Source organism: Pristiophorus japonicus, chromosome 13 (genome assembly GCF_044704955.1).
Source record: "Pristiophorus japonicus isolate sPriJap1 chromosome 13, sPriJap1.hap1, whole genome shotgun sequence".
Lineage (NCBI taxonomy): Eukaryota > Metazoa > Chordata > Chondrichthyes > Pristiophoridae > Pristiophorus > Pristiophorus japonicus.
In genome coordinates, this window is record NC_091989.1 from 1,359,874 (window position 1) to 1,504,052 (window position 144,179).

Below are 144,179 nucleotides of genomic sequence, written 5' to 3' on the forward strand. Positions count from 1 at the left end.
ACTCATCAGGGTCTGGAACAAAGTCTCCACCAAGCGCAGCTCTCCGCCGGCTGGAGTGGCGGCCGTCCTGCAGGAGCCGCTGCTCGGGAATCCGTACCTCCACGGCCGAGGTTTTATGTGGCGGTCGGAAGAGAGGGCTGTGGCTGGTGAGGTGACCAGGGTCAGGGACCTGCTCGATGGCGGAGGAGCGGGCTGGATGGCGCCAGACACGCTGGCGCGGCGCCTAAATTCTGCCAACGTCCGCCACGCGGCCGATGCCATCGAGTCGCTAAAAACAGCTCTGGGCCCTGACTCCGTTAGGTGCATCGAGGAGGCTCAAGCACGTGGGGAGATCCCGTCCGAACTGAGCCCCGTCCGGACGGAATTCCTCATCGGCGCCAAACCCCGGAACCTCCCTCGGGGGCCGGCGCCTCACAACTTGAGCCGCCTCGGGGAAATCCCCTCCGTGCCTTTCAGTTCCGCGCGGAGGGGTTTCCTGTACGGGCTGCTCCTGCACACCCTCAACTTTGCCATCCTCGCCGGCCGTCCGGACACGCCATGGCGTACCATCTTGCCGTCCGGAGGAGGCGGGGGTCCCCGATGGAGGGCACTCTACGCAGGGGTCCTCCCACTATTCATCGGGGACTTGGCCTGGAGGGTGGTGCACGGAGCAGTGCCGTGCAACAAATTTTTAAGCCGGTTCACGGACTCCCAGGCCGCCTGCAATTTCTGCGCTCTGGAGGAGTCCGTGTTCCATGTTTTTATGGAATGCACAAGGTTGCAGCCCCTGTTCCACTATTTGAAGGGGCTGCTCCTGAAATTCTGGCTGCACTTCAGTCCCACTCTCCTGATCTTTGGGCACCCTGTGCGGAGGGGAGCGGGTAGGTCCGAAGGCCTCCTCGTAGGACTGCTCCTGGGCACGGCCAAGGGTGCCATCAGCCGGTCCAGGCAGCGGGCGGTCGAGGGGGTCGTTCAACCTGACTGCCTGCCTCTCTTCCGCTCTTACATCCGGTCCAGGGTGTCCTTGGAGATGGAGCACGCGGTGTCCACCGGTACGCTCGCGGCCTTCCGCGAGAGGTGGGCACCGGAGGGACTGGAGTGCATCATCACGCCCGGCAACCAAATTTTAATTTGATTTTACATTTTTAAGTTTAATTTGTTTTAATTGCCGGTGCTTTTAGTGTCCCCCTTCCCTTTTATAGGGGGCACTGGGGAAAATTGTGATTTTAGTGCCCAAAAAAAAACCAAAAAAGAAAAACACAAAAAAAAACAAAAAAAGGGGGGGAAAAAAAAAGGGCCTTGTAAATGTCTGGAGTGTCACCCAGGTCGGGTGGCACCGTTTAATGTTTTATGTTTTCGCAGGTAAACTCAAAAGAGTTTCATGCACAAGGACCCCCAGGTCCCTCTGCACCGCAGCATGTTGTAATTTCTCCCCATTCAAATAATATTCCCTTTTACTGTTTTTTTTCCCAAGGTGGATGACCTCACATTTTCTGACATTGTATTCCATCTGCCAAACCTTAGCCCATTCGCTTAACCTATCTAAATCTCTTTGCAGCCTCTCTGTGTCCTCTACAAAACCCGCTTTTCCAATAATCTTTGTGGCATCTGCAAATTTTGTTGCACTACACTCTGTCCCCTCTTCCAGGTCATCTATGTATATTGTAAACAGTTGTGGTCCCAGCACCGATCCCTGTGGCACATCACAAACCACCGATTTCTAACCCGAAAAGGACCCATTTATCCCGACTATCTGCTTTCTGTTAGCCAGCCAATTCTCGATCCATGCTAATACATTTCCTCTGACTCCGCGTACCTTTATCTTCTGCAGTAACCTTTTGTGTGGCACCTTATCGAATGCCCTTTGGAAATCTAAATACACCACATCCATCGGTACACCTCTATCCACCATGCTCGTTATCTCCTCAAAGAATTCCAGTAAATTAGTTAAACATGATTTCCCCTTTATGAATCCATGTTGCGTCTACTTGATTGCACTATTCCTATCTAGATGTCCCGCTATTTCTTCATTAATGATAGTTTCAAGCATTTTCCCCACTACAGATGTTAAACTAACCGGCCTATAGATACCTGCCTTTTGTCTGCCCCCTTTTTTAAACAGAGGCGTTACATTAGCTGCTCTCCAATCCGCTGGTACCTATCCAGAGTCCAGAGAATTTTGGTAGATTATAACGAATGCATCTGTTATAACTTCCGCCATCTCTTTTAATAACCTGGGATGCATTTCATCAGGACCAGGGGACTTGTCTACCTTGAGTCCCATTAGCCTGTCCAACACTACCCTCCTCGTGATGGTGATTGTCTCAAGGTCCTCCCTTCCCACATTCCTGTGACCAGCAATTTTTGGCATGGTTTTTGTGTCTTCCACTGTGAAGACCGAAGCAAAATAATTGTTTAAGGTCTCAGCCATTTCCACATTTCCCATTATTAAATCCCCCTTCTCATCTTCTAAGGGACCAACATTCACTTTAGTCACTCTTTTTCGTTTTATATATCGGTAAAAGCTTTTACTATCTGTTTTTATGTTTTGCGCAAGTTTACTTTCGTAATCTATCTTTCCTTTCTTTATTGCTTTCTTAGTCATTCTTTGCTGTCGTTTAAAATTTTCCCAATCTTCTAGTTTCCCACTAACCTTGGCCACCTTATACGCATTGTTTTTTAATTTGATACTCTCCTTTATTGCCTTGGTTATCCACGGCTGGTTATCCTTTCTCTTACCGCCCTTCTTTTTCACTGGAATATATTTTTGTTGAGCATTATTAAAGAGCTCCTTAAAAGTCCTCCACTGTTCCTCAATTGTGCCACCATTTAGTCTGTGTTCCCAGTCTACTTTAGCTAACTCTGCCCTCATCCCACTATAGTCCCCTTTGTTTAAGTATAGTACGCTCGTTTGAGACACTACTTCCTCACCCTCAATCTGTATTACAAATTCAACCATATTGTGATCACTCATTCCGAGAGGATCTTTTACTAGGAGATCGTTTATTATTCCTGTCTCATTACACAGGACCAGATCTAAGATAGCTTGCTCCCTTGTAGGTTCTGTAACATACTGTTCAAAGAAACAATCCCGTATGCATTCTATGAATTCCTCCTCCAGGCTACCCCGTGCGATTTGATTTGACCAATCGATATGTAGGTTAAAATCCCCCATGATTACTGCCGTTCCTTTTTCACATGCCTCTATTATTCCCTTGATTATTGTGCGCCCCACCGTGAAGTTATTATTTGGGGGCCTATAAACTACACCCACCAGTGACTTTTTCTCCTTACTTTCTCTAATCTCCACCCACAATGAATCAACATTTTGTTCATTCGAGCCAATATCATCTCTCACAACTGCCCTGATATCATCCTTTATTAACAGAGCTACCCCACCTCCTTTCCCTTCTTGTCTATCCTTCCGAATTGTCAGATACCCCTGTATGTTTAATTCCCAGTCTTGGCCACCCTGCAACCACGTTTCTGTAATGGGCACCAACTCATACCCATTTGCAATGATTTGTGCCGTCAACTCATTTACTTTATTTCAAATGTTGCGTGCGTTTAGGTAGAGTGTTTCAATACTAGTTTTTAAACCATGATTTTAAGTTTTGACCCCTCCTGCAGCCCCTTTATATTCATACATATTGTCCCTTCCTATCACCTTGTGGTTTACACTTACCCCAGTGCTACTCTGCTCTGTTGCCTCCTGCCTTTTGCATTCTTTCTTGGGGTCCTGTTCATCTGCGCTCTCACCCACTCTAACTAGCTCAGAGCCCTCTCCTGGGTTCCGAATACTCCTTGCATTGAGGCACCAAGCTTTCAGGCTTGCCTTTTTATTACACTTTGACCCTTTAGAATTTTGCTGTACATTGGCCCTCTTTGTTTTTTGCCTTGGGTTTCTCTGCCCTCCACTTTTACTCATCTCCTTTCTGTCTTTTATTTCTGTCTCCATTTTGTTTCCCTCTGTCTCCCTGCATTGGTTCCCATCCCCCTGCCATATTAGTTTAACTCCTCCCCAACAGCACTAGCAAACACTCCCCCTAGGACATTGGTTCCGGTCCTGCCCAGGTGCAGACCATCCGGTTTGGGCTGGTCCCACCTCCCCCAGAACCGGTTCTAATGCCCCAGGAATTTGAATCCCTCCCTGCTGCACCACTGCTCAAGCCACATATTCATCTGCACTATCCTGCGATTCCTACTCTGACTAGCACGTGGCACTGGTAGCAATCCTGAGATTACTACTTTTGAGGTCCTACTTTTTATTTTGGCTCCTAGCTCCTTAAATTCGTCTCGTAGGACCTCATCCCTTTTTTTACCTATGTCGTTGGTACCAATGTGCACCACGACAACTGGCTGTTCTCCCTCCCTTTTTAGAATGTCCTGCACCCGCTCCGAGACATCCTTGACCCTTGCACCAGGGAGGCAACATACCATCCTGGAGTCTCGGTTGCGGCCGCAGAAACGCCTATCTATTCCCCTTACAATTGAATCCCCTATCACTATCGCTCTCCCACTCTTTTTCCTGCCCTCCTGTGCAGCAGAGCCAGCCACGGTGCCATGAACTTGGCTGCTGCTGCCCTCCCCTGATGAGTCATCCCCCTCAACAGTACTCAAAACGGTGTATCTGTTTTGCAGGGGGATGAGCGCAGGGGACCCCTGCACTACCTTCCTTGCACTGCTCTTCCTGCTGGTCTTCCATTCCCTATCTGGCTGAGGACCCTTCACCTGCGGTAAGACCAACTCACTACACGTGCTACTCACGTCATTCTCAGCATCGTGGATGCTCCAGAGTGAATCCACCCTCAGCTCCAGGGCCACAACGCGGTCCGTCAGGAGCTGGAGGCGGATACACTTCCCGCACACGTAGTCGTCAGGAACACCGAAATATCCCTGAGTTCCCACATAGTACAGGAGGAGCATAACATGTGACCGAGCTCTCCTGCCATCTCTTAACCTTTAGATACACTTAACTTGGCGACAACAATGTTAACAGGTTACTTACTGATATAAAAAAGAAAAAGAAAAGCTGCTCACCAATCACCAGCCAGTCACTTACCCCTTTGACTGTGACATCACCTTTTGATTTCCTTCTGCTTCTTTTTTGCTTTTTCTCCCGGCTGGAGCTGCACAAGCTCCGCCTTTATAGGCTTCACCCCGCACCTCGAGCTCCCACCTCCGATCTGCCGCTGTCTCTCACAGCCGCTGGGCCTTTATAGGCCTCACCCCGCACCTCGAGCTCCCGCCTCCTGGGCTAATAATCCAGGGGCATGGACTAATGGTCTGGAGGCGTGAGTTCAAATCCCACCACGGCAGCTGGAGAATTTAAATTCAATTAAATACATCTGGAATTAAAAAGCTCGTGTTAGTAAAGGTGACCATGAAACTACCGGATTATCATAAAAACCCATCAGGTTCACTGATGTCCTTCAGGGAATGCAATCTGTCAGCCTTACCCAGTCTGGGCTCTATGTGACTCCAGACCCACAGCAATGTGGTTGACTCTTAATTGCCCTCTGGAATGGCCCAGCGAGACACTCAGTTGTCTCAAGGGCAATTAGGGATGGGTAATAAATGCTGGCCTTGTCAGTGACGCCCACATCCTGGGAATGAATAGAAACAAAACAATCACATCGCAGCAATGAGGTGAATGACCAGTTGGTCTGATTTCTTGCGGGTTCAGATCGGATTATTGCTGTTCTATATCTGTAATATATACCTGAACAGTCAGCTCGCCTGCTCCATCCTAATGAGACTGACGGACCAGACCTGCCGCTCTCCCTATCGAGCCTGTGCAGGCACAATCCAGTCTCTCGGCCGATGTGTCTGAGGTCAGGCCGATGTGTCTGGGGTCAGGCCGATGGCCTCAAGCCAATGTGCCTGAGGTCAAGCTGACAAGGAAAGGAACTGGACCTTGTAAAGTTTTACTGAAATCCCTATAAATATCTGTAACCCATTGAGGAGGAATTATTTTTGGTTGAAAAGGCAGAACTACAACACGTTCCAAATTGCCAGTCAGCCAAGAAAATAATCTCCAGCTTTCAGCATTCACAACCCTGCTTACTAATATCTGAGCTGGTCACTGCAGCCAATTCTGTTTTGTATTGTTTCGGTTTAACTTTCACTGCGATGAAAGTTGGATATGCCTGCAGTTAAAGTTATGACAAATCTGTTTCCCATTGTACTTTCACTCAACGGCTTGTCTTCATATATGTCATGTTTCAGAATTTCTGACTGTGGTCCACCAGGGAACCTTATATATCTTAAAAATACTGGCCTGGAGTTTCCAGTTGACTTGATTTTTTTTCAGCATAATTCCCGTGATATCGGCGTAACCGGTGCCAAAGATTGCGGAATGTTAAACGCAAATTATGTTCCGTGCAACTCGGGTTTCCGTGATCTTTTGCGAGTTTTAAAACATTGCGCTGGAAGCTGGCCCCGCCCACAACACTGGCCCCGCCCTCAGGGTGAATGAATCACCGTGGCGAGTTCCCGCTAATTGCGCTCGTTTGCGGAGTTTCGAGGAGGCCCCAAAAATTACGCTGGAACTTTTGGGCGCACGGACACTAACAAGCAGCTTTTAAAAGGTTTGATACAACTTGTTTTTATTTTATTGTAGAACTGACTAATGTACCCCAATATAACTAGAACATAGTTCTGTGTATTTTTTTGAAGTAATTTTCAGTGATTTAAAATCTGGTTGCTCACAGGTGGTGGATTGACACTCTGATTTAAAATGTTTATTTTTGTGTTAAGCCCATTGTCAGCAGTATTAACTACTCTTAAATACATCATGGAAAATTTATTAAAGCAAATTAAAAAAAATATGTTTAAAACGTTGCTGGATCCGTTGGTTCGGTGCAGGTTGTGTATTTACCAATCTGCAGCTCAGGGGAAAAACACTTTCCAAAACCGGACAAATTGCTCCAGAATCGGCGATTGCGTCCAAAGTGGAAAGTCTTCCCCCAACATTTGAGTTATGTTGAGAGTTGCAGAATAGGTTTAGGCAGCTTGTGAGGAGCAGTCGCTTCAGACCATGAAAGTTAAGTTTGTGTGACTCACTGACTGTTTACACCTACCCTGGGGAGGAGCTCTATCAGTGCCCAGCTGGGGCTTTCCATCTCCTGGGCTGGGAATGAACACACAGGTGATTAAAACCCATGTTCTGGGTCAGTCCGCTCTCACACAGGCTGCAAGAACGCAGGTCTTGGCTTCAGCGGGGAATTAAGACACAACAGGTCTTTTTCCCAGCTTTTTCCAAAAGGAAATAAAATAAAGGTGAATACTCTGTGCAGTGTTCAGGGTAGAGTCGTATGCCTGTGGTGTTATGCTGTTACGGGAACCATCAGCGGCAGGTCTGGGCTGTAAAAGGAACACTGCAAGGTCAACATCATCATCATAGGCAGTCCCTCGGAATCGAGGAAGACTTGCTTCCACTCTAAAAGTGAGTTCTCAGGTGACTGAACAGTCCAATACGGGAATTACAGTCTCTGTCACAGGTGGGACAGACTGTGGTTGAGGGAAAGGGTGGGTGGGAAGAGCAGCACGAGCCAGTCCTTGAGGGCGACGGCTGTGAAGAGGGCGATTGGATTGGATGTCACTATTTATTTGGGGCGTGGCCAGGTACAGCAGGAGCAGCGAGAGATTGTAGAGTGACATGACCAGGGCCCAGGAGAGGCGAGGGCCCAGGGTCAGCACGGGCCAGCCCACACTGCGATATGTGTGCGCACTGGGTCCATGCAGCAGAGCTGGTCTCCAGTCGTCCTGTTTAACCCTTGCCACTGGACCAAGACCTCGCTCTGTCAAGCCCCGTGAGGTGGCTGGTGTGCAACGGTCACCACACGTTAAAAAAATCCACGCACAGGCATCTTCCACCCTTCAACATGTATTTCGGGACCTGGAATATCAAGTCCTTCATTGAAACACCTGTCAACTCATCCATTTTTTGGCGTGGGAGCAAGTCATCCTCGATACGAGGGACTGCCTGAGAAAAAGAAGACTAGGAGAAGTTTTTAAAAGTCTGGAATTGTTACCTTTATTCAGTCATGTATTTTGAGAAATAAACCAGCTTCTCAATTTCTCATTAACTCTGTCTGAGCAGAGTCTTCTCCAGTTCTGCCAAATGAATGATTGGAGAAGTTCGCGGGGCGGGGGGCACATTCGAGTTTACAGTGTCCAATTTGTATGTCATGGGAGATGCATTGTTATGTCTTGTGGATTATGCTATTGTCTATATTGTGTATATATTGTGCATATATTATGTATATATTTTGACTATTCTGTGTCTCTATTGTGTATATACACAATCCCTTGGGAGCACCTATACTTAAGGAGGCCTCACAGGCTGGAGAGGGACTTTGGAGACCTGAATAAAGGATTACGGTCACACGTTACTTTGAGCTCACAGTATCTGGTCATATTCTTCATGCAAGACTTAACAACTAGCGACGAGATACAGATAATTAACCCCACCGCAACAATGCAGAGAACCGTGGGCATCCTGGAGAAATTTTCGGAGTGAGATTATTGGGAAATCTTCGTGGAATGACTCGATCAATACTTCACGGCCAACGAGCTGGAAGGAGAAACGAACGCTGCCAAATGAAGAGCGATCCTCCTCACCGTTTGCGGGGCACCAGCGTATGGCCTCATGAAAAATCTGCTCGCTCCAGTGAAACCCACAGAGAAGTCATACGATGATTTGTGCACACTAGTCCAGGAGCATCGAAAACCGAAGGAAAGCGTTCTGATGGCGAGGTACCGGTTCTACATGTACAAGAGGTCTGAAGACCAGGAAGTGGCGAGCTAAGGCACCTTGCAGGACACTTGGAGCTCATGCTCAGGGACTTCTTTGTACTTGGCATTGGCCATGAAGTAATACTTCACAAACTTTTGACTGTAGAAACCCCAACCTTGATTAAAGCCATAGCGATAGCCCAGGCGTTCATTGCCACCAGTGACAATACTAAGCAAATCTCTCAGCACACGAGTGCTGTTGCAAGTACTGTGAACAAAGTAATGTTGTTTTTGAATCGTAACATACAGGGCAGGACTCACATGCCTACAGCTGCACGTCTGCAGATGTCTCAGAGTCCACCATCAAGGGTGGTAAATGCTAGACCATTAACACCTTGTTGGTGCTGCGGAGGTGAGCATTGTTTCCATTCATGCCACTTCAAAGAATACGTTTGCAAGGGCTGTGGAACAATGGGACACCTCCAATGTATGTGCAGGCGAGTTGCAAACCCTGCTAATCCTGCAAACCACCATGTTGCAGAAGAGGACAGATCCATGGGGGAGCATGGTGAACCAGAGCCTCAGACTGAGGAGGCAGAGGTATATGGGGTGCACACATTTACCACAAAGTGTCCCCCGATAATGCTGAAGGTTGAATTAAATGGACTCCCGGTGTCGATGAAGCTGGACACGGGCCAGTTCATAATGAGCATAAAGACTTTCGATAAATTGTGGTGCAGCAAGGCCTCAAGGAACAGATTTCAATCAGCAGTGCTACCATAAAGGTCTCCTACGATGGAGCGGTGCAGAAATTACCACTCTGGGTGGTACCGGGCGATGGCCCCACACTGTTCGGCAGGAGCTGGTTGGGAAAGATACACTGGAACTGGGACGATGTCCGAGCGCTCTCGTCCGTCGACGACACTTCATGTGCCTAGGTCTTAAACAAGTTCTCCTCGCTGTTCGAACCGGGTAGCGGGAAGTTCCAAGGAGCAAAGGGCAGATCCATTTGATTCCGGGTACGCAACCCATCCATCACAAGGCGAGAGCAGTACCGTACATGATGAGGCAGAGGATGCAGATCGAGCTGGACCGGCTGCAACGAGAGGGCATCATTTCGCCGATCGAATTCAATGAGTGTGCCAGTCTGATTGTTCCAGTCCTCAAGAAAGATGGCACCGTCAGAATCTGTGGTGATTACAAAGTAACTATCAATCACTTCTCCCTGCAGGATCAATACCCACTACCAAAGGAGATGACCTATTTGCGCCTCTGGTGGGAGGAAGAACATTCATGAAGATGGATTTGATCTTGACCTACATGACGCAGGAGCTGGAGGAATCATCGAAGGGCTTCACCTGCATCAACATGCACAAAGATCTCTTCATTTACAACAGATGCCCGTTTGAGATTCGATCAGCTGTGGCGATATTCCAGAGGACCATGGAAAGCTTGCTGAAGTTGGTCCCGCGCACCGTGGTCTTCCAGGACGACATCTTGGTTACAGGTCAGGACACCGTCTTGCATCTGCAGAACCTGGAGGAGGTTCTTAGTCGACTTAATCATGTGGGGCTCAGGTTAAAATGCTCGAAGTGTGTTTTCCTGGCACCTGAAGTGGAGTTCCTGGGGAGAAGAATCGTGGCAGACGGCATCAGGCCCACCGATTCGAAGACGGAGGCAATCAAGAACACATTGAGACCACAGAACGTGACGGAGCTGCGGTCGTTTCTAGGATTCCTGAACTACTTTGGTAACTTCTTACTGAGTCTTAGCAAACTGTTAGAAGCACTGCACTCTTTACTGCGTAAAGGAGATGAATGGGTATGGGGTAAAAGCCAAGAAAATGCCTTTGAGAAAGCAGGAAACTGTTATGCTCAAACAAATTGCTTGTGTTGTATGATCCATGTAAGCGTTTGTGTTGGAGTGGATTTTCGGACATAGCAAAGCAGGATGGGGTAAGCCACCACTAAATGAACTTTGCACCAAGAAGCCTGTCTGCTGTCCCTGATATGAACTCTGCAGCAACAAGTGACTCCTGGCCAGGTGCAGGACACTTTTTCATAGAAAGCTTTGCAACAGAATAACGAACCACAAAAGAAGATACAGAGGAAGGGTCCCCAAACTCGCACCATGCTATCAGGGTTCACTAGGACTAAAAAGTTGTATGTAAATGAATTGTGTTGCCATATAGATTGATTGGTTGTATGTAAATGAATTTAAATGATTGTATTCCGCCCCCTGTAAACTGCTTATAACCCCGCGGCACAAGGCTCTCGGGGAGAAGGTGTTCGCAGATCGCGGGATCACAACTCTTCTCCCAGAGCTCTGTTAGCAATAAAGTTGTCTCTCTTTACCAGAGTCTATGTGAATTTATTTTCATTAACAAATTGGCGTAGTCGGCAGGATACCGCGGAGCTGGATAGTCGTATGACCCAGTAGAACGGGACAGTAGTCAATTTCTGACCACCCAGAAATTATACTGGGGGAAACGGCTGGCCGGCGAAGTGATATCAAACGAATAAAATAGATTAAGTGAGGAAAGAAACATAACTTGATAGTATGTGATAGTATGTGATAAGAGTTAAGAAATTCAGACTGTAGTGGCATACAACGCAGACTGAAAGTAAAGTAATTAGTGATGCGGGGGTTGATTATTTTAGTCCAATGTTCATAGAAGGTGATATAGAAATCGGTGCGGAAGGGAGCTGATCACTCCAACCAAGAGCAGGACTCCGGTGGTAAGGAAACACGTTAATCTTCATGAGCAAGATAAGAGGTCTCTGCGAGGTGAATCGTGGCCGTGAGTATTTAAGTTCGGAAATTCCATAAACTAGAGGGGAATACAGGAACATCGAGTAAACATCTTCAATGACAGGTAAGGAAACGGACGTAAAATGTGGACCGCCCGGGTCCCTAATTAACTCTTACATGACCGATCGACAAGTCTTAATTAAAAAATTGCAGAAAGACGGCTGGGATGTATCCCACACATTAGAACAACAACGAAATTGGATGTCAAAACAAAAGAAAAATAAAACCAAAAAGGCCAGAGTATTACTAGTACATCAGTTAGCAGGACTAATTGAGCAGAATACAATCATTTAAATTCATTTACATACAACCAATCAATCCATATGACAACGCAATTCATTTACATACAACTTTTTAGTCCTAGTGAAACCTGATAGCATGGCGCGAGTTTGGGGACCCTTCCTCTGTATCTTCTTTTGTGGTTAGTTATTCTGTTGCAAAGCTTTCGATGAAACAGTGGCCTGCACCTGGCCAGGAGTCACTTGTTGCTGCAGAGTTCATATCAGAGACAGCAGATAGGCTTCTTGGTGCAAAGTTCATTTCGTGGAAAGGCAGATAGTTGGCTTACCCCATCATGCTTTGCTATGTCTGAAAATCCACTCCAACAGTTCCCCTTGTTGGTCCTGGAGGATGGTCACGAAATCCAGGTGACCACAATGAAGGTGGCTCAGTGCCTACCTTCGAGGCAAGTAGCCTACCCTTCATAGGTAGTGGTCTGTGCCTGCGCCATCCGCTCTGTCTTCCTCGGCGTCTCCGGGTGTTCCCATCAGATGTTCTTTTCCGGTGATCACGCTGGCAACCGGCACTATTCGGGCCATCATGACTTTACAGCAGATATTAAAACATCCGATAATCAAGCAACAAGTAATTATTATTAAAACAAGAATTACTACTCCATGCGTTAAATAGGACCCCCAGGATCCCCCTAATAGCCAGTCAAGCTGCTTTCTTATGGCATCAATGGCTTGGGTGATATTATATGATTCATCCGTAACATGCGTTATACATTTGTCTCCTATTATTGTGTATACTCCCCCCTGTTGGGCCAATTGGTAATCCATGGCATAACGGGTCTGCTGCGTATACAATCTTAATTCAGACAGCTCCCGGTTAATGGCATCCAATCCCTTAGATGTGCTGTTTCCCAGAATAGTTAATCCACAAATAAGATAGTTCCTATTTTTGGCACTAATTACCCCCGCTGATTACCCCACAGACAGGGCCCCGAGGAACCCGTAGCCGAGTGATGATCCCAGCGTGATAGGATCCTCCCAATCGGCACAGAACTCCTTGCTGATGTCCCGTGTTAGTATCCTTCTCCGGGTATGCCCCCTTGGGGGCATGAAACAGTGAGTGGTCCTACTGCAAAGAGGACCGGGAGGGTCGGTGTTGCTGTCTTGAAGGTGCCATTGAGGAAGAACACGAATCCCTCCTTCGCTCTATAACACTTTACATCGGTGTTGCTAATACTCGTGAACTGCTTATACCACCAATTGCTCGGTTCCCTGGAATTTGAGCCCGATCCTACCAATTGGTAAGCATCAAACGGGTATGCCCATGTTTCTGAGCTGACATGAGTTCCGTTGCACTGACCGCAGATAAATTGCCTCCCTGCGGTCACGTTCAGGCATCTTTGCTCATTACAGGTGCAAGTAAACTGGCCTCTATGCACTCGACAGTGCTGACAGGCACACTGCGTCTGCACACAGGTGGCGTTCTCAGGGACCAGGGCATATGCACACCCCCATCCTTGCCCCGAGAAGCAAAGCGGGTAGCTTGCATTGTCTGAGCATACTGTTTCGTCCTTTCCCCGGGACCCCCTGCACACAGGATCTGTGGGATTTATTAATTCCACGCATCTTCCCTGTATACCCCTTCTATATTCGCCCGTTTGTCCCTCACAGGGTGCGTCCGAGATATCCGCCGTATATACGTCACGGGGGGTCTACCCAGGGGTGGCCACGAACAGGGCCTCTACTGATTGGGCTAGTGGGTAACACACGGTTCGATTGCTGTGTAAACGTATATGGGTCTTGAAAAACAAGTTATCTTCTAATCCTATTAGCTTTACAACCGTGACAACATAGAGTAACCCGATTATATACGCTATCTGAGACATGTTTGTTACACTCAAACAATACAATATTTACACATTAGCAGTAGCCGTAATTTGGACTTGCTTGCAGTCGTCACCTGTTCGGGGTGCATAAACAAGTATCCTGGTTACATTATCGTGAATCACATGTCTTATGTTTACTCATTAGTTTCTTTGTACAATTTCAACTGGGTCCAATGTTTCCATACACTCTTCCCTCTTATGTCCAGACAGGCACAGGTGTCTCCACTGATTATGACCTCATATGGGTCATTCCATTTTGGTGCAAACCCTGGTTTTTCAGGTAATGTTTTTACCATGATGCGACGTCCCGCTATCGGGATGTCAGGGAGCCTTTCAAGCTCTTTCTGAGCGTCTCTCTCTTCCTGATTGTCTCTTACTCATTTACGCATCCCTTTGAGTTGAGTGCTTAGTTCCAAAACATACCGTTTAATTTTGTCTTTTAATGGGCCTACGTCGGCCCCACCTGTTATGATGCTTTCTGGTAATTGCATCGCCCTTCCTGTTATTAGTTCATAAGGGGTTAATTCGGTTGTCCGGTTTACCATGGCTCTAAACTTCATTAATAAAATAGGTAATACTTCTGTCCACGTTCTTCTTGACGTTTGCATGGCCTTTGCCAGGGCGTTCTTAAGGGTACGGTTCATGCGTTCTCCCATTCCAGAACTCTGCGGGTGGTAGGGGATGTGGAATTTTTGTTTTATGCCCATCAGCTGGCATACTGTTTTTACAATTTTCCCGGTGAAGTGGGTGCCTGTCGGAATCTATCTGAAGAGGCACTCCCCATCGGGGAATCACCTGCTCGGTCAATATCCTTGCCACTGTTGAGGCACTCCCCATCGGGGAATCACCTGCTCGGTCAATATCCTTGCCACTGTTGAGGCACTCCCCATTGGGGAATCACCTGCTCGGTCAATATCCTTGCCACTGTTGAGGCACTCCCCATCGGGGAATCACCGGCTCGGTCAATACCCTTGCCACTGTTGAGGCACTCCCCATCGGGGAATCACCTGCTCGGTCAATATCCTTGCCACTGTTGAGGCACTCCCCATCGGGGAATCACCTGCTCGGTCAATATCCTTGCCACTGTTGAGGCACTCCCCATCGGGGAATCACCTGCTCGGTCAATATCCTTGCCACTGTTGAGGCAGTGCAATCACGTGTGGGGAAAGCTTCCACCCACCGGGTAAATTGATCTATAATCACTAGGCAATATCTTTTTCCATGGGATGGGGGCAAAGGACCTGTGAAATCAATTTGTAAATGTTCCCATGGCCCCCGTGGACGGGGCTGGTGTCCCATTTTAATTTTAATGGGCCTGCCTGGATTATATTGTGCGCACGTAACGCATCGATGGCAATGTTTGGCAATATCTCTCCCCATCCCCTTCCACCACCAATCTCTCCCAAGACTCCCGGTCATGGCCTCTCATCCCGAATGGGACAGGCCATGGTGCAACTCCAATAAGGTATTCTGTAAGCATTCAGGCACCATTACCTTGTCGTTTCGTCTCCAAACGTTATCCTTCCCTTGCGTTGCGCCCTGCTTTGTCCACATACCCCTTTCTTCCTCAGAAGTGTCCTGGTGTAGTTTCTCGATACTTATCTGTTCGTCTCAGACCCCAGCGGCGCTGACTGAGGCTTCCTCACACTCCTCTTGTTCTAATGCCTCTTGTGCAGCTAAGTCCACAGCTTGATTTCCCTGGTGACTCAGCCAATCTGGACTGGTTCGGTCCGGTTCCCTTTGGTGGGCTTTCATTTTAATGACCGCTACCTGTTTTGGTTTATTACTGGCTGCTAAGAGAGCTTCTATTCTCAGCTGGTGTTTTATGGGATGTCCGCGATTTGTGATAAAACCCCTCCTCTCCCATGCTGTCATATAATCGTGTCCTACCCCGAATGCATATCTACTGTCCGTATAGATATTAACGATCTTACCCTCGGATAGTTCCAGTGCCCAGGTGAGGGCTACCAATTCTGCCCCCACTAATTCGCCCTGATTCGACTGTCTCTAGATCCTGGTTAACTACAGCCCATCCGCTACGAGGTAGTCCCTCTACCTATTTTCGCGAGCCGTCCACAAACAAGATTTGTTCTGCGGTTTGAAGGGGCGTGTCTTTTATTCTATCCTCTTCCATGTCCATATCCACGTCCCCTCAATCGTGGGGCTCTCCCTCTTGCACTATGCCCTCCACGGGGTTTTCCCCTACATCTCTAATTATAGTTACTGCTTTGTTGGGTGGCAAGAGGACTGCTTCCCACTTTGCCCATCTCATATTAGAAACGGTTCTCAGTTTTCCTGTGTTTAACATTTTTACCAACGTGTGTTTGGTGTGGAGAATGATGTTTCTGGTCATTACCACGGGCTCGCTTATTTCTACTGCCCAAGCTGCGCAGTCTAGTGCAGCTATACATCTGGATAATCCGGTCACCACCGGACCTTCGGCGGTGGAGTAATAGGCTATAGGTCTCCTTTTATCCCCGTGATCTTGGGTGACCACGGCCGTATAGAACCCATCTTCATTGGTACAGTGGATGTGGAAATCTTTACCCATGTCAGGCAGTCCCAATCCAGGTGCGGAGATTAGCTCTGACTTGAGTTTACTATATGCCTGTTCTTGTTCAGGGCCCCACTCTATAAGGTCTAGGGCCGGTTTTCCTCCCTTTACTAGTCTTTGTATAGGCTCGGCAATCTTTGCAAACTCAGGGATAAAGTTCCGGCTGTAATTAAAGAGACCCAGTACCTTCCTCACCCCCCTTACCGTTACTGGTCTAGGCATGTCCTTGACAGCCTTTTTCCTATCCGAGGGCATTTCTTTCAACCCCTTTGAAAGGCAGTACCCTAGGTACAGGACTTGGGTTTTCCCTACCTGGGCTTTCTTGGGGTTGACCTTAAGGCCTGCCGTCTGCAAAGCTCGTAACACCAGGTATAGGGTTGCCTGATGTCCCTCCTTGGTTTCTGAAGCTGTTAATATGTCGTCGACATATTGTAAAATACTATTTCCTACCGGTACTTCTATTTGTTTTAGTACGTCGCTCATGACTCAGTGGAATATGACAGGACTATTATGGAACCCTTGTGGTAATCGGGTCCAAGTATATTGTTTATCCTCCACCGTGAAGGCGAATTTCTCTTGTGATTCTGGGTCGAGGGGAAGTGCCCAGAAGCCACTGGCTATGTCCAGGACTGTAAAGATTTTATGTTCAGGGAATAATCCATTAAGGATTGTGGAGGGACTGGCCACTATCGGGTATAGTTTGGGGGTGACCTTATTAAGGGCAGTGTAGTCAATGGTTAGTCTATAACTCCCATCTGGCTTCCCTACTGGCCATGTTGGGGAGTTAGTGGTGCTAATAGTTTCTCTTAAGATACCTTTTTCCACTAGTCCCTTTACTGTTTCTACAACTGCTGTTCTGGCTTCGGGTCTTATAGGGTATTGCCGGTGTGGTTTATGAGATGGTCCAGGGACCTTAATAGGGTCCATGTCTGCATGGCAAACATGGCCCGCAGGTTTTCAATGGCGGCAGCGGATGTGCTTGCCAAAATGATCTCAAATTCAATCCATTTGGAGTACACATCTACAACCACAAGGAACATTTTTCCCAAGAACGGGCCTGCATAGCTGACATGGACCCTGGACCACAGTTTGGAGAGCCAGGACCATAAACTTAGTGGCGCCTCCCTGGATGCATTGCTTAACTGAGAACATGTGTTACATTTGTGCACAGAGGACTCTAAGTCTGCATCGATACCGGGCCACCACACATGGGATCTGACTATCGCTTTGTTAGGATACCCATTTTTACTATAGCTGGTCGCGTCTAAATGTTCCTTTTTGCCGCAATATGTGCATTGTTTTTCCATGCGTTTCCCCTTACATTCTTTGGCAAAGTGACCCACCTTCCCGCAGTTATGGCATGTCCCCTTTTTCTGTCCTACCCCCGTCCCTGCTGCAAAAACCTTTTCTTGTTTTATCTTTGTTTGGGATTTTTCATCGCCCCCTCCCTGGACGCCACTAGCCCACTCGACCAGTTCATCATAATCCTGGGTTACAATTACTCCCATTTTTATAATGGTCTGGTGTGCAGCAGATAGTCCGTCCTTCAATGCCTGGATAAATGCTCGATCGCCGCGGCCCGGGTTTCCCTGTCCAGACCATTCTTGATATATCTGGAATAATCGTTCCCCATACTCGGAGGCTCCTTCCCCCTTTTGTTGTTTGGTTGTAGTAATTTTGCTCCAATTAGTCGGGTCATTACCTAAAGTGTAGTTGGTGGCCCACCCAAACTGTATCCAGCTCTGCCCAGAATTTGGTATTCGCACACCGGGGTTGTAATTTGCCCAGGGATGCCAGTATCTGCTGTCTCTCGCCGGGGGTAAATGGTTTATAGGTTACAGTGGGATTCGCTGCAGTTCCTCCCCTGGTGACTGGCGCCGCCGGGAAGGTTTCTAGATCTTCCTGACCCGGGGCTGTTGCCTCACCTTGGTAATCTTCGTAAGGGGGCAGTGAGGCTGTTTCTCCCCCCCATTGGGAGCGGTTCTGAATCTGTTGTTCTAACGCCAGGCATTTCTTTTCTCATTCTCTACATTTTCCTTGTGCCTGACTTAATTGTTTACTTTTCTCTTCCCTTTTCTCTCCAACGTCCTTTACTTGCTCAATTAGTCCTGCTAACTGATGTGCGAGTAATACTCTGGCCTTTTTGGTTTTATCTTTCTTTTGCTTTGATATCCAATTTCATTGTTGTTCTAATGTCTGGGATACATCCCAGCCGTGTTTCTGCAATTTTTTAATTAAGACTTGTCGATCGGTCATGTAAGAGTTAATTAGGGACCCGGGTGGTCCACATTTTACGTCCGTTTCCTTACCTGCCATTGAAGATGTTTACTCTATATTCCTGTATTCCTCTCTAGTTTATGGAATTTCCGAACTTAAATACTCACGGCCACGATTCACCTCGCAGAGACCTCTTATCTTGCTCGTGAAGATTAACGTGTTTCCTTACCACCGGAGTCCTGCTCTTGGTTGGAGTGATCAGCTCCCTTCCGCACCGATTTCTATATCACCTTCTATGAACATTGGACTAAAATAATCAACCCCCGCATCACGAATTACTTTACTTTCAGTCTGCGTTGTACGCCACTACAGTCTGAATTTCTTAACTCTTATCACATACGATCACATACTATCAAGTTATGTTTCTTTCCTCACTTAATCTATTTTATTCGTTTGATATCACTTCGCCGGCCAGCCGCTTCCCCCAGTATAATTTCTGGGTGGTCAGAAATTGACTACTGTCCTGTTCTACTGGGTCATACGACTATCCAGCTCCGCGGTATCCTGCCGACTACGCCAATTTGTTAATGAAAATAAATTCACATAGACTCTGGTAAAGTAAGAGAGACAACTTTATTGCTAACAGAGCTCTGTGAGAAGAGTTGAGATCCCGCGATCTCCCCGAGTGCCTTGTGCCGCGGGGTTATAAGCAGTTTACAGGGGGACTGAATACAATCATTTAAATTCATTTACATACAACCAATCAATCCATATGGTAACACAATTCATTTACATACAACTTTTTAGTCCTAGTGAACCCTGATAGCATGGTGCGAGTTTCGGGGCCCTTCCTCTGTATCTTCTTTTGTGGTTATTTATTCTGTTGCAAAGCTTTCTATGAAACAGTGGTCTGCACCTGGCCAGGAGTCACTTGTTGCTGCAGAATTCATATTAGGGACAGCAGATAGGCTTCTTGGGACAAAATTCATTTAGTGGAAAGGCAGATAGTTGGCTTACCCCATCATGCTTTGCTATGTCCAAAAATCCACTCCAACAGCAGGGAAACTTTCATTAGTGACCTCCACAGCACCCACCCAGGCATTGTAATGATGAAAGCGATAGCCAGATCCCATGTGTGGTGGCCCGGTATCGATGCAGACTTAGAGTCCTCTGTGCACAAATGTAACACATGTTCTCAGTTAAGCAATACATCCAGGGAGGCACCACTAAGTATATGGTCCTGGCTCTCCAAACTGTGGTCCAGGGTCCATGTCAGCTATGCAGGCCCGTTCTTGGGAAAAATGTTCCTTGTGGTTGTAGATGTGTACTCCAAATGGATTGAATTTGAGATCATTTTGGCAAGCACATCCGCTGCCACCATTGAAAGCCTGCGGGCCATGTTTGCCATGCATGGCCTGCCTGATGTTCCATCATGTCAAAAACGTCCTTTTTTTTCGCACATGCGCAGAAAGGGGGGTATCGTTTTCTCGGCGCGGACGTTAGACTCCACCCCCAAAACTACAGGACAGGCTGCACAGCGGCAATTCAAAAAATGGAGTGGGAAAACTTGCTACTTTTTTTGGAGTAGTTGGGGCCAAGAAAAAAAGAGGGTAACTCTGGCAATACGCCAAAAAACAGCATTGGGGAAAATTGAGCCCTTTAGGTTGGCATGTATGATGGTGAAATACTAGCGACAATTGAAGACTATGAAGAACAGTTGAACAGGCAACTAACAGTCCACACTCCTCCACAATGAGGAAATCTGAACTGATGAATCATTTTTGGCATTCGTCTTCAGAGCAAGAACAAAGTGTGCCAAGATTCTCGACAATTGAAGGCAATGCAATATTATTTTGTTTTGAAATAAGTCTCAGATTGAAGTTCCTATTTAGTAAACAATTGCAACATGATCTCACTCAACCAAATTGCCTTTATCTGATCAAACCTTCATTTCACAAACCCTTGTGCACTTTATATCCCATACCCATTTGACTAAATTGAAGACTGAATGTGATTATTTATGTATATGTTTGCTAACATTTCTGATGGCAATGTGGAAAAAGCAGGAATGTTGGGATATGTCAAGATGGCAGGGAGGTAGGGACAGACTTTTCAACCAAACAGTGTTTCCTCTTGCCAAAGATTCTTATCTTTCTATTCTTTATATCCATACATCTGTGTAAACTAGTAACTCTGTAAAAAAAACACTGTAACATAGCCCTGGGGGTGCTTGGATACTGTAAGTTCAAGTCAGAATCACATAATAACAATGAGGTTACTGATGAGCTAAGCTCAATACCTTGATAACTTCAATGTTATAAGCTCCCAATGCAGTCACACAAAACATTCCGGTCTAATTCCGGTCTTTCAGCTGTTGCTCCCAGTTGTCAAATTTAGGAGGAGAAATGGAGCTCGTCTGAACCTCCCGTGAGTGCCTCCAGGGGGCGGTAACAGGCACAAATGGCTCTGTGACAGGTCGCAGAGAGATCAACGACTCCCGCTAAATGCAGCGGGAGTTTTAAGGCGGCGGTAAGACATCGTGCCCCGATCTCCTGCGGCCGAAGATCGTGACGTCATCGCCGTGCACTGCGCCCCGGATGCTAAATTGCCTCTCGCCCCCTGTTTGTGTGTCTGCCGTTAACACCAGCAGCAAGAGGAGGCGGCTTTCAGTTGGATGTCGCTATTTAAAGGCGTCAACATCCGGGTTAGTTTTCGTCGGTCAACAATACTGCCTTGTTACTTTCACATGGGCAAACAGGCGATATGACTGATTTGAACCTTTTGACCGATTTGAGTTTAACAAATGTTCTGGCTCACAACAATTCTTAAGTTTCATTGAGGAGAGATTTGAAACTGCGGTATTTAGGTCCTTTCATGGCTGTGCTGGCACTAGACCTCGCCCTCCAGCGTCAACATCGGAGGCAACTGGGGCTCAGCGAATGAGTGCAAAATGTGGGCAGAGGGAGGAGGGCCAACAGGGCTCATAACAGGAGGCCTTACCATCCCAGGGTATTCTGGCAACACATTTCCTACATCAGTTTCACTGTGTGTTCGAAGGCTCCACTTCAGCAAGGACCTGGTCACAGAGCTTGGCCACCGCCTGCAAGCAGACCTCGAGCCACTGACTAAGGTGACCATAGCTCTCTCACTGGCAGTTAAAATCACCATCGCGCTCAATTTCTACATCAATGGATGCTTCCAGGGTGTGACAGGAGACATCGCCAACATCTCCCAGTTTTCCGTCCATTGCTCCATCCGCGAGGTCACAGATGCTCTGTACAGAAGGAGGAGGGACTACATCTACTTCCCCATCACCAGAGAGAAGCAGCACGAGCATACATGTGGCTTTGCCAGGATAGCGGCCTTCCCCATGGTGCAGGGCGGCACTGACTGCACCCACATCGCTTTGAGAGCTCCGTATCACAATCCTGAGGTATTCCGTAACCGGAGAGGCTGCCACTCACTGTGCAGTTGGTGTGTGACCACACACGCCGAATCCTCACTGTCAATGCCCGCTATCCTGGCAGCAGCCACGATGCCTTCATCCTGCACCAGACCCGTGTGCCAGCTCTCTTCCAGCCCCCACATCACGGCGTGCTGGTCAGAGGCAAGGGCTATCCGCTCTCCACCTGGCTCATGCCTCCCCTCCCCAACCCCAACACTCCGTCCCAGCACTCGTATAATGAGAGCCATGCCGCCACCAGGAACATCATTGAGCAGACCATCGGGGTGTTGAAGCAATGGTTCCGCTGCCTTGACCGCTTGGGAGGAGTCCTGCAGTACTCGCCTGAGCGGGTGTCCCTATTCATCATCGTCTGCTGCACAACCTGGCCATCATAAGGGCACAGCCATTGCCACCAGGAATAGCCGCACCACCTGAGGAGGAGGAAGAATGAGGGATGAAGCAACCACTGAATCGGACTTCTGGACAGTCGGTCCATGACCATTTCATCAGACTTCGTTTCCAGTAAGTTCGAGGCACGTCCCCATCATTCCATTCATTTGTCAATCCATAACACACCCCAAAACTGAAATCAGAGACAGCAACAAACCTGCAACATTCCAGTAATAAATTTATCAAAAACCTTTAACCTCATAGGTGCATAACAATAATATTGACTAAGCAGCCTTATGCAAACCCTTTACTCCCATCTTTACAGTCCCTTTTCCTATTCTATTGCTCTGACTCAGGGCTGGTGGCAGGCTGCTGAGTATTGGTGCCAGAGACTACAGGTGGCCTTGCAGGACACCTTTGACCAGCTCTGGGTCTGGAGGGCCAGGCTGTAGGCTGCACCACCTCAGGCTGGGCGACAGCAGTCTGGGCTGGCTGGGTCATAGGCAGCGACAAGTGCAATGGCGGAGTGGCAGTGGTGGGTTTAGGAATGCTGTCATCCAGTATAATGTGGATAAATGTGAGGTTATCCACTTGGTGGAAAAAACACGAAGGCAGAATATTATCTGAATGGCGACAGATTAGGAAAAGGGGAAATGCAGCGAGACCTCAGTGTCATGGTACATCAGTCATTGAAAGTTGGCATGCAGGTACAGCAGGTGGTGAAGAAGGCAAATGGTATATTGGCCTTCATAGCGAGAGGATTTGCGTATGGGAGCAGGGAGGTCTTACTGCAGTTGTACAGGGCCTTGGTGAGGCCTCACCTGTAATATTATGTTCAGTTTTGGTCTCCTAATCTGAGGAAGGACATTCTTACTATTGAGGGAGTGCAGCGAAGGTTCACCAGACTGATTCCCGGGATGGCAGGACTGACATATGAGGAGAGACTGGATCGACTGGGCCTGTATTCACTGAAGTTCAGAAGGATGAGAGGGGATCTCAGAAACATGTAAAATTCTGATGGGACTGGACAGGTTAGATGCAGAACCAGGGGACACAGTCTTAGGATAAGAGGTAAGCCATTTAGGACTGAGATGAGGAGAAACTTCTTCACTCAGAGAGTTGTTAACCTGTGGAATTCTCTACCGCAGAGAGTTGTTGATGTCAGTTCATTGGATATATTCAAGAGGGAGTTAGATGTGGCCCTTACGGCTAAAAGGATCAAGGGGTATGGGGAGAAAGCAGGAAAGGGGTACTGAGGTGAATGATCAGCCATGATCTTATTGAATGGTGGTGCAGGCTCGAAGGGCCGAATGGCCTGCTCCTGCACCTATTTTCTATGTTTCTATGTTTCTATCCTGAGAGAGGACAGCAGGTACCTGCTCCACTGACCCACTGTCACTCCCTACCATGAGCTGGACTGTGGTGGACCCAGCAATGTTGGCAGCAGTCGGAGCTCACGTGTCACCCAGCTGAGAGCAGTCTGGGACTCGATGCCACCAACCATTGTCTGCCTGACAGCACTGAGACGTTGCGTTGCTTCTGCCTGTGCTGCAATGGAAGCTGCCACATCGCCCATGACACGCGTCATGAGGTCTGGTTGCACCCGGTCTCTCTGGGAGTCTTCCATCGTCTACAGACGGGAAATGATGGCTCCATGGTGTGCGCAGAGCTCTGAGCAATGTTGTGGTGGACGCATCCATGATCATTACCATTGTCGACAGGCTCTCGGGCACCCCTGCCATTGCACCTATCTTCTCCGAGTGCATGGCCATTACCCTTGTTGTGAACGCCTCCCCATCGAGGTCGTCATCTGAGCCCTGTGCAGCAGAACTCACGCACGCACTCGCCCTCCCGGGAGCTGGCTCCTGAGCTTCCCTTTCCTCTTTGATACGTCCTTACTATACAGTATAAATGCACATGAGGCCCATGTTTGAGAGAAGGTCAGTCTGTGACCTGTCCTTTATTCCTTAGCACTCAAGTGGTGAAAGTGGGTGGAGCTTCCGCTTTTATACCTGAAGGTCCAGGTTAGGAGTGTCTCCCACAAGTTCACCACCTAGTGGTCATTGTTCTCACAGTGTACAACTTAGGTCAGATTATACATGGGTTACAATGCTGGTTGAATACATGACATCACCTCCCCCCCCAAAGTCTTATTGGGATCACAGGTTGAGTCTCTCTGGTGGTTTACGCTTATTGTAGAGCACCTGAGTTGGGGCTCCGGTTGTTGGGCGCTGGCCTGAGTGTCTGCTGTTTGCAGTGCCTCAGGCCTGTCCGGACTGCCCACAGTGACTGGGCTCTCCTCCCTTTGGTTCTGGTGTTTGGTCACCTGTGGTGGAGTGAACTCTATATCTTGTTCTTCCTCTGCTTCTTCTATGGGGTTGCTGAACCATCTTTTTGTTTGATCCACGTGTTTGCGACAGATTTGTCCATTGGTCAGTTTAACTACCAGAATCCTATTTCCCTCTTTGGCAATCACAGTGCCTGTGACCCATTTGGGCCCTGCAGCTTATTTGAGGACAAAAACAGGGTCATTTACATCAATACATCGTGCCCTCGCATTCCTGTCATGGTAGTCATATTGTGACTGGCACCTGCTCTCGACAATCTCTTTCATGGTGGGGTGTATAAGGGATAACCAGGTTTTGAGCATCCTTTTCATTTGCAGCTCTGCGGGTGGGACCCCTGTGAGCGAGTGTGGTCGGGATCTGTAGGCCAACAGGAAGCGTGATAAGCGGCTTTGTAGGGAACCCCCTTGGATTCTGAGCATCCTCTGTTTGATTATCTGCACTGCTCGTTCTGCCTGGCCGTTTGAGGCCGGCTTGAACGGTGCCGTTCTGACATGGTTAATTCCATTGCCTGCCCTGAAGTCCTGGAATTCAGTGCTTCTGAAGCATGGGCCATTGTCGCTGACCAAGATGTCCGGTAGACCGTGGGCAACGAACATTGCCCGTAGACTTTCTACCGTGGCAGAGGATGTGCTTGAATTTAAAATGTCACACTCGATCCATTTGGAGTAGGCGTCTACTATAACCAAAAACATTTTTCCATGAAAGGACCTACGTAGTCCACATGGATGCGTGACCAAGGCTTGGTGGGCCATGGCCAGGGGCTAAGGGGGGCTTCCCTGGGCGCATTGCCCAGCTGGGCACACGTGTTGCACCTGCGAACACAAAGTTCCAGATCTGCGTCTATCCCTGGCCACCAAACGTGTGACCTGGCAATTGCTTTCATCATGACAATGCCCGGGTGCTCATTGTGGAGTTCTCTGATGAACACCTCTCTGCCCATCTGGGGCATGACTACGTGGTTTCCCCACAGTAGGCAATCGGCCTGAATCGAGAGTTCATCCCTGCGCCTGTGAAATGGTTTTAATTCCTCGGCATGCCCTGTACGTGGCTGCTCAGTTCCCATTCAGGACACACTTCTTGACGAGAGACAATAGCGGGTCTCTATTTGTCCAGACTTTAATCTGACGGGTTGTCACGAGTGAGTCTTCGCTTCCGAAAACCTCAACAGCCATGACCATCTCAGCAGCATGCTCGGTAGCCTCCTCAGTGGTGGCTAGTGGGAGCCTGATGAGTGCATCGGTGCAGTTTTCGGTGCCTGGTCTGTGCCAAATTGTATAGTCATAGACGGCTAACGTGAGTGCCCACCTCTGTATGCAGGCCGATGCGTTTGCATTTATGGCCTTGTTGTCGGCCAAAAGGGACATTAGGGGTTTGTGATCTGTCTCCAGCTCAAATTTCCTGCCAAACAGGTACAGGTGCATTTTCTTTACCGCATATACCCATGCGAGCGCCTCCTTTTCTACGATCCCGTAGCCCCTTTCTGCCTGGGACAGACCTCTGGAGGCATAAGCTACCGGCTGTAATTGACCCTTGGCATTGACATGCTGCAACACACACCCGACACCATAGGACGACACAAGTTCCTTACATGGGTCATATAGCGTTAACAGATTGTTGGAACAAAACAAATTGCGTGCTCAATTAAAAGCCCTTTCCTGGCTGTCCCCCCAGACCCATTCACGACCTTTGCGTAGGAGCACATGTAGCGGCTCTAGCAGCGTGCTCAATTTGGGAAGAAAGTTACCAAATAATTCAGGAGCCCCAGGAACGAACGCAGCTCCGTCGTGTTACGGGGTGTGGGTGCTCTCTGGATTGCTTCCGTCTTGGACGCAGTAGGGCTGATCCCATCTGCTGCAACCCTCATCCCCAGGAATTCTACCTCTGGAGCTAGGAAGATGCACTTCGCCTTCTTCAATCACAGCCCTACCTGGTCCAGTCTGCGTAGCACCTCCTCCAGGTTGTGGAGGTGTTCTTCAGTATCGTAACCCGTGATGAGGATGTCATTCTGAAAAACCACCATCCCTGGAATCGACTTGAGGAGGCTTTCCATATTTTGTTGGAAGATCGCGGCGGCCGAGCGAATCCCGAATGGACATCTGTTGTACTTGTGTATCGTGATGGTGGTCAGCTTCTTCGACTCACTCGCCAGTTCCTGGGTCAAGTAAGCTGAAGTCAGGTCCAATTTTGAAAAAAGTTTGCCACCAGATAGCGTCACAAAGAGGTCCTCCGCTCTCGGTAGCGGGTACTGGTCTTGGAGTGACACCCGATTGATGGTGGCCTTGTAATCACCACATATCCTGACCGATCATCCGCCTTGAGCACCGGCACAATCGGGCTCACCCAGTCACTGAATTCGACTGGCGAGATGATGCCTTCCCTCAGCAGGCGGTCCAATTCGCCTTCTATCTTTTCCCGCATCACGTACGGCACCGCTCTGGCCTTGTGGTGTACTGGCCTGGCGTCCGGGTTGATGTGAATCACTACCTTGGCCCCCATGAAAGTGCCAATGCCGGGTTGAAATAATGAGTCAAATTTGTCCATGATCTGTGAGCATGATACTCGCTCTCCAGAGGAAATTGCATTGACATCGCCCCATTTCCAGTTCATGACAGCAAGCTAACTCCTCCCCAGCAGTGCGGGACCGTCCCCTGGGACAATCCAGAGTGGCAACCTGTTCTCCGAATCTTTGTGGGTCACGACTACAGTGGCGCTGCCTAGCACCGGAATGATCTGCTTTGTGTAAGTCTGTAGCTGTGCATCAATCGGCGATAATTTTGGCCTCCTGGCCTTGGACGGCCACAACTTTTCAAACTGTTTGATACCCATCAGGGACTGGCTGGCCCCTGTGTCTAGCTCCATTGATACTGGGATGCCATTGAGGAGCACTTTCATCATTATCGGTGGCGTCCTGGTGTATGAACTGTATATGTGCTCCACATGAACTCGCTGAACTTCAGCTTCCAGCGATTTCCCCCAATGTCCATTTCTGCAATTTCTGCAGGTTTTTTGTTCATCTCTGCAAACTCCGGCTGAGTGTGTGCCTCCACACCTCTGGCATGAGCTGTTGTTGGAAACAAAAGGTCCCTTGCCAGTCGATCGTCCCTGACTGCCCCTGTTATTGTCCTTGAGTGTGCCATTAACAGGTGTTGATGGCCCCATTACTGGCCGCATTGTCCCTTGCAATGGCGTGAATCGCTGTTCAGCTTGCCATTGTCTCTGTCAAACTCCCCCTCTGGGTTCGACTACATGTTGGGGCATGCCCAATTGCCCTTGTCTGCCTGGAGAACTGTGTGCTGCTTTAACAATGTTGAATCTCTGTCCCAACCATTCCTTAACACAGTACCTCTCGTCTGTTCTGCAAGTGGCCATGCTCGCGTGATTTAAATCCCAGTTTCTCGTCGCCATTGATACGTCCTTACTATGCAGTATAAATGCACATGAGGCCCATGTTTGAGAGAAGGTCAGTCTGTGACCTGTCCTTTATTCCTTAGCACTCAAGTGAAGAAGGTGGGTGGAGCTTCCCCTTTTATACCTGAAGGTCCAGGTTAGGAGTGTCTCCCACAAGTTCACCACCTAGTGGTCATTGTTCTCACAGTGTACAACTTAGGTCAGATTATACATGGGTTATGATGCTGGTTGAAAACATGACACTCTTGACCTTGCTGCAGCTCGCTAGGCCCCGATGCAGACCCCGTTGCTAAACTTGCCTCTAAGGACCGCATAGTGCTGGTCTCTGAGGAGGTGACTGTGGGTGAGACTTGTGGTGATGTGGTGACTTGCTCTTCCTTCTCTTCTCCTTCCTCACTCTCAGTGGGGGGCTCAGGGATCAGCTGGTCATCTGCTGGCTGATTATCTGAAAGCACAAATGCACAAGACTCACGTTAAGGTGTGTACTGGGGGCAGGAATGGAGCAAGGAAGGCAGACAGTCTCAGGAGCTGGAACGCGAGAAAGGCTTGTGGTGTGAGGGGGGAGTTGGATGAGAAAAGGAACGGGCTGAAGCTACCGTTGTTGCCCCGAGCGAGGTCAACGTTGCCGACGGACACGGCGCCCTGCTGCCCAATGAGTCAGAGCACTCGCTCCTCGTGGTCTGAGAGCTGCTGGAGACACGCATCACCTCCACCTGTTCTCTCCTGCTCCCTCCTATTGTGGGTCATCTTGGCCTGCAAAAGAAAGGAATGTGTGTGTCAGGGTCCAGCTCTGTGTTTGGGAGATAGCCTGCCATCATTGAATAGCTGTGATTGTAGGCAACTTGTGAGATGCGGATGTGAGTTTGAGTAGGTGGAGGTGCTTGGTGGGTGAGTGGTGGGAGTATGCTGTTTTGTGCAGTGTGTACACAGAGGTTCAGATGCTTGTATATAGGACCTGTTGAAGCATGAACCTTGACCACTGGACTGAGGTAATTGAATTCCTTGCGGCACTGTGTCAGGCTGCATTCAACCGCACTGCTGGCCGAGACCTCCTGGGCCACTTCCCTCCACATTGCTCTGAAGACCTGAGGCAATGGTTTCCTTCCAGTGGGCAGGAACAGCACTGCCCTCCTTCGCTCCACTCCTGTGACCAATACCTCCAATGCCTTGTCACTGGAACGACGAGCTCTCACTCTGGGAGTGCGATCAGCCATTGCCATCATGAGATTCAGTTGCTCGCAGGTCACTTTCTGAGCCAGCAATGCTGAAAATGAGCCTCTGCACAATGATACAACCTCCCCTTTAAGAGCTGGAATGAGCCAGTGTGAAGGAAACTCTTTTAGAGTCTACCTACAAAACATAAAACATTAAACTGTGCCACCCGACCTGGGTGACACACCAGACATTTACAAGGCCCTTTTTTTCCTTTTTTGGTTTTTTTGTGTTTTTCTTTTTTTTTTTGGGCACTAAAATCAGAATTTTCCCAGTGCCCCCGATAAAAGGGAAGGGGACACTAAAAGCACTGGCAATTAAAACAAATTAAACTTTAAAACGTAAAATCAAATTAAAATTTGGTTGCCAGGCGTGATGATGCAGTCCCTCCGGTGCCCACCTCTCGCGGAGGGCCGCGAGCGTACCGGTGGACACCGCGTGCTCCATCTCCAAGGACACCCTGGACCGGATGTAAGAGCGGAAGAGAGGCAGGCAGTCAGGTTGAACGACGCCCTCGACCACCCGCTGCCTGGACCGGCTGATGGCACCCTTGGCCGTGCCCAGGAGCAGTCCTACGAGGAGGCCTTCGGACCTACCCGCTCCCCTCCGCACAGGGTGCCCAAAGATCAGGAGTGTGGGACTGAAGTGCAGCCAGAATTTCAGGAGCAGCCCCTTCAAATAATGGAACAGGGGCTACAACCTTGTGCACTCAATAAAAACATGGAACACGGACTCCTCCAGACCGCAGAAATTGCAGGCGGCCTGGGAGTCCGTGAACCGGCTTAAAAATTTATTGCACGGCACTGCTCCGTGCACCACCCTCCAGGCCAAGTCCCCGATGAATAGTGGGAGGACCCCTGCGTAGAGTGCCCTCCATCGGGGACCTCCGCCTCCTCCGGACGGCAGGATGGTACGCCATGGCGTGTCCGGACGGCAGGCGAGGATGGCAAAGTTGAGAGTGTGCAGGAGCAGCCCGTACAGGAAACCCCTCCGCGCGGAACTGAAAGGCACGGAGGGGATTTCCCCGAGGCGGCTCAAGTTGTGAGGCGCCGGCCCCCGAGGGAGGTTCCGGGGTTTGGCGCCGATGAGGAATTCCGTCCGGACGGGGGTCAGTTCGGACGGGATCTCCCCACGTGCTTGAGCCTCCTCGATGCACCTAACGGAGTCAGGGCCCAAAGCTGTTTTTAGCGACTCGATGGCATCGGCCGCGTGGCGGACGTTGGCAGAATTTAGGCGCCGCGCCAGCGTGTCTGGCGCCATCCAGCCCGCTCCTCATCCATCGAGCAGGTCCCTGACCCTGGTCACCTCACCAGCCACAGCCCTCTCTTCCGACCGCCACATAAAACCTTGGTCGTGGAGGTACGGATTCCCGAGCAGCGGCTCCTGCAGGACGGCCGCCACTCCAGCCGGCGGAGAGCTGCGCTTGGTGGAGACTTTGTTCCAGACCCTGATGAGTTCCTTGTAAAAGACAGGCAGCTCCCGGAGGGCGGTCCTGACACCCCCAAGTTCACAAACAGGAGCTGCGTGTCGTAATTGAGGTCGCGCTGCTGGCGGAAGAAATACGTCACCAGAGCACACCACCTAGGAGGGGGCTCGACGTTAAGGTATCTCTGCAGGGTCTGAAGACGGAAAGTCGCGAGCTGGGCGCTGACGCACACCAACGACTGACCGCCCTCCTCAAGCGGGAGACTCAAGACCGCGGCAGAGACCCAGTGCTTCCTGTTGTTCCAGAAGAAGTCCACCAGCTTCTTCTGTATCTTGGCGACAAACGCAGGGGGAGGGGTCAAAGTGACAAGCCGGTACCACAACATTGCGGCCACCAGCTGGGTTATGACTAGCGCTCGACCCCTGTAGAACAGCACTCAGAGCAGTCCTGTCCAGCGCCCTAGGCGAGCGGCGACCTTGGCCTCCAGCTCCTGCCAGTTCGCCGGCCAGGCTCCCTCGTCGGGGCTAAGGTAGACTCCCAGATAGAGGAGATGGGTCGTGCTCCAGGCAAAAGGCCTGAGCTCCTCCGGCAGGGAGTCCACCCGCCACTGACCCACCAGGAGTCCGGAACATTTCTCCCAGTTGATTCTGGCGGAGGATGCGGCCGAGTAAATCTCTTGGTACTCACGCATCCTCCGCAGGTCAGCGGGATCCTCTACCGCGAGGAGCACGTCATTGGTGTAAGCCGAGAGGACGACCTCCACGCCCGGCCCTTGCAGAGCCAGTCCCGTCAACCTCGTCCGCAAGAGGCGCAGGAAAGGCTCCACGCAAACGGCGTATAACTGGCCGGACATGGGGCATCCCTGGCGCACCCCTCTCCTAAAGCGAAGGGGCGCCGTCAAGGACCCGTTAACCTTTATCAGACACTCCGCGGCGGCGTACAAAAGTCGGATCCGGGCGACGAAATGCGTCCCGAACCCGAAAGCGCGCAGAGTTCCGAGAAGATAGTCGTGATCCACCCTGTCGAACGCCTTCTCTTGGTCGAGGGATAGGAAGGCGACCGACAGACCAGCCTCCTGGGGCCAGTGTGAAGGATCATTGCTGAATGCATTGCACCTGATATTCATTATCGCTCTGCTGGTCGCAGCCCTCTAGCTCCCTACTGAGGGCAATAGCGCTTGATTTAGCACTCCACTTCCTTCTTGGGGCACTAACACCCAATTTAGTAGAAGTTCAGAATCATTCGCGAATTGCGCTAAATTCTCAAAAATTTCAAAAGTTAACGCTCCAAACACGACAATACGAATTTCTCCCCCCAAATGTTTACCTGACAGTTTCAGCTCAAATAATTTTTTTTGTGGTCTAACTTAGTGCAAAAAGTGTTATTTGAGAAATTAAATAATTCAGCAATAGATATATCACTGTGTGAGACTCAACTATTAGAATATGTTAATGTAAAGTGGGATTGTTTGCGAATCCAGAGTCAGACTCAATGGAATTGGACTGGGATTGTGCCTCCTATCATCCAATTTACAAAGTAACAACAGATGGAGATTAGTTTAGAAGTCTATAAGATGCACTGCAGCAACTCGCCAAGGCTTCTTCGGCAGCACCTCCCAAACCCGCGACCTCTACCACCTAGAAGGACAAGGGCAGCAGGCCCATGGGAACACCATCACCTCCAAGTTCCCCTCCAAGTCACACATCATCCTGACTTGTAAATATATCGGCGTTCCTTCATCGTTGCTGGGTCACAATCCTGGAACTCCCTCCCTAACAGCACTGTGGGAGCACCTTCACCACACGGACTGCAGCGGTTCAAGAAGGTGGCTCACTACCACCTTCTCAAGGAGCAATTAGGGATGGGCAATAAATGCTGGTCTTGCTAGCGATGCCCACGTTGCAGAACAAATTTTTAAAACGTTTATTCCCTCTGCCAAACCTTCTAACCACCAATAACTAAAGGAGTTGTGGGCACATTTATATGACACTGTGAATTTTTGGATTTGCATTTGACATGATCCTTAATGTATAATGGACGTTCAGTCAAGTTGGTTGGCAGACAGTATCTAAAATCTTTTTACCATCATTAGTGCATGCCCACTCGATGAGTCATTATTGACATCGAATCCGTCCTTTGCACATGCTCAGACTATTGCTCTTATTCAAAGTTGCTTATTTGGAATTGTCTGTTAATTTGCATTTTATTCAAGTAAAAATGCCTATTGTATTGTTTATTCAAATTGTTTAATTCAAACTCTGGGATAATTAGAAAATGTCATGCAATAAATAACTTCAAATTAGCAGGAGTAGACTGAATAATCTGTTAGAACCATCGACTAAGGGGAAGGAATTAGTGTCGTTTGCAACCCCAGGGGGGCTAACGGGGCGCAAATGACTTTTTGTCTGGGTTGCACATTGCACAGGAGGGCACACGCAGGGATGTGGTCAGGAGGACCAGGCTGCAGTGGCACAAACCTTTCAATGATCTCAGTAGATCACGAAACGTTACTGCAAACCACACTCAACATCATCCTGCTGTGCCACATCCCACATCCCCATCACTCTGCCTTCCCTACCCTACTCCTGCACATCCTTATTCACACCAACTTATCTTGCACCTCCACCCATCTCTCTACATTATCACTTCCCCATCTCACTAGCCACACCTCACGCTCACCATTATCCTAGTCCAATCATATCAACTAACAACACACAAGGGTAGGCACTTTGGTGTTTTAGCCAATGTTCATGCAAATTTTTGTTAATGTGCTGTCAAACATTGAACTCTTTATTTTCAACACTTTGCGTTCTTGGACAGATTTGTGTGCACCTTTGGAAGTGGCTTAGTGAGTTGCAGTGAATGGTGAGACATAACATTACCCCCCACAATGGTGATGAGTGTGAAAGGAATGGCTTGGGCATTGTAGGGATGCTTTATGTTGTCGGTGTGGGGTGGTGCCAACCTGGTGCATCATGTGACAGTCAGGGTGTACAGCGTCAAGTGAAGTAAATGTGGCAATGGTGGGACATCCCTGGTGTCCCGGGCAGCAATGTGGTTGGGTGCTGATGCCTGTGTCCTGTGCAGCATCAGGTGGTTGCGGAGAAGGTTTGTGTTGTTGGTGGTGCTGCTGGGGCTGAGAACGCGCCCACCTCCAGTTTACACGGGGTGGGTTGAGCAGGGGATCAAGGGTCAGGGGTTGTCAGGTTGGGGGCCGGTGAGTTGAGGGGCGAGGGTCAGGGGTTGGCGGGTTGGGGTTTGGGCATCAGGTGATTGGGGGTTGGGGATTTGGGTTCGGGGGTCAGTGGGTTGGGGGTCAGGGATCAGTGGTTTGGGGGTCAGGGGTTGGCAGGTTGGGGATTGGGGGTCAGGTGGCTGGGAGTCAGGGGTTTGGGTTCGGGGGTCGGTGGGTTGGGGGTCAGGGGTCAGTGCTTTGGGGGTTTGGGGTCGGTGGGTTGGGAGTCGGGCCAGTAACCTGTTCTTCAGAGGCGGGTCAGAAGTTATACTATTTTAATCAGGCTGCTGCCTCAAATTTTAGCAGCCATTTGGATTTGGCGGCGGGCTGGATTTGCCAGATTTGCTCGGGAAACCCGGCAGCTGAAGGGAGGCGAGATGCGCCAGATCCGGCTCTGTTTGTGGGCCGGGAGGGGCAGGTCTGTTTCCCCCGAGCCCCCAAGCTTACCTGAGCAGTCTCCCTCCCTCCCCGCGACCCCCAGACCCCACACTGTGACCTTTCTCCCCCATTCCTGTCTATATAAAAACCCACCCGGGATTATGGTCTCATTATGGTTTCATGTAACAGTTCCAAATCCGCCCAAGTCTTGCTTTCACCAGCTGCGGATTTTGTCTAAACCCTTTAGCTCAAGTATTTATTTAATTATCTCAGAATTATAACACACAATTATTGATGAATGTCAAGGTATAAATAGAAAACAAGCCGTGGCATTTCCAAATTTGGTCCTGTTGACTCTGCGATGACAGAGAAGTCACTCCCCTGTCCCCTTACACTTAACCCTTGCCTGTCCTTCGTGCAGCAATCTCACTCCAAGTCTCTATTTTAAACACAAATACAAATCTACAAGCTGCCGAGGCTGGATTGTTGGGCCAGTAACACCAGCACTGCCCTACCCGACACAAACCCAGCTCCCCGAAAACTCAGCCATTACTCATTTAGTTGCAGCAGAAGATACACAATGTCAGACAAAACTGGCATCGCGTTCTGCCTCCTCTGACATTTGATTATATTGAAACTGCTTATTCTGCTCAAGGAACAAGAGGTGCTGAGAGACGATGGACACCGCAGACTTTCCACTCTCAACCGGCCGGCTGAGTGCGGGAGACTGAGCACAAAATTCAGCTGGACCTCCGCCTTTCCCGAGTTTCCGGATTTCCCGGGCGCTGACAGCGCCTCCGCTCCTCGCCCAACTCCCAGTAAATATCGGGGCAACTTCATTTCCGATTCTGGACCCTTGAGCTGGTGTTGAGTTTGGTGGGCTGAACGATGGACCCACTTGCTCAAAGGGAAGTCTTTGTAAGGCTGTTTCCTCCAAAAGCCCAGCAGGTCTCTCAGACTGGGTAAAAATATCAGATTGGAAGAATATGTTGTAGTCTGTAACGGAATGACTCCACTTGTAATGTTTTCAAAGTATCCGTCCTTTCAACAGCTTGCTGTGCCTGTGACTTGTTTTAGCAGGAACGGAATGATCTGGCAGTATAGTATTTACCACTTTTAGCAAAGTCAGGAGAGTGTAGGGGCATTGTGCACTGTTACCTTGTAACTGAACGCTAATTGTTGCTCCCATTTACAACATATACAACATGCAGGTCCGGAACAGACTCACTCTCTCCTTATGAAAGTTGTATTGCACTGTGGACAAAGGTTAAAAGAATTGGGAAAAAGCCCAACCCATAACGCCATTGTTTAATTGTTCAATTTCAATTGATTTTATTCCTCCAGTTCCACCTGTCAGCACATTGTGTTTCCCCCAAGGCCATTGATACAGTTACATACTCGTACAAATATTAGCCTTATGGTGTAATAGATACTGCAAGATCCGGGGATCAAATTTAGTCTCCATCACATTCTAATTGAGGGAAAATGACAAAATAATGTAAACAGAAATGTATACTGCATTACCAGGAGGTCTGATTGACAGATAGAGTAATCAGAACATAAGAACATAAGAAATAGGAGCAGGAGTAGACCATTTAGCCCACTGAGCCTGCTCACATTCAATAAGGCGACCCTGTCTGATGGGCAGTTCTTGAAACCAGTGACAGCAGAATCTGAATTTAAAGTTTTGCAAGGCATTTCACCTTACTTAAAGGAAATTATGACGAACCTGTATAAAACATTAGTTCGGCCTCAACTGGAGTATTGTGTCCAATTCTGGGCACCACACTTTAGGAAGGATGTGAAGGCCTTAGAGAGGGAGCAGAAAAGATTGACGAGAATGGTTCCAGGGATGAGGGACTTCAGTGACGGGGATAGACTGGAGAAGCTGGGGTTGTTCTCCTTGGAGCAGAGGAGGTTGAGTGGAGATTTGATCGAGGTGTTCAAAATCATGAGGGGTCTGGACAGAGTAGATCGAGAGAAACTGTTCCCATTGGTGGAAGGGTCGGGAACCAGAGGACACAGATTTAACTCGATTGGCAGAAGAACCAAAGGCGACATGAGGAAAACGTTTTTACACAGCGAGTGGTTAGGATCTGGAATGCGCTGCCTGAGAGGGTGGTGGAGGCAGACTCAATCGTGGCTTTCAAAAGGGAATTGGATAAGTACCTGAAGAAAAAATATTGCAGGGCTACGGGGAAAGGGCGGGGAAGTGAGACTGGCTGAGTGTCAGCATGGGCTCGACGGGCCGAATGGCCTCCTCCTGTGTTGGAACTGTTCTGTGATTGTATATTTGTAAATAGAAGCAAATAAAGACTCCCCTGATGGTGCAGCTGGTTACAGCAGTGAATCGCTAAGTCATACACAGTTAAACTGCTTTCAGATTGTAATGGAAGACTCGGACTCTGATGCACTGGTCTCTGATGGCAATGTGAAAGTAAACAAGTTGGAATCACTCGGGCCCATCTCCCAAGAAGACTCAATTATTTCCTGTTTTTCTAAAGTGAAGCTAACTGGATCTGAAGAGGGAACGGCTGAGCTACAGAGCTCAACTCCCCAACGGTGATAATAAGTCTTTAAAAAAATTTGTTGCAGGATATAGGTGTCACTGGCAAGGCCGGCATTTATTGCCCATCCCTAATTGCCCCTTGAGAAGGTGGTGGTGAGCCGCCTTCTTGAACCGCTGCAGTCCGTGTGGTGAAGGTGCTCCCACAGTGCTGTTAGGGAGGGAGTTCCAGGATTGTGACCCAGCGACGATGAAGGAACGGCCGATATATTTCCAAGTCAGGATGGTGTGTGACTGGGAGGGGAACGTGGAGGTGGTGGTGTTCCCATGTGCCTGCTGCCCTTGTCCTTCTAGGGGGTAGAGGTCGCGGGTTTGGGAGGTGCTGCCGAAGAAGCCTTAGCGAGTTGCTGAAGATAATGGCCCTGAATTCACGGCTCCACACTTGCCTGTTGGGCTCCACACGCAAGGCAACCTCTTGACAGATCCCATGCATCCAAACATATGGGGCCTCCGTGGGTGGAGATTTGGGCTATTTGTGCAACTCCTACCCATGACTGTCCTTGAAATGCTTATGACTGATAAAAGCAGATTAATGTAATGGCAAGTTATACAAGACCTTTCACCAAAAACAGAGCCAACTGTCCGTCCAAACGATCAAATCACACAACTCCAATCAATCAAATACCAGAAAACACTGTCTGTTCAACCAATCAGATCCCAAAATCCAGAACAAACCAAACCCTAGAGCCGTATCACTGGGGTATAGTCACATCACAGAATCTTTACTGCAGTGCCACGCCTCATAGTTCCGTCAGAAAAAAAGCAAAATGCAGGTGACCACATTACATTTCTGTGACACTCAATCAAACAAGTGGCTCCTCACCCTCTCGAAATACGCACCTCTTAAAAACAATCTTTATAACATACCCCCGTATCCTTGTACTCCTGTACCCTGGTACTCCTGTACCCCGGTACCCCTGTACTCCTATACCCCTGTACTCTCATAGCCCTGTACTCTCAGACCCCTGTACTCCTATACCCCTGTACCCCTGTACTCCTATACCCCTGTACTCTCATACCCCTGTACCCCGGTACCCCTGTACTCTCATACCCCTGTACTCTCATACCCCTGTACTCTCATACCCGTGTACTCCTATACCCCTGTACTCTCATACCCCTGTTCTTTCATACCCGTGTACTCCTATACTCTTGTACTCTCATATCCCTGTACTCTCATACCCCTGTACTCTCATACCCCTATACTCCTGTACCCATGTACCCCTGTACTCCTGTACTCTCGTACCCCTGTACTCCTGTACTCTCGTACCCCTGTACCCCTGTACTCTCGTACCCCTGTACTCCTGTACTCTCGTACCCCTGTACTCCTGTACTCTCGTACCCCTGTACCCCTGTACTCTCGTACCCCTGTACTCCTGTACCCCTGTACCCCTGTACTCCTGTACCCCTGTACTCTCGTACCCCTGTACTCCTGTACCCCTGTACTCCTGTACTCTCGTATCCCTGTACCCCTGTCCTCCTGTACCCCTGTACCCCTGTACTCTCGTATCCCTGTACCCCTCTACCCCTGTACTCCTGTACTCTCGTACCCCTGTACCCCTGTACTCCTGTACCCCTGTACTCTCGTACCCCTGTACCCCTGTACTCCTGTACGCCTGTACTCCTGTACCCCTGTACCCCTGTACTCTCGTACCCTGCACTCCTTTACTCTCGTACCCCTGTACCCCTGTACCCCCGTACTCTCATACCCCCGTACTCTCGTACCCCTGTACCCCTGTACTCTCGTACCCCTGTACCCCTGTACTCTCGTACCCCTGTACCCCTGTACTCCTGTACGCCTGTACTCTTGTATCCCTGTACCCCTGTACTCTCGTACCCCTGTACCCCTGTACTCTCATACCCCTGTACTCCTGTACTCTCGTATCCCTGTACCCCTGTACTCTCGTACCCCTATACTCCTGTACTCTCGTATCCCTGTACCCCTGTACTCTCGTACCCCTATACTCCTGTACTCTCGTATCCCTGTACCCCTGTACTCTCGTACCCCTATACTCCTGTACTCTCGTATCTCTGTACCCCTGTACTCGCGTACCCCTGTACTCTCGTATCCCTGTACCCCTGTATTCTCGTACGACTGTACTCCTGTACTCTCGTATCCCTGTACCCCTGTACTCTCGTATCCGTGTACTCCTGTACTCTCGTACCCCTGTACCCCTGTACTCTTGTACCCCTGTACTCCTGTACTCTCGTACCCCTGAACCCCTGTACTCTCGTACCCCTGTACCCCTGTACTCTCATATCCCTGTACCCCTGTACTCTCGTATCCCTGTACTCCTGTACCCCTCTATTCCTGTACTCCTGTACTCTCGTGTCCCTGTACCCCTGTACTCCTGTACCCCTGTACCCCTCTATTCCTGTACCCCTGTACTCCTGTACGCCTGTACTCCTGTACCCCTCTACCTCTGTACCCCTGTACCCCTGTATTCCTGTACTCACTTTACTCCTGTACCCTTGTACTCTCATACCCCTGTACCTCTTTACCCCTGTAATCTCATACCCCTGTACCTCTTTACCCCTGTAATCTCATACCCCTGTGCTCTCACACCCCTGTACCCCTGTGCTCTCGTACCCCTATACTCCTGTACTCTCGTATCCCTGTACCCCTGTACTCGCGTACCCCTGTACTCTCGTATCCCTGTACCCCTGTACTCTCGTACGGCTGTACTCCTGTACTCTCGTATCCTTGTACCCCTGTACTCTCGTATCCCTGTACTCCTGTACTCTCGTACCCCTGTACCCCTGTACCCCTGTACTCCTGTACTCTCGTACCCCTGTACTCCTGTACTCTCGTACCCCTGAACCCCTGTACTCTCGTACCCCTGTACCCCTGTACTCTCATATCCCTGTACCCCTGTACTCTCGTATCCCTGTACCCCTGTACTCTCATATCCCTGTACTCCTGTACCCCTCTATTCCTGTACTCCTGTACTCTCGTGTCCCTGTACCCCTGTACTCCTGTACCCCTGTACCCCTCTATTCCTGTACCCCTGTACTCCTGTACGCCTGTACTCCTGTACCCCTCTACCTCTGTACCCCTGTACTCCTGTATTCCTGTACTCACTTTACTCCTCTACCCTTGTACTCTCATACCCCTGTACCTCTTTACCCCTGTAATCTCATACCCCTGTACCTCTTTACCCCTGTAATCTCATACCCCTGTGCTCTCACACCCCTGTACCCCTGTACTCTCGTATCCCTGTACCCCTCTACCCCTGTACTCCTGTACTCTCGTACCCCTGTACCCCTGTACTCCTGTACCCCTGTACTCTCGTACCCCTGTACCCCTGTACTCCTGTACGCCTGTACTCCTGTACCCCTGTACCCCTGTACTCTCGTACCCTGCACTCCTTTACTCTCGTACCCCTGTACCCCTGTACCCCCGTACTCTCATACCCCCGTACTCTCGTACCCCTGTACCCCTGTACTCTCGTACCCCTGTACCCCTGTACTCTCGTACCCCTGTACCCCTGTACTCCTGTACGCCTGTACTCTCGTATCCCTGTACCCCTGTACTCTCGTACCCCTGTACCCCTGTACTCTCATACCCCTGTACTCCTGTACTCTCGTATCCCTGTACCCCTGTACTCTCGTACCCCTATACTCCTGTACTCTCGTATCCCTGTACCCCTGTACTCTCGTACCCCTATACTCCTGTACTCTCGTATCCCTGTACCCCTGTACTCTCGTACCCCTATACTCCTGTACTCTCGTATCTCTGTACCCCTGTACTCGCGTACCCCTGTACTCTCGTATCCCTGTACCCCTGTATTCTCGTACGGCTGTACTCCTGTACTCTCGTATCCCTGTACCCCTGTACTCTCGTATCCCTGTACTCCTGTACTCTCGTACCCCTGTACCCCTGTACTCTTGTACCCCTGTACTCCTGTACTCTCGTACCCCTGAACCCCTGTACTCTCGTACCCCTGTACCCCTGTACTCTCATATCCCTGTACCCCTGTACTCTCGTATCCCTGTACTCCTGTACCCCTCTATTCCTGTACTCCTGTACTCTCGTGTCCCTGTACCCCTGTACTCCTGTACCCCTGTACCCCTCTATTCCTGTACCCCTGTACTCCTGTACGCCTGTACTCCTGTACCCCTCTACCTCTGTACCCCTGTACTCCTGTATTCCTGTACTCACTTTACTCCTGTACCCTTGTACTCTCATACCCCTGTACCTCTTTACCCCTGTAATCTCATACCCCTGTACCTCTTTACCCCTGTAATCTCATACCCCTGTGCTCTCACACCCCTGTACCCCTGTGCTCTCGTACCCCTATACTCCTGTACTCTCGTATCCCTGTACCCCTGTACTCTCGTACCCCTATACTCCTGTACTCTCGTATCCCTGTACCCCTGTACTCGCGTACCCCTGTACTCTCGTATCCCTGTACCCCTGTACTCTCGTACGGCTGTACTCCTGTACTCTCGTATCCTTGTACCCCTGTACTCTCGTATCCCTGTACTCCTGTACTCTCGTACCCCTGTACCCCTGTACCCCTGTACTCCTGTACTCTCGTACCCCTGTACTCCTGTACTCTCGTACCCCTGAACCCCTGTACTCTCGTACCCCTGTACCCCTGTACTCTCATATCCCTGTACCCCTGTACTCTCGTATCCCTGTACCCCTGTACTCTCATATCCCTGTACTCCTGTACCCCTCTATTCCTGTACTCCTGTACTCTCGTGTCCCTGTACCCCTGTACTCCTATACCCCTGTACCCCTCTATTCCTGTACCCCTGTACTCCTGTACGCCTGTACTCCTGTACCCCTCTACCTCTGTACCCCTGTACTCCTGTATTCCTGTACTCACTTTACTCCTCTACCCTTGTACTCTCATACCCCTGTACCTCTTTACCCCTGTAATCTCATACCCCTGTACCTCTTTACCCCTGTAATCTCATACCCCTGTGCTCTCACACCCCTGTACCCCTGTACTCTCGTATCCCTGTACCCCTCTACCCCTGTACTCCTGTACTCTCGTACCCCTGTACCCCTGTACTCCTGTACCCCTGTACTCTCGTACCCCTGTACCCCTGTACTCCTGTACGCCTGTACACCTGTACCCCTGTACCCCTGTACTCTCGTACCCTGCACTCCTTTACTCTCGTACCCCTGTACCCCTGTACCCCCGTACTCTCATACCCCCGTACTCTCGTACCCCTGTACCCCTGTACTCTCGTACCCCTGTACCCCTGTACTCTCGTACCCCTGTACCCCTGTACTCCTGTACGCCTGTACTCTCGTATCCCTGTACCCCTGTACTCTCGTACCCCTGTACCCCTGTACTCTCATACCCCTGTACTCCTGTACTCTCGTATCCCTGTACCCCTGTACTCTCGTACCCCTATACTCCTGTACTCTCGTATCCCTGTACCCCTGTACTCTCGTACCCCTATACTCCTGTACTCTCGTATCCCTGTACCCCTGTACTCTCGTACCCCTATACTCCTGTACTCTCGTATCTCTGTACCCCTGTACTCGCGTACCCCTGTACTCTCGTATCCCTGTACCCCTGTATTCTCGTACGGCTGTACTCCTGTACTCTCGTATCCCTGTACCCCTGTACTCTCGTATCCCTGTACTCCTGTACTCTCGTACCCCTGTACCCCTGTACTCTTGTACCTCTGTACTCCTGTACTCTCGTACCCCTGAACCCCTGTACTCTCGTACCCCTGTACCCCTGTACTCTCATATCCCTGTACCCCTGTACTCTCGTATCCCTGTACTCCTGTACCTCTCTATTCCTGTACTCCTGTACTCTCGTGTCCCTGTACCCCTGTACTCCTGTACCCCTGTACCCCTCTATTCCTGTACCCCTGTACTCCTGTACGCCTGTACTCCTGTACCCCTCTACCTCTGTACCCCTGTACTCCTGTATTCCTGTACTCACTTTACTCCTGTACCCTTGTACTCTCATACCCCTGTACCTCTTTACCCCTGTAATCTCATACCCCTGTACCTCTTTACCCCTGTAATCTCATACCCCTGTGCTCTCACACCCCTGTACCCCTGTGCTCTCGTACCCCTATACTCCTGTACTCTCGTATCCCTGTACCCCTGTACTCTCGTACCCCTATACTCCTGTACTCTCGTATCCCTGTACCCCTGTACTCGCGTACCCCTGTACTCTCGTATCCCTGTACCCCTGTACTCTCGTACGGCTGTACTCCTGTACTCTCGTATCCTTGTACCCCTGTACTCTCGTATCCCTGTACTCCTGTACTCTCGTACCCCTGTACCCCTGTACCCCTGTACTCCTGTACTCTCGTACCCCTGTACTCCTGTACTCTCGTACCCCTGAACCCCTGTACTCTCGTACCCCTGTACCCCTGTACTCTCATATCCCTGTACCCCTGTACTCTCGTATCCCTGTACCCCTGTACTCTCATATCCCTGTACTCCTGTACCCCTCTATTCCTGTACTCCTGTACTCTCGTGTCCCTGTACCCCTGTACTCCTGTACCCCTGTACCCCTCTATTCCTGTACCCCTGTACTCCTGTACGCCTGTACTCCTGTACCCCTCTACCTCTGTACCCCTGTACTCCTGTATTCCTGTACTCACTTTACTCCTCTACCCTTGTACTCTCATACCCCTGTACCTCTTTACCCCTGTAATCTCATACCCCTGTACCTCTTTACCCCTGTAATCTCATACCCCTGTGCTCTCACACCCCTGTACCCCTGTACTCTCGTACCCCTGTACCCCTGTACCCCTGTACTCTCGTACTCCTGTACCCCTGTACTACTGTACCCCTGTATCCCTGTACTCTCGTACTCCTGTACCCCTGTACCCCTGTACTCTCGTACTCCTGTTCCCCTGTACTCTCGTACCCCTGTACCCCTGTATTCTCGTATCCCTGTACCCCTGTACTCTCGTACTCCTGTACCCCTGTACTCTCATACCCCTGTACTCTCGTACTCCTGTACTCTCGTACCCCTGTACTCCTGTACCCCTGTACTCTCGTACCCCTATACTCCTGTACTCTCGTATCCCTGTACCCCTGTACTCTCGTACCCCTATACTCCTGTACTCTCGTATCTCTGTACCCCTGTACTCGCGTACCCCTGTACTCTCGTATCCCTGTACCCCTGTATTCTCGTACGGCTGTACTCCTGTACTCTCGTATCCCTGTACCCCTGTACTCTCGTATCCCTGTACTCCTGTACTCTCGTACCCCTGTACCCCTGTACTCTTGTACCCCTGTACTCCTGTACTCTCGTACCCCTGAACCCCTGTACTCTCGTACCCCTGTACCCCTGTACTCTCATATCCCTGTACCCCTGTACTCTCGTATCCCTGTACTCCTGTACCCCTCTATTCCTGTACTCCTGTACTCTCGTGTCCCTGTACCCCTGTACTCCTGTACCCCTGTACCCCTCTATTCCTGTACCCCTGTACTCTTGTACGCCTGTACTCCTGTACCCCTCTACCTCTGTACCCCTGTACTCCTGTATTCCTGTACTCACTTTACTCCTGTACCCTTGTACTCTCATACCCCTGTACCTCTTTACCCCTGTAATCTCATACCCCTGTACCTCTTTACCCCTGTAATCTCATACCCCTGTGCTCTCACACCCCTGTACCCCTGTGCTCTCGTACCCCTATACTCCTGTACTCTCGTATCCCTGTACCCCTGTACTCTCGTACCCCTGTACTCCTGTACCCCTGTACCCCTGTACTCCTGTACCCCTGTACTCTCGTACCCCTGTACTCCTGTACCCCTGTACTCCTGTACTCTCGTATCCCTGTACCCCTGTCCTCCTGTACCCCTGTACCCCTGTACTCTCGTATCCCTGTACCCCTCTACCCCTGTACTCCTGTACTCTCGTACCCCTGTACCCCTGTACTCCTGTACCCCTGTACTCTCGTACCCCTGTACCCCTGTACTCCTGTACGCCTGTACTCCTGTACCCCTGTACCCCTGTACTCTCGTACCCTGCACTCCTTTACTCTCGTACCCCTGTACCCCTGTACCCCCGTACTCTCATACCCCCGTACTCTCGTACCCCTGTACCCCTGTACTCTCGTACCCCTGTACCCCTGTACTCTCGTACCCCTGTACCCCTGTACTCCTATACGCCTGTACTCTTGTATCCCTGTACCCCTGTACTCTCGTACCCCTGTACCCCTGTACTCTCATACCCCTGTACTCCTGTACTCTCGTATCCCTGTACCCCTGTACTCTCGTACCCCTATACTCCTGTACTCTCGTATCCCTGTACCCCTGTACTCTCGTACCCCTATACTCCTGTACTCTCGTATCCCTGTACCCCTGTACTCTCGTACCCCTATACTCCTGTACTCTCGTATCTCTGTACCCCTGTACTCGCGTACCCCTGTACTCTCGTATCCCTGTACCCCTGTATTCTCGTACGACTGTACTCCTGTACTCTCGTATCCCTGTACCCCTGTACTCTCGTATCCCTGAACCCCTGTACTCTCGTACCCCTGTACCCCTGTACTCTCATATCCCTGTACCCCTGTACTCTCGTATCCCTGTACTCCTGTACCCCTCTATTCCTGTACTCCTGTACTCTCGTGTCCCTGTACCCCTGTACTCCTGTACCCCTGTACCCCTCTATTCCTGTACCCCTGTACTCCTGTACGCCTGTACTCCTGTACCCCTCTACCTCTGTACCCCTGTACCCCTGTATTCCTGTACTCACTTTACTCCTGTACCCTTGTACTCTCATACCCCTGTACCTCTTTACCCCTGTAATCTCATACCCCTGTACCTCTTTACCCCTGTAATCTCATACCCCTGTGCTCTCACACCCCTGTACCCATGTGCTCTCGTACCCCTATACTCCTGTACTCTCGTATCCCTGTACCCCTGTACTCTCGTACCCCTATACTCCTGTACTCTCGTATCCCTGTACCCCTGTACTCGCGTACCCCTGTACTCTCGTACGGCTGTACTCCTGTACTCTCGTATCCTTGTACCCCTGTACTCTCGTATCCCTGTACTCCTGTACTCTCGTACCCCTGTACCCCTGTACCCCTGTACTCCTGTACTCTCGTACCCCTGTACTCCTGTACTCTCGTACCCCTGAACCCCTGTACTCTCGTACCCCTGTACCCCTGTACTCTCATATCCCTGTACCCCTGTACTCTCGTATCCCTGTACCCCTGTACTCTCATATCCCTGTACTCCTGTACCCCTCTATTCCTGTACTCCTGTACTCTCGTGTCCCTGTACCCCTGTACTCCTGTACCCCTGTACCCCTCTATTCCTGTACCCCTGTACTCCTGTACGCCTGTACTCCTGTACCCCTCTACCTCTGTACCCCTGTACTCCTGTATTCCTGTACTCACTTTACTCCTCTACCCTTGTACTCTCATACCCCTGTACCTCTTTACCCCTGTAATCTCATACCCCTGTACCTCTTTACCCCTGTAATCTCATACCCCTGTGCTCTCACACCCCTGTACCCCTGTACTCTCGTATCCCTGTACCCCTCTACCCCTGTACTCCTGTACTCTCGTACCCCTGTACCCCTGTACTCCTGTACCCCTGTACTCTCGTACCCCTGTACCCCTGTACTCCTGTACGCCTGTACTCCTGTACCCCTGTACCCCTGTACTCTCGTACCCTGCACTCCTTTACTCTCGTACCCCTGTACCCCTGTACCCCCGTACTCTCATACCCCCGTACTCTCGTACCCCTGTACCCCTGTACTCTCGTACCCCTGTACCCCTGTACTCTCGTACCCCTGTACCCCTGTACTCCTGTACGCCTGTACTCTCGTATCCCTGTACCCCTGTACTCTCGTACCCCTGTACCCCTGTACTCTCATACCCCTGTACTCCTGTACTCTCGTATCCCTGTACCCCTGTACTCTCGTACCCCTATACTCCTGTACTCTCGTATCCCTGTACCCCTGTACTCTCGTACCCCTATACTCCTGTACTCTCGTATCCCTGTACCCCTGTACTCTCGTACCCCTATACTCCTGTACTCTCGTATCTCTGTACCCCTGTACTCGCGTACCCCTGTACTCTCGTATCCCTGTACCCCTGTATTCTCGTACGGCTGTACTCCTGTACTCTCGTATCCCTGTACCCCTGTACTCTCGTATCCCTGTACTCCTGTACTCTCGTACCCCTGTACCCCTGTACTCTTGTACCCCTGTACTCCTGTACTCTCGTACCCCTGAACCCCTGTACTCTCGTACCCCTGTACCCCTGTACTCTCATATCCCTGTACCCCTGTACTCTCGTATCCCTGTACTCCTGTACCCCTCTATTCCTGTACTCCTGTACTCTCGTGTCCCTGTACCCCTGTACTCCTGTACCCCTGTACCCCTCTATTCCTGTACCCCTGTACTCCTGTACGCCTGTACTCCTGTACCCCTCTACCTCTGTACCCCTGTACTCCTGTATTCCTGTACTCACTTTACTCCTGTACCCTTGTACTCTCATACCCCTGTACCTCTTTACCCCTGTAATCTCATACCCCTGTACCTCTTTACCCCTGTAATCTCATACCCCTGTGCTCTCACACCCCTGTACCCCTGTGCTCTCGTACCCCTATACTCCTGTACTCTCGTATCCCTGTACCCCTGTACTCTCGTACCCCTATACTCCTGTACTCTCGTATCCCTGTACCCCTGTACTCTCATATCCCTGTACTCCTGTACCCCTCTATTCCTGTACTCCTGTACTCTCGTGTCCCTGTACCCCTGTACTCCTGTACCCCTGTACCCCTCTATTCCTGTACCCCTGTACTCCTGTACGCCTGTACTCCTGTACCCCTCTACCTCTGTACCCCTGTACTCCTGTATTCCTGTACTCACTTTACTCCTCTACCCTTGTACTCTCATACCCCTGTACCTCTTTACCCCTGTAATCTCATACCCCTGTACCTCTTTACCCCTGTAATCTCATACCCCTGTGCTCTCACACCCCTGTACCCCTGTACTCTCGTACCCCTGTACCCCTGTACCCCTGTACTCTCGTACTCCTGTACCCCTGTACTACTGTACCCCTGTATCCCTGTACTCTCGTACTCCTGTACCCCTGTACCCCTGTACTCTCGTACTCCTGTTCCCCTGTACTCTCGTACCCCTGTACCCCTGTATTCTCGTATCCCTGTACCCCTGTACTCTCGTACTCCTGTACCCCTGTACTCTCATACCCCTGTACTCTCGTACTCCTGTACTCTCGTACCCCTGTACTCCTGTACCCCTGTACTCTCGTACCCCTATACTCCTGTACTCTCGTATCCCTGTACCCCTGTACTCTCGTACCCCTATACTCCTGTACTCTCGTATCTCTGTACCCCTGTACTCGCGTACCCCTGTACTCTCGTATCCCTGTACCCCTGTATTCTCGTACGGCTGTACTCCTGTACTCTCGTATCCCTGTACCCCTGTACTCTCGTATCCCTGTACTCCTGTACTCTCGTACCCCTGTACCCCTGTACTCTTGTACCCCTGTACTCCTGTACTCTCGTACCCCTGAACCCCTGTACTCTCGTACCCCTGTACCCCTGTACTCTCATATCCCTGTACCCCTGTACTCTCGTATCCCTGTACTCCTGTACCCCTCTATTCCTGTACTCCTGTACTCTCGTGTCCCTGTACCCCTGTACTCCTGTACCCCTGTACCCCTCTATTCCTGTACCCCTGTACTCTTGTACGCCTGTACTCCTGTACCCCTCTACCTCTGTACCCCTGTACTCCTGTATTCCTGTACTCACTTTACTCCTGTACCCTTGTACTCTCATACCCCTGTACCTCTTTACCCCTGTAATCTCATACCCCTGTACCTCTTTACCCCTGTAATCTCATACCCCTGTGCTCTCACACCCCTGTACCCCTGTGCTCTCGTACCCCTATACTCCTGTACTCTCGTATCCCTGTACCCCTGTACTCTCGTACCCCTGTACTCCTGTACCCCTGTACCCCTGTACTCCTGTACCCCTGTACTCTCGTACCCCTGTACTCCTGTACCCCTGTACTCCTGTACTCTCGTATCCCTGTACCCCTGTCCTCCTGTACCCCTGTACCCCTGTACTCTCGTATCCCTGTACCCCTCTACCCCTGTACTCCTGTACTCTCGTACCCCTGTACCCCTGTACTCCTGTACCCCTGTACTCTCGTACCCCTGTACCCCTGTACTCCTGTACGCCTGTACTCCTGTACCCCTGTACCCCTGTACTCTCGTACCCTGCACTCCTTTACTCTCGTACCCCTGTACCCCTGTACCCCCGTACTCTCATACCCCCGTACTCTCGTACCCCTGTACCCCTGTACTCTCGTACCCCTGTACCCCTGTACTCTCGTACCCCTGTACCCCTGTACTCCTGTACGCCTGTACTCTTGTATCCCTGTACCCCTGTACTCTCGTACCCCTGTACCCCTGTACTCTCATACCCCTGTACTCCTGTACTCTCGTATCCCTGTACCCCTGTACTCTCGTACCCCTATACTCCTGTACTCTCGTATCCCTGTACCCCTGTACTCTCGTACCCCTATACTCCTGTACTCTCGTATCCCTGTACCCCTGTACTCTCGTACCCCTATACTCCTGTACTCTCGTATCTCTGTACCCCTGTACTCGCGTACCCCTGTACTCTCGTATCCCTGTACCCCTGTATTCTCGTACGACTGTACTCCTGTACTCTCGTATCCCTGTACCCCTGTACTCTCGTATCCCTGTACTCCTGTACTCTCGTACCCCTGTACCCCTGTACTCTTGTACCCCTGTACTCCTGTACTCTCGTACCCCTGAACCCCTGTACTCTCGTACCCCTGTACCCCTGTACTCTCATATCCCTGTACCCCTGTACTCTCGTATCCCTGTACTCCTGTACCCCTCTATTCCTGTACTCCTGTACTCTCGTGTCCCTGTACCCCTGTACTCCTGTACCCCTGTACCCCTCTATTCCTGTACCCCTGTACTCCTGTACGCCTGTACTCCTGTACCCCTCTACCTCTGTACCCCTGTACCCCTGTATTCCTGTACTCACTTTACTCCTGTACCCTTGTACTCTCATACCCCTGTACCTCTTTACCCCTGTAATCTCATACCCCTGTACCTCTTTACCCCTGTAATCTCATACCCCTGTGCTCTCACACCCCTGTACCCCTGTGCTCTCGTACCCCTATACTCCTGTACTCTCGTATCCCTGTACCCCTGTACTCTCGTACCCCTATACTCCTGTACTCTCGTATCCCTGTACCCCTGTACTCGCGTACCCCTGTACTCTCGTATCCCTGTACCCCTGTACTCTCGTACGGCTGTACTCCTGTACTCTCGTATCCTTGTACCCCTGTACTCTCGTATCCCTGTACTCCTGTACTCTCGTACCCCTGTACCCCTGTACCCCTGTACTCCTGTACTCTCGTACCCCTGTACTCCTGTACTCTCGTACCCCTGAACCCCTGTACTCTCGTACCCCTGTACCCCTGTACTCTCATATCCCTGTACCCCTGTACTCTCGTATCCCTGTACCCCTGTACTCTCATATCCCTGTACTCCTGTACCCCTCTATTCCTGTACTCCTGTACTCTCGTGTCCCTGTACCCCTGTACTCCTGTACCCCTGTACCCCTCTATTCCTGTACCCCTGTACTCCTGTACGCCTGTACTCCTGTACCCCTCTACCTCTGTACCCCTGTACTCCTGTATTCCTGTACTCACTTTACTCCTCTACCCTTGTACTCTCATACCCCTGTACCTCTTTACCCCTGTAATCTCATACCCCTGTACCTCTTTACCCCTGTAATCTCATACCCCTGTGCTCTCACACCCCTGTACCCCTGTACTCTCGTATCCCTGTACCCCTCTACCCCTGTACTCCTGTACTCTCGTACCCCTGTACCCCTGTACTCCTGTACCCCTGTACTCTCGTACCCCTGTACCCCTGTACTCCTGTACGCCTGTACTCCTGTACCCCTGTACCCCTGTACTCTCGTACCCTGCACTCCTTTACTCTCGTACCCCTGTACCCCTGTACCCCCGTACTCTCATACCCCCGTACTCTCGTACCCCTGTACCCCTGTACTCTCGTACCCCTGTACCCCTGTACTCTCGTACCCCTGTACCCCTGTACTCCTGTACGCCTGTACTCTCGTATCCCTGTACCCCTGTACTCTCGTACCCCTGTACCCCTGTACTCTCATACCCCTGTACTCCTGTACTCTCGTATCCCTGTACCCCTGTACTCTCGTACCCCTATACTCCTGTACTCTCGTATCCCTGTACCCCTGTACTCTCGTACCCCTATACTCCTGTACTCTCGTATCCCTGTACCCCTGTACTCTCGTACCCCTATACTCCTGTACTCTCGTATCTCTGTACCCCTGTACTCGCGTACCCCTGTACTCTCGTATCCCTGTACCCCTGTATTCTCGTACGGCTGTACTCCTGTACTCTCGTATCCCTGTACCCCTGTACTCTCGTATCCCTGTACTCCTGTACTCTCGTACCCCTGTACCCCTGTACTCTTGTACCCCTGTACTCCTGTACTCTCGTACCCCTGAACCCCTGTACTCTCGTACCCCTGTACCCCTGTACTCTCATATCCCTGTACCACTGTACTCTCGTATCCCTGTACTCCTGTACCCCTCTATTCCTGTACTCCTGTACTCTCGTGTCCCTGTACCCCTGTACTCCTGTACCCCTGTACCCCTCTATTCCTGTACCCCTGTACTCCTGTACGCCTGTACTCCTGTACCCCTCTACCTCTGTACCCCTGTACTCCTGTATTCCTGTACTCACTTTACTCCTGTACCCTTGTACTCTCATACCCCTGTACCTCTTTACCCCTGTAATCTCATACCCCTGTACCTCTTTACCCCTGTAATCTCATACCCCTGTGCTCTCACACCCCTGTACCCCTGTGCTCTCGTACCCCTATACTCCTGTACTCTCGTATCCCTGTACCCCTGTACTCTCGTACCCCTATACTCCTGTACTCTCGTATCCCTGTACCCCTGTACTCGCGTACCCCTGTACTCTCGTATCCCTGTACCCCTGTACTCTCGTACGGCTGTACTCCTGTACTCTCGTATCCTTGTACCCCTGTACTCTCGTATCCCTGTACTCCTGTACTCTCGTACCCCTGTACCCCTGTACCCCTGTACTCCTGTACTCTCGTACCCCTGTACTCCTGTACTCTCGTACCCCTGAACCCCTGTACTCTCGTACCCCTGTACCCCTGTACTCTCATATCCCTGTACCCCTGTACTCTCGTATCCCTGTACCCCTGTACTCTCATATCCCTGTACTCCTGTACCCCTCTATTCCTGTACTCCTGTACTCTCGTGTCCCTGTACCCCTGTACTCCTGTACCCCTGTACCCCTCTATTCCTGTACCCCTGTACTCCTGTACGCCTGTACTCCTGTACCCCTCTACCTCTGTACCCCTGTACTCCTGTATTCCTGTACTCACTTTACTCCTCTACCCTTGTACTCTCATACCCCTGTACCTCTTTACCCCTGTAATCTCATACCCCTGTACCTCTTTACCCCTGTAATCTCATACCCCTGTGCTCTCACACCCCTGTACCCCTGTACTCTCGTATCCCTGTACCCCTCTACCCCTGTACTCCTGTACTCTCGTACCCCTGTACCCCTGTACTCCTGTACCCCTGTACTCTCGTACCCCTGTACCCCTGTACTCCTGTACGCCTGTACTCCTGTACCCCTGTACCCCTGTACTCTCATACCCTGCACTCCTTTACTCTCGTACCCCTGTACCCCTGTACCCCCGTACTCTCATACCCCCGTACTCTCGTACCCCTGTACCCCTGTACTCTCGTACCCCTGTACCCCTGTACTCTCGTACCCCTGTACCCCTGTACTCCTGTACGCCTGTACTCTCGTATCCCTGTACCCCTGTACTCTCGTACCCCTGTACCCCTGTACTCTCATACCCCTGTACTCCTGTACTCTCGTATCCCTGTACCCCTGTACTCTCGTACCCCTATACTCCTGTACTCTCGTATCCCTGTACCCCTGTACTCTCGTACCCCTATACTCCTGTACTCTCGTATCCCTGTACCCCTGTACTCTCGTACCCCTATACTCCTGTACTCTCGTATCTCTGTACCCCTGTACTCGCGTACCCCTGTACTCTCGTATCCCTGTACCCCTGTATTCTCGTACGGCTGTACTCCTGTACTCTCGTATCCCTGTACCCCTGTACTCTCGTATCCCTGTACTCCTGTACTCTCGTACCCCTGTACCCCTGTACTCTTGTACCTCTGTACTCCTGTACTCTCGTACCCCTGAACCCCTGTACTCTCGTACCCCTGTACCCCTGTACTCTCATATCCCTGTACCCCTGTACTCTCGTATCCCTGTACTCCTGTACCCCTCTATTCCTGTACTCCTGTACTCTCGTGTCCCTGTACCCCTGTACTCCTGTACCCCTGTACCCCTCTATTCCTGTACCCCTGTACTCCTGTACGCCTGTACTCCTGTACCCCTCTACCTCTGTACCCCTGTACTCCTGTATTCCTGTACTCACTTTACTCCTGTACCCTTGTACTCTCATACCCCTGTACCTCTTTACCCCTGTAATCTCATACCCCTGTACCTCTTTACCCCTGTAATCTCATACCCCTGTGCTCTCACACCCCTGTACCCCTGTGCTCTCGTACCCCTATACTCCTGTACTCTCGTATCCCTGTACCCCTGTACTCTCGTACCCCTATACTCCTGTACTCTCGTATCCCTGTACCCCTGTACTCGCGTACCCCTGTACTCTCGTATCCCTGTACCCCTGTACTCTCGTACGGCTGTACTCCTGTACTCTCGTATCCTTGTACCCCTGTACTCTCGTATCCCTGTACTCCTGTACTCTCGTACCCCTGTACCCCTGTACCCCTGTACTCCTGTACTCTCGTACCCCTGTACTCCTGTACTCTCGTACCCCTGAACCCCTGTACTCTCGTACCCCTGTACCCCTGTACTCTCATATCCCTGTACCCCTGTACTCTCGTATCCCTGTACCGCTGTACTCTCATATCCCTGTACTCCTGTACCCCTCTATTCCTGTACTCCTGTACTCTCGTGTCCCTGTACCCCTGTACTCCTGTACCCCTGTACCCCTCTATTCCTGTACCCCTGTACTCCTGTACGCCTGTACTCCTGTACCCCTCTACCTCTGTACCCCTGTACTCCTGTATTCCTGTACTCACTTTACTCCTCTACCCTTGTACTCTCATACCCCTGTACCTCTTTACCCCTGTAATCTCATACCCCTGTACCTCTTTACCCCTGTAATCTCATACCCCTGTGCTCTCACACCCCTGTACCCCTGTACTCTCGTACCCCTGTACCCCTGTACCCCTGTACTCTCGTACTCCTGTACCCCTGTACTACTGTACCCCTGTATCCCTGTACTCTCGTACTCCTGTACCCCTGTACCCCTGTACTCTCGTACTCCTGTTCCCCTGTACTCTCGTACCCCTGTACCCCTGTACTCTCGTATCCCTGTACCCCTGTACTCTCGTACTCCTGTACCCCTGTACTCTCATACCCCTGTACTCTCGTACTCCTGTACTCTCGTACCCCTGTACTCCTGTACCCCTGTACTCTCGTACCCCTATACTCCTGTACTCTCGTATCCCTGTACCCCTGTACTCTCGTACCCCTATACTCCTGTACTCTCGTATCTCTGTACCCCTGTACTCGCGTACCCCTGTACTCTCGTATCCCTGTACCCCTGTATTCTCGTACGGCTGTACTCCTGTACTCTCGTATCCCTGTACCCCTGTACTCTCGTATCCCTGTACTCCTGTACTCTCGTACCCCTGTACCCCTGTACTCTTGTACCCCTGTACTCCTGTACTCTCGTACCCCTGAACCCCTGTACTCTCGTACCCCTGTACCCCTGTACTCTCATATCCCTGTACCCCTGTACTCTCGTATCCCTGTACTCCTGTACCCCTCTATTCCTGTACTCCTGTACTCTCGTGTCCCTGTACCCCTGTACTCCTGTACCCCTGTACCCCTCTATTCCTGTACCCCTGTACTCTTGTACGCCTGTACTCCTGTACCCCTCTACCTCTGTACCCCTGTACTCCTGTATTCCTGTACTCACTTTACTCCTGTACCCTTGTACTCTCATACCCCTGTACCTCTTTACCCCTGTAATCTCATACCCCTGTACCTCTTTACCCCTGTAATCTCATACCCCTGTGCTCTCACACCCCTGTACCCCTGTGCTCTCGTACCCCTATACTCCTGTACTCTCGTATCCCTGTACCCCTGTACTCTCGTACCCCTATACTCCTGTACTCTCGTATCCCTGTACCCCTGTACTCGCGTACCCCTGTACTCTCGTATCCCTGTACCCCTGTACTCTCGTACGGCTGTACTCCTGTACTCTCGCATCCTTGTACCCCTGTACTCTCGTATCCCTGTACTCCTGTACTCTCGTACCCCTGTACCCCTGTACTCCTGTACTCTCGTACCCCTGTACTCCTGTACTCTCGTACCCCTGAACCCCTGTACTCTCGTACCCCTGTACCCCTGTACTCTCATATCCCTGTACCTCTGTACTCTCGTATCCCTGTACCCCTGTACTCTCATATCCCTGTACTCCTGTACCCCTCTATTCCTGTACTCCTGTACTCTCGTGTCCCTGTACCCCTGTACTCCTGTACCCCTGTACCCCTCTATTCCTGTACCCCTGTACTCCTGTACGCCTGTACTCCTGTACCCCTCTACCTCTGTACCCCTGTACTCCTGTATTCCTGTACTCACTTTACTCCTCTACCCTTGTACTCTCATACCCCTGTACCTCTTTACCCCTGTAATCTCATACCCCTGTACCTCTTTACCCCTGTAATCTCATACCCCTGTGCTCTCACACCCCTGTACCCCTGTACTCTCGTACCCCTGTACCCCTGTACCCCTGTACTCTCGTACTCCTGTACCCCTGTACTACTGTACCCCTGTATCCCTGTACTCTCGTACTCCTGTACCCCTGTACCCCTGTACTCTCGTACTCCTGTTCACCTGTACTCTCGTACCCCTGTACCCCTGTACTCTCGTATCCCTGTACCCCTGTACTCTCGTACTCCTGTACCCCTGTACTCTCATACCCCTGTACTCTCGTACTCCTGTACTCTCGTACCCCTGTACTCCTGTACTCTCGTACCCCAGCACTCTCGTACCCCTGTACTCTCGTACTCCTGTACCCCTGTACTCTCGTACCCCTGTACCCCTTTACTCTCGTACCCCTGTACCCCTGTACTCTCGTACTCCTGTACCCCTGTACTCTCGTATCCCTGTACCCCTGTACTCTCGTATCCCTGTACCCCTGTACACTCATACCCCTGTACTCCTGTACCCCTGTACTCCTGTACTCTCATATCCCTGTACCCCTGTACTCTCGTATTCCTGTACCCCTGTACTCCTGTACCCCTGTACTCTCATATACCTGTACCCCTGTACTCTCATACTCCTGTACTCCTGTACTCCTGCAGCCCTGTACTCTCGTACCCCTGTACTCCTGTACTCTCGTATCCCTGTACCCCTGTACTCTCGTACCCCTGTACTCCTGTACTCTCATACCCCTGTACTCTCGTACCTCTGTACTCTCGTATCCCTGTACCCCTGTACTCTCGTATCCCTGTACCCCTGTACTCTCGTATCCCTGTACCCCTGTACTCTCATATCCCTGTACTCCTGTACCCCTCTATTCCTGTACTCCTGTACTCTCGTATCCCTGTACCCCTGACTCCTGTACCCCTGTACTCCTGTACCCACTATTCCTGTACCCCTGTACTCCTGTATGCCTGTACTCCTGTACCCCTCTACCTCTGTACCCCTGTACTCCTGTATCCCTGTACTCACTTTACTCCTGTACCCTTGTACTCTCATACCCCTCTACCTCTTTACCCCTGTAATCTCATACCCCTGTGCTCTCACACCCCTGTACCCCTGTACTCTCGTACCCCTGTACCCCTGTACTCTCGTACTCCTGTACCCCTGTACCCCTGTACTCTCGTACTCCTGTACCCCTGTACTCTCGTACTCCTGTACCCCTGTACTCTCATACCCCTGTACTCCTGTACCCCTGTACTTTTGTACTCCTGTACCCCTGTATTCTCATATCCCTGTACCCCTGTACTCTCGTATCCCTGTCCCCCTGTACTCTCATACCCCTGTACTCCTGTACCCCTGTACTCTCGTACCCCTGTACCCCTGTACTCTTGTACTCCTGTACCCCTGTATTCTCATATCCCTGTACCCCTGTACTCTCGTATCCCTGTACCCCTGTACTCTCGTACCCCTGTACTCCTGTACCTCTGTACTCTCGTATCCCTGTACCCCTGTGCTCTCATACTCGTGTACTCCTGTTCCCCTGTACTCTCGTATCCCTGTACCCCTGTATGCCTGTACCCCAGTACCCCTGTACTCCTGTACCCCTATACCCATGTGCCCTCGTACCCCTGTATACCTGTACCCCTGTAATCCAGCCCCAATGTTCTGAGACCTGATGTAAAGAAAGTGGATTCCGATACCCATCAGATTGCTCCCGCCTTCCTACCCCAAAGTTTGAGTATCAGCTCCATGGTTGGAGTCCTGTGTTTAAGTTATCCAAGATCACGAGAGGGGACGCGTCCCATTGGCAGCGGTTATTGCGGTAACACAGAGAAATACACAAAAGGTGATACAGAAAGAGAAAAAAACAGGGAGAAAGTGGAAGTGTAACAGAAATACAAGAACAGGGTAGAATAGGGTAACACAAAGAGAAACACAAATCGAAAGACAATGAGAGAGAGACGGACACATTAATAAATACAGTGAGAAAAGCGGGAGCCTTGGAAACATAGCGACAGTGAGAGAGAAAGAACACATTGAAAACACCCAGAGAAACAAGTGATATTAACATGACCAGACCAAAGGGAGTCTCCAGGGGATCTCCGGGATGGACACATGGGACACATTTTCCATAACTTCCAGAATTCACAACGTACTTCACAAGCAGCAGGAAGGAGAGCAGCCCAGGCTCTGCTGTCAAGCCTTGAGCCGGCTTGCAGGCTCTCCTCCTGCCCAATAAATACACGAGGCCTTAAACAGATAGCTAACTGCAGGACGTGATGACAAAGTGGTGATTTAAGTTCTGTCCATGTTAAGTTGGATGTGGCCCTCCACTCCCGAACCACCCTCCCATGGGCAGTGCCACAGAGGCTCTTTGAATTAACAATGAGTAAACATGGTTTCCCTTATTGTTGTATCATTTTTACCACTTTATTTTTTCTCCATCTTCTTATTTTTCCTCTTTCACTGACTGTTATGATTCATACTGAGGTACGATGGTTAAGTAATCATTATTCATTTGTGAGACTGGAATACCATAATGACTCGATTCTGTCGACCTTCACAGACGAGCTTTCGTCCACCCTCATGTACATAGGATTCTAGCAGGGCTCACTGCGTAATGACCGAGACCATCACCAGCCATATTCCAGTGACCACATGGACAATGTTTGTTGGAGCTTGACTCTCAATCGGGCAGCATTAACTGCAGCATGTCTGAGACCAGTTATCGTCTGAATACATCCTTAAACCTACAAATATTTATCAACACTCAGATCAGATCCAATGTGGAAAATTGAAACTGAATACTCTCCTTGAGATTAAAAAAAGAATCAATGACATAGGGAAATATGATTCAAGCATCGCATCTCGATATCTCTTTATGATCTAGAAATGATTTCTGTATCAGCAGAAACTTGCTCAGTAAATGTGTGTGACGTTCCCATGCAGTTTTGATGCCGATGTTGACCAGTTAGTTTATGTGGGTGGCGCTCCATTAAAGGAATGCCAACACTGTAAGTGTGTCCCCTGTTCCCACTCACTCAGTTACAGGCCTCTATCTCACATTATACCCATCACCATTCAGCTTGTCCCGTTCTCTCCCCCACCCTTTCTGAAATAATGATGTGTGTAAGTTGGAAAGGCCTCAGTATGGTGGAAGGTGGGACATTTAGTCTGTCCAGCCATTTCCAATCCTCCGCCTGTCAATCACACAGCCATCCCATAATAAGATGTTAATTCATGTGGCTCAAGGCTTGAAACAATGGACACAAGAGACAAACTAGCTGTTAAACAGAGAAAACTGTTCCCGAAAACTACTTTTTCTACATTCTCCCTCCCTCGTATAAAACGTTTCCGCGTTTTTCACATCAGTAGCTGCAGAGTGGGACTGCTCCTGCCAGAATACTGAGGCTTGCCTGCACAAGGCCAAAGCTTCACTCATCTGGTTCATATCAGGAACAGGCCCAAATGCTCTGAATCATAACAGCACACTCCTGCAGCACACTGAGGAAAACCTAGCCCCGGGCTGCAGGGGAAAGTAAAAGCTGCTTCTTCTGGTGAAATGTTACAAGGGAAGCGAACAGTAACAGTGGCCGTGTGTTGATTGGCAGATAGACTATAATCCAAATCTGCCCTTTGGACTCGGCCGGGAACAAATGCTGGTTTGTGCAACACTTATTCCTGTTGCACCGGTAACACGCTTGCCAACAACCTCTGACCATGTTAAAGGGACAGAGTCTGCCGGCATTGTGCTGACATCATGTTCGCCACAGACACACACAAAGTCACTTGTGCAACATAGAAACATAGAAACATAGAAAATAGGTGCAGGAGTAGGCCTTTCGGTCCTGCGAGCCTGCACCACCATTCAAGAAGATCATGGCTGATCATTCACCTCAGTACCCCTTTCCTGCTTTCCCTCATAAGAACATAAGAACATAAGAATTAGGAACAGAAGTAGGCCATCTAGCCCCTTGAGCCTGCTCCGCCATTCAACAAGATCATGGCTGATCGGGTCGTGGACTCAGCTCCACTTACCCGCCCGCTCCCCGTAACCCTTAATTCCCCTATTGGTTAAAAATCTATCTATCTGTGATTTGAATACATTCAATGAGCTAGCCTCAACTGCTTCCTTGGGCAGAGAATTCCACAGATTCACAACCCTCTGGGAGAAGAAATTCCTTCTCAACTCGGTTTTAAATTGGCTTCCCCATATTTTGAGGCTGTGCCCCCTAGTTCTAGTCTCCCCGATCAGTGGACACAACCTCTCTGCCTCTATCTTGTCTATCCCTTTCATTATTTTAAATGTTTCTATAAGATCACCCCTCATCCTTCTGAACTCCAACAAGTAAAGACCCAGTCTACTCAATCTATCATCATAAGGTAACCCCCTCATCTCCGGAATCAGCCTCGTAAATCGTCTCTGTACCCCCTCCAAGGCTAGTATATCCTTCCTTAAGTAAGGTGACCAAAACTGCACGCAGTACTCCAGGTGCGGCCTCACCAATACCCTGTACAGTTGCAGCAGGACCTCCCTGCTTTTGTACTCCATCCCTCTCGCAATGAAGGCCAACATTCCATTCGCCTTCCTGATTACCTGCTGCACCTGCAAACTAACTTTTTGGGATTCATGCACAAGGACCCAAAAAGAGTTTCATGCACAAGGACCCCAGGTCCCTCTGCATCGCAGCATGTTGTAATTTCTCCCCATTCAAATAATATTCCCTTTTACTGTTTTTTTTTCCAAGGTGGATGACCTCACATTTTCCGACATTGTATTCCATCTGCCAAACCTTAGCTCATTTGCTTAACCTATCTAAATCTCTTTGCAGCCTCTCTGTGTCCTCTACCCAACCCGCTTTCCCACTAATCTTTGTGTCATCTGCAAATTTTGTTACACTACACTCTGTCCCCTGTTCCAGGTCATCTATGTATATTGTAAACAGTTGTGGTCCCAGCACCAATCCCTGTGGCACACCACTAACCACCGATTTCCAACCCGAAAAGGACCCATTTATCCCGACTCTCTGCTTTCTGTTAGCCAGCCAATTCTCGATCCATGCCAGTATATTTCTCTCTGCATAGATTCCCATCCCCCTGCCATATTAGTTTAACCCCTCCCCAACAGCACTAGCAAACACTCCCCCTAGGACATTGGTTCCAGTCCTGCCTAGGTGCAGACCGTCTGATTTGTAGTGGTCCCACCTCCCCCAGAACCGGTTCCAATGTCCCAGGAATTTGAATCCCTCCCTTCTGCACCACTCCTCAAGTCACGTATTCATCTGAGTTACCCTGCGATTCCTACTCTGACTAGCACGTGGCACTGGTAGCAATCTCGAGATTACTACCTTTGAGGTCCTACTTTTTAATTTAACTCCTAGCTCCCTAAATTCAGCCTGTAGGACCTCATTCCATTTTTTACCTATATCGTTGGTACCTCTATGCATCACAACAACTGGCTATTTACCCTGCCCCTTCAGAATGTCCTGCACCCGCTCCGAGACATCCTTGACCCTTGCACCAGGGAGGCAACATACCATCCTGGAGTCTCGATTGCGGCGCAGAAACGTCTATCTATTCCACTGATAATAGAATCCCCTACCACTATAGCTCTCCCACTCTTTTTCCCGCCCTCCTGTGCAGCAGAGCCAGCCACGGTGCCATGAACTTGGCTGCTGCTGCCCACCCCTGATGCGTCATCAGCCAATGGTCACCACTTTCTTTCATTTAACACGAATGTAGATCCATCAACTCAGACCTCGGGATTGATATATGTGACGCACTTTGATTCCTTCATCACTAACTATAAATGATTATTTTGTTTTTAGTAATCAAACGTTACTGTACACAGAGACGGCAGCAACAATTAAAGTGCTGAAGTGTTTCTGCACACACTTGGTGTGTCAGGAACTGCAGGCTGAAATGATGCACATTAGGCCGGCTCAAACTAACCGAGAGAGATTAACATACACAATAAAGCTGATTACAAATATAAATCACAACAGCTCATTTTAAAGTTAAAGGCAAGAATGATAAGTGACCTGGTAGTATTGGTGATTTATAATCTGCATCAAACCAGACTCTCACCCGGGGTATCTGTGTTTAAGTCAGAGAGTTGCCTGGATTGTATACATCTGACCAAGTACACGTCTTTAAAATGATCGAGTGGATACAGAGAGAGTGTTTCCACTTGTGGGGAAGAGCATAACTAGAGGCCATCAATATAAGATAGTCACCAAGAAATCCAATAGGGAATTCAGGAGAAACATCTTAACCCAGAGAGTGGTGAGAATGTGGAACTCGCTGCCACAGGGAGGGGTTGAGGCGAATAGTATCGATGCATTTAAGGGGAGGCTGGACAAGCGTATGGGGAAGAAACATAGAAACATAGAAAATAGGTGCAGGAGCAGGCCATTCGGTCCTTCGAGCCTGCACCACCATTCAATAAGATCATGGCTGATCATTCACCTCAGTACCCCTTTCCTGCTTTCTCTCCATACCCCTTGATCCCTTTAGCCGTAAGGGCCATATCTAACTCCCTCTTGAATATATCCAATGCACTGGCCTCAACAACTCTCTGTGGTAGGGAATTCCACAGGTTAACAACTCTCTGAGTGAAGAAGTTTCTCCTCATCTCAGTCCTAAATGGCTTACCCCTTATCCTTAGACTGTGTCCCCTGGTTCTGGACTTCCCATAACATCGGGAACATTCTTCCTGCATCTAACCTGTCCAGTACAGTCAGAATTTTATATGTTTCTATGAGATCCCCTCTCATCCTTCTAAACTCCAGTGAATACAGGCCCAGTCGATTCAATCTCTGCTCATATGTCAGTCTTGCCACCCCGGGAATCAGTCTGGTGAACCTTTGCTGCACTCCCTCAATAGCAAGAATGTCCTTCCTCAGATTAGGAGACCAAAACTGAACACAATATTCCAGGTGAGGTCTCACCAAGGCCCTGTACAACTGGAATTTTCTATGTTTCTATGTTTCTCCCCCATTGGCTTGTCCAGCCTCCCCTTAAATGCATCGATACTATTCGCCTCAACCACTCCCTGTGGCAGCGAGCTCCACAACTGCAGTAAGATCTCCCTGCTCCTATATTCAAATCCCCTAGCTATGAAGGCCAACATACCATTTGCCTTCTTCACCGCCTGCTGTACCTGCATGCCAACTTTCAATGACTGATGTACCAGGACACCCAGGTCTCGTTGCACCTCCCCTTTTCCTAATCTGCCGCCATTCAGATAATATTCTGCCTTTGTGTTTTTGACCCAAAGTGCATAACCTCACATTTATCCACATTATACTGCATCTGCCATGCATTTACCCACTCACCTAATCTGTCCAAGTCACCCTGCAGCCTCTTAAAGTCCTCCTCACAGCTCACACCACCACCTAGTTTAGTGTCATCTGCAAACTTGGAGATATTACACTCAATTCCTTCATCCAAATCGTTAATGTATATTGTAAATAGCTGGGGTCCCAGCACTGAGCCCTGCGGCACTCCACTAGTCACTGCCTGCCATTCTGAAAAGGACCCGTTTATCCAGACTCTCTGCTTCCTGTCTGCCAACCAGTTCTCTATCCACGTCAGTACATTACCCCAATACCATGTGCTTTAATTTTGCACACTAATCTCTTGTGTGAGATCTTGTCAAAAGCCTTTTGAAAGTCCAAATACACCACATCCCTTGTCCACTCTACTAGTTACATCCTCAGAAAATTCTAGAAGATTTGTCAAGCAGGATTTCCCTTTCATAAATCCATGCTGACTTGGTTCGATCCTGTCACTGCTTTCCAAATGGGCTGCTATTTCATCTTTAATAATTGATTCCAACATTTTCCCCACTGCTGATGTCAGGCTAACCAATCTATAATTCCCCGTTTTCTCTCTCCCTCCTTTTTTAAAAAGTGGTGTTACATCAGCTACCCTCCAGTCCATAGGAACTGATCCAGAGTCTATAGACTGTTGGAAAATGATCACCAATGCATCCACTATTTCTAGGGCCACTTCGTTAAGTACTCTGAGATGCAGACTATCGGGCCCTGGGGATTTATCGGCCTTCAATCCCATCAATTTCCCTAACACAATTTCCCGCGTAATAAGGATTTCCTTCAGTTCCTCCTTCTCACTAGACCCTCTGTCCCCTAGTATTTCCGGAAGTTTATTTGTGTCTTCCTTTGTGAAGACAGAACCAAAGTATTTGTTCCCCATTATAAATTCACTTGAATCTGATTGCAAGGAAATAGAGGGTTATGCTGATAGATTTAGTTGGGGAAAGACGGGAGGTGGCTCGAGTGGAGCATAAACGGTGGCATGGACTGGTTGGGGCAAATGGCCTGTTTCTGTGCCATATATCCAGTGTAATCCTATGTAACATTTCCAGGGATGGAGGATATACTGCCTGGGTTCATCACCTAACAGCCTGGCAGTGGGTGAATTAGCTTCAGTTTAATAAAGCATTATTCTATATTCAGATTCCAGACTCTCGCTGTCTCCAAGTCTCTGCCTTTGAATGGTTTGTTACATCGAGTGGCTGAGTCTTTCTGGCCAAATCATTGTCGGTCGGCTAGGATCCCAAGAAGGAACAGAAAGCAGCCCTGCACACCATACCCAAAATCCAAAGATAAAATCTATCATGGCCAAAAATGTAGGCATTCTGGACAAACTCTTAATTTGGCCAACTTACTTCAGCTTGATTGCTCTGGCGCATTGCCAGCTACCTCAGTAAACATGAGCGACAGTCAATGTGCAGTGCTGACAGCCCTCTCACTGATTCCACCTGGCAACAGAGACAATTAAAGTGCCAGGCACTGCAGCTGGCCAATCGGCTGTTTGGCAAGTGGTGCCCCCTGTGCCACAGGACCAGCTGGGTTACAGTGCTGCCCTTGAACCAGTCACCAGACCCACCCCATTAATTCGTCAATTATGACAGAACTGCAGGAGTTCAGGGGTCAGACATTATTTGTAAACTGGCACAAGGGAAGAGCACTGCTGCAAATCTGCTGCCAACATTCATGACACTTAATTGTTGAAATAAAAAGAGAACTATGTAACTGTACATTGTATATGCACTACTTGGTATGGATAAATATTTGTAACATAAGGCTGAAACCTCAGGATCTTTTACAGAAAAAGAAAGACGGAGATGAGAAGATACAGCAACAGCTGGCTGCTGGTTGAGCACGAATTACAACTTAGAGATGAGAGAGTCAGGCCAGGAGAAGGGGAAAAAGAAAGACTTGTATTTATATAGCACCTTTCAAAACCACTGGACATCTCAAAGTGCTTTACAGCCAATGAGGTACTTTTGAAGTGTAGTCACAGTTGTAATGTGGGAAACGCTGCAGCCAATTTGCACACAGCAAGCTCCCACAAACAGTAACGTGATAATGATCAGATAATCTATTTTAGTGATGTTGATTGAGGGATAAATATTGGCCAGGACACCAGAGAGAACTCCCCTGCTCTTCTTCAAAATAGTGCCATGGGGTCTTTGACATCCTGAGAGGGCAGACAGGACCACGGTTTAATGTCTCATCCAAAAGACGGCACCTCCGACAGTGCAGCACTCCCTCAGCACTGCGCTGGAGTGTCAGCCTAAATTTAGGTGCTCAAGTCCTTGGAGTGGGACTTGAACCCACAACCTTCTCACTCAGAAGCAAATGTGCTACCCACTGAGCCACAGCTGACAGCCAAAGGAGAGAATTCAGAGAAACTGTTCCAAACTGAACCAAGATGGGAGGCTAGGGGGACACACACTCTGACGAGTGAAATGCTAATGTAGGATTGATGTCAGGAAGATCTTCTTCACACAAATAGTGATCAACACATCAATCGATCAACACATCAATCGAGTTCCGGATAGAGTGGCGGAGGCAAAATGCCGTAAATCATTGGGATGTTGTGAGGGGTCTGTGTGGATGGATGAGCTAAGGTGGATGGAATGGTCATCCTTGTCTCTATCATACAAGCATAGTATCTGTCTTGTGATCTTTTGAAGTACTCACACTATAATCGTTATACTTTCTCCCACCTGGCCATTAATTGTTAGCTCTTTTCAATATAAAAGTCAGAAAGATACTTGGAGGTTAGCCAGTTGGCTGTGAATTGTCTGAATATGCACTCTATCCACATTCCCACTGGTGTGATCAGATCGTGAAATCACAGCTGCCCATATCCTCATGTCTAATATTGCTATGAAAATAAAGCCAGTAATGACCTCCTTCGCTCGCATTAGTCTCTATCATCCCTGAAACAGTTTGGGGAGCTGTGCTGTTGTTGCGTCACTGCAGAGCATTAGTCGAATGATGGATAGCCCTAAGTGAGCAATGTCACAGGAAGTGCTCCCAAACAGACTCACACTCCAGACTGATGGCAATGTCTAACTGGGAATGCAAGGAATGTTAAATCATTTTTTATCTTGAAATGAACATTTTTTGTTTGAATTAGTAGCTCAATCCTCTCCGAAACGGGTGCTGCCTAAACCTTGCACTCTGTAATTGGTATTTAATTGCTCTGGGACTGGATAGCCACAGTGAAGAACATGTTCTGTCTGCCATGAAATGGTATTTTCCTCAATGGAACTTTCAGTTCTGTTAACTGCTTACCTTGAATCTGCGGGTAATGTGCATAGAATCTTGCAGCTCATAAGGAGGCCATTTGGTCCATTGTCTGTCCCAGCTCATTGATAGAGTGATCCAATTAGTCCCACTCCCCAGCTCTTTGCCCATAGCTCTTCACGTATTTATCCAATTCCTCTTTTGAAAGTTACTATTGAATCTGATTCCACTGCCCTTTCAGTCAGCACGTTCCCAATCACAAAAACTCGCTGCGTAAAGAAATTTCTCCTCACCTCTCCCATGAGAGATTCTATCTTTTTAAAATAATAATTTTAAATCAGTTTCGAGCTAGGCGATGTGGTGTCCTGGTATAATTCGCACTAACTTCATAGATCAGTCTAAGAGCAAAGCTCCCAGACCACCAACAGCGCGAGGTGGTACTAAGGTTCAAAGCCGCCTTGTGGGGAGGCAGAGATAGTCTGTGTTTACATTGAAATCTAATCATAGAGAAGCTGTTTACAAAGGATTACACGGGATATACGGCACAGAAACAGGCCATTCGGCCCAACCAGTCCGTGCCGGCGTTTATGCTCCACTCGAGCCTCCTCCCGTCTTTCCTCATCTAAATCTATCAGCATAACCCTCTATTCCCTTCTCCCTCATATGTTTGTGTAGTCTCCCCTTAAATGTATCGATACTATTTGCTTCAACAAGTTCCACATTCTCACTGCTCTCTGGGTAAAGAAGTTTCTCCTGAATTCCCCATTGGATTTCTGGGTGACTATCTTATATTGATGGCCTCTAGTTATGCTCTTCCCCACAAGTGAAAACATTCTCTCTGTATCCACTCCATCAAAACCTTTCATAATTTTAAAGACCTCTATTAGGTCACCTCTTAGCCTTTTTTCAAGAGAAAAGAGATCCAGCCTGTTCATCATTTCCTGATATGTATACCCTCGCATTTCTGGTATCGTCTTTGTAAATCTTCTCTGCACCCTCTCCGGTGCCTCTATATATATATATCCTTTTTATAATATGGTGACCAGAACTGTGCGCAGTACTCCAAGTGCGGTCTAACCAAGGTTCGATACAGGTTTAGCATAACTTCCCTACTTTTCAATTCTATTCCTCTCGAAATAAACCCTGGTGCTTGGTTTGCTTTTTATGGCCTTGCTAACCTGTGTCACAACGTTTAGTGATTTGTGTATTTGTATCCGAGATCCCTTTGTTTCTCTACCCCACCCAGACTCACACCCTCCCAGTAATAAGTGACCTCCCTATTCTTCCTACCTTATCCGTGTTGAACTTCATTTGCCCATTCTGCAAGTTTATTAATGCCCTCCTGTAATTTCTCGCTGTCCTCTTCAGTATTGACTATCCCCGCAATTTGGCGTCATCTGCAAATTTAGAAATTGTGTTTTTGATTCCAAAGATTAAATTGTGACCAACAGTGGTCCCAGCACTGATCCTTGTGGAACACCACTACCTACCTTCTGCCCCTGTGAATAGCTGCCTTTACCCCCACTCTCTGCTTTCTGTCTACTAGTTATCCATTCTGCCACTTGTCCCCTGACTCCGCATTCTCTGACCTTGTTCATCAGTCTATTATGGGGCACCTTATCGAAGGCCTTTTGAAAATCTAAATAAATTACAACTACTGCATTATCCTTGTCTACTCTCTCTGTTACCTCTTCAAAACATTCACTGAGGTTGGTCAAGCCAGACTTTCCCTTTTGAAATCCATGCTGATTATTCATTGTTATATCTTTGGTTTCTAGATATTCTTCTATTTTTTCCTTTAGTAGGGATTCCATTATATTTCCTGCCACTGCTGCTAAACTGACTGGTCTATAATTCCTTGGACATTTTCTATATCCCCCTACTTAAATATAGGTATTACATTAGCTACCCGCCAGTCCTCTGGCACTACACCTTTTTCTAATGAATTATTAAATATGTGTAGTAATGCCTCTGCTATCTCTTCCCTAGATTCTTTTGAAATGCGTGGAAGCAATCTTCCGGACCAGGGGCTGGATTTTGGGCTTTTTGGATTTCGGGGCGTTAATCGCGGCAGGGCTTTAAAGTTAGTGCCTGAAAATAGTTTGCACCTCCAACTGCAAGTTTCGGTGAAAATGTAAGTTGAAGGAGTGTTGGCGTTAAGTCAGGCGTTACACAACGGACTTTGTGCGCCGAGCCGAAAAAGAAGTTTCATTGTTGTTTAGTGCCCTGCTACATAACGGTGTGTATTGTAAGGTTTTATTTTGGTGGGGGGATGTTTTTGTGACTTTGTTTCAGTAAAATTTCTGACTCATCAATTGCCTTGGTATCTTGTGCATCATTACAACGGTCACTGGAGATGTGCCTTTATGGGGACACCCAGCGTGCCCAGGATTAGCTCCATCCCTCAGTTTCCTCCATTTCGGAGCCGGTGCATTACGAGCCGGCGACGTGCGAGTGTTGGTCTGGCAGCATCTCCACGCTGCCTCCCCGTGGATCAGGGGGCTATCCAATGGGGGCCTCGCCAGGCTCCTCTTCATCATCCTCCTCCTCCTGAGGTGTGCCTGCAATCCCCACGGGCAATACCTGGCAGTGCAGCCATCTCACACACTGCTCCTCAGAGAGCTGGAGGTCCGAGCGTTGGTGCCTGTAAACCCGAGGGGAGTAAGCCCTCCTCATCCGTGGGCTGACACGTCCAAGAGTCCTTCCTCTAGCTTGACACCACCTGGCAATAGCATGGAGCATGATACGCTGGTGAACTACTAATGCCCCATTACATTTTCTCACTGAAGTTGTCAAGGCACTGTAATGGCAGATAAAAGTGAAGTTTGCAATTTGGAGCTTTACTCAGCATGATGTGCGCAACCATTGTAGTTAATATGACCTGCGATGTAGGACTCTCCTCCCTCCATTTAACCACGTCACCAATACCGCCTGCCGCACCCTAGGACCGCCTGGTTTTATTCAGGCATTTCTTGGTGCGGGCGTTCAATGAGGTGTTAAGGCTGAATGTTCCATCCAGGGCACTAACGCAACGTTGCACCATGATTGACGTCATCATCACGCTAAAAGTGGAGGACGGGACGGGAAGTTTTTGCACTGGCGCAAACCAATAGCCGAATCTTCCGGCCGGGCGGTAAATCCTGGACGTTGGCATAACGCCCAAAAACACCATTTAATGCCCCATCAGGGCACGAACCAAGGCGCGAATGGGCCGAAAATCCTGCTCCGGGGGTTTTATCCTCTTGGAGTTTGATTAGTTTATTTAACTCTTGGCTGGAAACATTAAGATAAATTAAGATTGTTGCGACTGATGGGCCAGTGACATTTACAACTCCAAATAAACTTCAGAAAATAGACAAAGCCAAGTCCTGAAGCATGAGCAGGAAATAATGGAAACACACAGCAGCTGAGTTGGTGCCCGTGGAGGAAGCGAACAGGTTGACATTCCGGTCCACACCACAAACATAAATAGTTGTTCTCTCCATGGAGACTGACTGACCCGCTGAGATCTTCCAGCACTCTCTGCTTTTGTTTCAGATTTCCAGCATCTGCAGATTTACAACTTTTCACTTGAAGGCAAAGACGTGCTGCTCTATCATTTTCTTGAACATAGTTCGGCTTTTATAGTTGGCCGGGGATTCATTTTTCATGAAGGTGGCTGAACGAGCACAGGAATACCTCTTCTACATCGACCACAAGGCCATCTGGTCCATGTTCAAGCTAAGAAGGGGACGTAAATTATTCACGATGGATTTTTGTGGCAAAAATATTTGAGTAGGAACACAGAAATGCTATTATTGCAGTTGTTGAATGTACAAATGTGCCAAGCTCATTAATAACTCTGTTATTGTTGAGATCTTGATAGCACTCGTGCTTGCATAGTTTAGAAAGGGTCATTGACTCTCCGCTGGGACTTGACAGGGCGGGGTTACCAGCTGGATTCTGCAAGGGATGTATACAGAATAGGATTCATGATATGTTGGGATTTGGCAGAAGGCATTACAACTATTGTGAGTTGTATCAGTAATCAAGTGCCCCCTGATTAAAGGTGGGGGGCACTCCAAAACCTTTTCAGGTGCCCCCTGTTTTTTTGGGGTATTTTTCCCTGAGGGCACCAAAACACAAATTATACAAGTGCCCCCTGGCTAAAAGGGGGCGAGGGGGGCACTAAAACCGACAAACTTAAACAAATTAAACTTTTGACATGGTTCAAATTAAAATTTGGTTCTTAAGCAGTCACGATAAACATAGAAACATAGAAACATAGAAAATAGGTGCAGGAGCAGGCCATTCAGCCCTTCTAGCCTGCACCGCCATTCAATGAGTTCATGGCTGAACATGAAACTTCAGTACCCCCTTCCTGCTTTCTCGCCATACCCTTGATCCCCCGAGTAGTAAGGACTTCATCTAACTCCCTTTTGAATATATTTAGTGAATTGGCCTCAACAACTTTCTGTGGTAGAGAATTCCACAGGTTCACCACTCTCTGGGTGAAGAAGTTTCTCCTCATCTCGGTCCTAAATGGCTTACCCCTTATCCTTAGACTGTGACCCCTGGTTCTGGACTTCCCCAACATTGGGAACATTCTTCCTGCATCTAACCTGTCCAAACCCGTCAGAATTTTAAACGTTTCTATGAGGTCCCCTCTCACTCTTCTGAACTCCAGTGAATACAAGCCCAGTTGATCCAGTCTTTCTTGATAGGTCAGTCCCACCATCCCGGGAATCAGTCTGGTGAATCTTCGCTGCACTCCCTCAATAGCAAGAATGTCCTTCCTCAAGTTAGGAGACCAAAACTGTACACAATACTCCAGGTGTGGCCTCACCAAGGCCCTGTACAACTGTAGCAACACCTCCCTGCCCCTGTACTCAAATCCCCTCGCTATGAAGGCCAACATGCCATTTGCTTTCTTAACCGCCTGCTGTACCTGCATGCCAACCTTCAATGACTGATGTACCATGACACCCAGGTCTCGTTGCACCTTCACTTTTCCTAATCTGTCACCATTCAGATAATAGTCTGTCTCTCTGTTTTTACCACCAAAGTGGATAACCTCACATTTATCCACATTATACTTCATCTGCCACGCATTTGCCCACTCACCTAACCTATCCAAGTCACTCTGCAGCCTCATAGCATCCTCCTCGCAGCTCACACTGCCACCCAACTTAGTGTCATCCGCAAATTTGGAGATACTACATTTAATCCCCTTGTCTAAATCATTAATGTACAATGTAAACAGCTGGGGCCCCAGCACAGAACTTTGCGGTACCCCACTAGTCACTGCCTGCCATTCTGAAAAGTCCCCATTTACTCCTACTCTTTGTTTCCTGTCTGACAACCAGTTCTCAATCCACTACCCCCAATCCCATGTGCTTTAACTTTGCACATTAATCTCCTGTGTGGGACCTTGTCGAAAGCCTTCTGAAAGTCCAAATATACCACATCAACTGGTTCTCCTTTGTCCACTTTACTGGAAACATCCTCAAAAAATTCCAGAAGATTTGTCAAGCATGATCTCCCTTTCACAACTCCATGCTGACTTGGACCTATCATGTCACCATTTTCCAAATGCGCTGCTATGACATCCTTAATAATTGATTCCATCATTTTACCCACTACTGAGGTCAGGCTGACCGGTCTATAATTCCCTGCTTTCTCTCTCCCTCCTTTTTTAAAAAGTGGGGTTACATTGGCTACCCTCCACTCGATAGGAACTGATCCAGAATCAATGGAATGTTGGAAAATGACTGTCAATGCATCCGCTATTTCCAAGGCCACCTCCTTAAGTACTCTGGGATGCAGTCCATCAGGCCCTGGGGATTTATCGGCCTTCAATCCCATCAATTTCCCCAACACAATTTCCCGACTAATAAAGATTTCCCTCAGTTCCTCCTCCTTACTAGACTCTCTGACCCCTTTTATATCCGGAAGGTTGTTTGTGTCCTCCTTAGTGAATACTGAACCAAAGTACTTGTTCAATTGGTCTGCCATTTCTTTGTTCCCCGTTATGACTTCCCCTGATTCTGACTGCAGAGGACCTACGTTTGTCTTTACTAACCTTTTTCTCTTTACATACCTATAGAAACTTTTGCAATCCGCCTTAATGTTCCCTGCAAGCTTCTTCTCGTACTCCATTTTCCCTGCCCTAATCAAACCCTTTGTCCTCCTCTGCTGAGTTCTAAATTTCTCCCAGTCCCCAGGTTCGCTGCTATTTCTGGCCAATTTGTATGCCACTTCCTTGGCTTTAATACTATCCCTGATTTCCCTAGATAGCCACGGTTGAGTCACCTTCCCTTTATTATTTTTACGCCAGACAGGAATGTACAATTGTTGTAATTCATCCATGCGGTCTCTAAATGTCTGCCATTGCCCATCCACAGTTAACCCCTTAAGTATCATTCGCCAATCTATCTTAGCCAATTCACGCCTCATACCTTCAAAGTTACCCTTCTTTAAGTTCTGGACCATGGTCTCTGAATTAACTGTTTCATTCTCCATCCTAATGCAGAATTCCACCATATTATGGTCACTCTTCCCCAAGGGGCCTCGCACAATGAGATTGTTAATTAATCCTCTCTCATTACACAACACCCAGTCTAAGATGGCCTCCCCCCTAGTTGGTTCCTCGACATATTGGTCTAGAAAACCATCCCTTATGCAATCCAGGAAATCCTCCTCCACCGTATTGCTTCCAGTTTGGCTAGCCCAATCTATGTGCATATTAAAGTCACCCATTATAACTGCTGCACCTTTATTGCATGCACTCCTAATTTCCTGTTTGATGCCCTCCCCAACATCACTACTACTGTTTGGAGGTCTGTACACAACTCCCACTAACATTTTTTGCCCTTTAGTGTTCTGCAGCTCTACCCATATAGATTCCACATCATCCAAGCTAATGTCCTTCCTAACTATTGCATTAATCTCCTCTTTAACCAGCAATGCTACCCCACCTCCTTTTCCTTTTATTCTATCCTTCCTGAATGTTGAATACCCCTGGATGTTGAGTTCCCAGCCCTGATCATCCTGGAGCCACGTCTCCGTAATCCCAATCACATCATATTTGTTAACATCTATTTGCACAGTTAATTCATCCACCTTATTACGGATACTCCTTGCATTAAGACACAAAGCTTTCAGGCTTGCTTTTTTAACACCCTTTGTCCTTTTAGAATAAGACTCGAACCTGCAAACGTCTGAGAACATCAGTCTTTGCAATGATGTCAGACATTTTATCCATTAGGCCATGTGGCCCCTGCTTAGTCTGATCTGGCTGGGATCAGCTGCAATCCCTTAACTGCTTTAATTACTGCAACATTGTCAAAGCTTTAGTGAGCTATTGACAGAGTTTTTCAAGAGCCGTACTGGTGCGAGTGCATTGAATATTTTGAAGAGGATTGCTGGGGGTGGAATGGCAGTTCCTTCTCATGCAACTGGGGAGAATTCCTTTGGTGACACAGTCAGGAAGTGGATTGAAATACTGTACTCGAACCAGGAATCGACAAGTCTGCACTGGCCTGATCTCCCCTGAGGGCCCACTCCACCGAGGACCAGACAAGGAGCCCTGTCTCTCCTTTGCTTTGCGTGGCCACAGAGCCTCTGGTGTCAGAATGCCTTCGGGCATTTGTGGAGTATTGTGGAGGCAGGAGAGAATGAACGCAAACTATTCGTGTGTGCCAATGACATATCACAATGCATCACTGCAGGTACAGTGGCCTAGTTGCTGTGGTACTGGACCAGCAATCCTGATCCCAGCATGACAAGTTGGCAAATTGATTTCAATAAATCTGCTAATTTGTGAGCACACACCAGAGAATGACCTGTAATAAAACTCAAGGAGCAGGGAAAGGTGGAGAGACGGAGGGATTTAAGGAGGGAATTCCAGAGTGTGGGATGAGTTAGCCGAAGATGTCTATGGGAATGGTGGGCGGAAGATGGCAGGGATGCCAGAGTCAGAGCGATAGAGGTCGGATTGGGGGGCGAGGTTGTAGTGTTGGAGGAGGTTGCAGAGATCGGGTGGCGGGGAGGTTATTGAGGGATTCCAATTATAGAATAACATTTGATGAGACTATTGGTTGAAATTGTACTGTGATAAATAACAAATGTATTTTTAACAAGGGCTCAAACCTATATTTTTTATGGATTAATGCCTGTGTTGAAATAACAGGGAAATATCATACAGATGCATCAATACACTTGTTTCTATCAGCAACACGTCATCATTTCAAACTATAAATTTTAGCAGCCTTTCAACATCAATAAAATATTACCGAAAAATGTACTTTCCCTGAATTATACCTGAATATTCTTTACTTGCACAGACGCTGTGTTTGGGTGTGAGAATTAACTTGAATCGCTCACATGCACCTCTTCCAACTTGTCAGCAAATTCTACTGGTGAAGAGTGAAGGTAAGGAATAACCTCCATTCCTGTAGCGCATGACGTCCCAAAACACTTCAGGGCCAATTAAAGTAACTGAGGTCGATATTTACTCCCTGATATCGGTGTTACCGAGTGTTTAATGGCCTCAGATTGGGGACGGACCATGCAACCACTGCCATTTTGAAAGGGGCCTAGCACTGAACACCCGAAGTACCCGCCTGTCGCGGGCAAAAGGCCCCTCCTCTTTAATCGGAGTCCAATGATGTGTGAAGGAGCCCGGTTATCATTGTAAGACTGAACTGGGCTGAGCGTCTGCGGGCAACAGGGTCCGAGGGTCTGAAAAGATAACTTTGCTCCTCTCGGATTGATAGAAATGTTGAGGGCCGCTGAAGGCTCAGGCTTGTCCCCTCCTGGCCTCACCTCGCCTCCGCCTGCCCCCCTCCCTCCCAGGACCCACCTCCAGCATCCCCATTGGCCTCACCTCACCTCCTCTTGCCCCCTGCCCTTCCAGCATCCCCATTGGCCGAGGTTGCTGTGGGCAGCGAGCTGCCTATTGGGTGCGGTTTACAACAACACCAACAACTTGCATTTATATAGCACCTTTGGTATAGCAAGGTGATTCACAGGAACATTTTCAGACAAAATTTAAATGAGACTCAGGCTTTAGAATCGGCAGGTGGGGGGATGCAGGGAGGGCTCTGTTCCGAGGGTACGGGGAAAACCGCTGGCACACTACGCAAGTCAACCCACAAAGGCAAAATCAAGCCACTGTCTTCTCTCTCAGGTTGTAGTTGAAGTACACAGGAACCTAACATCAGCAAGAAATTGCATAAAAAACCTGGGGGAGAGGAAGAAGCCAAGAGTATTTTAGTTACAGCCTGTTAGAAAAGCACGTTGATTTATGTCTGGTTTGGAGCACGTTATCAACAATCCAATTATACCGTCATCCCACATACCTCAAACCTCAGACACTCATAGAATATAATGTAAATAATGAAGGTTTTCATAATCTGTAGAGAAATTGATACAAGTGTGTGTGCGGCAGTGTGAAGAGCGACACAACGATTAGATTTAAGGAGCTGACTGAAGTCAGTGGCAGGTTCATTGCTCCCAAAACTCTCGATCTTATTGTTTTCATATTTTTATATTTTGCTAACCCTTCACCGGCAAGTTATTATTAATAAAAGGCTCTTATTTCCATTTTGGAATGTATGTTATTATCGCTTAATAAAGCACCAAAACCCAAGGAGTGGGGGATGGAGAGAGGCATTACAGAAACGTTTTCTGTGGTTTCTCATAAACATGCTACTTTCAAGTGTTTATCTGGAGAGTTGCTGAACCCGACATCAGGGAGGTCCCAGACCAGCTCTCCGGCCTGTGTTCAATGAGCTAATCTTGGGTGGGATGGTAGTAAAGTCAGGACCACCTCTGGTCACTGCTGGAAGGACATTCGGTGAGGAGCGGGTCAGTAATGCCTCTTATGTGTCCAATACTCTGCCAACACTTACTGCCAAGGTTCACAAATGGATCTTAGTCAGACAGGGTGTCAGTTTGGCTCAGTCATTTTTACTCTTGCCTCCAAGTCAGAAGGTTGAGTGTTCGAGCTGCACTCAGGCTTGAGCACACAGTCTTGGTTCATACTTCGGTGTAGTGCTGAGGGTGGATGAGATTTTAAACTGTGGCACGATTTGCCTGCTCAGAGGCTCCACACCACGTTTTGAAAAGCAAGGAGTTCTGCGGTTCTCACCAACATCCTGCATCAACAAAAGTAGGTAAATGGGTCATTTATAAATGGGTCATTGATTCCGTTCTTCATCATGGGATTGTGCTGTATGAAAATTGGCTGCCACATTTACTTACACAACAGCACTTCCAGAGTAATCCATTTTCAAGGCTAGCCTTTATTGGCCACCCCGAGTGACCCTGAGAAGGTGGAAGTGACGATCGGCCTTGATACGGAGCAGTTCGCTTTGCCATTTCACAGGGCAGTTAAGAGACGGCTCCATTGGTGTGGGACAGAGGTCACATACAGGTCAGACCAGGTAAGGGTGGCAAATTTTCTTCCACAAAGGACATTAATGAATCAGATGGGTTTTTATGACAATCTGATAGCTTTATTCAAATTCAAATTCTCAAACTACATTGGTGAAAGTTAAACTCACGTTCAACCACAGCACTACCGTGTGTGCGTGACATGATGCACCCCCTCTTTGTGTGGAGAAGTGACTAACTTGCATCCTACCTCCTGCTGAAAGCATGACATTCGCCGTCAGAGAAATCACAGAGAAAGCAATTCCCATTAAATGTGTGGCAGAGTATGTCACTACAATAAGGCACTGCATACTGCACCATTGCATGCCAGTGTTGTTGAAATAATGATTTCAGTGATGTCTGTGACAGCTAGTAACAGACCAGTACTTTTATGGGACTGCCTTTGGCACAGATACTCCGTACACTGGAAAGCAGGCGATTGACCGTCCGATCTGGCGGTGAACAAACCCACCCCCCCGTGATCTTGAGGCCCCAGCCTCGTTTCAATTGGGCAGGCAAATTATGCAAACTAACAACCCGAGGCCTCGGGAGTGGCCAGGCAGACTCCAGCAAGGTCATTTAACACAGTGCGTGATGTGTGTGCTGGCTGGGACCGCTGTACTGCTCAATGAGATGGGTGTGAAGACTGTTACCCTGTGTGTCGTCCTCCCCAGCGCACATCACCTGTCAGTGTCAGTGGCACCCAGGCACCCCACAGTCCCGGCCCTCCTGATTTTGCAATGTATTAGTGCCATCCACAATCTTCTGCACTCGTCGGCAATCCGGGCCTCAGGAAAGGTTCAGTGGCAGCCCAACTGATGCGTTCAGAGCCTCCGAGAATCAGCCCGATCACCTTGCAAAAAATTATTAACTGCCTTGCAAAGTAAGCTTTTACTTAATAAATTATGTGTCTCAATACCACTTGTAGCTACCGCTTGCCCCGATGTTACATTTTTAACGTATATAAACTATCTCTGCACAAGAGAGGCTATAAGTCCTCTTGTTCAACCGATTGTTCCCTTTACGTAGGGTTTTTAAGAATTTTCAAGTATAAATCTCAGAAAGAGCGTTCTGACACCAGTTCTGCCGAGAGGACATCGACCCGAAACGTTAACTCTGTTTCTCTCTCCACAGATGCTGCCCGTCCTGCTGTAACATAACCACTGCACTGAGATTTACTGCCTTCTCTCTTTCTATTTTAGGCCACAAATTCTGTTCTTCCTCAAAACATTGGCATGAAAGAAAATGCTCAGTAACGCTGCTGGTTGTTTAAAAATTAATGCTGAATTGCAAACCATTTGAATGCTACAAAAATACACATCAGCAGGTTAAGGGTTCGAACAGATTGACCCACATGGTCACACGCCCCTTGGTGCAGGTGTCGGGAATCTCTGTCAGTTTGACGTGTGAGATGTCATGTATGTACTTCTGGGATCACTAGCCACTAGATGGCATCACTGTTAGAGGCCATTGGGCTGCGCGCATGTGTATGCAGCCCAAGTATAAAAGGCCAGCCATTTTGTATATTAGTCACTTTGGGCCTTAATGAAGCAGAGCCATGGTCACCTCTTGGAGATAAACAGTACTCAGTCTAACAGTTATTGCATATACAACCCGAGATTGTTCAAAGCCACATATGGACAGGAGAGCCACTCTCTGCAAACACTTCCATCAGCAATTCAGAAAAATAGTTGAGCCACAATGTCAGATTAAAGGTGAGTTAACTACTCCGTCAGTGATTCAGACGAGACTATGAGGAAGGCCTTTATTTATCGGGACAAACAACAATGTCACATGTGTGAGAAATTGATGTTAGTTTCTAAGGCATTTAATTGGACTTCAAGACAACTGAAAAGCAGCTTATTAGTAACGAGCAATGATGGCCTTGTTGTGCCTCTGTAATTCCAGGTGTCAGTGTGAGAGCGTGTTCTTAGATCCTCGGCTTCATTTCACGTTCAACATTTATCCGTTCTCCTCTTGGTGCTAATGTTCACTCCAACACTTAGAGAATACTGTTGCTGATATTAGTGGCCTGATACTTTCACACATTCACGTGACATTAACCCTTTGTTCACTATTATTTCCACCGTCAAAAGTTTAAGGCCGAGAATTTTGGGTCATTTGTGCCTCGACAGCGCGGCACCGCTAACGACACCTGCTAAATTCGGCGGGGTTTAGCAGCGACAGTAACCCATAGAGTCGTCCGCTGTGCCGCTAATCCTGACATCATCACTGTGCACAGCCAGCGACAACTTCGGGGCCGTCAACTGGGAGGCCGGCTACTCATGGGGCGCAAGTTAAAGGGGAGGTGTCGGCCATTGAACAAAAAGCTCCAATTTTTTGATGCTTTGGATGTAAGGTCCGTGCGATTGGTCAGCCCAGCACTCTGGAGGACCCTTTCATCCATGCAGTTTGCAGCTTGGGCCTTTCCCATTAATGAAGGGAAGAGTCATACCCAAGGGGCAGCACTACATGGCCCAGTGCGTAACGCTGCACCCTGCTCCCGACCCGTCCACCCCTGACTGTAGCTGATGGTGAATAACTGTGTCTGACGGTGACTGATGGTGACTGACGGTAATTGCCTGTAGCTGACTGTGACTGACTGTAGCTGACGGTGACTGACGGTGATTGCCTGTAGCTGACTGTGACTGACTGTAGCTGACGGTGACTGACGGTGATTGCCTGTAGCTAACTGTGACTGACTGTAGCTGACGGAGACTGACGGTGACTGACGGTGACTGACTGTGACTGACGGTGACTGACGGTGATTGCCTGTAGCTAACTGTGACTGACTGTAGCTGACGGAGACTGACGGTGACTGACGGTGACTAACAGTGATTGCCGGTGACTGACGGTGACTGACGGTGACTGACGGTGATTGCCGGTGACTGACGGTGACTGACGGTGATTGCCTGTGACTGACTGTAGCTGACGGTGACTGACGGTGACTGACAGTGACTGACTGTAGCTGACGGTGACTGACGGTGACTGACTGTAGCTGACGGCGACTGACTGTAGCTGACGGTGACTGACGGTGATTGCCTGTGACTGACGGTGACTGACGGTGACTGCAACTGACGGTGATTGCCGGTGATTGCCGGTGACTGACTGTAGCTGACGGTGACTGACGGTGATTGCCTGTGACTGACGGTGACTGACTGTAGCTGACGGTGACGGACTGTAGCTGACGGTGACTGACGGTGACTGACTTTAGCTGACGGTGACTGACGGTGATTGCCTGTGACTGACGGTGACTGACTGTAGCTGACGGTGACGGACTGTAGCTGACGGTGACTGACGGTGATTGCCTGTGACTGACGGTGACTGACTGTAGCTGACGGTGACGGACTGTAGCTGACGGTGACTGACGGTGACTGACTTTAGCTGACGGTGACTGACTGTAGCTGATGGTGACTGACGGTGACTGCAACTGACGGTGATTGCCGGTGACTGACGGTGATTGCCGGTGATTGCCGGTGACTGACGGTGACTGACAGTGATTGCCTGTGACTGACGGTGATTGCCTGTGACTGACTCAGTCAAGGTGAACAAACACAATCAAACAGTTTCAAAAATATGACTTGACGTAAATGCTGATCCAGTGTATTATAGCACAAGTGCAATGGCTCAAACAACTTGAATCCATTTCACAAGAAAGTCAGTGAAGGAAACCACTTGCCCTTGAGCTGAATTACCTCGCTGTATCTTTTTACCCCTATAAATACCTCACCAGCGCCCAGGGACCATGAGGTGCCTGAGCCGTGACCTTTTCTCTTTATTTGGCAGCTTTGGGAGTAAAGAATGTCAGGGTTGGTCAGAGTGCCATAGGGTTGCTGTTGGCCATGGACTGTTCCTTGAAGGGAGCCTCATTGCATTGGGAGATCCCAGCTGGAAAATGTGAATACAAGGATCACATTTGGATTTTTCTTTTATTTCCCCACTCTCAATCTCGCGGTTAGCTGTGAAGCACGCTGGCACATTGTACCTTGGCATCAGCTGGAATGGCCCTGTGCCACCTTCTTTCAAGGATCTGTAGCCCAGGTTGCCCTGGTTTGGTACCTACACTCTTCACCTCACTAAATCTGTTCCATTGCGTTCACTCATCCGAGTCAGCCACAATCGGTCACAGCTGGAGTGGGACTGACACCAACTATGCAGAAGTCTGCAGTTTGGAACATCTTATTTAAAGATTTGCCAAGAAACCATTAGGGAAAGGGGGAGGACCTGAAAAAACCCACAATCAAACTATTTTAATTCTGTTTGGAAGGGATTGCAACCCGTGGAAAAAATATTCAATCTGTGCAGTGAGTGGAGGTTGCAGCGAACAACTTTATATGGTCAAAGTGTATCGAGTTCATCAAGTTCAGAGGGTATATGTCATAATATTTATCATAAATAAACTATATTACTTGGATAACAAAATATTATTGCACCAGATGTTTATAATAGTTTCATATTCAGAGAGATAGCAATACGGTGAAACAACTTCAATATTTGATGGCTAGAAAAGTATTATAGAGAAAAGGAGAAGATATTCTCTTTGTTTGCCTAAATAAAATAACAGTCTTGCTGTATAATTTGGAAAAACGATCTTCTGGTTTGGTGCCAGTAATGTACTCAGTAATGCTATCCACTGCTATGCTGGGTCGTATTTATTTTTGGCATTCTCTCATTATAAAAGGTCCTTCAACATACTGCTCTGTCTTTTGCTTCTTCCTTAGGTTTGGTCTTAAGAGGTTTATTTGTCACCTTAGCGATGGCTAGTGTATTTTAACAAAAGCAGCCAGTCACTGTTAAACTGGACGTGGACTTTCCCTGCGACTAGTGGGGAGATGAGGATTTGTGCTTGTGTCACCAGATTTTCCCCAAGAATATTTGTTTCAACAAGCACTGGCCTTCATGAGAGAGTGACCATTGATAGGCTTCATGCAGTCTGGAACCTGGAGCTAAAGACAACATGCGCAAAGTGCATCCAGCTGTTCATACTGCTGTCCAAACAATAAAGGGCTGTGCTGTGAAAGCCGATAATATGCACAGCATGAGTGCACATGTTGGATGCATGCAGAGAATCTCTGAGCTTTAACTGGGCATGTTTAGTAAGGCTTCTGATAACAGTTCCCCCCTCTCCAACACCCGATGCTCCATATCAACCAACTACAAATAGAATCATCTAATCTCTCATCTTTTAACACAAGACCTTGTTCACCTAACACTTAAACAAAATCCCTCTTAATTGTCCAAATACTTTGAGTCTCTTGTGGGAAATTAGCCAGCCAGTGATGATTTAGTGGAAGTGGAGACATGTTTGGAAGGCAAACTGTAATCAGCTGTGAAGGTAGAATAACAACAAAGCACATGGGATGTCAACACTGGGCAAAGCCACGTTAACCAATGCATTGACACTACTCAGGAACAGCCTTTGGCATTTTGTCCTTTTCAGCTTCGATATTCTTTTGTTGTTTTTGTGTCAGAAATGTGAGCCTTTAACAAGTGCTGTTACCAAAAATGTCATTGGGCAAAGTTGGGTTGTAGTTGGTTAAAGTTGTGATGGAATGTTTGGCAGGATGGTAAGCAGTCGGTTCACTGCAAGTTCCTGATCTTCAACTCAACTAGCACAAGGTAGTAAAGAATTTAAGAGCAGGTTAATTGCTGAAGGAGCAAGGAAAAATTCATTGACAGTTGTGCAGAGTTGATGATGATGTGTGTCCTGACATCTGCCCTTCTCATAATACTGAGGCTGCTCTTGCCAACGAATGACATTGTCTGAGCTGTGTTCCATCCTTCTCCTCCTCAGCCTCTGCCCAGTGATTGAGACACTTGACCAGCTCTGGGTCTTCCCGCCTGAGGTTCCAGTCCTACTTATTGAAATGGAGCCTGTGCATTTTCAGCAATAATCATCCCCACTGTCATCTTTTGGCTCCCATCAGGATCTATCTTTGTCTCCCTTCTCTTCCTCATTGACATATTACCCCCTCGGTGACATCATCCACAAGCTCAGGGTAAGCTTCCATATATACGCTGATGACACTCAGCTCAATCTCTCCACCTCTTATCTTGAAGCCATGACCCCCCTCATACTGTCAGACGGCCTAAATATCATCAGTCATGGATAAGTCACATCCTCCTGCAGCTGAACATCAGCAAGTGAACTCCTCTTGTTCATTCCCCAGCAGGAGCGGTGTTCCCCTGGCATTGTCATGCTCAGGCTGAACCAGGCTGTGCAAAACCTCAGCCCATGGTCAATGCTGAGCTTCAAATCCCCCAAGTCTGGTTACGTCCACTTCCATAACAGTGCTCTGCTCCATCTGTGCCTTAATCCCTTGCTACTGAAACCCTCAAGCATATCCTTCCCACTTTCAAACTAATCATGACTTGGTGACGAACCTCTCTGTAAAAGGATGTTTTCCAAATGAAACGTAAATATAAAAGCAAGTCATTATGATCGGGGAGCAGCACTGGCCGACGTCTTAGTGTCGACTGCTCACTTATCCCTGTGACCGGAATGGGAATATGAAGAGAAAATAGTATTGAACAAATAAAGAGCTTTGACTACTGTTCAACAATTCAATCACAGGAAGCTTTAGAGGTAAGCTTTAAACACACACACACCTTCGAGGGTTTGGAACAATCTGTTGGTAGACCACACGGACAGTAATGTGAAGCCTAGTATCTGGTTGGCTGCCAGTTATTTGTGGAGGGTTGCAAGGTTAAGTGTTGGGACCGCTGTTGTTTATAATTTTTTTAAAGTGAGTTATATGGAAGGAATTATGGCGAAAGTATTCAAATTTGCAGTGCAACCCTAACCCTAAATTTGCAGTGCAACCCTAACCCTAAATTTGCAGTGCAAGCAGTGACAAATAGAAACATAGAAAATAGGTGCAGGAGTAGGCCGTTCCGCCCTTCGAGCCTGCACCACCATTCAATATGATCATGGCTGATCATTCCCTCAGTACCCCATTCCTGACAAATGATGAATACCAATGCACACAAATTCAAAAGGATCTTGATAACTTCAATCAGTGGGCAGGGAATGGCAGATGCACTTTTTACAGGCACATGTGAAACCAGGGATTTGGCAGGAGGGAGATTGACGGGATCTGTGTGCTAATTGGGTCTGTACTTGAGGTGCCGGAACAGGAGCGATCTTGTGGTTTCTGTGGACAGGTCAGTAAAACCATTGGAGCAATATTCCCGGGCTGTTAGAAAAGCAAACAAAATATTGGGATGCATAGCAAGGGACACAACATATAAATCCAGGGAGGTCATTGTAAATCTGTATTTGGCATTGGTGAGACCACATCTAATGACTGCGTGTAGTTTTCTAAAAGGATATTCAGATTTTGGAGGTATGCAGAGAAGGACTACATGGTGACTCTGAGAACTTGAGGGATAATGTGTGAGGAAAAGCTGCCTAGCTGGGTCTTTCCTCCCTTGGAAACAGAAGACTGAGAAGGGATATGATAGAGGAGTTTAAAATTATGAAAGTTTGGGGCAAATTGGGTCCAAATAAGCTTTGCTGCCATATACAATACTTAGGCACAATTTATAAATTAAGGATAACAAAATAAAACAGGACTAATTGTTTTTTAACTGAAAGGGTGATAAATATGTGGGCGAGATCGTCAGTACAGGTAGTGAAACAAGATACATTCATAGGCTTCAATAAAGAACTAGACAGGTTCTTGTCAACAAACAGGATTGTAAGAAATACACCAAGTAATTGTGGATAGAGGGGCTTGATGGACCCGAAGTCTTCTCCTGCCTGAAACTGTTACTGTTAATAAGCCAGCAATAGAATTGTACATGTTCAAAATGTCAGTACCCATGATCACAATAACAAAACCCCACGGAGTCAGTTTCTGTCAAATAAACAGCTGTTATCTGTCACAGAGACAGATACAGGTTCATTGAAATGGAAACCCTGATTTTGTACGGTTGGATATCCAGAATGGAAGAGGAGATATTGGTGCTGTTTAATAACAAGGGGCCTATCATAATGTTTAGATTGCGAGAGAAAACCTTATCCATTTCTTTTATTCTATTCGATTAATTGCAAAGGATTTCACTAAAGAATGCTTTGCAAGTACTTTTGGGAACCTTTAAGTCGACAGAAATTAATTGGGATATAATTTAGAAGTACAATTAAAATAACAAATGGAATAATCCTTTACAAGAAACTTTGTCAGAGACAAATCCATTCCTGTCATTTAAATCAATAGAGACGGGTATTGCTAAATGGGGGAGCAAGATAAATGAACAGTTTTATTGCCTGGAATAAATTGAACTGCTTACACAAGCTACAGTATTTGGAAAAGGTTCATTTTATTTTTTTCCATTTGCAGGAGTGATGTACCCAATGTTTCCAGCAGTTCACATTTCACAGGATCTGCAAACTTTCTTTTCTTTCTGCTGATTTTACCCATTCTCTCACTTGGGTCAGCCTCTCACCGTCCCAGCTAATTGTGAGTTCTTTTGTCTTCCAGAGTGTCTCCGAGTCAGTCAACCTTCTCCGTGACTGGAGTATCTGTTTGTGCTTTGTGCTGTGTGTCCTCGCTCCTCAATCTACTAAAATGCCTGGGGTGGTAATTCGGCCGTGTCTCTGTTGCGACATTAGCCCAGGCGGGGCAGTAAAGTTCGCGCCGGGAAATGATTTGCGTCTCCAGCCGCAAAATTCACCAGCTGTGTCCTGAGTGTGGGGCGGGGCACTGAGGGAGGTATTCCACACCGCTCTCAGGGCGCTAGGCCGGCTGAGCATGGGGAAATCCCAAGCTAAACAGCCGGCCTCGGAGCACACGGACAGAGGCTTCCGAGGGAAAATGAAATCTGAAAAAAAACATCAAAAGCATCTCCAAAACTTTTAACACCACATCCACATAAATCACAAAAATAACAAAATACAAAACACTCACACTTACCTGAGGTCGAGATTACTCCCCTCAGCGCAGCCGGTACAGCTCAGGCCGCCCGTTTCCCAGGCGGTCCCACTAGGGCGCTGCAGATCGGGCACAAACCAAATATCGAGACAGTGTCCAGGGGCGTTGCACACTGGCTCGCCTCACCCGGGCACTACTGCTTCACGCCCTGCAAACCTCGCACCAAATGTCCCGGCGGGGTGCTGTATGTTTTGTGCCACCATTACCGTCCCTCAGGCGGAAACAGGCCGAGAATCCAGCCCGATAGCTTTTTCACAGCAGAATGACATTGGATATTACAGCACAGAAACAGGCCATTTGGCCCAAATGCTCCGTGCCAGTGTCTATGCTCCACACCAGCCTCCTCCCACCCCTCTTCATCTCACCCCATCACCATATCCTTCAATTCCTTTCCCCCTCATGTACTTGTACAGCTTCCCTTTTTAAATTGCAGGCCTGAAGAATGGTTCATCTTGAAATGTCCTGTTTCCGTTCTCTCCATGGCTGTATTTGTTAAATATTTTCTGTTTTTGTTTCAGATTTCCAACAATTGCATTGATATGTATCTGCTCATTGTTTCCACATGTCATTGGTATCACGATTAATTGTTCCAGCCTACCCTGTGGAAAAGGAAAAAATGATACTATTACCTGCACATAATGCTGATTAACATAGAAACATAGAAAATAGGTGCAGGAGTAGGTCATTGGGCCCTTCGAGCCTGCACCACCATTCAATAAGATCATGGCTGATCATTCATCTCAGTACCCCTTTCCTGCTTTCTCTCCATACCCTTGATCTCTTTAGCCGTAAGGGCCACATCGAACTCCCTCTTGAATATATCCAATGAACTGGCATCAACAACTCTTTGCGGCAGGGAATTCCACAGGTTAACAACTCTCTGAGTGAAGAAGTTTCTCCTCATCTCGGTCCTAAATGGCTTACCCCTTATCCTTTGACTGTGACCCCTGGTTCTGGACTTCCCCAACATCGGGAACATTCTTCCTGCATCTAACCTGTCCAGTCCCATCAGAATTTTATATGTTTCTATGAGATCCCCTCTCATTCTTCTAAACTCCAGTGGATACAGGCCCAGTCAATCTAGTCTCCTCTCATATGTCAGTCCAGCCATCCCGGACATCAGTCTGGTAAACCTTCGCTGCACTCCCTCAATAGCAAGAAATTCCTTCCTCAGATTAGGAGACCAAAACTGAACACAGTATTCCAGGTGAGACCTCACCAAGGCCCTGTACAGCTGCAGCAAGACTTCCTTGCTCCTATACTCAAATCTCCAAGCTATGAAGGCCAATATGCCATTTGCCTTCTTCACCGCCTGCTGTACCTGCATGCCAACCTTCAATGACTGATGTACCATGACACCCAGGTCTCGTTGGACCTCTCCTTTTCCTAATCTGCTTCCATTCAGATAATATTCTGCCTTTCTGTTTTTGCCCCCAAAGTGGATAACCTCACATTTATCCACATTATACTGCATCTGCCATGCATTTGCCCACTCACTTAACCTGTCCAAATCACCCTGCAGCCTCTTAGCATCCTCCTCACAGCTCACACCGCCACCCAGCTTAGTGTCATCTGCAAATTTGACGATATTACACTCAATTCCTTCATCTAAATCATTAATGTATATTGTAAATAGCTGGGGTCCCAGCACTGAGCCCTGTGGCACCCCACTAGTTACTGCCTGCCATTCTGAAAAGGAACCGTTTATCCCGACTCTCTGCTTCCTGTCTGCCAACCAGTTCTCTATCCACGTCAGTACATTACTCCCAATACCATGTGCTTTAATTTTGCACACCAATCTCTTGTGTGGGACCTTGTCAAAAGTCTTTTGAAAGTCCAAACACACCACATCCACTGGTTCTCCCTTGTCCACTCTACTAGTTACATCTTTAAAAAATTCTAAAGATTTGTCAAGCATGATTTCGCTTTCAGAAATCCATGCTGGCTTGGATCGATCCTGTCACTGCTTTCCAAATGCGCTGCTATTTCATCTTTAATAATTAATTCCAACATTTTCCCCACTACAAAACAGGGAATTATAGATCAGTCAGGCTAACTGATCTATAATTTCCTGTTTTCTCACTCTGTCCTTTTTTAAAAAGTGGTGTTACATTAGCTACCCTCCAGTCCATAGGAACTGATCCAGAGTCGATAGACTGTTAGAAAACGATCACCAATGCATCCACTATTTCTAGGCCACTTCCTTAAGTACTCTGGGATGCAGACTATCAGGCCCTGGGGATCTATCGGCCTTCAATCCAATCAATTTCCTTAACACAATTTCTTGGCTATTAAGGATTTCCTTCAGTTCCTCCTTCTCGCTAGACCTTCGGCCCGCTAGTATTTCCAGAAGGTTATTTGTGTTTTCCTTAGTGAAGACAAAACCAAAGTATTTGTTCAACTGGTCTGCCATTTCTTTGTTCCCCATTATAAATTCACCCGAATCTGACTGCATTTGTCTTCACTAATCTTTTTCTCTTCACATATCTATAGAAGCTTATGTTCCCAGCAAGCTTCCTCTCATACTCTATTTTCCCCGTCCTAATTAAATCCTTTGTCCTCCTCTGCTGAATTCTAAAGTTAAGAGAGAGACAATGTGGAATTGATTATCTCTTCACATTAAAAGGATTAAAATTAAAGCTGAGAATGTTTTCAGGGGATCCATTGAAGCGCTGTGCAATGATTGTAGTTATACTGCATCCTTCGCGAAGCCAAAGGATTGTAAGACCAATCCAATGAGTTCTCACAGTGTTTACCTAAATTCAATTTGAGTGATTTCCTCCTAATAAATAACGGCAAAGCAAAACACTGTTGGTGTTGGAAATCTGAAATGGAAACAGAAAATACTGGAAACACTCAGCGGGTCAGGCAGCATCTGTGGAGAGAGAAAGGGTTAACGTTTCAGGTCGGTGACCCGTCGTCAGGTCATCATCATCATAGGCAGTCCCTTGGGATCGAGGAAGACTTGCTTCCACTTCAAAAATGAGTTCTTAGGTAACTGAACAGCCCAATACGAGAGCCTCAGTCCCTGTCACAGGTGGAACAGATAGTCGTTGAGGGAAAGGGAGGGTGGGGAGTCTGGTTTGCCGCACGCTCCTTCCGCTGCCTGCGCTTGTTTTCTGTATGCTCTCGGCGATGAGACTCGAGGTGCTCAGCACCCTCCCGGATGCACTTCCTCCACTTAGGGCGGTCTTTGGCCAGGGATTCCCAGATGTTGGTGGGGATGTTGCACTTTATCAAGGAGGCTTTGAGGGTGCCCTTGAAATGTTTCCTCTGCCCACCTTTGGCTCGTTTGTTGTGAAGGAGTTCTGAGTCGAGCGCTTGCTTTGGGAGTGCGGACAATGTGGCCTGCCCAGCTGATCAAGTGCGGTCACTGCTTCAATGCTGGGGATGTTAGCCTGGTCGGTTCTCAATCTCCCTCGCTGCCTTGCTCCACCTCACACTCAACAAGCTCCCCGCTGGAGTGCAGCTAAACTACAGAACCAGTGGGAACCTGTCCAACCTGTGCCGTCTCCAGGCCAGGTCCAAGAACACCCCAACCTCTGTCGTCGACACCTGCGTCTGCGCACATACAGAGGCTGAACTCCAAGTCATAGTCAACATATTTACTGAGGTGTATGAAAGCATAGGCCTTACGCTAAACATCCGTAAGACAAGGTCCTCCACCAGCCTGTCCTCACCGCACAGCACAGTCATCAAGATCCACGGCACGGCCCTGGACAACGTGGACTATTTCCCATACCTCAGGAGCCTGTTATCAACAAGAGCCGACATTGACGATGAGATTCAACACCGCCTCCAGTGCACCAGTGCAATCTTCGGCCACCTGAGGAAAGGAGTGTTCGAAGACCAGGTCCTCAAATCAGCCACCAAGCTCATAGTCTACTGGGCTGTAGTAATATCCACCCTCCTGTATGGCTCAGAGACATGGACCATGTACAGTAGACACCTCAAGTCGCTGGAGATATACCACCAATGATGCCTCCACAAGATCCTTCAAATACCCTGGGAGGACAGACGCACCTTCGTCAGAACTGTTGCGATGGAAGGTCATTGACCTGAAATGTTAGCATTTTTTCTCTCTCTGAGTAGATAATACATAGTTTGTGCCCATGCAATGTAACAACTACATATTAATGCACAATATGTTAAATATCTGACTAATAAGAGAAACTGTACATTGACTCATGGGCCCAGCACCATTCTGATCAAATGAAAATCTGTCGACTTTATGTTGCAGGGACAATGGTATGTAATCCACTTCCGGCTAATGGTCTTGCTTCTGTTTGAGAGGAATATTTTTACAGGGTTAGTAGCAGTGGGTTAGGAGGAGCAGAAACACGGGCGGAGAGCGGTCGGGCCCAATGGCCTCTTTCTGTGCTGCAAATTTTATGTAATATAATTTTTTTTTTGTTTCCTGTGTGTTGTTTTGGATGGAGTGCTTTCTCCTGAATTTGAATTCAAGCATTCTGAAACTGATCTCAAAGCGTCTCAAAGTGAAATGCTTGACTTGCTGGGAGTTGGGGGTTTGGAACTGGTAGCTGTGCCAGAGGGGCTCGCTGCTCGCTGACCATTAGCACCAATGGTGGTGCAATAGTCCACGCTCTCATCGTCTGCGTGAATTCAATCAAAAGCTGTCTGTTTCTCACTTAAAATTCTACTGAGATCCCCAAGTAATTTACTTATTGGCCCTGAAATTCCGGCCTCCCCGGGACTGTACGGGGTGTGTACGAGGTGTGTACGGGGTGTGTACGGGGTGTGTACGGGGTGTGTACGGGGTGTGTACGGGGTGTGTACGGGGAGTGTACGGGGAGTGTACGGGGTGTGTACGCGGTGTGTACGCGGAGTGTACGGGGAGTGTACGGGGTGTGTACGGGGTGTGTACGGGGTGTGTACGGGGTGTGTAAGTGGTGTGTTCGGAGTGTGTACGGGGAGTGTACGGGGTGTGTACGGGGTGTGTTCGGAGTGTGTACGGGGTGTGTACGGGGAGTGTACGGGGTGTGTACGGGGTGTGTACGGGGAATGTACGGGGTGTGTACGGGGTGTGTAAGTGGTGTGTTCGGAGTGTGTACGCGGTGTGTACGGGGAGTGTACAGACCCGAGAAAGCATCACAAAAGCCCGTTTTCGGCACACAATGCACATGCGCCAAAAAACGGCTTTTCCGATCTGTCAAGCTCCTCCGTATCCCCACAGCCAGGACATTCGCATGGGCAAGATTGTGGTATTTAACCATCTCTTGCCCAGCGAATGTCCTGAAAACACTTGCGCCTGGTAAAAGCAGGCACATAGCGTACTTTTACCAGCGTAAGAGTTTTAAAACATACAAAAACATATAAAAATAAAATTTAAAAACATATTTTAATGTTAAAAACCCTGCCCACTAAGATAAGTTTATTTTAAACCATAATTAAAAAACTTTTTTTAAAAATCGGAAAAATATATAGTTTTTCTAAGACATTTATTAACTTTAATTTAAATTAATGTTAAATATGTGATGATATTTTTCTATTTTATTATTGGTGCTTGGATGTTGGGGGGGGTTGCTGTTTCTCAATCATAACAATGAGAATTCCTATTTACAGAGTTCCCATTATTATGAATGAGAAAATACTGTACCTGAATTAGCTTCCTAGTGCCATGTGACTCCAGTCCAGCTAATGTCCGTCCTGACGTGGTGCGATGCACAGGGAGAGTGGGCCTCAGGACCAGGATCGCTGGCAGGTGCAGCAGGAACAGGTAGATGCGCATCTTTTTAACTGTTTTCTGTCGAGCGCCCGCGGGGAATAGAGGACCGGGATTTCAGGGCCATTAATTTAGCAGAAAGGGGTTTCTTCATAATTCATAAGAACATAAGAATTAGGAACAGGAGTAGGCCATCTAGCCCCTCGAGCCTGCTCCGCCATTCATCAAGATCATGGCTGATCTGGCCGTGGACTCAGCTCCACTTACCCGCCCGCTCCCCGTAACCCTTAATTCCCTTATTGGTTAAAAATCTATCTCTCTGTGACTTGAATACATTCAATGAGCTAGCCTCAACTGCTTCCTTGGGCAGAGAATTCCACAGATTCACAACCCTCTGGGAGAAGAAATTCCTTCTCAACTCGGTTTTAAATTGGCTCCCCCATATTTTGAGGCTGTGCCCCCTAGTTCTAGTCTCCCCGACCAGTGGAAACAACCTCTCTGCCTCTATCTTGTCTATCCCTTTCATTATTTTAAATGTTTCTATAAGATCACCACTCATCCTTCTGAACTCCAACGAGTAAAGACCCAGTCTACTCAATCTATCATCATAAGGTAACCCCCTCATCTCCGGAATCAGCCTCGTGAATTGTCTCTGAACCCCCTCCAAAGCTAGTATATCCTTCCTTAAGTAAGGTGACCAAAACTGCACACAGTACTCCAGGTGCGGCCTCACCAATACCCTGTACAGTTGCAGCAGGACCTCCTTGCTTTTGTACTCCATCCCTCTCGCAATGAAGGCCAACATTCCATTCACCTTCCTGATTACCTGCTGCACCTGCAAACTAACTTTTTGGAATTCATGCACAAGGACCCCCAGGTCCCTCTGCACCGTAGCATGTTGTAATTTCTCCCCATTCAAATAATATTCCCTTTTGCTGTTTCTTTTCCCAAGGTGGATGACCTCACACTTTCCGACATTGTATTCCATCTGCCAAACCTTAGCCCATTCGCTTAACCTATCTAAATCTCTTTGCAGCCTCTCTGTGTCCTCTACAAAACCCGCTTTCCCACTAATCTTTGTGTCATCTGCAAATTTTGTTGCACTACACTCTGTCCCCTCTTCCAGGTCATCTATGTATATTGTAAACAGTTGTGGTCCCAGCACCGATCCCTGTGGCACACCACTAACCACCGATTTCCAACCCGAAAAGGACCCATTTATCCCGACTATCTGCTTTCTGTTAGCCAGCCAATTCTCTATCCATACTAATACATTTCCTCTGACTCCGTGTACCTTTATCTTCTGCAGTAACCTTTTGTGTGGCACCTTATCGAATGCCTTTTGGAAATCTAAATACACCACATCCATCGGTACACCTCTATCCACCATGCTCGTTATATCCTCAAAGAATTCCAGTAAATTAGTTAAACATGATTTCCCCTTCATGAATCCATGTTGCGTCTGCTTGATTGCACCATTCCTATCTAGATGTCTTGCTATTTCTTCCTTAATGATAGTTTCAAGCATTTTCCCCACTACAGATGTTAAACTAACCGGCCTATAGTTACCTGCCTTTTGTCTGCCCCCTTTTTTTAAACAGAGTCGTTACATTAGCTGCTTTCCAATCCGCTGGTACCTCCCCAGAGTCCAGAGAATTTTGGTAGATTATAACGAATGCATCTGCTATAACTTCCGCCATCTCTTTAATACCCTGGGATGCATTTCATCAGGACCAGGGGACTTGTCTACCTTGATTCCCATTAGCCTGTCCAGCACTATCCCCCTAGTGATAGTGATTGTCTCAAGGTCCTCCCTTCCCACATTCCTGTGACCATCAATTTTTGGCATGGTTTTTGTGTCTTCCACTGTGAAGACCGAAGCAAAATAATTGTTTAAGGTCACAGCCATTTCCACATTTCCCATTATTAAATCCCCCTTCTCATCTTCTAAGGGACCAACATTTATTTTAGTCACTCTTTTCCGTTTTATATATCTGTAAAAGCTTTTACTATCTGTTTTTATGTTTTGCGCAAGTTTACTTTCGTAATCTATCTTTCCTTTCTTTATTGCTTTCTTAGTCATTCTTTGCTGTTGTTTAAAGTTTTCCCAATCTTCTAGTTTCCCACTAACCTTGGCCATGGGGATATAAACAGGCTAAGTGAGTGGGCAAGAACATGGCAAATGGAATATAATTTGGAGAAATGTGAAATTATCCATTTTGATCAGAAAAATAGAAAAGCAGAGTATTTTTTAAATGGTGAGAGATTGGGAAATGTTGGTGTTCAGAGGGACCTGGGTGTCCTTGTACACCAATCACTGAAAGTTAACATGCAAGGGTGGCACAAACAGGGCGCAAACAGATATTCACCTGCCGCGGGGCTGCTAGCGACTCCCGCTAAATTCTACGGCAGTTTAGCGATGGCGGTAACCGGTAGCGCCCTGCTCCGCTGCATCGGCGATGACGATATCATCAACGTGCGCAGTGGTCTGGTTTCTCCTGGAGCAAAAATTCATGAGCGCCCCCTGAATCTGTGCCCGGTGTAGATGTCAGCCGGCCGCTGACAGGACGCTAAATCGGCCGACATGCCGGTTGCGGCACATTGTGTCATGGATCGCGGGGTGCGTGCCGCGATATGGCAGTCCGGTGCTCCATGTGACTGCCCCGGTACCTCGCTCCAGGTAGGGACCAGCAGTGTTGACAGCTTGGCCCTCCCCGTTGATGAAGGGGAAAATGTACTGAATAAATGGTACATATCACAAAAGACAGGTCAAAAAAATATCTCTCCTGCAAGTGTTTATTACATAGAAAATAGGTGCAGGAGTAGGCCATTCGGCCCTTTGAGCCTGCACCACAAATAGCAATTACCAGAAATAGCAATTGACACTGAAATAGTCAAGCACTACAGCGAGAATTAGACAAACGCTCGGTGATGGGGAGTTACTAAAGTATGAAGCAAGAGCAAAGATGTGGGATTCGGGTCGATGGCTGCAATATGAAGCCAGCAACTGCATTGCAATAAGAGGGTGATTTCCAACTGCTGACTGCCCTATTTATCATTGAAAATAGCTGAGCAACCGCAGCATCCCCATGGATGCCCAAGGTCCTGGGAATGAGAGTTCCAGGCGGGCTTGTAAACAGGGAGCATCACTCCCATCCAAAACAGCTGCTTGCATCGGCAAATTGGAGTCACACGCCAGTTGTTGGACCCTGCTTGCACTTTGTACCAAGTGATGAGAAGCCGAACCAGGGCTCCTAAAAAGGGACTGTTCCAGAAATGGCCTGGAACATTTTTGGGGGGAGGTATTGTGAGTTTAGACGGAACAGGCCCAGTATGGGTCACTGGCTTGACTCCTCCCTGTGCCCTTCTCACTGCTGACCCATAGCTCAGCTCCCTCACGGAGCCACAGGTGGGCACAATGTGGGTGCACAGCTCACCAGCTGTATTCTAACCAGGCTCGCGGGTTTGGGCTTCCCATCGAGTCGATTGAGCGGGTACAGTGGTCATTCCGGTTTGGCCGAAAGTCGGACTGACTTCCGCACTGACATTTTTATGATTCTATGACAATATTTTCAATTAAGCTGAAAGATTCAGCAAAACAAATTTTGTGTGACTCACGGAAATCACTTCATTCTGTGAAATGTCCATTTCCTACAGCCTCATAACTGTTCTCACAAAATTAAACCTGCCGACCTATGTGACCTTTCTCTTCATTTTTATTTATTTTAAGATTATTTAAATTTGAGCTGATAACAACAGATATATTTATTATAGTATAACCTCACAACTTTCTCAGGATTCATTTAGAATTTGTTATCATTTAGTTCTTCCAAGCGATCTGTACAGGGCACTTACCACCACCAGCAAGGTAATGATCATCTCCAGAGAGTCTAACCACCGCCCCATGACATTCAATGTGATTCCCATCGCCGAATCCTCCACCATCAACATCCTGGGAGTCACCATTGACCAGACACTTAACTGGACCAGCCACATAAACACTGTGGCTAAAAGAGCAGGCCAGAGGCTGGGTATTCTGCGGTGAGTGTCTCAACTCCTGACTCCCCAAAGCTTTTCCATCTACAAGGCACAAGTCAGGAGTGTGATGGAATACTCTCCACTTGCCTGCATGAGTGCAGCTCCAACAACACTCAAGAAGCGCGACACCATCCAGGACAAAGCAGCCGCTCGATCGGCCCCTCATCCACCACCTTCAACATTCACTCCCTCCACCACCGGCGCACCGTGGCTGCAGTGTGTACCATCTACAAGATGCACTGCAGCAACTCGCCAAGGCTTCTTCGACAGCTCCTCCCAAGCCCACGACCTCTATCGTCTGGAAGGACAAGGGCAGCAGGCGCATGGGAACACCACCACCTCCACGTTCCCCTCCCAGTCACACACCATCCTGACTTGGAAATATATCGGCCATTCTTTCATCATCACTGGGCCAAAATCCTGGAACTCCCTCCCTTTACAGAATTGTGGGAGTTCCTTCACCTCACGGACTGCAGCGGTTCAAGAAGAAGATCCAGCACCTCCTTCTCGAGGGCAGCCGGGGTTAGGTAATAAATGTTGGCCTTGCCAGCGACACCCACATCCCAAGAAGGAATGAAAAAGAAGCAATGTATGGGTTTCTTAAACAAACAGTTGGGTAACGTTGTAGACCCAAAACTAAGCTTTGTTGCTGAGTGATCCTATAAAGACCTTGTCACCTATTCCTTGGGACAACACTTGTTTTGCTAACACAGCATCACGGAGTTACCTTCATGTGATGGCTCAGGCACAAGCACGGAAGATTGAGGAACTGAAATATCACTGTCAAAGCGTTGTTGCTATGTTATTGACTGAGATGTTTAGTAATGTTGTGCAGGTTCACTCTCTGTATCAAATATCAGCCTGATGGAAATGTTCAAAGTTGCAATTATAAAAAGTAAACTTTTGCTGAAAATCTCTTGGACTGTTGGGGAAATCCCAGTGTACGCAATAATCTGCAAATCGATATACATTATAAACAATAAAGAGGAATAGTATTTGATAATGTCAGGCTTCCACATGCAGCCTCAGGATCCGCTTTTGATTTCATTATACAGAAAATCTCGTGAGTGAGTTTTATATTTTCTCAGTTAGTTTCTAGTCAACTTTGAGATCTTCAGAAATACAATTATTCATCCTTTCCTTCTTTTTTGAAGCTTGCTAACTGATTTTTGGAAAAAGGAACTTGAAGAATTGAATATTTTTGTGATGGAATTCATAAGACCAATACCCAAGCCTTTGCAGAGTCTATTGTGGCCGTCACTCCTTCAACATTCCTGTCACAATTATAAGATGTCTTAAAATATGATCCATTTGATTAATCACTCCACAATCGATTTATAATAATGTGGGTGTAAGCTGGTTATTTAACTTAGAATTTGAGCACATAACTGCAATACACGAATATAAAATTAATGAGTCTCAGGCAAGACTAGAGACTAAAATAACTTTTCTCCACAGAGTAATGGATATGAGGAATAAACCAGAAAAAAATAGTTAAAGCTGTACTGATAATGAACTCTTTCAAAACAGAGTTGATAAATATCTGTTCAAGAAGGTTATAGTGATAGATACAGATGACGAAATGTTTTAGGTATTTCAGGTAAAACTTTTTTACGCAGCGAGTGGTTAGGATCTGGAATGCGCTGCCTGAGAGGGTGGTGGAGGCAGACTCAATCGTGGCTTTCAAAAGGGAGTTGGATAAGTACCTGAAGGACAAATAAATTGCAGGACTACAGGGAAAGGGCGGGGGAGTGGGACTGACTGAGGTGCTCTTGCAGAAAGCCAGCACGGGTTCGACGGGCCGAATAGCCTCCTACTGTTCTGTAACCGTTCTATGATTCTAGATATAAAGGTGCAGTATACCAAGAGAAAATGGGCCTGATTTTATTCACTAATACTAATCTTACTCTCGTCCTCCAACGCTTATCGCTTCTATGGTAAGTCACTGTGTTTTGTAGTACCATTGGGATGAGTTTGCCTCCAGCCCATAGTTGCTCCAATCTGGCCATCTTTCCGCACAGATTTCAATGAAGAATGGCTTCCCATCGATAGGTTTGGGGATTATGGGGCTGCTCTTTTAACAGGAAGCAAGAAAAGATTCATTCCAAATGCGCTTCGGAATGCAAAACCCAAATAGGAAATTGATGGCTTACATCCCAGGGTTTTAAAAGAAGTGTCTGCAGAGATAGTGGATGCATTGGTTGTAATCTGCCAAAATTCCCTGGATTCTGGCGCAGTCCCAGCGGATTGGAAAACCGCAAATGTAATGGCTCTATTTAAAAAAAGGAGGCAGACAAAAAGCAGGAAACTATAGACCAGTTAGCTTAACATCTGTTGTTATAAAAATGCAGGAGTCCATTATTAAGGAAGCAGTAGTGGGACATTTAGAAAAGCATAATTCAATCAAGCAGAGTCAGCATAGTTTTATGAAAGGGAAATCATGTTTGACAAATTTGCTGGAGTTCTTTGAGGATGTAACGACCAGGGTGGATAAGGGGGAACCAGCGGATATGGTGTTATTCGATTTCCAGAAGTCATTCGATAAGGTGCCACATAAAAGATTGTTGCACAAGATAAAAGTTCACGGGGTTGGGGGCAATATATTAGCAAGGGCAGAGGATTGACTAACCAACAGAAAACAGAGAGTCGGGATAAATGGGTCATTTTCCCTGGGCAAACAGTAACTAGTGGGGTGCCGCAGGGATCGGTGCTGGGTCCTCAACTATTTGCAATCTATATTAATGACTTGGATGAAGGGACCGAGTGTAATGTAGCCAAGTTTGCTGATGATACAAAGATGGGTGGGAAAGCAAGTTGTGAGGAGGACACACAACATCTGCAAAGGGATATAGACAGGCTAAGTGAGTGGGCAAAAATTTGGCAGATGGAGTATAATGTGGGAAAATGTGAAGTTATCCACTTTGGCAGAAAAAATAGAAAAGCAAATTATAATTTAAATGGAGAAAAATTGCAAAGTGCTGCAGTACAGAGGGACCTAGGGGTCCTTGTGCATGAAACACAAAACGTTAGTATGCAGGTACAGCAAGTAATCAGGAAGGCAAATGGAATGTTGGCCTTTATTGCAAGGGAGATAGAGTATAAAAGCAGAGAAGTCCTGCTTCAACTGTACAGGGTATTGGTGAGGCCACACCTGGAGTACTGCGTACAGTTTTGGTCTCGGTATTTAAGAAAGGATATACTTGCATTGCAGGCTGTTCAGAGAAGGTTCACTAGGTTGATTCCGGAGATGAGGAGGTTGACTTATGAAGATTGGGTAGGTTGGGCCTCTACTCATTGGCGTTCAGAAGAATGAGAAGTGATCTTATCAAAAGATATAAGATAATGAGGGGGCTCGACAAGGTGGATGCAGAGGATATTTCCACTCATAGGGGAAACTAAAACTAGGGGACATAGTCTTAGAATAAAGGGCCACCCATTTAAAACTGAGATGAGGAGGAATTTCTTCTCTCAGAGGGTTGTAAATCTGTGGAATTATCTGCCCCAGAGAGCTGTGGAGGCTGGGTCATTGAATATATTTAAGGCGGAGATAGACAGATTTTTGAGCGATAAGGGAGTAAAGGGTTATGGGGAGCGGGCGGGGAAGTGGAGCTGAGTCTATGATCAGATCAGCCATGATCTTATTGAATGGCGGAGAAGGCTCGAGGTGCCAAATGGCCGACTTCTGCTCCTATTTCTTATATACTTATGTTCTTATGAAATAAATAATTTCACTTTATCACTAAATGTAGTAAAGAAAGTACTGACAAAAAGTGTTATGCTTCCGCAGTTTACCAATACTGACAAAAGTCTCTAAAGTCGTAGAATCATAGAACAGTTACAGCACAGAAGGAGGCCATTCGGCCCGTCAAGCCTGTGCTGGCTCTCTGCAAGAGCACCTCAGCCAGTCCCACTCCCCGCAGCCCTGTGAATGATTTTTCTTCAGGTACTTATCCAACTCCCTTCCACCAATGGGAACAGTTTCTCTCGATCTACTCTGTCCAGATCCCTCATGATTTTGAGCACCTCGATCAAATCTCCTCTCAACCTTCTCTGCTCCAAGGAGAACAACCCCAGCTTCTCCAGTCTATCCCCGTCACTGAAGTCCCTCATCCCTGGAACCATTCTCGTAGATCTTTTCTGCACCCTCTCTAAGGCCTTCACATCCTTCCTAAAGTGTGGTGCCCAGAATTGGACACAATGCTCCAGTTGGGGCTGAACCAGTGTTTTATACAGGTTCATCAAAAGTGGCCCCTCATACAATGGTAATATATTCTTTTTCATCTTTAGTGGTGAATAGTAAATACGATGGAAGCAGGATAAGACACATTGTAAAACCCAGGTATTAGACAACTGAAGGCACACTGCAGATTTAAACGAACTAAGCAATGTTTAATGCCTCCATTTCCAGGAAGTTACAATGATAAAAGTTAATGGCCCATCTCCCAAGATGTGCCACTGGAGTGCAGAACCCCCACTGCTGTGCCGTGTTGGAGTGTGCAGTGATGACTCCTCCATCAGGCAGGTGGCTGTGGGTGTGTTTTATAATCGGAGATCTCCATTATCCCAGCTCCTAGAATCACTGAAAAAAACGGCAACATTATAACAGCTCGGACTTTGTGGAAAGAGTAACAGGGAGGCTATCATCGTTATAAAGGAGTAAATCAGACAGCAACCTCCGGAATCCGAACTTGCTCAGCTAAATGTGTAAATCAGGAGTTAACCTGCTCCTCCGCAAGTTTTGCTACACCGGTACATCATGGAGAGACTCAGCATTCACACACATGAAGGGTGTGAAGTTGCAGTACGCACCCTCCAGATACCCACTAAACATGCCACTATAAGTTAGGACTTGTCCATTCTCATGTAAGTGTTTTTCTAAATAGCATGTTAAGGCTTAATTACTGCCAAACAACCTCTTTGGCCCTGGAAATCAACTTTTACAAGTGTGGCAACTCATTCCTTCAAATTTTAATTTGGTTGGAGATTTTAAAAAATTTAAAATTAAAATAATGTATTTTTCTTTTCTCTTTCTGTCTCTTTCATCTCTCTTTTAATCCCATCTTTCTTTCCCTCTCTTTACTTCATTACCTGTACATGATTTGACATTGAATTAAATATTCTAACTTACACTTCCTGGTTTAGACTCTGCGTGTCTCAGTAAGGATTGTTGAATCTGATTGGTTGAAGAGCCATGCTGTTGCTTGACCCATTCACACAGGTCCCAGATCCCCTGTAAAGGGCGCCGTGCTGTTTCAGACTCCCAATGGCAGTAAGTTGCCCACGGAAAGTATGTGGACAACTGTAAGCGTAATGAATGGTGAGCGCCGCTGACTGCAAACTCCGGCTAAAGTTTACCATATATTCTGTATGTTTGTTCGCACTGTTTAAAGGGGATTCAAGGAAATGGAATGAATTAAGTTGTATAAAAGTGATAAGAGCAAAATTAGAGAAAGTATATTGCTGTGGGTGTTTGAGGAAGTGGGGTAATGAAGACCATATTAAAATAAACAAGTGGGATCCTTTTAGACAATGGTGATGTTAACAATGTGATGGGTATTTGGATGGTTTTCATAATAGGTTTTACTATAGAAGGTGCATAATCGCAACTTCTCTGGAGCCGGGGGAGGATTCTTGCCACTCCCGCCTGCAGAACAAGCTGTTTCTCTATAAAAAAAATCAAAACCTTACCGCTGATTGGTGTCCGCAGGGGCTGCTGAAGAATTAATTACCTACAGTCAAAGGGTCCATTATCAAGCCCCCAATTTACATATTCAAGAGGCCTGAGACACACATGGCAGCACTTCCTCAAACTCCCAGGCAATTTCCTGGTTCAATAGCGCCCCCTCCCCCGGGCACTAACGGGGCTATAAAAAGGGAAAGGGCCAATTTCCCAGTTCAGTGGCGCCCCCCTTGCCCTGGCGCTAATGGGGCTATAAAAAGGGCCAATTTTGTCCCCTTTGCTTTTTTTCATCCTCTTATTTTTGAGGAATTTCAGAACTGACAATCAAATCATGGGTGCAATTTAAGTCCATTAGTGTTTATTAATGCAAATGTTTCAATCACCAGTAATAAGATTACCGTCAGATAGCTCGGGAACCAACATTAGCAACTAACACAATTTTACTTCTGACAGTGCTCCATTTAAACTTTGATATCTTGCCTGTTGTTTGCAGAATAAACTCACAGGTCTGATGGTGGGTAATAAACTTAACTTCCATCATTCTCCCACCAGGAGCAAAACTGAAAGAATTTCTCAAGATTGCCCTTTAACGGTGGCGTTAGTCAGTTTCTTTATTATAGGGAGGGAACTTTTTCACCCAAATGAGAGAAGTCCTCGAATAGGGAAAATAAGAGGAGACTAAAACCTAAACATGACTGTTGACGATATTATCTCATGAACATGTTCGTATGACAATCCTCTCTCCATTATTTTAACATAGGCGTTAAAGCATTTGCTAATGCGGCTTTTGCTGATAAAACACAGAGGGAATGTCATCCAAAATCATGCCTTCAAGTGCAAATATCAACAGTCATTCCTTTGCATTGTGTTCCAGATGTCTCCCTGTTCAGTCACGTCTACCTTCTCACCAATCATTACTCAGCGAGGGGAAATCAGCCGCGAGAAAGAGCAACATTGCTCAATGCAAGAACTGTGACTAGTCATAAATGCTGAATATTTTTACTAATCAATTTAGTGATAAAATGATATCCACAATTGTTAATCACGCCATTGTTGATATAATAAATGCTGCTGACGAAGTGTGTTGGAGCTGCCCGCTCTGTCACACCCAGCCCAGCTTTCCTTGTGAACAATACAGACGTTCCAGCAGGTGGAGGTCTTGATCTTTACAAGTACGTATCACAGGTCGAACACTTCTCAAAATGTTATTCCCTAATGATGTGTTTACAATGCACTTACAATCTTAATTACAGAACATTTTCCAAACGACATCAGTCTCCGCAAACATCAGATTTTGTTTATTAATTATTTTGGCAATATTATTTGTCTGTCACGTATGTTCAGTCTGCTGTTGACACGACTCTTCAGTCTGTTGGTCAATTTTCTTCTTCCTGGTTGGTTAAGTGTTTAAATCTCTGGGCTAGAAATTCAGTTATATATCGGTGCCCGTTAGTGCCCGTGCGCCGCGCTGTTAGCACCACTGATGAAGGTCACGGCAGGCACTATCAGTTAGCGCTGCACGCTCTAGTGCCACCCACTTGGTGACATCATGAGTGTGCAATACCACGTTAGCACCGTGATCCTGAACTTCACTCCTTTCACCTGCCGTAGTGCCCGGCGCCGTCACCAACAGGGAGAGCAGACGTTCCGTGGGAGCTCCAGGGGCGATATTATAGTGTAAAGTCTGTTAACATCGCTGTGATTTTCTGAGCTCTGACATACTGCTGCCGATGTTTCCAATGCCCCCTTCAACGTTCTCGCATTTTCCGGGTGGTCAGCTGACCTCCCCATTAGGCGCTGGGATGCCAGTTCCCTAGCGCCAGAACTTCAATATCCCCGCCGTGCTCCCGCCCCGTATCGACCTAGGATTAACGTGCAATGCTTCCCTTTGCACTCCACTCCCCTCCCCTCGTGGGGCGCTAAGTGAATAGTTGGAGGCGGTAGACATTGCCCAGCGCTAAAATTAGCGCCCAGGCAGTGTCACCACCTCAAACTGGGTTACAGCGGATTTTTAGCCTTTTGTGTTTTCTTCTTTCTAATTTGCTATTTTCGACTTTCCTTATTCACCAGTTATATTACTCAAAACCTTCCTTTCCCATCACCTGCCACCAAAAAAATCTACACAATCCCATTTCAGCGATACAAATTCTCATATACAGCCTCCGCGATCGTTCCTCACAAAATACACTCCAAAAATAAAACTTACATAACATACACACATAGCTGAAGGCACACGGTGTACTAAACAAACCTTCCTGTTCTTCTGCCATTAACACAGTGCAACCTCTGGGCCTTTGAACATTCCGGATTCCGAACAGTCTCCTGAACAATGTAATAGATGTGTCTATTGCCAGGGTTACTGTTCCCACAGAAGCTCCCAGGAGCCCCGGTGTGGCTATTTGCCCACAGGAGGCATTGTGCCAGGGTTTCTCTGTCTGTGGGAGGTGCACACACAGTCCACACGGTACCACCGCACCTTCAGTTTCCCCAGTTAGCTCTGCTTGCCAAATGCATGGAATCGTTAATGCAAAAATAGTGAATGGCCCTACCCAGCCACTCATGGGCCTGGAAACTCAGTCTAAGCCTGAGTACGTCCGATCAGAACCCTTCACCAAAAGCCCAGCAGGCAGCAGCTCCTCTGTGCCCCAGTCCAAGCACACTCCCAGCTCAGTACCACTGCAGGAAGACTCCACTTCCCCACCTCTCAGTGTTTGGGCCTGGAATCCACCTCCAAGGTGCCCGGGAAAAAGAGAAAGAGAGAGATATTTAGAGACAGAGACATGAAAAGTAGGTGAGTGGCATATGGAAAGAATGAAAGACATACCAAAGAAAGAGATTACAGACAAAGAGAGAGAGTTACAGAAAGTGGGAAAGAGAAAAGGGCACCAGTATTTGCTCTAACCCTCTGTTGAAGCAGCCAAAGGATTGTTGATACCATGAACCAAACCACCCAATCAACATAACTTGCCAAATGTTGCCCCAGACATTCCTGTAACCAGCCAATGAATAACTCCTGCTGTTAGTCAGACTTGCCCTTGCCGACGATATCGAGCATTGCAACTCGCTGGAAGGTCGGTGTTGGAAATAGCGCGGCGCCCTCTACAGGGCATCTGGGTGAACAGGGCAAGCTGGGTTAACCAATCAGATTGAAGGGTTGTGAAATGCACAGCGCATGGTCGGAACAAGGAAGTGTATGTTAGAGCGGGTGAATACAATGTCAAATCAGGTACAGAACGAGAAATAAAGAGAGGGAAAGAAAGAGCGGATTAAGAGAGAAAAAAAGGAGACAGAAAGAAAAATTTAATAAAAATGTTAATTAAAAAAATTAAAAACTGAAGCAATGAGATGCCACACTTGTAATATTGAATTTTCTGTGGCAGAGAGATTGATTGGCTGTAATTAACACTTACCTTGTTGTTAAAAGGATACTTAGACTAAAATGGTAAGGCATCTTTCTGTGGCGAGGTAAGTCTGTATCTGCCACACCAATACCACAAGCTCACACCATTCAATGCACCCGACCGGTGAGGCAGTCAGTGAGATGCCATTTTCACAAAGCTAACAGTGGAGATGGCGCGTCTCAATTTCCAGTTAATCACACATGCACTCCTGCCTGAAGTTGCTCTGACATTTGCACATAAATAACGGTGAACATCATTCGCCACGCTGGTCGTTTGACAGCAATTTCCAGGCCAATAAAAATAAAGTTTGGTGCGGAAATGATTTTCTGTCACCAGATAATGCCTACTGCATGTCATAACTATTATGTCATGGTATTTTTAACGAAGTATTGAACACAATCTAATTATTGAATTAAATCCTTTTGGCTTGACTTTGTAAAAGCAGCATAGGCAGCTGAGGAACACATTGCAAGCCCGAGTCCAGCTCCAGTTTCACCTTCATTGCAGACACCAGCTCAATGTGGTGCATGAGTAGCTAATTGATATAAGAAGTTGGAAGTCCCATTTGAGAAAAACAAATGGGTTCCATTACAGGTTGTTAGCATTATAAACAGCTGGTGTCACATCAATTCCGAGGCTGAGCTGGAGTACTGGATAATATTTGCAATTTTATAGCCCTTTATCATGTTGAAACATTGCAAAGTGCTGCGCACAATAACCTAGTGTTGTGTAGGTTGCAGAGGCTACTGCCAAGGCTTCGGGGCAAGAGTACGATTGCATCAACAGGAAATTCAAAGTTCGGTTAAATTGCTGAAACATTCCACGGATCAAAGATTGGGTAATCTTTGATTTGCATTGGGTATTGAATTTTAACATGGCTGCAACTCAATACTTCAATTGAACAAATATCTCTTGTCAGTGCAGCCGCCAAGAACCACTCTGTCTGTTAAACAAGATCACACGATGTACACCAGAAGGAGTGAGTGTAAGTCTCACTTACTCTGCTACAATTAGAGTGCAATGTATGTTCTGACCAGTGTGTACATGAAGTTTGGGAAAAAGTACAAAGAAGGGCAAGTTTCCAATTGTGACATTAGAGATGCAATTGACTCTGTGTAAATTTGAAACATTTCGACACTTTGGGCAGAATTTGAATCTGAAGGAGCTCCAACTCTCCGACTTCCGCGTTTATCTCAGGCGGGTTTATCGCAGGAAACCCCCTCGGGACAGGCAGGTTAACACAATCGCTCATATATAATGTCGCATCCATGGGAGTCTGGGCTTCCTCAAACTCACCATTGACAGTAAGGTGAGAACACAACAGGGTGAGGAGGTGGATTAAACCCATGGAAATACTGCAATAAATACTCAGTACTCATAGCCACTTTCTCACCTACCAGTGGGGAAGGGGTTGTTCACAATACTTTTGCTCAGCATTTACTTTAGACACTTTGGAGGATTTGAGAAACACAGCAGAATGAGCTTAGCTGCCTTAGAGTGGACCTCGGAGAAGGGGCAATATAGCCTGTTATATATGCAGACTATAGATATAGTCTCTGTGGAGTCACTGTATAGTTGCATAAGATGGAGACTTGTTACCTGATGTACTATCAATAAGGTTTACACTGTGTATATACTATGCAGGCACCACTAGAGGGTGCAACCGGGGGAGACCGAAGTTTCATGCCCTGGTGGCAGAGGCTGTCCACCAGAGGGCACTGTGGTGGGAGACCTGAGGGTCACCTGCATAGGTGTGCAGGGCCCAGTATAAAAGGCTGCCAACCATGCTTATGCCTCACTCTGAAGTTACAAATAAAGGACCAAGGTCACTACAGTTTGAGTACAACACATTGCCTCATGGAGTCATTCATAAGTGCATTACAGACATAACAACCAGCGATGAAAATATGGACTTTCACGCGATTCGGCAAACTAAAAGACTTCGCAGAGGGTGATGATTGAGATGCCTTCACGGAAAGGCTCGAGCATTATTTTGTGGCAAACAACCTGGCAGGGGAGATGGACACATTGGCGGAGAAGTGCAAGGCTATACTGCTGACCAGTTGTGGGCCCGAGGTCTACCGCCTCCTCAGGGACTTTCTGGCATCCATGAAGGCCAAGGATAAGACATACGATGAACTGACTGAACTAATTCACGACCAACTAAAACTAAAACAGAGCATCCTCACGACCAGGCACAGATTCTACATTCACCGCAGACCTGAGAGCCAGGAGATTTCAAAATATGCCGCTGACCTCAGGAGACTTGCGGCACCGTGTGATTTCGTCACGCACCTCAACGAAGCATTGCGGGACATCTTCGTTATGGGAATCGGCCACGAGGGCCTCCTTCACAAGCTATTATCTGCCGACACCACAGTCAACCTGCAGAAGGCCATCAGCATCAGTCAGGCGTTCATGACCTCGACCTGCAGCACCAAGCAAATTATTCATCCTGTGGACTCAAAGCCGGCAAGTACTGTACACAGAATGGTGCCTTTCACAGGCAAGACTGTAGAACGTGGCTCTGCCCAGGGCAGAAAGCACAGACCTCAGGGTTCCAGAACTCAGAGTCCGCCGAGGGGTGCTAATCGAGTAGCACCATGCTGGTGTTGCAGAGGAAACCAGAGGGCTCACCAGTGTCGGTTTGCTGAGTACGTATGCAAAGCCTGTAACATGAAGGGCCACCTCGAGTGCATGTGTAAAAGAAATACGACTCACTGTTTAGCAGAGGAGTCAGTAGATGACTTTGAATCCAGTGGGCAGTAAGATGATTTAGCCAGAGAGGCAGCTCAGCCCCAAGAAGAAGTGTATGGAGTGTATACCTGCACCACCAATTGTCCTCCAGTGAAGATGGAAATCAAGATAAATGGCGTTCCAGTCTTCATGGAAATGGACACGGGAGCGAGCCAGTCAGTGATGAGCCAGGATGCCTTTGAGAGGCCATGGAGTGAAAAACGACCCGAGCTGGTTCCAGTACAGGAAAAGTTGCGCACCTACAGCAAAGAGCTGATCCCAGCCCTTGGTAGAACTTGTAAGTGTGATCCATAATGGCGTGGTGCACAAGTTACCTCTGTGGACTTTTGAAGGTGATGGTCCAACACTACTCGGAAGGAGCTGGATGGGGAAAATCCAGTGGAAATGGGAAGACCTCTTCACTCCAGCAAACTATGTCCTCCATGCTCAAAGACAGAGCAAAACCTCACCATCGCTTGGGCCAGGCACCAGAGAACAGACCAGTGCAGCACCTGAGGCACGGACCATCCATCATGACTGCTTGGCAATAATCCGACCGGAACACTACTAAAAATACCTTCCCGGCTGCAGTGGCAGGACTCCTGGGGAGGAAGATCGAATTCACAGGCACTCTTCCAACTTTTGTGGCAGAATCGCGGGAGAGAAGGATCAAGGCAGTCGACCTCGAGGACAGGGGTAAGATGGCGTCCCTGCTGCAGCGAGGGGCAGCGAGGCTGGAAAAACAGATGTCTGCGGCCAGACCACGAGGTGCAACGCTGAGGGACCAACACGTGGGGTCTAACAAAGGATTCGATTGGGGTAAAGACAGCAGGGTTCTCTTAAATGAGACCTGCAACCAACTGAACTTAAAGAGACATTGTATGATGGCAATCAATGTAACAAACCGATTAAGATTGTGAACAAAATGTTGTTGCGAGATGTCGGGAATAGAGTTTCCCCAAAAGTAGCAAGCGAGCGAATTTGGGAGGGTAAAGGCACTGATCCTGATGCCCTGCCCCAGGTGTCCCCACAAGTTATAGGCCAGTGACCTCAGGAGGGTGAAAGCACTGATCCTGATGCCCTGCCCCAGGTGTCCCCACAAGTTATAGGTCAGTGACCTCAGGAGGGTGAAGGCACTGATCCTGATGACCTGCCCCAGGTGTCCCCACAAGTTATAGGCCAGTGACCTCAGGAGGGTGAAAGCACTGATCCTGATACCCTGCCCCAGGTCTATCCCACACTGAAGGCACCCGATGGCACTATTCGCCATAGACCTGGAAACGAAACGGTGCCAATACGCGCAGTCGGCTGCCGTTGCCCACCACCTGGGTGGAGACGGCACAGCCCCCAGACCCAGTCGCTACCTCGGCCATGTCCGGGAGCAATAGGTCAGAACCAACGAGTTCCCCAAACGGGACCTGGAACAGCCAGGTTCCCAACACCGTTAGAGAGCAGGCAGAAGATTCTGCAACCCTCACAGGAGGACAGGGAGGCCACACACATCTGTGGCTCTGCCCACCACTAGGCAACGGCAAAGGCCCTGAGTCCTGGCAAGGTGAGCGGTCCAAGCCCCCCCCACTAGCAGGGGGTGCAGCGCCGCTATCAGACGACTAGGACCCCGTCCGGTTGATCTGGAACCTGCGTCCTCGCATACCTGTACTGCTACTTCAGTACTGACCATGATTGAACCATGAATGCAATCTATGCAATCCTAGCGCACGACCTCAAAACGTAACGAATGTAAGTCACTGAACCAAGGTGTCATGATGCAAACTGTAACTACCTTTCCCTGTACTAGCTCTGTGTCTGATCCTGCATGTTAATGTAACGGGCCTGCTGCATGATCTCGCTGTGGGGGGGGGGGGGGTGGGTGGGGGACAGAAATGGATGTATGTAGCCATGGACACCACACATGGATCACGCCCAGAACCCAGTGGAACCTCCACTGCATCATCAAACCATCCAAACTGGTAACCACTACCCAACGTTGTGGCAAAAGGACTTGGGGGTTAATAGGGAGAGAGCCTAGCCAAAGCACAGCCAAGGTGCAAGGGCTATTGGCACTTAAGTCTGGGGAGAGCTAAGCCAGAGGACATAGTACAAAGGTAACCGGCACAAAGGACTTGGGGAAGAGTGATGTTATATATGTAGACTATAGATATACTCTCTGTGTAGTCACTGTACAGTTGCATAAGATGGAAACGTGTTACCTGATGTATTATCAATAAGGTTTACACTGTGTATATACTATGCTGGCACCATTAGAGGGTGCAATTTGTGGAGACCGAGGTTTCCTGCCCCTGTGGCAGAGACTGTCCACCGGAGGGCACTGTGGTGGGAGACCTGAGGATCACCTGCATAGGTGTGTAGGACCCAGTATAAAAGGCTGCCCACCATTCTTGTGCCTCACTCTGGAGTTATGAATAAAGGACCAAGGTCACTACAGTTTGAGTACAACACATTGCCTCGTGGAGTCATTCATAAGTACATTACAGACATAACATACCCAACCCCAGCACAAGCATCGGCAGCAGCAACAGTGGAGAGAGAAGCAGGAGAGGGGGAGCAGGAGAGAGGGGAGGAGGAGAGGGGGAAGCAGGAGAGAGAGAGAGCAGGAGGGGGGGAGGAGGAGAGAGGGGGAGCAGGAGAAGGGGGGGAGCAGGAGAGAGAGGGAAGGAGGAGAGGGGGAGCAGGAGAAGGGGGGGAGCAGGAGAGAGAGGGAAGGAGGAGAGGGGGGAGCAGGAGGGGGGGAGGAGGAGAGAGGGGAGCAGAGAGGTGGGAGGAGGAGAGAGAGGGGAGCAGGAGGGGGGAGCAGAGGGAGGGGGGAGGAGGGGAGCAGGAGGGGGGAGGAGGAGAGGGGGGAGAGAGAGGGGAGCAGAGAGAGGGTAGCAGGAGAGGGGGTGCAGGAGAGAGGGGAGCAGGAGAGAGGGGAGCAGGAGAGAGGGGAGCAGAGAGAGGGGGGAGCAGGAGAGGGGGTGCAGGATAGAGGGGAGCATGAGAGGGGGTGCAGGAGAGAGGGGAGCAGAGAGAGAGGGGAGCAGGAGAGGGGGTGCAGGATAGAGGGGAGCAAAGAGAGGGGAGCAGGAGAGAGGGGAGCAGAGAGAGAGGGGAGCAGAAAGAGAGGGGAGCAGGAGAGAGGGGAGCAGAGAGAGAGGGGAGCAGAAAGAGAGGGGAGCAGGAGAGAGGGGAGCAGAGAGAGAGGGGAGCAGAGAGAGGAGGGAGCAGGAGAGGGGGTGCAGGAGAGAGGGGAGCAGGAGAGGGGGTGCAGGAGAGAGGGCAGCAGGAGAGAGGGGAGCAGAAGAGGGGGTGCAGGAGAGAGGGGAGCAGAGAGAGGGGAGCAGGAGAGAGGGGAGCAGAGAGAGGGGGGAGCAGGAGAGGTGGTGCAGGAGAGAGGGGAGCAGGAGAGGGAGTGCAGGAGAGAGGGGAGCAGGAGGGGGGAGCAGAGCGAGGGGAGCAGAGAGAGAGGGGAGCAGAGAAAGGGGGGAGCAGGAGAGGGGGTGCAGGAGAGAGGGGGTGCAGGAGAGAGGGGAGCAGGAGAGGGGGTGCAGGAGAGAGGGGAGCAGGAGGGGGAGCAGGAGAGAGGGGAGCAGTGAGAAAGGGGAGCAGAGAGAGAGGGGAGCAGGAGAGAGGGGAGCAGGAGAGAGGGGAGCAGAGAGAGAGGGGAGCAGAGCGAGGGGAGCAGAGCGAGGGGAGCAGGAGAGGTGAGTGCAGGAGGGGGGAGCAGGAGAGAGGGGGACAGGAAAGACGGGTGCAGGAGAGAGGGGAGCAGAGAGAGGGGAGTGCAGGAGAGAGGGGAGCAGAGTGACGGGAGCAGAGAGAGAGGGGAACAGAGCGAGGGGAGCAGAGAGAGAGGGGAGCAGAGAGAGGGGAGTAGGAGAGGGGAGTGCAGGAAGGGGGAGCAGGAGAGAGGGGGGCAGGAAAGACGTGTGCAGGAGAGAGGGGAGCAGAGAGAGGGGAGCAGGAGAGGGGAGCAGGAGGTGTTGGCAGATCTCTGCAGCCTCCCTGAAGATGACCGTCTCCCTGCTGGACCAGGTGGCCACGCTTTACCAATGGTTGTCAAAGTGACCACCGCCCTCAACCTTTTTGCCTCAGGATCCTTCCAGGGCTCTGCCGGAGACATCTCCAGGATCTCCCAGTCCACGGCACACAGCTGACTGATGCCTTGTTCACCGGGCCAGCAATGGTGTGCCTGCGATGCTGCCAGTCAGAGTGAGCGGGGGTTGGGGGTCGGAGATCGGGTCCATGGCTTTGGCTGGGTTTGGCTCCCACAGGTGCAGGGCACCAAGGAAGAATTTCAATATTAACAACATTAATTTTACTAGTCATACAGTGAACAACATTGCACATCAGATGCACAGAAACCTGAAGATGTGTTTCCAATGAATACAGCACGCTGATACACAATGGGCTATAAATGTGGTTTTCAGCGAAAGTTACCATTTTCGCTTCACTATCGCTATCAGGCCTGATATTCAGGCCTTAATTTACACCGCGGTAAAAATCTGTGTTGCGTGGGGATTCACAGCGCAAACGGCAAACTTTAGTCCATGGCCTATACCGTTTCGAGAGAGGCCTTGGGAGGGAAAAAACATTCACAAAACATTTACAAGACATTTATCTATCGAATTGCTAAAAAAGAATTAAAAAATAAAAACTTTAACTTACTTTTTTTACAGGTCTTCATACTAACCACTGCTAGCAGGACTGCACGGCAGGTTTTACCTTGCCGGTACGGGGGCAGATAGACCCAAATAACGCAAGAAAATGATATTTCGGGTGTTGCACAGCAGCGCTCCTCTCCCAGCAGTACATAGAAAGTGCCCTCACACACAGGTCACTGAATCTCCAGCCGACCGGGTTTTCACCAAAAAGGGGTGAAATAGCACCGAAAACCTGATCGCAAAATCACCAAATTTCTAGCCCTAAACTTCTCTGTCAAAATTTTTGATCACATAAATCTAGGCTGACCCTCTAGTGCAGTACTGAGGGAGTGCCGCACTGTCGGAGGGGCAGTACTGAGGGAGTGCTGCACTGTCGGAGGGGCAGTACTGAGGGAGCTCCGCACTGTCGGAGGGGCAGTACTGAGGGAGCACTGCACTGTCGGAGGGGCAGTACTGAGGGAGCTCCGCACTGTCGGAGGGGCAGTACTGAGGGAGTGCCGCACTGTCGGAGGGGCAGTACTGAGGGAGCTCCGCACTGTCGGAGGGGCAGTACTGAGGGAGCTCCGCACCGTCGGAGGGGCAGTACTGAGGGAGTGCCGCACTGTCGGAGGGGCAGTACTGAGGGAGTGCCGCACTGTCGGAGGGGCAGTACTGAGGGAGCTCCGCACTGTCGGAGGGGCAGTACTGAGGGAGCGCTGCACTTTCGGAGGGGCTGTACTGAGGGAGTGCCGCACTGTCGGAGGGGCAGTACTGAGGGAGCTCCGCACTGTCGGAGGGGCAGTACTGAGGGAGCGCTGCACTGTCGGAGGGGCAGTACTGAGGGAGCTCCGCACTGTCGGAGGGGCAGTACTGAGGGAGCGCTGCACTGTCGGAGGGGCTGTACTGAGGGAGTGCCGCACTGTCGGAGGGGCAGTACTGAGGGCGCTCCGCACTGTCGGAGGGGCAGTACTGAGGGAGCACTGCACTGTCGGAGGGGTAGTACTGAGGGAGCACTGCACTGTCAGAGGGGCAGTAATGAGGGAGCGCTGCACTATCAGAGGGGCAGTAATGAGGGAGCGCTGCACTGTCAGAGGGGCAGTACTGAGGGAGCGCTGCACTGTCGGAGGGGCAGTACTGAGGGAGCGCTGCACTGTCGGAGTGGCAGTACTGAGGGAGTGCCGCACTGTCGGAGGGGCAGTACTGAGGGAGTGCCGCACTGTTGGAGGGGCAGTGCTGAGGGAGTGCCGCACTGTCGGAGGGGCAGTACTGAGGGAGCTCCGCACTGTCGGAGGGGCAGTACTGAGGGAGTGCCGCACTGTCGGAGGGGCAGTACTGAGGGAGTGCCGCACTGTCGGAGGGGCAGTACTGAGGGAGCTCCGCACTGTCGGAGGGGCAGTACTGAGGGAGCTCCGCACCGTTGGAGGGGCAGTACTGAGGGAGTGCCGCACTGTCGGAGGGGCAGTACTGAGGGAGTGCCGCACTGTCGGAGGGGCAGTACTGAGGGAGCTCCGCACTGTCGGAGGGGCAGTACTGAGGGAGCGCTGCACTTTCGGAGGGGCTGTACTGAGGGAGTGCCGCACTGTCGGAGGGGCAGTACTGAGGGAGCTCCGCACTGTCGGAGGGGCAGTACTGAGGGAGCGCTGCACTGTCGGAGGGGCAGTACTGAGGGAGCTCCGCACTGTCGGAGGGGAAGTACTGAGGGAGCGCTGCACTGTCGGAGGGGCTGTACTGAGGGAGTGCCGCACTGTCGGAGGGGCAGTACTGAGGGCGCTCCGCACTGTCGGAGGGGCAGTACTGAGGGAGCACTGCACTGTCGGAGGGGTAGTACTGAGGGAGCACTGCACTGTCAGAGGGGCAGTAATGAGGGAGCGCTGCACTATCAGAGGGGCAGTAATGAGGGAGCGCTGCACTGTCAGAGGGGCAGTACTGAGGGAGCGCTGCACTGTCGGAGGGGCAGTACTGAGGGAGCGCTGCACTGTCGGAGGGGCAGTACTGAGGGAGTGCCGCACTGTCGGAGGGGCAGTACTGAAGGAGTGCCGCACTGTTGGAGGGGCAGTACTGAGCGAGTGCTGCACTGTCGGAGATGCGTAATTTCAGATGAGACATTAAACCGAGGCCCCGTCTGCTCTCTGAGGTAGACGTAAAAGATCCCATGACACTCTTTCGAAGAAGAGCAGGGGAGTTCTCCCCGGTGTCCTGGCTAATAATTATCCCTTGATTAATCTCACAATAAAAACATTAACTGGTCATTATCACATTGCGGTTTGTGGAAGCTTGCTATGCACAAATCGTCTGCCGCGTATCTTACATTACAACAGTAACTACACGTCAGAATGACTTCATTGGCTGTAAAGCATTTTAGGAAGTCCTGAGGTCGAGAAAGGTGCTGTATAAATGGGAGTCTTTCTTTTTGTTTCAATCAACTACATTAATATAATACAGTTAACCAAATCCCCACTGGAGTTTAAAGATCACTTCTGTTTTTTGTCAAGTAAGTTACCTTGTTAATGTCAGGGTATAGATGAATTTACATTGGGTACAAATATGTAGGACACGTCGACTATTTTTATGATAGATTTTGAAAAAAACACTTTCTTTCAACTTAATTTGAGAGAGGTAGAAAGACCACACAACAAGCCGACGCGAGAATCATTTACACAGCTGAAAACTATCACAGCCCTGTTTTACTTGCAGTGTGTTATGACTTGTATAAAAAAAAACACAGAAAACAGAGATGACTCCTTCATTTGCCTGTAATAGAAAAATCAAAAATGTTATTTTAGCTGATGCATTTTTGGTCATCTCTGTGGCAAGTGTCTATTGAGAATGCTTGATAATCTGTAAGAACTCTGGTCTATGAGTTTCTGCATCTTTTGAAGCTGAGGAAAGAGTTCTTGCTGAAGGTACGTTTCATTACAGATGCTTCCAACTTTGACTAAAACAGAAATTGTGGTAATTTGCAGCTAAGGGAAGATATTTAAGGTTAACCACTGCTTGGAGGGGGTTAGTTATGATGAATAGACTTTATTAACCACAATGAATGAGGGCTGGACCAATCTATGGCATGTTTCAGTATTTTTGAAATTCTAACATTTTTATCATTGAGTGAGCTTCAAACCCGAGTGAAATGGATTTGAAATGGATTAGTTCTGTACTTGCAATCATTGCTCTTTGTTAATTCAGCTGCATTTAGTCTCGATGAAACAGAGGGAAATTGACAGTGATTAATTGTGAACTTTCTCACTGCCCAAACTGTTTGTAGCGGAGCTACAGTTTGCTTTAATTGTGATCTTTAGCTCATCTGTTCTAAAGAAGTAGTGTAATATTATAGATTTTTCAAGTAGGAATGTAAGAGTGAGTTTGACCCGTGTACAGACCAACCTCGATTCACTGAGGGGTGTACAAGGGCAGCAGTAGGCGGAGATTGGGATGAGGTGCTGACACACGGCTAAACATCGAGATAATCAACCCCAGGATCAATGACCAGAGCAAAGTTCTATAGCCCGAGCACATCCAATTGAGAATGGTGCTAGACAATTCGGCAACCAATGGGAGGAGAAAGCTCCTTGAACAGCCTCATCCTCAATCACGGTGGAGGTCAGCCTGTGCATGCAACACACAAGCCTGAAGTGTTTGCAAACACCTTCAGCCAAAAGTGTCAAATGGACGAGTTTAGGAATCCAGCTCCTGAGGTCCAGCCAATTGGTTCACTTCAAGTGACATAAAGAAGTTGTCTGAGTGCACTGGATACAGCGAAGACTGTGGGCCCTGACCATATCTCGGCTCAGAGTGCTGCCGACCACAGCAATAGAACTAGTTGTGCCTCTTTAACTGAGCTGGACAAGTGCAATTATGACACTGAAGTAGCAGAAGCCATAACAGGCACAAAGGGAAGACAGCTGCTGTTGTTGGAGGTCAATCATCACAACCCCAGGACAATGCTGCAGGTGATCCTCGGGGGAGTAGCATTGGCCCAATCATTGCTTCATCAATAGCTTTCCCTCCATCCTATGGTCGGGTCTGGAGCTGATCATTCTGTGTCGTTTAGCTGCAGTCCAACTCTTCTGATAATGAAGCAACACATGCCGACACTAGAACTTGTATAACAGCCGGTCTTGGCTGACACAGGGCAGGTAGAATGTGCACTACCTAACTGCCAAGTAATGTTCATTTACAACAAGAAGAGAGCCATGCACTGTCCGCGGTTCTTCAATGCCACCACCATTAGTGAGTCTCCCACCATCAATATTCTGGTGGTGACCTTAACTGGATCAGCCATAGCAACTACATGGCTACTAGAGCAGGATAGAAGCTGGGTAATCTGCAATAAATGGCTCACCTCCTGACCCATCGAAAGTTCTATACCACCTACAAGGATCAAGTCAGGAGTATAATGGAATACTCACCACTTGTCCTGGCTGGCCGTTGCATAGTCAAGAACACTCGAAAAACTCAACACCATCCCGCATGGAATAGGCTGCTTACTCAGCACCCTGCTCCAGGGCTGAAGATCCACCTTCTCCATCGCTGGCTCACCGACTGCAGTATCGGCAGGATACACTGCAACAACTTACAAAGATTACTTTGACGGCAGCTCCAAGTCTCGTGACCTCTACCACCAAGAGCATCGGAACGCCAGCACATGCACTGAGACACACACCATCCTAACTTGGACGTATTGTTGCTGATTCAAGATCCTGGCATTCCAACAACAACAACTTGTAGTTATATACCACCTTTAATGTAGTAAAATGTCCCAAGGGTCTTCACAGGAGTATTATAAAACAAAATTTGATCCTGAGCCATATAAGGAGAAATTAGGGCAGATGACCAAAAGCTTGGTCAAAGAGGTAGGTTTTAAGGAGCATCTTAAAGGAGGAAAGAGAGATAGAGAGACGGAGAGGTTTAGGGAGGGAGTTCCAGAGCTTGGGGCCCAGGCAATAGAAGGCGTGGCCACCAATGGTGGAGCGATTATAATCAAGGATGCTCAACAGGGCCGAATTAGAGGATATCTCTGGGGGTTGTGGGATTGGAGGAGATTACAGAGATAGGGAGGGGTGAGGCTATGGAGGGATTTGAAAATACCGATGAGAATTTTAAAATCGAGGTGTTGCTTAATCGGGAGCCAATGTAGGTCAGTGAGCACAGGGGGATGAGCGGGACTTGTTGTGAGTTAGGATATGGGCTGCCGAGTTTTGGATCACCTCTAGTTTACGTAGGGTAGAATGTGGGAGAGCAGACAGGAGTGCGTTGGAATAGTCAAGTCTTGAAGCTAACAAAGGCCTGGATGAGGGTTTCAGCAGCAGATGAGCTGAAGCAGGGGTGGAGACGGGCGATGTTATGGAGGTGGAAATAGATGGTTTTAGTTATGCCGTGGATATGTGGCTGGAAGCTCAATTCAGGGTCAGATATGAGACCAAGGTAGAGAACAGTCTGGTTCAGTCTCAGGCAGAAGTTGGGGAGAGGGATGGAGTCAGTGTCTAGTGAACGGAGTTTGTGGTGGGGACTGAAAACAATGGCTTTGGTCTTCCCAATATTCAATTGGAAAAAATTTCTGCTCATCCAGAACTGGATGTCGGACAAGCAGCCTGACAATTTAGAGACCTTGGCAGGGTCGAGAGAAGTGGTGGTGAGGTAGAGCTGGGTGTCATCAGCGTACATGTGGAAACTGACGCCGTGTTTTCGGATGATGTCACCAAGGGGCAACATGTAGATGAGAAATAGGAGGGGGCCAAGGATAGATCCTTGGGGGACACCAGAGGTAACGATGTGGGGGTGGGAAGAGAAGCCGTTGCAGGTGATTCTCTGACTACGATTCGATCGATAAGAATGGAACCAGGCGAGTGCAGTCCCACCCAGCTGGACCATGGTGGAGAGGTGTTGGAGGAGGATGGAGTGGTTAACCGTGTCAAAGGCTACAGACAGGTGGAGAAGGACGAGGAGGGATAGTTTACCTTTGTCACAGATACAAAGGATGTTATTGTTACTTTGATGAGAGCCGTTTCAGTACTGTGAGTGTGGCAGGGGCGGGAACCGGATTGGAGGGATTCAATCATGTAATTCCAGGAAAGATGGGCACCTAATATCATCATGGGACTGCTGTCAGCACAAGCCTAGCAGTTCCACATCAACAACGTGCATCTATATAGCGCCTTTAACATAGTAAACATGTGTCAAGGTGCTTGACAGGAGCGTTATCAGAAAACATTTCAAGGAGACTCACCATCTTCTCTGGGGAACTAAGGCAATTAAACAATGTAACTTTGTCAGTATCTCCTACATCCTGAGAACAAATAATATACAAGACAGGAAGCAAAGATTCGGAATAAACGGGGCCTTTTCAGAATGGCAGGCAGTGACCAGTGGAGTGCCGCAGGGCTCAGTGCTGGGACCCCAGCTCTTTACAATATACATCAATGATTTAGACAAAGGAATTGAATGTAATATCTCCAAGTTTGCAGATGACACTAAGCTGGGTGGCGGTGTGAACTGTGAGGAGGACGCTAAGAGGCTGCAGGGTGATTTGGACAGGTTAGGTGAGTGGGCAAATGCATGGCAGATGCAGTATAATGTGGATAAATGTGAGGTTATCCACTTTGGTGGCCAAAACAGGAAGACAGAATATTATCTGAATGGTGACAGATTAGGAAAAGGGGAGGTGCAACGAGATCTGGGTGTCATGGTACATCAGTATTGAAGGTTGGCATGCAGGTACAGCAGGCAGTGAAGAAGGCAAATGGTATGTTGGCCTGCATAGCTAGAGGATTTGAGTATAGGAGCAGGGAGGTCTTACTGCAGTTGTACAGGGCCTTGGTGAGGCCTCACCTGGAATATTGTGTTCAGTTTTGGTCTCCTAATCTGAGGAAGGACGTTCTTGCTATTGAGGGAGTACAGCGAAGGTTCACCAGACTGATTCCTGGGATGGCAGGATTGACATATGAGGAGAGACTGTGTCAATTGGGCTTGTATGCACTAGAGTTTAGGAGAATCAGAGGGGATCTCATAGAAACATATAAAATTCTGATGGGATTGGACAGCTTAGAGGCAGTAAGAATGTTCCCGTTGCTGGAGAGCTCCAGAACCAGGGGTCATAGTCTAAGAATAAGGGGTAAGCCATTTAGGACCAAGATGAGGAGAAATTCTTCACTCAGAGAGTGGCTAACCTGTGGAATTCTCTACGTAGAAAGTTGTTGAGGCCAGTTCGTTAGATATATTCAACAGGGAGTTAGATATGGCCCTTACGGCCAAAGGGACCAAAAGGTATGCAGAGAAAGCAGGAAAGGGGTACTAAGGTTGAATGATCAGCCGTGATCTTATTGAATGGTGGTGCAAGCTTGAAGGGCCGAATGGCCTACTCCTGCACCTAATTTCTATGTTTCTATGTTTCTACAAGTTATACCCTCCTTGCTATTGATTAGTTTTACTCCAGGGGCATTGAATGACGTATGCTTGTACAGAGAGAACTGCAATAATGTGTTGAAGATGCCTTTGAACACTGCTGTAAAGAAGTCAGTCAAGTTCATTCAAAGTAGGAGCTGACTGATTAAAACTGGCTTTAGACTGGACCTGCTAACTATACCAAGAGACCTCATCATCTAACACACAAAGAAATGGATCCAAACTGCGCAATCCCCAAATCATGTGGAATTTCCGACCGACAACCATCCGACATATAAGGAAGTCCTTGCTGTAGTGAAAGCTGGGCTGGGCCCTAATTAGTATTTTGCCATTGACTATAGGGTCAACTGTATCACCTCGGGAAGTCCTCAAGGGAGTTCAGGAATCAAACAACCTTTTTCGTTTGCTTTGAGGCATGCCAGGTCCAGTGAGTTATGTTTGAGGCCAATGTCCCTCAGTAAACTTTTCACTTCATCAAACTGTCTTCACTTATCATGCAGCCCTCCTGGTAAATGGGGACGAACAGGAATATGCTTGCCAGCGTATTAGGTGTCTCCTTGTTGACACACAGCTTTCATTATCGGTCTTTCACTAGAAACCTGAGCATTTGCAAGTCGAAGGCCTGGGGCAGTTTGGCACGGTTGGAATGCTTTGTTGCTGAATAATGCGTCTGGTCAATCTGCTACGAGACTGAGTTCAAACTGAGCTCCTTTCTGGACTTCCCCCAACAAGCAGGAGTGGGTTAATGCCCTACGATGGGGATGCCAAGGATGCAACGTTACACTTTGAACTTCAACTCTGCGGACACTGCTCGTTGCTATTGTGAATTCACAGAATCATAGAATCCTACAGCAAAGAGGCCATTCGGCCCGTCGTGCCTGTGCTGGCTCTTTGAAAGAGTTGTTCAATTTAGTTCCACACACATCTTCCCCATAGCCCTGCAAATTACTCTTCTTCGAATATTTATCCAATTGCCTTTTAAAGGTTCCTCTGGAACCTGCTTTCACCACCCTTTCAGGCAGCGCGCTCCACATCTTAACAGCCCTCTGCGTGAAATCATTTCTCCTCATAGACCCTCTGCTTCTTTTACGAATTAGTTTAAATTAGCTCCAGGTCGCTCTGCTCTTGCACCACCCTCAACATAGTACCATTGAGACTGTACTGCCACCACAAGACTTCAAAATGGTAGATATTGTTCCTCCTAAAGTTCATCACCACACTTATCCGCATTAAATTGCATTGTCATCATCATAGGCAGTCCCTCGGAATCGAGGAAGACTTGCTTCCACTCTAACAGTGAGTCCTTAGGTGCTGAACAGTCCAATATGGGAATTACAGTCTCTGTCACAGGTGGGACAGACAGTCGTTGAGGGAAGGGGAGGGTGGGACTGGTTTGCCGCGCGTTCCTTCTGCTGCCTGCGCTTGGCTTCTGCATGCTCTCAGCGATGAGACTCGAAGTGCTCAGCGCCCTCCCAGATGCACTTCCTCCACTCAAGGCAGTCTTTGGCCAGGGACTCCAAGGTCTCAATAGGGATGTTGCACTTTATCAGGGAGGCTTTGAGGTTGTCCTTGTAACGTTTCCTCTGTCCACTCTTGGCTCGTTTGCCATGAAGGAGTTCCAAGTAGAGCGCTTGCTTTGGGAGTCTCGTGTCTGGCATGCGGACAATGTGGCCTGCCCAGTGGAGCTGATCGAATGTGGTCAGTACTTCAATGCTGGGGATGTTGGCCTGGTCAAGGACGCTGATGTTGGTGCGTCTGTCCTCCCAGGGAATTTGTAGGATCTTGTGGAGACATCGTTGGTGGTATTTCTCCAGCAACTTGAGCAGTACATACTCCATGTCTCTGATCCATACAGGAGGGCAGGTATTACTACAGCCCTGTAGACCATGAGCTTGGTGGTAGATTTGAGGGCCTGGTCTTTGAACACTCTTTTCCTCAGGCGGCCGAAGGCTGCACTGGCGCACTGGAGACGATGTTGAATCTCCACATCAATGTCTGCTTTTGTTGATAAGAGGCTCCCGAGGTATGGGAAATGGTCCACGTTGTCCAGGGCCGCGCCGTGGATCTTGATGACTGGGGGGCAGTGCTGTGAGGCGAGGACAGGTTGGTGGAAGACTTTTGTCTTACGGATGTTTAGCATAAGGCCCATGCTTTCGTACGCCTCAGTAAATACGTCGACTATGTCCTGGAGTTCAGCCTCTGAATGTGCGCAGATTCAGTCGTCGTGTGCGTACTGTAGCTCGACGACAGAGGTTGGGGTGGTCTTGGACCTGGCCTGGAGGTGGTGTAGGTTAAACAGCTTCCCACTGGTTCTGTAGTTTAGTTCCACTCCAGCGGGGAGCTTGTTGACTGTGAGGTGGAGCATAGCAGTGAGGAAGATTGAGAAGAGGGTTGGAGCGATGACACAGCCCTGTATGATCCCAGTCCTGACGTGGATTGGGTCTGTGATGGATCCATTGGTAAGGATCACGTCCTGCATGTTGTCATGGAGCAGGCGAAGGATGTTGATGAACTTTTGGTGGAGATCGCTCCATAGACCCTCACGGTTGACAGTGTCAAAGGCCTTTGTAAGGTCGAAGAAGGCCTTGTATAAGGGCTGGCGCTGCTCCCTGCATTTTTCTTGCAGCTGTCATGCTGCAAAACTAACGTCCATTGTGTCCCATAGGGGACGAAATCCAAATTGTGACTCCGGGAGGAGCTCCTCGGCCACAGGGAGAAAACGGTTGAGGAGAACTCTAGCGACAACTTTCCCAGTGGCTGAAAGCAGGGAGAATCCCCTGTAGTTAATGCAGTCGGACTTGTCCCCTTTTTAAAGATGGTCATGATCACTGCATCTCTGAGATCTCCCGGCATGCTCTCCTCCCTCCAGATGAGAGAGATGAGGTCATGTATCCGCGCCAACAGCGCCTCTCCGCCATACGTCAGTGCCTCAGCAGGGATTCCATCTGCTCCCGTAGCCTTGTTGTTCTTGAGCTGTCTTATGGCTTTTTCTGGCTTTTTCTACCTCATGCAACGTTGGGGTTTCACTGAAGTGGTGGCAGGTCGCATGCTGCAGGATGGAGTCGAGAACACTCGAGTCAAAGGCAGAGTCCTGATTGAGGAAATCTTTGAAGTGCTCCTTCCAGCGGGCCTTGACAACCTCAGTGTCCTTGATGAGTGTTTCCCCGTTCTTGGCCAGCAGTGGGGTGGGGCCTTGGGAATTTGGACCGTAGGTGGCCTTGACTGCAGTGAAGAATCCTCGCATATCGTGGCTGTCTGTATCTCCTGTGCTTTCTCCATCCACCACTTGTTCTTTCGGTCCCGGGTTTTTTGTTGGACCTCAGCCTTGAGCCGTCTGTAATGTTGTTTTGCTGCTCCTGAGTTGGGTTGATGCTTTAGGCTCAGAAATGCTCTGCACTTGCAATCTATTAGTTCTTGGATCTCCTGATCATTCTCATCAAACCAGTCCTGGTGTTTTCTGGTTGGGTGACCAAGTGTCTCTTTGCAGGCAGTGGTTATGGAGGCCTGGAGGGCATGCCAGGTTAGCTGTGAGGCGCTGACTGTATAGGGCTCTCTTAGCTGGGTCTTTAAGTGCCCCGGCATTAACTTTTTTGTGGCACTGCTTCTGCTGTCCCCTCTGCTTTGGGGCTATGTTACTGTTGATGATGGATCGGATTAGGCGATCATCTGTCCAGCAGTCGTCAGCTCCTGTCATGACATGGGTGATGCGCACATCCTTGCGATCTCTGGCTCAGACGATGACATGGTCAAGCAGGTGCTAGTGTTTGGAGCAAGGGTGTTACCACGTTGCCTTGTATTTGTCCCTCTGGCAGAACAAGGTGTTGGTGATGAGAAATTCATGTTCTCGACATTTTGTCAGGAGCAGGGTACCACCATTCAATAAGATCATGGCTGATCATGCAACTTTAGTACCCCATTCTTGCTTTCTCTCCATACCCCTTAATCCCTAAGGGCCACATCTCTCTTTTGAATATATCTAATGAACTGGCCTCAACAACTTACTGTGGTCGAGAATTCCACAGGTTCACAATTCTTTGAGTGAAGAAGTTTCTCCTCATCTCGGTCCTAAATGGCCTACCCCTTATCCTTAGACTATGACCCCTGGCAACATCGGGAACATTCTTCCTGCATCTAACCTGTCCAATCCCGTCAGAATTTTATATGTTTCTATGAGATTCCCTCTCATCCTTCTAAACTCCAGTGAATATAAGTCTAGTAGATCCAGTCTTTCTTCATTCCTGCCAGGTCACCAGTGGTGAAGGAGAGGCCCGATCACCGCTGAAGGGATGAGAGCCCACGGCAGGAGGGATGGGGTGATGTCCCGGTTGGAGGCTCACCTGCTCGCCGGGCGTGGTCGTGAGTAATCCGGTTTCAAATGACTGAAAATGATGCTAATAAAACACACCAAACTATTTTCTAGTTAGATTAGGGTACAGTATTCAATTCCTTAGTAAAACATTTTAAAAGAAAATAATTCTTGAAAGTTCCTCCACGTTGTTTAAAAGTTTCTTCAGAAGTTTCTCCAAGTTGTTCAAAAGTTTCTCCCGAAGTTTTATAAGTTTTCCCAAGTTGTTTAAAAGTTTCCCAAGTTGTTTAAAAGTTTAAAATGAAAGTTAATAGTAAGTTACTTCCTTTGGTATTGTTCCATGGGTGCCGTCAGCCCTCTGCAGCTGTACAAAGCCCTGGTTAGACCACACCTGCAGTACTGTGGGGAAGTAGAGGCCCAGGCGTCTCTGAAGGAGGGGGAAAGGCCAGCTGCCGTCGTCGTGGAGGAGAGGCAAAGCTGTTGCCGCTGGAGGGGATCCGGTCGCCGCTGGGCATTAAATTGCATCTACCATCTGACTGTCCATTTCATCAGCCCATCGAAGTCCCACTGAAGGTTGCTAATATCCTCCTCACTATTTACTACATTGCAAAGTCTTGTATCTTCTGCAGACTCCAGAATTATATTCCGTATACCCAATTCCAGGTTATTTATATATAACAAGAAAAGCAAAGTTTGAATACAGACCCCTGGGGGACCAGACCCCACTGCATACTTCTCTCCACTACTAATCTTTGCCTCCTATCCCTTTGCCCATTGTGCACCCAAGTCAGCAACATCCTTTCAATCCCATGGGCTTCTATTTTCTGAATAAGTCTGTTATGTGGTGCTTTATGAAATGCTTTTGAAAGTTCCTATATACAACATCTACTACACCACTCTCATCAATCCTCTCTGTTCCTTTATCAAAGACTTCGGCAATCTACATCTGTCACTTTGTGCATCCACTCCTGGAGTCCAGATCTTGAAGACACAATGGGCCCATTTCTTCTCATCTAGTGTAAGTCATGTCTAAAAGGTTAACAACTGGTACTAAATAAACCTGACTGGTGACCGTTCAAAGAACTCAAATATTCTGGTTCAGCTCATTTTCATCTTTATTCACAAGAGCAGATTTGGGCAACTGAAAGAAAGAAAGACTTGCATTTATATAGCACCTTTCATGACCACCGGACATCCCAAAGATCTTTACAGCCAATGAAGTACTTTTGAAGTGTAGTCACTGTTGAAATATGGGAAACGTGGCAGCCAATTTGTGCACAGCAAGCTCCCACAATGTGATAATGACCCAGGTAATCTTTTTTTAATCATTTTGATTGAGGGATAAATATTGTCCTGCTCTTCTTCAAAATACTGCCATGGGATCTTTCACATCCACCTGAGAACAGACTTGGTTTAACATCTGATCCGAACGACAGTACCTCCGACAGTGCGGTATTCCCTCAGTATTGCACCTCCGACAGTGTAGCACTCCCTCAGTACTGTCCCTCTGACAATGCGGCGCTCCCTCAGTACTGCCCCTCTGACAGTGCAGCATTCCCTCAGTACTGCCCCTCTAACAGTGCATCACTCCCTCAGTACTGCCCCTCTAACAGTGCATCACTCCCTCAGTACTGTCCCTCCGACAGTGCGGCACTTCCTCAGGACTGCCCCTCCGACAGTGCGGCACTCCCTCAGTACTACCCCTCCGACAGGGCGGCACTCCATCAGTACTGTCCCTCTGACAGTGCAGTGCTCCCTCAGTACTGCCCCTCCGACAGTGCGGCGTTCCCTCAGTACTGCCCCTCCAACAGTGCGACACTCCCTCAGTAATGCACTTGAGTGTCCGCCTAGATTTCTGTGCTGAAGTCCCTGGAGTGGGACTTGAAGCCTCAACCTTCTGACTCAGAAGTGAGGGTGCTGCCCACTGAGCCATGGCTGGCACTGTAAGGATAACAGCAGTGGTCGGAGAGATGATTTATGTGTAACTGAGATTTTACCGGATGGGAACAATTAAATAGGGGCAAACACAAATTCTGCAAGCCTTTACAAAGCCTTGGCCCATTAACAGGATTTGTCCATGCTGAACGGGCAAGAAATTAAGTGACAGACAGAAATGAAGGGAAGGAAAGGCCATGTGCAGGTTTGTCATGGCAGCTGACCAACTGTGCCATGTGCAGTGCCAGGCCTACGGTAACTATGGGCAGCAGGTGTCCTTACAGCAGATGCCACTGTGCAGCAACGGTCTCTGCTGATGCAGAAACTGAGACACCTCCCCACAGCGACTGTCAGGTGGGCCTTCCACACTTGCAAATGTTGTGCTCATTTAATCAGACTTTGCTGGCTGATGGTCAGCCTGCCATGCCGTCTCTCATCCAGTACTGTGTATAGGAACACAAGTACTAGCAGTCCCCTCGAGCCTGCTCCATCACTCAATAAGATCATGAATGCCTCACCCTGTTCAAACCCGCTATTATACGCCTCTAAAGAACGCACAGTGCCAGTATCTGAGCTGCTGCCTGCGGGTGAGACATGCAGTGATGCGATGTGTTCCTCCACCTCCTCTCCCGCCTCGCTCGCTCCTTGCCCTCAGGGACAGGCTGCTCAGGTGCTTGCTCATTATCTGAAAGCACACGGGCACAAGAGTCAGGTTAAGGTGACAGGAGGAGGGCAGGAAGGGAGAAATGCATACAGACAGCATGATTAGCTGGACAGTGCGAAATGCTTGTGGGGTGAGGAGTGAGGGGGGAGTGGGACATGAGAAGAAAGAGTAGGGATGAACATATGGTTGTTGTTCCCAAGGGGTCAATGCCGCCAGTGGCCACAGCGCCCCCCCCCCCCCCCAACCTGGCGCCCAATAACCTGCAGCACACGAGTCTCCAGCGCAGACAGTCGTTGGGTGTTCGCATGGCCCGCACATGTGCGTTCCTGCTCCCTCCTGTTGTGAGCCATCTGGGCCTGCAAGAGAAAGGAAAGTGTATGAGTGAGTGTGGAGCAAAGTGTCTGGGTGATGTGCTTGCTATAGTTGAATAGCTGTCATTGCATTGCAAGGTGTGAGATGTGGGTGTGAGTGTTCGGAGATAGCAATTGTTGGTGGATGAGTGCTGGGGGTGTGGTACATTGGGCATTGTGTGAAGATTGTGGTACACATGGTGGTATGTAGCATTCGCTCACCCTGACCACCCGACTCAGGTCATTAACATAGAAACATAGAAACATAGAAAATAGGTGCAGGAATAGGCCATTCGGCCCTTCGAGTCTGCACCACCATTCAATAAGATCATGGCCGAACATTCACCTCAGTATCCCTTTCCTGCTTTCTCTCCATACCCCTTGATCCCTTTAGCCGTAAGGGCCACATCTAACTCCCTCTTGAATATATCCAATGAACTAGCATCAACAACTCTCTGTGGTAGAGAATTCCACAGGTTAACAACTCTTCGAGTGAAGAAGTTTCTCCTCAGCTCAGTCCTAAATGGCTTACCCCTTATCCTTAGACTGTGTCCCTTGGTTCTGGACTTCTCCAATGTCGGGAACATTCTTCCTGCATCTAACCTGTCCAGTCCCTCAGAATTTTATATGTTTCTATGAGATCCCCTCTCATTCTTCTCAACAGTGAATACAGTCCCAGTCGATCCAGTCTCTCCTCATATGTCAGTCCTGCCATCCGGGAAATCAGTCTGCACTCCCTCAATAGCAAGAACGTCCTTCCTCAGATTAGGAGACCAAAACTGAACACAATATTCCAGGTGAGGCCTCACCTAGGCCCTGTACAAATGCAGTAAGACCTCCCTGCTCCTGTACTCAAATCCCCTAATTATGAAGGCCAACATGCCATTTGCCTTCTTCACCGCCTGCTGTACCTGCATGCCAACTTTCAATGACTGATGTACCACGACACCCAGGTCTCGTTGCACCTCCCCTTTTCCAAATCTGCCACCATTCAGATAATATTTTGCCTTCGTGTTTTTCCCACCAAAGTGGATAACCTCACATTTATCAACATTATACTGCATCTGCCATGCATTTGCCCACTCACCGAACCTGTCCAAGTCACCCTGCAGCCTCTTAGCATCCTCCTCACAGCTCACACCGCCACCCAGTTTAGTGTCATCTGCAAACTTGGAGATATTACACTCAATTCCATCATCTAAATCATTGGTGTATATTGTAAATAGCTGGGTTCCCCACACTGCCCGAGACACACTGCCCCAGACACACTGCCCCAGACACACTGCCCCAGACACGCTGCCCCAGACACGCTGCCCGAGACACACTGCCCGAGACACACTGCCCGAGGCACACTGCCCCAGACACACTGCCCAAGACACACTGCCCGAAACACACTGCCCGAGACACACTGCCCAAGATACACTGCCCCAGACACACTGCCCGAGAGCCACTGCCCGAGACACACTGCCCGAGACACACTGCCCGAGACACACTGCCCGAGACACACTGCCCCAGACACGCTGCCAGAGACACACTGCCTGAAACACACTGCTTAAGACACACTGCCCAAGACACACTGCCTGAAAAACACTGCCCGAGACATACTGCCCCAGACACGCTGCCCGAGACACACTGCCCGAGACACACTGCCCGAGACACACTGCCTGAAACACACTGCCCGAGACACACTGCCCGAGACACGCAGCCCGAGACACACTGCCCGAGACACACTGCCCGAGACACGCTGCCCGAGACACACTGTCCGAGATACACTGCCCGAGACACACTGCCCGAGACACACTGCCCCAGACACACTGCACAACACACACTGCCCGAGACACACTGCCCGAGACACACTGTCCGAGACACACTGCCCGAGACACACTGCCCCAGACACACTGCCCGAGATACACTGCCCCAGAAACACTGCCCGAGACACACTGCCCGAGACACACTGCCCGAGACACAGTGCCCGAGACACACTGCCCGAGACACAGTGCCCGAGACACAGTGCCCGAGACACAGTGCCCGAGACCCACTGCCCGAGACCCACTGCCCAAGACACACTGCCCGAGACACACTACCTGAGACACACTGCCTGAGACACACTACCTGAGACACACTGCCCCAGACACGCTTCCCGAGACACACTGCTCGAGACACACTGCCTGAGACACACTGCCCGAGATACACTGCCCCAGACACACTGCCCGAGACACACTGCCCGAGGCACACTGCCCGAGATACACTGCCCCAGACACACTGCCCGAGACACACTGCCCGAGACACACTGCCCCAGACACGCTGCCCCAGACACGCTGCCCCAGACACGCTGCCCGAGACACACTGCCTGAGACACACTGCCCGAGACACACTGCCCGAGAAACACTGCCTGAAACACACTGCCTGAGACACACTGCCCCAGACACGCTGCCCGAGACACACTGCCCGAGACACACTGCCCGAGACACACTGCCCGAGACACACTGCCCGAGACACACTGCCTGAGACACACTGCCCCAGACACGCTGCCCGAGACACACTGCCCGAGACACACTGCCTGAAACACACTGCCCGAGACACACTGCCCGAGACACGCTGCCTGAAACATGCTGCCCGAGACACACTGCCCGAGACACGCAGCCCGAGACACACTGCCTGAGACACACTGCCCGAGACACACTGCCCGAGACACACTGCCCCAGACACGCTTCCCGAGACACACTGCTCGAGACACACTGTCCGAGACACACGGCCTGAGAAACACTGCCCGAGACACACTGCCCGAGACACACTGCCCGAGACACGCTGCCCGTCGGCCCGAGACACACTGCCCCAGACACACGGCCTGAGACACACTGCCCGAGACACACTGCCCGAGACACACTGCCCCAGACACACTGCACAAAAACACTGCCCGAGACACACTGCCCGAGACATACTGTCCGAGACACACTTCCCGAGACACACTGCCCGAGACACACTGCCCGAGGCACACTGTCCGAGACACACTGCCCGACACACGCTGCCCGAGACACGCAACCCGAGACACACTGCCCCAGACACACTGCCCGAGATACACTGCCCCAGAAACACTGCCCGAGACACACTGCCCCAGACACACTGCCCGAGACACACTGCCCGAGACACAGTGCCCGAGACACACTGCCCGAGACACAGTGCCCGAGACACAGTGCCCGAGACACACTGCCCGAGACACGCTGCCCGAGACACATTGCCCGAGACACACTGCCCGAGACACACTGCCCGAGACACGCTGCTCGAGACACGCTGCCCGAGACACACTGTCCGAGACACACTGCCCAAGACACACTGCCCGAGACACACCGCCCGAGAGCCACTGCCCGAGACACACTGCCCGAGACACACTGCCCGAGACACACTGCCCGAGACACACTGCCCCAGACACGCTGCCAGAGACACACTGCCTGAAACACACTGCCCAAGACACACTGCCCAAGACACACTGCCTGAAAAACACTGCCCGAGACATACTGCCCCAGACACGCTGCCCGAGACACACTGCCCGAGACACATTGCCCGAGACACACTGCCTGAAACACACTGCCCGAGACACAATGCCCCAGACACGTTGCCCGAGACACACTGCCCGAGACACGCTGCCTGAAACATACTGCCCGAGACACACTGCCCGAGACACGCAGCCCGAGACACACTGCCCGAGACACACTGTCCGAGACACACTGCCCGACACACGCTGCCCGAGACACGCAACCCGAGACACACTGCCCCAGACACACTGCCCGAGATACACTGCCCCAGAAACACTGCCCGAGACACGCTGCCCGAGACACATTGTCCGAGATACACTGCCCGAGACACACTGCCCGAGACACACTGCCCCAGACACACTGCACAAAAACACTGCCCGAGACACACTGCCCGAGACATACTGTCCGAGACACACTTCCCGAGACACACTGCCCGAGACACACTGCCCGAGACACACTGTCCGAGACACACTGCCCGACACACGCTGCCCGAGACACGCAACCCGAGACACACTTCCCCAGACACACTGCCCGAGACACACTGCCCGAGACACACTGCCCGAGATACACTGCCCCAGACACACTGCCCGAGACTAACTGCCCGAGACACACTGCCCCAGACACACTGCCCCAGACACGCTGCCCCAGACACGCTGCCCGAGACACACTGCCTGAAACACACTGCCCGAGACACACTGTCCGAGACACACTGCCTGAAACACACTGCCTGAGACACACTGCCCCAGACACGCTGCCCGAGACACACTGCCCGAGACACACTGCCCGAGACACACTGCCCGAGACACACTGCCTGAGACACACTGCCTGAGACACACTGCCCCAGACACGCTGCCCCAGACACGCTGCCAGAGACACACTGCCTGAAACACACTGCGCAAGACACACTGCCCAAGACACACTGCCTGAAAAACACTGCCCGAGACATACTGCCCCAGACACGCTGCCCGAGACACACTGCCCGAGACACACTGCCCGAGACACACTGCCTGAAACACACTGCCCGAGACACAATGCCCCAGACACGTTGCCCGAGACACACTGCCCGAGACACGCTGCCTGAAACATACTGCCCGAGACACACTGCCCGAGACACGCAGCCCGAGACACACTGCCCGAGACACACTGTCCGAGACACACTACCCGACACACGCTGCCCGAGACACGCAACCCGAGACACACTGCCCCAGACACACTGCCCGAGATACACTGCCCCAGAAACACTGCCCGAGACACGCTGCCCGAGACACATTGTCCGAGATACACTGCCCGAGACACACTGCCCGAGACACACTGCCCCAGACACACTGCACAAAAACACTGCCCGAGACACACTGCCCGAGACATACTGTCCGAGACACACTTCCCGAGACACACTGCCCGAGACACACTGCCCGAGACACACTGTCCGAGACACACTGCCCGACACACGCTGCCCGAGACACGCAACCCGAGACACACTGCCCCAGACACACTGCCCGAGACACACTGCCCCAGACACACTGCCCCAGACACACTGCCCCAGACACGCTGCCCCAGACACGCTGCCCGAGACACACTGCCCGAGATACACTGCCCGAGGCACACTGCCCCAGACACACTGCCCAAGACACACTGCCCGAAACACACTGCCCGAGACACACTGCCCAAGATACACTGCCCCAGACACACTGCCCGAGAGCCACTGCCCGAGACACACTGCCCGAGACACACTGCCCGAGACACACTGCCCAAGACACACTGCCCCAGACACGCTGCCAGAGACACACTGCCTGAAACACACTGCTTAAGACACACTGCCCAAGACACACTGCCTGAAAAACACTGCCCGAGACATACTGCCCCAGACACGCTGCCCGAGACACACTGCCCGAGACACACTGCCCGAGACACAATGCCTGAAACACACTGCCCGAGACACACTGCCCGAGACACGCAGCCCGAGACACACTGCCCGAGACACACTGCCCGAGACACGCTGCCCGAGACACACTGTCCGAGATACACTGCCCGAGACACACTGCCCGAGACACACTGCCCCAGACACACTGCCCCAGACACACTGCACGAGACACACTGCCCGAGACACACTGTCTGAGACACACTGCCCGAGACACACTGCCCCAGACACACTGCCCGAGATACACTGCCCCAGAAACACTGCCCGAGACACACTGCCCGAGACACACTGCCCGAGACACAGTGCCCGAGACACACTGCCCGAGACACAGTGCCCGAGACACAGTGCCCGAGACACAGTGCCCGAGACCCACTGCCCGAGACCCACTGCCCAAGACACACTGCCCGAGACACACTACCTGAGACACACTGCCTGAGACACACTACCTGAGACACACTGCCCCAGACACGCTTCCCGAGACACACTGCTCGAGACACACTGCCTGAGACACACTGCCCGAGATACACTGCCCCAGACACACTGCCCGAGACACACTGCCCGAGACACACTGCCCGAGATACACTGCCCCAGACACACTGCCCGAGACACACTGCCCGAGACACACTGCCCCAGACACACTGCCCCAGACACGCTGCCCCAGACACGCTGCCCGAGACACACTGCCTGAAACACACTGCCCGAGACACACTGCCCGAGACACACTGCCTGAAACACACTGCCTGAGACACACTGCCCCAGACACGCTGCCCGAGACACACTGCCCGAGACACACTGCCCGAGACACACTGCCCGAGACACACTGCCTGAGACACACTGCCACAGACACGCTGCCCGAGACACACTGCCCGAGACACACTGCCTGAAACACACTGCCCGAGACACACTGCCCGAGACACGCTGCCTGAAACATGCTGCCCGAGACACACTGCCCGAGACACGCAGCCCGAGACACACTGCCTGAGACACACTGCCCGAGACACACTGCCCGAGACACACTGCCCCAGACACGCTTCCCGAGACACACTGCTCGAGACACACTGTCCGAGACACACGGCCTGAGAAACACTGCCCGAGACACACTGCCCGAGACACACTGCCCGAGACACGCTGCCCGTCGGCCCGAGACACACTGCCCCAGACACACGGCCTGAGACACACTGCCCGAGACACACTGCCCGAGACACACTGCCCCAGACACACTGCACAAAAACACTGCCCGAGACACACTGCCCGAGACATACTGTCCGAGACACACTTCCCGAGACACACTGCCCGAGACACACTGCCCGAGGCACACTGTCCGAGACACACTGCCCGACACACGCTGCCCGAGACACGCAACCCGAGACACACTGCCCCAGACACACTGCCCGAGATACACTGCCCCAGAAACACTGCCCGAGACACACTGCCCCAGACACACTGCCCGAGACACACTGCCCGAGACACAGTGCCCGAGACACACTGCCCGAGACACAGTGCCCGAGACACAGTGCCCGAGACACACTGCCCGAGACACGCTGCCCGAGACACGCTGCCCGAGACACACTGCCCGAGACACACTGCCCGAGACACACTGCCCGAGACACACTGCCCGAGACACACTGCCCCAGACACGCTGCCAGAGACACACTGCCTGAAACACACTGCCCAAGACACACTGCCCAAGACACACTGCCTGAAAAACACTGCCCGAGACATACTGCCCCAGACACGCTGCCCGAGACACACTGCCCGAGACACATTGCCCGAGACACACTGCCTGAAACACACTGCCCGAGACACAATGCCCCAGACACGTTGCCCGAGACACACTGCCCGAGACACGCTGCCTGAAACATACTGCCCGAGACACACTGCCCGAGACACGCAGCCCGAGACACACTGCCCGAGACACACTGTCCGAGACACACTGCCCGACACACGCTGCCCGAGACACGCAACCCGAGACACACTGCCCCAGACACACTGCCCGAGATACACTGCCCCAGAAACACTGCCCGAGACACGCTGCCCGAGACACATTGTCCGAGATACACTGCCCGAGACACACTGCCCGAGACACACTGCCCCAGACACACTGCACAAAAACACTGCCCGAGACACACTGCCCGAGACATACTGTCCGAGACACACTTCCCGAGACACACTGCCCGAGACACACTGCCCGAGACACACTGTCCGAGACACACTGCCCGACACACGCTGCCCGAGACACGCAACCCGAGACACACTTCCCCAGACACACTGCCCGAGACACACTGCCCGAGACACACTGCCCGAGATACACTGCCCCAGACACACTGCCCGAGACACACTGCCCGAGACACACTGCCCCAGACACACTGCCCCAGACACGCTGCCCCAGACACGCTGCCCGAGACACACTGCCTGAAACACACTGCCCGAGACACACTGTCCGAGACACACTGCCTGAAACACACTGCCTGAGACACACTGCCCCAGACACGCTGCCCGAGACACACTGCCCGAGACACACTGCCCGAGACACACTGCCCGAGACACACTGCCTGAGACACACTGCCTGAGACACACTGCCCCAGACACGCTGCCCGAGACACACTGCCCGAGACACACTGCCTGAAACACACTGCCCGAGACACACTGCCCGAGACACGCTGCCTGAAACATGCTGCCCGAGACACACTGCCCGAGACACGCAGCCCGAGGCACACTGCCTGAGACACACTGCCCGAGACACACTGCCCGAGACACACTGCCCAGACACGCTTCCCGAGACACACTGCTCGAGACACACTGTCCGAGACACACGGCCTGAGAAACACTGCCCGAGACACACTGCCCGAGACACACTGCCCGAGACACGCTGCCCGTCGGCCCGAGACACACTGCCCCAGACACACGGCCTGAGACACACTGCCCGAGACACACTGCCCGAGACGCACTGCCCGAGACACGCTGCCCGAGACACATTGTCCGAGATACACTGCCCGAGACACACTGCCCGAGACACACTGCCCCAGACACACTGCACAAAAACACTGCCCGAGACACACTGCCCGAGACATACTGTCCGAGACACACTTCCCGAGACACACTGCCCGAGATACACTGCCCGAGGCACACTGTCCGAGACACACTGCCCGACACACGCTGCCCGAGACACGCAACCCGAGACACACTGCCCCAGACACACTGCCCGAGATACACTGCCCCAGAAACACTGCCCGAGACACACTGCCCCAGACACACTGCCCGAGACACACTGCCCGAGACACAGTGCCCGAGACACAGTGCCCGAGACACGCTGCCCGAGACACGCTGCCCGAGACACACTGCCCGAGACACACTGCCCGAGACACACTGCCCGAGACACACTGCTCGAGACTCGCTGCCCGAGACACGCTGCCCGAGACACACTGTCCGAGACACACTGCCCGAGACACACTGCCCGAGACACACCGCCCCAGACACACCGCCCGAGAGCCACCGCCCGAGACACACTGCCCGAGACACACTGCCCGAGACACGCTGCCCCAGACACGCTGCCAGAGACACACTGCCTGAAACACACTGCTTAAGACACACGGCCCAAGACACACTGCCCGAGGCACACTGCCCGAGACATGCTGCCCCAGACACGCTGCCCGAGACACACTGCCCGAGACACACTGCCCGAGACACACTGCCTGAAACACACTGCCCGAGACACAATGCCCCAGACACGTTGCCCGAGACACACTGCCCGAGACACGCTGCCTGAAACATACTGCCCGAGACACACTGCCCGAGACACGCAGCCCGAGACACACTGCCCGAGACACACTGTCCGAGACACACTGCCCGAGACACACTGCCCGAGACACACTGCCCCAGACACACTGCACAAAAACACTGCCCGAGACACACTGCCCGAGACATACTGTCCGAGACACACTTCCCGAGACACACTGCCCGAGACACACTGCCCGAGACACACTGTCCGAGACACACTGCCCGACACACGCTGCCCGAGACACGCAACCCGAGACACACTGCCCCAGACACACTGCCCGAGATACACTGCCCCAGAAACACTGCCCGAGACACACTGCCCCAGACACACTGCCCGAGACACACTGCCCGAGACACACTGCCCGAGACACACTGCCCGAGACACAGTGCCCGAGACACAGTGCCCGAGACACACTGCCCGAGACACGCTGCCCGAGACACATTGCCCGAGACACACTGCCCGAGACACACTGCCCGAGACACGCTGCTCGAGACACGCTGCCCGAGACACACTGTCCGAGACACACTGCCCGAGACACACTGCCCGAGACACACCGCCCGAGAGCCACTGCCCGAGACACACTGCCCGAGACACACTGCCCGAGACACACTGCCCGAGACACGCTGCCCCAGACACGCTGCCAGAGACACACTGCCTGAAACACACTGCGCAAGACACACTGCCCAAGACACACTGCCTGAAAAACACTGCCCGAGACATACTGCCCCAGACACGCTGCCCGAGACACACTGCCCGAGACACACTGCCCGAGACACACTGCCTGAAACACACTGCCCGAGACACAATGCCCCAGACACGTTGCCCGAGACACACTGCCCGAGACACGCTGCCTGAAACATACTGCCCGAGACACACTGCCCGAGACACGCAGCCCGAGACACACTGCCCGAGACACACTGTCCGAGACACACTACCCGACACACGCTGCCCGAGACACGCAACCCGAGACACACTGCCCCAGACACACTGCCCGAGATACACTGCCCCAGAAACACTGCCCGAGACACGCTGCCCGAGACACATTGTCCGAGATACACTGCCCGAGACACACTGCCCGAGACACACTGCCCCAGACACACTGCACAAAAACACTGCCCGAGACACACTGCCCGAGACATACTGTCCGAGACACACTTCCCGAGACACACTGCCCGAGACACACTGCCCGAGACACACTGTCCGAGACACACTGCCCGACACACGCTGCCCGAGACACGCAACCCGAGACACACTGCCCCAGACACACTGCCCGAGACACACTGCCCCAGACACACTGCCCCAGACACACTGCCCCAGACACGCTGCCCCAGACACGCTGCCCGAGACACACTGCCCGAGATACACTGCCCGAGGCACACTGCCCCAGACACACTGCCCCAGACACACTGCCCGAGAGCCACTGCCCGAGACACACTGCCCGAGACACACTGCCCGAGACACACTGCCCGAGACACACTGCCCCAGACACGCTGCCAGAGACACACTGCCTGAAACACACTGCTTAAGACACACTGCCCAAGACACACTGCCTGAAAAACACTGCCCGAGACATACTGCCCCAGACACGCTGCCCGAGACACACTGCCCGAGACACACTGCCCGAGACACAATGCCTGAAACACACTGCCCGAGACACACTGCCCGAGACACGCAGCCCGAGACACACTGCCCGAGACACACTGCCCGAGACACGCTGCCCGAGACACACTGTCCGAGATACACTGCCCGAGACACACTGCCCGAGACACACTGCCCCAGACACACTGCCCCAGACACACTGCACGAGACACACTGCCCGAGACACACTGTCTGAGACACACTGCCCGAGACACACTGCCCCAGACACACTGCCCGAGATACACTGCCCCAGAAACACTGCCCGAGACACACTGCCCGAGACACACTGCCCGAGACACAGTGCCCGAGACACACTGCCCGAGACACAGTGCCCGAGACACAGTGCCCGAGACACAGTGCCCGAGACCCACTGCCCGAGACCCACTGCCCAAGACACACTGCCCGAGACACACTACCTGAGACACACTGCCTGAGACACACTACCTGAGACACACTGCCCCAGACACGCTTCCCGAGACACACTGCTCGAGACACACTGCCTGAGACACACTGCCCGAGATACACTGCCCCAGACACACTGCCCGAGACACACTGCCCGAGACACACTGCCCGAGATACACTGCCCGAGACACACTGCCCGAGACACACTGCCCCAGACACACTGCCCCAGACACGCTGCCCCAGACACGCTGCCCGAGACACACTGCCTGAAACACACTGCCCGAGACACACTGCCCGAGACACACTGCCTGAAACACACTGCCTGAGACACACTGCCCCAGACACGCTGCCCGAGACACACTGCCCGAGACACACTGCCCGAGACACACTGCCCGAGACACACTGCCTGAGACACACTGCCCCAGACACGCTGCCCGAGACACACTGCCCGAGACACACTGCCTGAAACACACTGCCCGAGACACACTGCCCGAGACACGCTGCCTGAAACATGCTGCCCGAGACACACTGCCCGAGACACGCAGCCAGAGACACACTGCCTGAGACACACTGCCCGAGACACACTGCCCGAGACACACTGCCCCAGACACGCTTCCCGAGACACACTGCTCGAGACACACTGTCCGAGACACACGGCCTGAGAAACACTGCCCGAGACACACTGCCCGAGACACACTGCCCGAGACACGCTGCCCGTCGGCCCGAGACACACTGCCCCAGACACACGGCCTGAGACACACTGCCCGAGACACACTGCCCGAGACACACTGCCCCAGACACACTGCACAAAAACACTGCCCGAGACACACTGCCCGAGACATACTGTCCGAGACACACTTCCCGAGACACACTGCCCGAGACACACTGCCCGAGGCACACTGTCCGAGACACACTGCCCGACACACGCTGCCCGAGACACGCAACCCGAGACACACTGCCCCAGACACACTGCCCGAGATACACTGCCCCAGAAACACTGCCCGAGACACACTGCCCCAGACACACTGCCCGAGACACACTGCCCGAGACACAGTGCCCGAGACACACTGCCCGAGACACAGTGCCCGAGACACAGTGCCCGAGACACACTGCCCGAGACACGCTGCCCGAGACACGCTGCCCGAGACACACTGCCCGAGACACACTGCCCGAGACACACTGCCCGAGACACACTGCCCCAGACACGCTGCCAGAGACACACTGCCTGAAACACACTGCCCAAGACACACTGCCCAAGACACACTGCCTGAAAAACACTGCCCGAGACATACTGCCCCAGACACGCTGCCTGAGACACACTGCCCGAGACACATTGCCCGAGACACACTGCCTGAAACACACTGCCCGAGACACAATGCCCCAGACACGTTGCCCGAGACACACTGCCCGAGACACGCTGCCTGAAACATACTGCCCGAGACACACTGCCCGAGACACACTGCCCGAGACACGCAGCCCGAGACACACTGCCCGAGACACACTGTCCGAGACACACTGCCCGACACACGCTGCCCGAGACACGCAACCCGAGACACACTGCCCCAGACACACTGCCCGAGATACACTGCCCCAGAAACACTGCCCGAGACACGCTGCCCGAGACACATTGTCCGAGATACACTGCCCGAGACACACTGCCCGAGACACACTGCCCCAGACACACTGCACAAAAACACTGCCCGAGACACACTGCCCGAGACATACTGTCCGAGACACACTTCCCGAGACACACTGCCCGAGACACACTGCCCGAGACACACTGTCCGAGACACACTGCCCGACACACGCTGCCCGAGACACGCAACCCGAGACACACTTCCCCAGACACACTGCCCGAGACACACTGCCCGAGACACACTGCCCGAGATACACTGCCCCAGACACACTGCCCGAGACACACTGCCCGAGACACACTGCCCCAGACACACTGCCCCAGACACGCTGCCCCAGACACGCTGCCCGAGACACACTGCCTGAAACACACTGCCCGAGACACACTGTCCGAGACACACTGCCTGAAACACACTGCCTGAGACACACTGCCCCAGACACGCTGCCCGAGACACACTGCCCGAGACACACTGCCCGAGACACACTGCCCGAGACACACTGCCTGAGACACACTGCCTGAGACACACTGCCCCAGACACGCTGCCCGAGACACACTGCCCGAGACACACTGCCTGAAACACACTGCCCGAGACACACTGCCCGAGACACGCTGCCTGAAACATGCTGCCCGAGACACACTGCCCGAGACACGCAGCCCGAGGCACACTGCCTGAGACACACTGCCCGAGACACACTGCCCGAGACACACTGCCCAGACACGCTTCCCGAGACACACTGCTCGAGACACACTGTCCGAGACACACGGCCTGAGAAACACTGCCCGAGACACACTGCCCGAGACACACTGCCCGAGACACGCTGCCCGTCGGCCCGAGACACACTGCCCCAGACACACGGCCTGAGACACACTGCCCGAGACACACTGCCCGAGACGCACTGCCCGAGACACGCTGCCCGAGACACATTGTCCGAGATACACTGCCCGAGACACACTGCCCGAGACACACTGCCCCAGACACACTGCACAAAAACACTGCCCGAGACACACTGCCCGAGACATACTGTCCGAGACACACTTCCCGAGACACACTGCCCGAGATACACTGCCCGAGGCACACTGTCCGAGACACACTGCCCGACACACGCTGCCCGAGACACGCAACCCGAGACACACTGCCCCAGACACACTGCCCGAGATACACTGCCCCAGAAACACTGCCCGAGACACACTGCCCCAGACACACTGCCCGAGACACACTGCCCGAGACACAGTGCCCGAGACACAGTGCCCGAGACACGCTGCCCGAGACACGCTGCCCGAGACACGCTGCCCGAGACACACTGCCCGAGACACACTGTCCGAGACACACTGCTCGAGACTCGCTGCCCGAGACACGCTGCCCGAGACACACTGTCCGAGACACACTGCCCGAGACACACTGCCCGAGACACACCGCCCCAGACACACCGCCCGAGAGCCACTGCCCGAGACACACTGCCCGAGACACACTGCCCCAGACACGCTGCCAGAGACACACTGCCTGAAACACACTGCTTAAGACACACGGCCCAAGACACACTGCCCGAGGCACACTGCCCGAGACATGCTGCCCCAGACACGCTGCCCGAGACACACTGCCCGAGACACACTGCCCGAGACACACTGCCTGAAACACACTGCCCGAGACACAATGCCCCAGACACGTTGCCCGAGACACACTGCCCGAGACACGCTGCCTGAAACATACTGCCCGAGACACACTGCCCGAGACACGCAGCCCGAGACACACTGCCCGAGACACACTGTCCGAGACACACTGCCCGAGACACACTGCCCGAGACACACTGCCCCAGACACACTGCACAAAAACACTGCCCGAGACACACTGCCCGAGACATACTGTCCGAGACACACTTCCCGAGACACACTGCCCGAGACACACTGCCCGAGACACACTGTCCGAGACACACTGCCCGACACACGCTGCCCGAGACACGCAACCCGAGACACACTGCCCCAGACACACTGCCCGAGATACACTGCCCCAGAAACACTGCCCGAGACACACTGCCCCAGACACACTGCCCGAGACACACTGCCCGAGACACAGTGCCCGAGACACAGTGCCCGAGACACACTGCCCGAGACACGCTGCCCGAGACACGCTGCCCGAGACACACTGCCCGAGACACACTGCCCGAGACACACTGCCCCAGACACACCGCCCGAGAGCCACTGCCCGAGACACACTGCCCGAGACACACTGCCCGAGACACACTGCCCGAGACACACTGCCCCAGACACGCTGCCAGAGACACACTGCCTGAAACACACTGCTTAAGACACACTGCCCAAGACACACTGCCTGAAAAACACTGCCTGAGACATACTGCCCCAGACACGCTGCCCGAGACACACTGCCCGAGACACACTGCCCGAGACACACTGCCTGAAACACACTGCCCGAGACACAATGCCCCAGACACGTTGCCCGAGACACACTGCCCGAGACACGCTGCCTGAAACATACTGCCCGAGACACACTGCCCGAGACACGCAGCCCGAGACACACTGCCCGAGACACACTGCCCGAGACACAATGCCCGAGACACACTGTCCGAGATACACGGCCCGAGACACACTGCCCGAGAGACACTGCCCCAGACACACTGCACGACACACACTGCCCGAGACACACTGCCCGAGACACACTGTCCGAGACACACTGCCCGAGACACACTGCCCGAGACACACTGCCCCAGACACACTGCCCGAGATACACTGCCCCAGAAACACTGCCCGAGACACACTGCCCGAGACACACTGCCCGAGACACACTGCCCGAGACACAGTGCCCGAGACACAGTGCCCGAGACCCACTGCCCGAGACCCACTGCCCGAGACACACTGCCCGAGACGCGCAGCCCGAGACACACTGCCCGAGACACAGTGCCCGAGACACAGTGCCCGAGACCCACTGCCCGAGACCCACTGCCCGAGACACACTGCCCAAGACACACTGCCCGAGACACACTGCCCGAGACACACTACCTGAGACAGACTGCCTGAGACACACTACCTGAGACACACTGCCCCAGACACGCTTCCCGAGACACACTGCCCGAGACACACTGCTCGAGACACACTGCCTGAGACACACTGCCCGAGACACACGGCCTGAGACACACTGCCCGAGATACACTGCCCCAGACACACTGCCCGAGACACACTGCCCGAGACACACTGCCCGAGACACACTGCCCCAGACACACTGCCCCAGACACGCTGCCACAGACACGCTGCCCGAGACACACTGCCTGAAACACACTGCCTGAGACACACTGCCCCAGACACGCTGCCCGAGACACACTGCCCGAGACACACTGCCCGAGACACACTGCCCGAGACACACTGCCCGAGACACACTGCCTGAAACATGCTGCCCGAGACACACTGCCCGAGACACGCTGCCCGAGACACACTGCCTGAAACACACTGCCCGAGACACACTGCCCGAGACACACTGCCTGAAACACACTGCCTGAGACACACTGCCCCAGACACGCTGCCCGAGACACACTGCCCGAGACACACTGCCCGAGACACACTGCCCGAGACACACTGCCTGAGACACACTGCCCCAGACACGCTGCCCGAGACACACTGCCCGAGACACACTGCCTGAAACACACTGCCCGAGACACACTGCCCGAGACACGCTGCCTGAAACATGCTGCCCGAGACACACTGCCCGAGACACGCAGCCCGAGACACACTGCCTGAGACACACTGCTTGAGACACACTGCCCGAGATACACTGCCCCAGACACGCTTCCCGAGACACACTGCCCGAGACACACGGCCTGAGACACACTGCCCGAGACACACTGCCCGAGACACACTGCCCCAGACACGCTTCCCGAGACACACTGCTCGAGACACACTGCCCGAGACACACGGCCTGAGAAACACTGCCCGAGACACACTGCCCGAGACACACTGCCCGAGACACGCTGCCCGTCGGCCCGAGACACACTGCCCCAGACACACGGCCTGAGACACACTGCCCGAGACACACTGCCCGAGACGCACTGCCCGAGACACGCTGCCCGAGACACATTGTCCGAGATACACTGCCCGAGACACACTGCCCGAGACACACTGCACAAAAACACTGCCCTAGACACACTGCCCGAGACATACTGTCCGAGACACACTTCCCGAGACACACTGCCCGAGACACACTGCCCGAGACACACTGTCCGAGACACACTGCCCGACACACGCTGCCCGAGACACGCAACCCGAGACACACTGCCCCAGACACACTGCCCGAGATACACAGCCCCAGAAACACTGCCCGAGACACACTGCCCCAGACACACTGCCCGAGACACACTGCCCGAGACACAGTGCCCGAGACACAGTGCCCGAGACACACTGCCCGAAACACGCTGCCCGAGACACACTGCCCGAGACACACTGCCCGAGACACACTGCCCGAGACACACTGCCCGAGACACACTGCCCCAGACACACTGCCCGAGACACACTGCCCCAGACACACTGCCCGAGACACACTGCCCGAGGGCCCGAGACACACTGCCCGAGGGCTCGAGACCCACTGCCCGAGACACACTGCCCGAGGCACACTGCCCGAGACACACTGCCCGAGACACACTGCCCGAGACACAATGCCCGAGACTCACTGCCGGAGACACACTGCCCGAGACACACAGCCTGAGACACACTGCCTGAGACACACTGCCCGAGACACACTGCCCGAGACACACTGCCCGAGACACATTGCCCGAGATACGCTGCCCGAGACACGCTGCCCGAGACACGCTGCCCGAGACACACTGTCCGAGACACACTGCCCGAGACACACTGCCCGAGACACACTGCCCGAGACACAGTGCCCGAGACACA

The 144,179-nt window shown here is 50.1% G+C and overlaps 1 long non-coding RNA gene across 1 annotated transcript; it reads left to right on the forward strand.

Annotated features, from left to right (window-relative positions):
* The first annotated feature begins 6,512 nt into the window (after positions 1–6,512).
* On the forward strand, positions 6,513–95,172 carry LOC139277934 (uncharacterized). Its single transcript, XR_011596179.1, has 3 exons — positions 6,513–6,569; positions 74,529–74,616; positions 95,061–95,172. It is a non-coding gene; the product is annotated as an uncharacterized lncRNA (long non-coding RNA).
* Positions 95,173–144,179: the final 49,007 nt, after the last annotated feature.